Consider the following 127171-nt stretch of genomic DNA (forward strand, 5'->3'; position numbering starts at 1 on the left):
AAGCATTTTTGCTATAGAAATCAAGTTTGTTACAGTTAGTCTTCCTGATTTTTACATACAGGAATTTGTGTCACGATCCAGAATTTTTTGATTATTTTTGCAAACAATTTTAATGGTTAACATTAAACAAAAAATGTGTTTCAAAGACATATGAGATAAGTTTGATGGAAAAGAGAGCTGGAACACTATGTCACAACCCATGAGTGACATTCATATGATGCTCTGATCCTCTGCCTCTGTGCAACTTCCTGTTTTGGTCCGTGTGTGTGTGTGTGTCATGCCCCTGAGGCCTTGTGAGTCATGCTGTGATGAGCCTGTCCATCATGCTGTGACAGGGGGAGTCCGGACTGAAACTCTGTTGAAAGAGAGCTTCATGTGAAGCTGGGCTGGACGTCTTTCATTTCAACCACAAACAGAGATCGTCTTCCATTGTTATGCAGAATCCACTGACAACATATCGAGGGATGGTGTTTGCATCTCCCCTCAGCTTTATGGAGAGTTTCACCTCTTTGGTTAGCTTTTGATTAACAACAGATTACACTCTGCAACATGTTTTAACATGAAAGGATCCAAATATATTATTGCATTATTATGCAATGCCTAGTGGCACTTATTGGATAATTATTATTGAATGGAAAACACATGTGCACTATAATTAAATATATAATTGGATATTCTTTTTGTACATTGGTTTTGCTTTGGTTCAAGTAAGTAGGTCATTTATTAGTCTATTAGGCTATTTAGTCTGAATATATTTGTACAGATTAGCAGTAAAATGATATGACACCATCTGTAAAATGACTCACAAGCTGATGTGCAAAACGATAGCAGCAAAATTCCCTCGAACAGTCAGTTCTATATGTCAGCTTGTATGTGGAGGAAGCACTCTTTGTGCATAACAAAGAGACACACACACAAGTGTGTTATCGTTCTCTCAGAAGGCCAACAGATGTGCAGTGTGTGTTGACTTAAATCCTATAAATAATCCGCCACTCAAAATAGTTCCCAAGAAATGCCCTTCTGTTTTGAAACAACTGACCCTTTTCAAAATAAAAGCACATATTTCTGATCTGTCACAGGGAGCAAAGGGAAAAAAGAGCCTGTAGTAAAGTGGTGCTTCACAAACATGACACTACAGTGACACATGATGTGCACATTTGTGACATGCTGGTGTTACATATGATTGGATATGAGGTAATTTAAACTTTATAATTAGGGTTCCAACGCTGGCCACAGGGGGCAGCAAAGAGTATGCACATTTGTTTTCTTTAACTCTATGATTATTTTGAGGGTAAAGAGGGGGGTTGGGGGCGGGGTCCTGTTTCATTCTCATTATGTGTCAGCAGAGTTCAGACAGTTCTCTCACTCTGACCATGTTTGGTGTCAACATGCCTTCAAAGAGCCTCAGGGCGCTCACTTTCTGTTTAACCTGCACGCTCATGTTTATTCCTGCTGTGAAGATGCCTCAAAAAAAAAGAAAACATATCATCAGAGGATAGAATGACTTGCTGAATCCTTCAGAATTCCTCTGCACTGACCCCCCTTTTTTCCTAATCCTTGGCAATTTGAAGACTTGCCTTAGGACAGGCCCTGTCTGCTGTTTATCTCTGACTAAAATCTCCTTACCACACCCTGCACCTCCTCGCTATGTGTGTTTTAACAGCCTGTCTATTGTGGTGGCTGTGTGAGGTGAAGGTGTGGCCCGTCTTTAGAATTACAGTCATTGACGTCGGTAAACACAGGGAGAGAACAGGGCAGGCTAAGCTAGTATTACACTTCAATTTTAATCTGGCAGTTTACGGTGGGTTTGATTGTGAGAATTAAACAGCTCAGGTAGTCTCACTGGGTGCTTTTCCTTCAGGTTCAGACACACCTCTGCTCTGCCTGTCAGTAAACGCTCACAGCCAAACAGACGGGAGGATGGCCTTTGTTCCACTGCGCACTGACACACACAGGAAGCAGGAAGATGTCTTATCATGTTCAGCCATAAAACAGCGTCAGACGGGCAAGCAGACAGCAGCTGGAGGTTTGCTCTACAGGAACTGGTGCTTCATTAGTTATTATATACAGAAAGACACAGGTCTCTTAGTACATTTACCATATGTAGAGGCACAACTGTGAGGGGTTAAACAAATGAGAGAGAGAGTCATCATGTGTCATCATGTATTCAAAACGGTTCTAATAAGCATCTTCTATATTATTAATATATAATAATAATAATATATCGTTAAATATGTAAAGCATTATCACCCTGCACATTTCCTCACTTTTAACTATTTGTGTTGCTTGTTTTTTCTGGAACCCAAAGCAGAACTAATATGGATGACTATCAATGACTAATATCGATGATGTGATATTAATGATAATATTTTTAACATTAACATTTTTATGTAGGCCCACCTGTATCTTTAAACAAAGGCTTGTTAGCTTATTATTAATATCTACCATATGCTTCAAACAGTTAAATCTAATCAGCAGACATGGAGGAAAAAATGCCTGAAGGTCAATTCAAGTTCCAGGAACACTGTGGAGCACGTCGTCGTGTCTGGACTTGTCTCTAGCAGACTGCTTTCAGTTTGATATGTATTTAAAGGATTAACAGTGCTGTGTGTGTGTGTTTGTGTGTGTGAAGAAAAATAAGGGTCGAGTTGGTTGATTGTGATTCTTATTGGGATCATCTCCAAGACACACCCTTTCACATTAAAAGCATGTCTTTGCACATGCACAGACTTCACACAGGCTACATGCAGAGACTACAGCTTCATACTGTTGTCCCCTCACACAGTGTGCAGGAATGTTGCAGTGGCAACTTTGTCTCAGTGAAAGTAACAAAGGCAGCAGGATGGACTTCACCTCCCCTGGGTGTTGTTGTTGTTCCATGGACAGGGTGAGACATGCAGCGACACACACACCTGAATCCTCTACCCTACCCACTGTTGTGTAAGTGTGTGCCACTGTGTGGACAAACCTGTGAAGCCAGTCTGCTCAGTTCTGTTCTATAGAGCCTACGTGCATGAGGAGCTGTCTCCATCTGCTGGACTGCCGGGGCAACAACTCCTGCATGTTTTGTAGGGCAGACCCTCCTCTTTCTCAGTTGTTGGTGATCTTTATGTGTTTACAAAGTACAACCAGCAATGCATTTTTTATTTGTTATGTTTGGTATTGTGATGGCTAAACAACTGACATGTCCTTCCTTATTATAAGCTATTTGACCAAATAGTATCAGGTTTATTTACAATTGTCACATATACAGATACTTGTCTCATGTATCCACAGTGTACATACTGGTGTTGTCCATGGTAGCTGTCCGGGGGGTTTGTCTCTTAAAGCATGTCTTTTCTGTTACTGACAGCAGCTTAGGCGCCTTTTTGTTTTTTGGACTCGTCTGTAATTTTGACCTTTGTTAAGCCCATTCCCTTGTGTACTGCTGCCTGCTTTTTAAGTAAAATTCCTGAACTCTACTTCCTGCCTCATCAGAGTCGTGGTTTGGGTCCTTCCCTTAGTTGGTCCTAACAGATGTGGCTTTTTAAATGTTAGAAATGTAGCACATGGGAAGTCATGTTAGATCCATTGTCGCATCATCACCTCAGCCAGTCTAAAACAGTTAGTTGCCAAAAAGAAAAGAGACGTAACGGCAACAACACAAACTACTAAACCCGGTGCAATGCCGGAAGTTATTTTGAAGCGCACCCCGTACTTCCTCCTAACGGACCAATAGCAGCAGCTTTTACTGAACTTCCTCTTTTGCCGCTAAAACCAAATTCGCTCTACTCTGCATAGCTTCCATGTACGTGGGTCGTAGATAAAGAACGGGGTAAGTTTGACTTTAAACAAATTACTTTGCCATTATATCGACATTACGCGTTGTCCTTATTAGGGGAATTGACAGTGACGCCCGTTGCCAGTGTCTTTAGTTAAGTGAGCGACGGATTTGCCGCTGTTTGCAGCTTTTCTATTTACATAAGACAAATATGTCTCAGTTCTCCAACTGTTGCCTACAATGTAATAATGACAGATGAACGTTGACCTCACAAGAAACGATGCTACGAGGTAAACCGGCTTTCTTTTCATACAGAAAGAGAGAACATTAACAGCAAGCCTAAACAGGTGTTTTATCCTGGTAGGTGCTAAATACGTTTCACATTTTGAGGTAAATTTAGCCTATACGGTGTTATCCAAGCATTCATTTCACGTAAATCTCATGTAAATGCTTGTCACAGTTAGCGTTTTACCCCCCACATACTTATGAGCATGGAATTAGGAAAGCTAGCTCGCTTTGGTCTGTATTTCGTATTAGGCGATGCTATAGGCTAAGGAAATATCAAGATGTGTTAAAGCAGTGCCTCTCCATTTAACACTAACATCCTGACATCCTGAGCAGTCACTGCCACAGACCAGTGAAATATAGTACATTTTATATATGGTGTTGACTTGAATAAATGTCCCAAAACCTAAACAAAGTCAGTTGAAACCGTTGCATCAGATGATAAATGTTTTACATGTCTATGGAATAAGGTCTAAATTAGTGTAATATGACTATCTTAGCTATCCAGTTAAAGCTTTTCACAGGAAGTGATTTCGAACCCTGAAGCTATAGTACATAAAGTTCAGCATAACAATGCCCAAAGATCAGAATGGTAATGTCTCAGTGACAATCACAGAAAGGCAGGTGGTAATTCATATTTACAACTGACAGATCTTTATGAGTATATGAATTCTGGAACACTTTAATAATATTATAAGTTGTTTCTTTGTGTAAAACACAACCCTATATAAATATGTGTTTATTATAGTCTGTTAAAACTAATTTTATTTTCTACCTTACTACTACTTAATTTTTCAGCACTAGATATTCAGTACTTTCTGAAAGTGCTGTCTTTGTTAAACTTTCAGGAATCAGAATCAGCGTGGCTACAGCAGCTCAAAATGGGAATTCAAGGTCTGCTGCAGTTCATCAAAGACGCAGCAGAGCCCGTCAACGTGAAAAAATACAAAGGCCAGGCGGTGGCTGTGGACACCTACTGTTGGCTGCACAAAGGAGCATTTTCATGTGCTGAAAAGCTTGCTAAAGGAGAACCAACTGACCAGTAAGCATTCTGTTGATTTCAGTGAATGAAAAAGGAAAAGTCCAGACTGACGTGTTAATGTGTCTCTTCTAGATATGTGTGGTACTGCATGAAATTTGTGGACATGCTGTTGAACTTTGGCGTCAAACCGATTTTGGTGTTTGATGGACGCAATCTGCCCTCAAAACAAGAGGTGGAAAAAGCTCGGAGGGAGTGAGTATGAACCTCAGTTTTCTATTAGTGTAAGGAAACACACATTCTGAATGTCAGACATAAGTTGCTATTCGTGTTTGGCCTCCTCTTGTGCAAGAACTTTGAACCTTGCAGAACTTTACAACCATTCACAGAATGCCTGACATATTACAATTCTGCTTTAATAACAGGCCATGTGCAGCATGTTGTTTCTTCTTGTACTTCTTGAAATGTATGCAATTTCCCCCCTGGGATTAATAAACCAACAGCTTGTGTGCCTACAAGGATGACTTGGTTGGCATTAATGCATATCTTGTTGTCTTGTAGAGTACATAACAAGCCAGTGTTTTACAAACGGGCTCAGACAATGCCTGGTTTATTTGAGAGACTGCATTCCTAAACAGCAACAGAGCATCATTGTTATGTGTGAAGGTGCAGAGAGGAATGTACTGACTACATCATTCACTCACATCTCTGATTTCATTTACCATTCTACATTTTCCAGTTATTAGTTTGGTCTAACCCCTGTGCTTTTCAGACGCAGAGAGACCAACCTGCAAAAAGGCAGACAGCTGCTCCGTGAAGGCAAACTGTCTGAGGCCAGAGACTGTTTCACTCGCTGTGTTAACATCACTCCAGCCATGGCTCACAACCTCATCAAGGTGAGGACATCTTCCTCACCACTTTTGCAGGATATGCATACTGCTGGGTGTCCATGTTAACTAAAAGTTTATTGTGTGTATGTGTTGTTGACACAGGCTGCGAGGGCAAGAGGGGTAGACTGTCTGGTGGCTCCATATGAAGCTGATGCTCAGTTAGCCTTCCTGTCTAAATCTGGTTTGGCACAGGCTGTCATCACAGAGGACTCTGACCTGCTGGCATTTGGCTGCAAAACGGTATCTAGTATTAGAGCCATGCTGTCTGTGATGTGTAGCTCTGACAGATGCGGTGCTTACACAGATTTCTCTTTAGCTAACATGGGCAATCAAAACTATATAAACCCAAACCTGTCTTTTTCAATCATCCAGGTGATCCTCAAAATGGACAAACAGGGCAACGGACTAGAGATAGACCAGAATCACCTGGGCCGCTGTCGCTCACTGGGGGACGTTTTCACAGAGGACAAGTTCCGCTACATGTGCATCCTCTCTGGCTGTGACTACCTGGCCTCCCTGCACGGCATTGGTTTGGGCAAGGCCTGCAAACTGCTGAAGCTCGCCAAGGACCCTGATATCCTCAAGGTGAGAGCATATTGGAGAATGTACTCGACACCATATGTTCTGGGTGTCAAAACAGCCACTTAATGCACAAGAAGTGTGTGTCTCATACAATTTGCATCATTTCATCACTATTGTAATTTTATCATGGTATTTTGTGGATGCTTCATTTACGCTATTATTGGATTTTTTTTTAAATGACTGCTTGGTGTCTAACTTGCTTGTTACAAAGCTGCTTGTTTTCTACACATTAGCTGTGCTCTCAGATTTATACATTTAACATTAGCTCACTAAAAAACACTAAATAAATAAAAAGTGCAGGTCCTTGAACTGCACGACGATAAATCTTTCATATATGGGGAAGTGTCGATACATTTACAATTTACTAATCAATAAAACATTTTCTTTCTGTCAGGTGATCAGAAAGATGGGACAGTACCTGAAGATGAATCTTATCGTCCCTGAGGAGTACATTGAGGGATTTGTTAAAGCCAATAACACCTTCCTGTACCAGCTGGTGTTCGATCCTGTCAGACGGAAGGTTGCGCCGCTCAACCCATACCCAGAGCACATCGACCCATCCACCCTCAGCTACGCTGGACTGTATCCTTTCGTAGTGACACACACCTGATATAGTGTCACCTATTCAAATTCAAGTAAGAAGGTAGTATGTTGTTTTCCATCCCTGACTTTTCTGCACTTTATCCTTGATGATACTAAACTCAGTAACATCGGTGATGACAAAGGCTTACAGATGGCTTTGGGAAACCTTGACATCAACACCATGAAGATGATAGATGACTTCTGCCCAGACAAACCCATTTCACAGGTATCATCTCACAGTCAGTCAAAGATGTCCTGGTGCTTAAAATGAATGGTCACATTTAACCCTGAACAACTTCACATATGTGTTCTCAGCAATATAAACCACGCAGTCGCAGCTGGAATGAGTCACCAGCCTACAATGGGCCCAGTATCTGGAGCAGCAGCTTCACTCCAGCATCTGCTAGGCCTGCCCAGCCTGCTGCCTCCCAAGACAGGCCTGTCTCCACCAGGGGGAAGGAGAGAGTCATCAGCACGGACAGCCTGAGGCTGCCCTGCAGAGAGCTGCAGGTGAAGAGGCAGAGAGAGGGTGAGTTGTGTGAACTGTGTTTATTATTATGTAGCTCAGGATATTCACTGGAGTGCTCACCTTTTTTTTGTTTTTTTTTTGTTTACAGATTTACAGTTTTTGTACTTGTCATGTGATAGTGTGGTTGGACTGATAATTCTGACAAGAAAGAAAATATGAAGCTAAAATCAAAATAAGAAGATTACTGGTCAAAGTGAGGAAATGTGATAATTTTATTATAAATGCAGTTGTATTTACAAAAGCACAGCCAGCCTGATTTAAAGCAACCCCTTCATCAGTTAAATGGCTGCCATACTCTATACTTCTTTCTTTAGTTATATGCTTAAAGTTTAAATTAATTTGTGGTTTATCTGCCAGTGGCATGTAGAGAAGATTACCAGCCAGGCATAATTTGTTATGTCATTATCATGATGCTAGGACAGGTGTCATCATGTTTTTGTGTTTGGTTAGACCGGAAATGTGTCAACACATGTCTAATTGGATGTAGGACAAGAACAAGGAGAGACATTTTTGAAAGCTGCTCTTATGTTTTTTTAACACCATGATGAGAGATATGTTGGTGAGGGTCACAAGTTCTGTGTGGTCTCTCTGTGAAAGACAGACCAATCTATATGAAAGACGTTTCCAAAGAAACATTAATAAACAAAGATGATTTATTCACAAAATATGTAGCTTCGCAATTCTTTGTCTTTGGGCTGATCTCGTCTTTCTTTCTTCCTATAGACTCTAGTATATCTGACCAGGACATGCTGCAGCAGTATTCCTCCTCCAGTCAGAAACGATCCAGGCCAGACCAGCAACCAGAACAGACCAAATCGAGCCGCCAGCCCAGGCCACACAATCGTTTCGCCACCCTGCTGCAGAGGAGGAACCAAGAGGCTGAGGAGGACGGTCAGGGCACACGCAGCAGGTGATTCCGCCTTCCTGATCTGACAGGCACCTCACGCATCCCTTATATATTGTTGCTTGTCTCCCTGTCGTTACACTTTTTTCAACAGTGGTAGTGAGTAGTTTGTGTTGTAGTTTATAGTTGTATTGTAGTGTGACTATTGTTCTTTTTAACTGTGTTTATTCAGTCTAATGATTTTTATCAGCTTATCATAGATATGTTTGTATCTCTGTATATGATCCAGAACATAATGCAGGTAAAATGCTGTAGGTATGCAGTTTAAGCTACTGCACCTCCATTGTTTACATTCGAAGCAGTGATACAAATGATGTCATGTAGTAGTTTTTAAAACACACTGTTGGAAAGCCTATGCCACCCACACATTTTCTCTGTTGAACATAACATAACCTCATCCCTGACAAATGTCCAGCAGACCACCTAGCCAGGTTGACCTCGTCAGCACTGTACATATGATACAAATTTGGACCTAAAAGTCTAATATCAGTCAGGCTGAAAGGGAAACATAATTTCATATATGTATCTGAAACTAATCAACCCCAGCCTGTCAAAAGGAGACAGATCGGTAACTCCTGCTTCCAGCTGTTGTGCTGCAGCATGAACTTACTGATCCTTGATGAACATTCTGACTTGCTTGTGTTTATTTTTACACATAGATTCTTCAGTAACTTCAGTTCTAGTCCGAGCCAGGAGGCTTTACCTCAAGCTGTGGAGCCCACAGTGGTGAGTCCAATAAAGAAGGGGTCCTCACCTAGCTCCCAGAACCAGGACAGCGATGGCCCCGAGGTCCCGTCTGTGGAAACCCCAAGCCCACCTTCATCACAAAGCTCTCCATCCCCCACCTCAACCAACCAGGGCCTCAAGTTGTTCCCATGGTCAAGGGGCTCCTTCTCAACAGAAAAATCTGGAACACCAAAGTCAGCCTCAGGGCTGGCTGCCATGCAGCAGTTTCAGTATAAGAAGGCGAGTTTGTCCTTTTCTTCAGAGACTCGCAGCCCCTCCGGATGCCCTACTCCCTCCCCTCAACCAAGCTCACCTGACAGAAAGTCTGAGGCAGAGGATGACGCCCCAGACTCTCCTCCCTCCCAGGACAGTGCTTACTTCTCTCAGTCACAACCCTACCTCACTTCCTTCCACACACAAGACGAAGCCCCCACCCACAGCTTCCCCTCCTCCCACCAGGAGGCTGCTGCATTGGTATGTTCACACAAATCTCCATCACCTTAACTTGTGGTCTGGTCAGCCCTCACACATACACCATCGAAGTCTCATGTGTCATAAGTGGGAGTACAGTTTGTGTTCTTATGTGACTTTCATGTGTGTTGTCAGGAAATGAATTCAAGTACAGATGCAGAGCTGGAGCAGAATCCCACGCACTTGACTGATAAGAAACCTCGTATAATGAAGTCAAAGGTGAGTTGCTTCCAGACTAGCTACGTTAGGGGTTGTTTCTTCAATACAACTCTTTATAACCTGTGCATGGTCTCTCCCACTACAGGTTTCAGGTTTAGTAAAGGCACGATCAAGCAACCAGAGTAAAGCTGCTAAGGTGCAAACGTCGCTGGGCCCGGCCAGAGCAAGCGGACTGAGGAAGACGTCTGCGGCTTCTGGGAAGAAACTCTCCTCCCCTAATAATGAGAACAACCCTGGTGTCCAGGCAACAATCAGCAGCCTCTGGAAGAACTTCAGCTTCAAAAAGTGAGACAAACTCAACATCAGGACACTGTGATAACAAAAAACTCACAATGTTTTATTTGACCAGGAGTTAGCAGGTGCGTTCAAAACTGAATTCTGTGTACTGTAACACTTCTTATTGCACTGCTTATATCTGATGTGATCTGAGCAAGTTTTCTGACAGTCTCACAAATACATCAGTCAGGTCAGTCTTCTAAATGATAGCACTGTGATAGAACTGGAGCCACAACATCATTTTTCACATTGTTGAAAGATGCTGTCAAAAGGGACGAGGAAGTGTTCCAGGGCCATTCCAAAACAGACCTGGAATGTTACAGATGTGATAACTTTTGCCAGTAAAAAAACCTCTTCTCTCTTTCAGAGAAACTCAGAAGATGTCTGCCTGCCATGTCTCCAGTCAACCTGCTAACCACCTGACCGCATGAACTGTAAATGTTTCACACCGCGCTAAGTGCTTTGTGTGGAAGCCAAGATTTTAAGCATACCATGTATGTTTTTTTTCCTCCTGTATTTCTTAACTGTATAGTTTTAAATAAAGCAACACTACTCTTATAGAACTCGTATGTGAGCTGAAGTTTTCTGACCAAAGCTGCGTGGGGTGGCATCACATACTGCTGTCATGTGTCAGAACGGTGTTGAAGCATGTGTCACCTAATGTCACCTAATAATGCAACTATGCACTGAGCATATTTGCACAGAAAATGTCCTACCTGCATGCCATCTGGGGAATGTGGCGATAAGGCTGCTGGCTTCCTGTCTTCAGATCAGTGGTGGTGGCTGGTGAGTATCTGAGTTCTGGTTCCTGCAGCTGGAGTGCTCACCTGTGTATTTTGTGAAGGGATAAGGGATAATAATCGTTTGCTGTTTCGATTCTGTTGCAGTTCTAATTTGTCAGCCCCCATTTGCTTTAGAGTATATTGCATCATCACCCATTATGACTTTTTGCTGAAGCAACCCATTTCAGGCTAACATTTAGTTAGTTTTAGAGTCCTTTATTATACTTTTTTGGGGTGAGTAGTCTCAGGGAGTTACTAGTTTTTATTTTATTTTATTTATACTAATAACCCTTCCAACCCCTTCAAACGAACTGAAACAAATTCACACTTGCATTTTTCTCATAACTAGCTGGCTGTTGGTTACATGTTTATTTATGTCAGCTTTGTCTTTGTGAGCGATGAAAAGAAATGCATGGTCTCTTGTGAAATAAACCTTTATTTGTCATTGTTAAGACAACAATCTACTCACATGCTAAATTGTAACAGGGTATATTTACTGACAGCAGATAAAGGGCCCCTGCACAGCATGCTAACCTTCCTCCTTACACGACCTATTATATTTATTGTCCTTGATGACAGTGTTTGTTAAACAAGACAGATGGGCGCAGAGTGAATTTTATTACATTAGTCATACCACAGTGTTGCTGCGGGACAGAATGCCAGAACTAATCCAGATACCATTCGTGCCTCTCAACCAGACCGACTTACTGTTGCACAAGACTTGAGATTGTTTCTAGTTGGGATGGGCAGCTGGGTACTTTATTGTGCCTCTTCATGCTTGATTACAGGTGCACTGATGGTTTAGAAAACCACCCTCAGTGTAGGGTGCCTGGCTACCTTACCTGGTAGAGCAGGGCCATAGTCCTTGACCACATCTGCCCAGATTGGATTCCAGCCTGTGGTCACACATTGTCTCACTTTCTGTCAGCTAGAAGTAAGAGTTAAAAGTGCAACAAAAACAAAAGAATACCTCCCGCACTGTATTAGTTTTTATAAGATGGTGCTCCACCCACAGCGGTTTGAATGCAATTAAAAGAGGAGTGAACACCGTCAATCATTATGGGAATAAGAACACATCAGTAGGTGTGACAGGCTGACACATTTAAGAGGTAACAACAGATTTTGCAGTGAAATTAAACATTTCCTGTACATGCTCAGGCAGAGGTGATGAGTCCTGATACAGTAGTGAAGACACTGCTGTGTGATAGATATTGAGGATTTGGTGTAGTGTGTTTGAAATGGCACAAACTACAGTGCTTAATGTGTCTGCTCACGTCGCTATGCTAAGAATGCCGTTTCACCGCATTCTCTTTTAGACACAGGACATGAGCAGAGACTGTATCAGGGCTCGTCTCTCTGACTTATTCTTTACAACAATATTTCAATCAAGCGATATAAAATCAACCACACCATGTGTTGATGAAGATTCTCAGTCATCCAGGTCATCATACGTAGAGAAGATTGAAGCATGGCGTCTAGACTTTGGAGTTTTCTTGAAGATGTTTCGCTGCTCATCCAAGCAGCTTCATTAGTTCTAACTGTTTGGTGGGAAACATGGTTTGTATGTGGTGGCAGAGCTCAGTGGGTGGGTCTGGGTAAAACTTGACATAATAATTTAGTGCCACATATACCACACAATGCTAAGTGTGACATGTAGTGACTACAGGATGTGAATGTGTACTCTGAGAATGAACAGGAAGTTCATGTTAATCAAATTCTCATTGTAAAGTGTGTTTCCTCCAAATGTATAATTAAACAGCTTTAGTATTATATCAGGTGAAACCGTCTCAGCTTCACGGAACATCTTACACCTCTGGACACCTACACTTTGATCACTATCATGCAAATCTGTGATGGCTGCAGCATGGTAATGGCACACTAATAACAAATACAGAATGGTGTTTCTCCTTTTTACATGTTCCAGTATGCAGCTTCTACTGTATGTGACATTCATATGTACTGTCTTTGTTTAGGAGTAAACTGCATGTTGTACCGACTCTTAGGAGGGAGTCACCACATCCTCACCATCAGAGGGGGCGGAAGAGAGGTATGAATGTGTCTGTTCACCTTAGAGCTGGGACCAAGTCGAGGCTGACACTTCCTAAAGTAGATGCAACCTCCTGTTTAAGCTTTATATATACTACTGGTTAAAAATTTTAGAACACCCTATTTTTTTTAGTTTTTTCAGTTCAATGAATAGCTTGAAAAGGTACAAAAGTAAGCAGTGAACAGCCAGAGATTCAAAAAGATAGGGTTACCCAAAAACTGAAAGATAATGTACATTTCAGAGTTACACAAAAAGGCCCTGTTCAGGGGACATAAACCAGTTCTGCAGCAGTAAGAAGTTGATTGAGCCTAGAAACTTGGTGCTACTACTTCCTATATACAGTGCTGCTTGAAAGTATGTGAACCCCTTGTGCAGTTCGGATGTTTCTGTTGATTTACCATGATTTTATCATGACCGGTTTTTATGTATGAAATCTCAGATGTATGTTTTATCGGTTGCATGCACTTGTTAGAGGAACTTGTTTAAGTAGCCCAAAAACTACATGAAACCTGGAATTAGTGGTGTGGATTCACAGGCGGTTACACATTTTAAGGTTAACTGGATCAGTGAAGTTAGTTTAAAGTTAAATATTTAACAGATAATCACTGTGAATCCAATGATGTGTATGTTGTATTTACTCATTCCCTGTATTGACCTATGTACATTTTACTGTGTAGTTCTCAACAAGCCAAAAGCATGTTGCCCAAGAGTGAGGGCTCTATATGTGTATGTTAAATGCTGATTAAAAGGTTGGTGTGAACCAGCAAAGTGATCAACCACTGCAGACTGCAGATCAATACGATATGACACTGTACATATACGTTGTAACACTGTAAATGTGCCTGAGTGTTCTTACTTTTTTTTTTTAACTAGGAGGTTTCTGTGAGTGGCCCCATGGATTTTTGATGGCACCTCTGCACAGAGATTGAGGTAAATGCACACATGCACACTGTAACCACATTCAGAATAGGATAAGATAGGATAGGACTTTTTTGAACCCCTGAAGGGGGCACACAGCTCCCGGAGGTACTGCAATACCATGTTAGACCATGTTAGAGTGACTGGTGCAAGCCCTTATCTCCCTGATCCAAATTTAATATATGGTCCCCAGGTAGGGGATATATCAACAATAGCTAATGTCCAACTTTATAACAGCTTTATTATAAGCTATAAATCACCATAAAATGACAGGACTGTGACGGATGCAGTGAATAGTTCTGAAGTACCCAAACTTCAGGTATGTGACCCTTGACACACTTTGAGGGTTTGAATGAATGAGCCTGTGTTGGTGTTTGTTTCGGCGCTAGCTCGGAGCAAACAAGCGCAGCACTAACTTTTCTTAACATGCTCCACATGCCTTTCCACACTATGGGTACCACTTAACAATCAGATAACACAGCTACAGAACAGCCTGAATGACAATGTCTGCGCACTCACCTATCAACACAGACACGTACTCACACACACACACGTACACCCTCCCCTCGTGTGCACTGATAAACGAAGAATTTTTTTTCTTTGAACCGAAAAGAAGGCCAACTATGATGAGAATGCTGCTTACAGGCTGGACAACAAAGTCCTCTGCTGCAAAGCCTTCAATACAGCAGGGGAGACGACTGATGCAAAAATAACATTTGTGCTGTTGTAACAGCAGAGGACGTGTGTGTGTTTACCCGTCTTTGTTTAACAGACCCCGGCCTGCTCCACACGGCTTCACAGGTATTCATTAAAGAGCACAAGTTTAGACCTGAAGTGGAGGCAGTGAATGAAACAGGAATCAAAGAAGTGTGTGTGTGTGTGTGTGTGTGTGTGTGTGTGTGTGTGTGTGTGTGTGTGTGTGTGTGTGTTCTCTCTGACTCTAGAAAAAGCTGCCCTCGGCAAACAGACATGTACTGACAAAATCTCCATCCACTCCAAACCCCAACCTCTCTATGTTCTATAGACTGGTTTGAGCAAATCTACAAAAATATTCAACTCAAACTACTACTCGTCCAAACTATTTCATGTATTCACGCTTAGCATTCTTAGAGCTTGAGCAATACAGCTGCCATAGTTGTCATAGTTGTGTCTTCCATCCTTCTTGGCTGAGAAATTAAGTCAACAAAAAAAGTGCCTAACACCGCAGTTCCTACAGTGGCCACTTGAGGCCAGCTCCAAAAGTGAGTCAATTCCCACAGTCTCCCATGTTATCCAAACTTACAGCATATATTAGCATAAGAATATGCTTGTATGCCTGCTTGTATTGACAGGTGGGTGACCTCACCTTTAGCATCACAAAATGTTAAAAAATGTTAAAATGTTAAAATGTTAGTTGGGGTGTTTGTGAAGCTAAGTTGCTAAATCTTGTGAATGTGCTGCTAAGACCCAGATTAGTCAACAAAGCAAATGTCAACCAAATGTTGGTGTCAGAACATTTAAAATTGTCAACAGACCCAGGACACACTGCTCGTCTGCTAATGGGTCAAAAAGACCATGTGACACAGATACAGGAAGTGTTTGCACAGTGAGCTGTCTTATGTCTATATCTAACCTTTGTCCGGGGGACACTGACTCACATGAGCCTGGTGGATGATGTCACAAGTGGGTCGTCCATCTTTACTTACAGTCTTTGGCTATCATTTGGTTGGAATTATTTACATTTAAGACATCCGTCTCTGACAATGTGTTCAAGATGACATCATACATAAATAGATCAATAGATAATAACTGTATCATTCACTCTTGCCTACTCACTATATGGCAAATTTGTTATGTAGTGAGTTCATCAGCAAAATGAGCACCTTTTGGCACTGCTTGCATCATTATTGTGTCACTGCTGTTGCACAATCAAAATGTGCCACATTGCCACCTAGAAAATACAGTAAATATCGCTAAAAGAGTGACCAGGGCTTATACACTACTTTTATGATGCATTGTGAGATATTTTGAGATCAATATGTTGGAAATAATGATTCTCAGTACGCATTTGGACAGCACAACTAAACAGTGTGTGTTACACTGTTACAATGCAGACGTCATATTTGTCCTCACCCCACCTTTTTTTTTAACTATGTTGACATAGGTGAGCAATCACAGTCTGAGCTTCAAAACTGGCACTTCATTTACTTGGGTTCTCAGCAATGCACTGGACAACTGTGATGTAGATTAGATGAACAATTGACACACAAGCTAGTCGCACAACTCCAACTTTAGCAGCTTCAGTTATGGCACTACTTGTTGTATGTAATAATAATTAAGGAGGTTGATCATTTTGTGCATCACAGGAGTGGGACCTACCATAGTGTAACAGGCCTGCCTGCATATGGTCTATCCACACAGGTGGTTTCACTTATTATATCTTATTAGAGGTTTTATTCCGCTCACGCCTGAGCTTGAGTCACAGGAAGACCTGTGGGAGTGCAGTACCTGTAATTTACCTGTAAACCTATTAATGACAACTGCCAGCTCATTGACGAGTGGAGTCAAAGCTTCAATTGACCTTACTGAAAACCTGACCAGGCAAGCTTTTGCACACTCAGCATAGGCCAATATGTCAACAATGTCAGTGACGACACAGATATATGTTACACTGGTAGTGGGTAAGTAGTCTCAGCACAGCAAGCTCTTTGTATTATTGTTATTATATATTGTATTATTAAACATAACATTGTGAATATCGCTCGTCTGATTTGCACAATCTGTTTGCCAGGCCCCCCGCGCCTAGATACGGTTGCTAAGCTATGATTGGCTATTAGACGTTGTACACTCACCTATGAGCTATATGCTGACAACCTTTTTGTTTGTTCAGAGTTTGAATGCACTTGTTAGGAGTTGTTATAATTTCCAAACTGTGTGATACTATGCATAGCATTTCCTCCTACACATTCTCAGCTGACAAATTATACAATCATACTAGTGTCATCTGAAAATATTTAAAATGTTTGTTTTTTTTCCACAATCACTCCTCAGACGCCTCTCTAATCTGTTCAGAAAAGTACCTTTTATGCTGCCTTCACTCCAACATGATCTGCTTGGTTTCAGTTGCCGTTGTCAAACACAACAGTGTAGCTTAGTTGTGAAAGAGAAACCATAGACTGAATATGATGTGGTTAAAGCAATACCATATGTTTCTCTACAATGTGAGTCAGCACTTGCCTGTCATTCAAAGTGGTCATGCCCATAGTTAAACAGGGATTTAGTTATAATGATAAGCCAAACTGCATTTGGATATCAGAACATACATGTCCCACGAGGCGAGAGGTTACCATGCTGACCCATGCTGTAGCGCTGCTTCCCTCTACGTGCCACATGTCAGATAGTAAATCAGATATCATTACTCCGATAACATGTAGTGGGTGTAGGTAGAGTTGAAAATGGCAAAGAGGGGAAGTTCCTCACCTGCACACAAGCATGGTGTGAAGTAGGTGGTGAATTTTGGTTCCGTCCCCATGGAAACTTGAATGGAGTTGTCCACTGTGGCACCAGTTGGTGTTGGAAGTTGTGGGGGAGGGAGTTTCTGTGGCTCAGATCAGAACTTCTATCAAACCGCTCTTTCTGTTGAAGCTTTAGGGAAACCATTTATCAGTCAGACATGTATAGAAACCTCTGATATGTGCAGGTATGTTCTACAGTCCTGCATGCCATCATGGACTGAAGGTCTCTGCCTGGGGGCCTGGGAGGACAGAAACTAAATCTAGAAATTGCTCAATTTCAGTTCCCATTCAAACATTGTGCTGCCATACAAATGTAAATAGGGCTGCACTCTCACAGCTGCAGCCTGGGGGTGGGTGAGGGTGACCTTTAGTGAATTGACACAGATTCTTTAAACAGTGAACTAAAGCTGAATACCAGGGCTTTCTCTATTACAGGACGAATCTGATTAGTATGAAAGTGTGATGATCCTCATTGTTTTTTGCCAAAGGTGCACCTGTGTTGCATCAAACAGAACTCTGGAGTTAAGGTCAAGTCAATGTTGTTATTTAAGGCACCAAAGGAATCCAGGTTTTATGCCATGTTCATGGGTGCAACAAAGGGTTACCTAAAAGCAAATGGTTGGTTAAAACCATGGATATAACCTAGTTAAACTTGGCTAATGTTTCAATTTAATATGGCTGAATGTAAACTGATGGTACATTAGCATATGATTCAGGTAAACCTCTGGGTTTTGAGACCCTATTGGAGCAATTTGGACTTTTAGATATATTGACTTTGATTTTACAATAAATGAAATGAAGAAAACAAAACTTGCGCAGTGGTTCCAGGAATCACTACTTCGTTGATCACATCAATATGCAGTGTGAGAAACCACAGCTAATCAAACACGACTGTCCTTTGTCACGAAAACAGAAGTCATGATTAATTGAAATTGTATGACTGTCTGGTTCAGCTCACTCCTCCTAATTAGGAGTCCTGGTTTCATGAAACACCCTTCTTCACTGTCCCATACACAGTCATCACATTGTATCAGATGGATTACATGGATGGGTTGGGTTAATGACTCATACTGCAATGCTTGCCATGCGATTTTGTTTCGGAGAATGTTGAAGCCACATTAACTTCCAAATGCCTGTGAAAAGCATCGTTCTGAAATATGACACGTCTTTGTTAAAGTGAAATAGTAACATCAGACAGGCTATCATATTGTAACTATGACCTATTATGTCCTTCTCCGCCTTCCTGAAATGGACACAACAAAAATTCAATTACACAACGCCTATTTGGATAATTATCTGTATGTACACATGCACGGCAACATAGCCTAAGTGTTCATTATTTACAGTGAATAAAGAGTCTTTTTTGCTGCTTTGTAAATGTAAATGCGCAGTTCTTTAGGCCTTCTTCTGGCTGCTATCAGACTTCTGTGGTATGAAAATTATATAATGAAACATGCAATTTGATGAAACATGAAAGTCACGTCATTGTTTATTGTTTATTTCAGTGTTGTAATGAGATTTAAGTAGGGCGAGCGGTCGTGAAGCAACCTGCGTCTCTCATAGCAATGAAAAGACCTCGGCTGAGGTTTCAAAATAAGACGGGATATTTGATCAAAAAGTAAAAATGGAAAGAAAATGAAGAGTGTGAACTGCGTGTTTGTTCCTCTGTAAACCTGGTTAGTCCTGTTAACAAGGAGTGGTGTGTTTCTCTGCTATCGCTCTCTCTCTCTCTCTGCTGTGCTTTCTAGTCAAGTTTCGGTTGCCAGAAGGCCTAGTTTAAAGTTGAGGCGTGTGTGTGGGAGTGTGTGTAGGTGTGTGTGTGTGTCGCAAGGGGTAAAGGGGGGGCAATAAGAGAGGCGGTCCTGATGCTGCCTAACCTGTTCTCCTGGCTGGCTTTAAGCTTATAGGCATTTAAACTTGCAGATCCATCCCAGAGCAGCGGTGATACACTGAGGAGGAGACATCTCTCCCTGGGTGGAGGCAGCACACGGTGAGTCCACCTAACATATGCCTTATATGTGTTGAGACGACAGCTGATAGACGTACATGTGTAAAAACTGGGTTATTGTTTTGGAAAGCTTTGTTTACGAGGTCTTATAACAGTTAGAGGCTGAACTTTTTTGCTTACATCACTAAATGTTGGTTTATTTTGTGGTTATATATTTAAGTAATTAAGTAATTTTTTTCAATAATAACAAATCTGGATGCAAACTGTGATACATTTATGTTTTATATTTTATTGTATTCATTGGTTTCTTCTGGATATCCCCAATCTGGACACACTCACATGCATCATCTGACACACCACACACACCCTGCTGTTTTACACAGTGTTGCCAGCTTGTTTTAAAGGATACACCTCTGCTGTCTTTCCTGTTTGAATTGGTTCGAGGTTAGTCTATTCATAGAGTACTGTAGTTCTTCGTAATTAAGTCAGTTTCTGCAGTGACAGCTCAGCTTTTCGGAAGAGCAATCTGTGTGTGTTTCTGAGAAAAATACATTCATCACATCTTCACACAGGGTTAATTGGGAGTGACCTTTAGGATTGATTAGTTAGAATTTGGTAAAAGTGGGCATCTTTGGACTGGTTTCACACCCTTCTCTGTCTTTACGCAATGCAGTTGTGCTGCAAATGAATTACATTACTGTTTAAATGTGAAGATGTAGGGGTGTGGTATAAGGGCCGTGTGTGTCAGGTAGAATGCATCCTGACCGACTGGTTTGGATGGACACATTCCTCTGAACAAACCCAGGCAGAAGCTTTAGATTCCTGAAGCATGACATGATACGTTGTGTAGGCGTCAATGTTTCTATCAGTCAGTGACAGGAAATTAAAGAGTTAACCCCCCCCCCCCCCCCCCCCCCCCCCCCACCAAGAGAGGATTGGAATGATTTGTGGAATCAATCATGTTTTTATGTTTGTGTTTAATCTGGGTCAAATATCAGGCACAGCCAAAGACTTCAGGCATTTCTCACAGATATATGAAGTGGTTAAAAGTATACTCTATGGGAGCATACAGAGTGGTCATGACTATTTGATACTATTTTGACTATTTATATACAGACATTAACACTCACCCATTTCATGGTTTCAAATTGGGTCGACGTGGCAACCTTCTGCTGTTTGGAATCATACAGTCGTACACATATAGTGACATTTGGGACTTTTTAAGGTCATAATTTGTTTATATATATATATATAGTGTATTATGAATTTATATTGTTAAATTGTTGTCCTCAGCTAATTACAAATTTAATTAATTAGATGTATTAACATTTGTTTTTTGAAATGTTGTCGTGGCTTTATATAATTTTTTAAAGATCATTTTAGCAGTATGCTGGCAAAGACTGCTCATAAATATACAGTGCTGGTCAACAGGATGAGTTTTAATGTAGTCTCATGTCTCATGTAGTCTGTGTTTTTTACCTACATTTCAAAAGCTCATCAGTCAGATCCATTATATGAACTAAGACATTAACGCTGCTTTTCTCTTGTGTTTTACAGATAATTCTGCTGTTTCCATGGTTTCTTCTTTTTTGCCATAACTTCCATAATAGGTGGATGCAAACACACCTGGGAAATAATGGTGTGTATGATGAACCTGTGTAAAAAAAAATCTTAAAATAGTATATAAAAGTTTAAATTCAGACTGAAAGAAGGGAAATACTTCTGCAAATATGTAAAAGTTTTGCTAACATGTCAAATGAACTTTTTTTCAAACACAGAGTGAAGGTGGCATAAGCGCAGGTTTTTCTAAAAGCCTGGTCCTGGACAACTCTGACAAAGGAGTTGTTGTTAAAGGAATCACAGACAGCATGATAGCTGCAAAGTCTGGCCTGCAAGCAGGTAAGAGGAAGGCCTAAAAATGCTGAGAGGTTGCTCTTCCTCTTGTTCGTATCAAAACGTTTGAGATTGTTTTACTTGTTGCAGGGGATGAGATCGTTGCAGCCACCATACACTTGGACAACCTTGACAAAAAGGAAGTGTTGGACATCCTAAAGGTCCTGCAACCATACGAAAACAACATGAAGGTTCTGACAAAGAAGGACTTGAGCGGAGGTGTTGGCCTTGGTTCCCTGGGATTGGGTCTTAAAGACTCTTTAGAGGTAACACTTCCATCCATGGCTGTAGTAAAATTAAGAGAAGAAACATTTGTAGAAGACCTGGTATACCACCAGAAGAGCTGGCAGACATGGGCAGGAAGGGGGGTCTGGGTCTGGGTTTCCCTGTTTTGGTGGCAGCCCTTGTGACCCAACCATAGAAAAGTGCAGTTAAGATTAGAAAATGGATGCATTGATGGTCATGCTACTGCAGTGTGAAGAAGATTCAGGTCAATAATTATTTTTTCTTTAATGAGTTTAAAATCACATTTCTGACTTCTGTTTCTCAATTACTGAGGTTGAAATCAGAATTTAAACACTTTTTCTCAACAAATTCAATTTAAAATCACATGTTAAACTTTAATTTGTGGAAAATTCAGTACAGTGACCCTAATCCTTTTTGGAATTCTGACAGAAACTTTAAAGATGTTTTTTCAGAATTTAATTTAAGCCAGCATCCTGACTTATTTGGGCGACTTAAACAGATAATCTTCAGGAAAAAGTCTAAAATATTTTATACAATGTTCCTAAACTTCTGTTTAAATGGGATGATGTTTGTGATGCTTACATTACAAGGTGGGGTGATATGACCCTTTGTTGCATGCCTATACTTATACTTGGCTTGTGTAAACCTTCCTTTTTTACACTTTTTTTTAACCAACAGGGTGGAATACGCGGTCCTACCATCAATGGAGACCTTCCCAGTCTCAGTCTAAATAAGCCTTCAGCTGATGCTGGTGCCGCACTTACATTGCCCTCAGCCAGACTGACAGCACCGGACATAAAAGGAGATCTAGGTGGCTCCCTTAAAGCACCTGATGTCAGTGTCTCAACTCCCAGTGCTTCACTTGACATTGACAAACCAGAAATCAAGACAGGCAAATATGTAGCCCCAAAATTTTCAATGCCCCGCTTTGGTGTGCCTCAAACAGAAACACCCAGCGTTGATGGCAGTGTGTCTGGTGACATAGATCTCCCTGTCAGTGGAAAGATAGAGACACCAAACCTCAACATGTCAGCTCCGAAATTAGATATTAAAAGTCCCGATTTAGATCTGAACGGTCCTGGCGTCAATTTAGAAGGCCCAAATGCTGAAATTGAGGCCCCCTCAGGCAAATTGAACTGGCCCCATCTGAAATGGAAAGGTCCCAAAGTTACAGGACCAGATGCCAACTTAAATGCTGATGTGTCTGCACCTGATATCAGGGTCCCCACCCCAAAGATGGAGGGTGAACTAAATGCCCCAAATGTTAACATTAACTTGCCTAAAGCTGACATTGAAAGTCCTGGCCTAGCTGTCCAAACGCCAGACATTGATGCCTCAGGTGGTAAAATCAACTGGCCTCACTTGAAGTGGAAGAAACCCAAACTTCATGGTCCAAAAGCTGATCTGAATGCACCAGATGTTGATCTCTCTGTTCCAAAAGTGGAGGGTGAGCTAAATGCTCCTAAAGTTGACATTGATTTGCCAAATGCAAAAGTTAGAGGCCCTGACCTGGACCTACAGGCTCCAGATATTGATGTAGACACTCCATCTGGCAAAATCAACTGGCCCCACCTGAAATGGAAGAAGCCTAAACTTCATGGCTCAAAAGCAGACCTAGACATAGATGCAGACCTAAACACACCTGATCTAAGTCTCTCAGCTCCAAAGATTGAGGGTGACATTAATATTCCAGATGCTGAGCTGAGTCTCCCAAAAGCTAATGTAGACGTTCAATCCCCAGATTTTAATGTCGATGCTCCTTCTGGGAAAATTAACTGGCCCCATCTGAAGTGGAAGAAACCCAAACTTCAGGGCCCAAAAGCTGACATTGACCTTAATGCAGATCTGAGCACACCTGATGTTGATCTTTCAGCTCCAAAAATCGATGGTGAGATTAACACACCCGATGTTGATCTGAGATTACCCAAGGCTGACATTGACATTAAAGCACCAGATGCTGACATTGAGGCTCCTTCTGGCAAAATCAAGTTCCCAACTCTTAAAAAGCCCAAACTCAAGCATTCTGGAAAAGTAAAAGTCCCAGATGCTGATCTTAATGCTGTAAAAGCACCAGATGTCAATCTGAACCTACCAAAAGCGGAAGTAGACACCCCCAAGGTAGATATTGATATTCCAGAGGTTGATGCTCAAGGCCCTAGTGGAAAATTAAAATGGTTCACCCTCAAGAAACCCAAATTTGGGACACTGAAAGGTCCAAAGGCTAACATTGATGGTGATGTGAAGGTACCAGATGTGGACATCAAAAGGCCTGATGTGGATGTAAGTGCACCAAATGTTAATCTTTCTGCCCCAAAAATTGATGCTGGGATTGCGGCTCCAGACCTCAACCTCAGCCTGCCAAGTGCTGAAGTGAAAGCTCCAGATGTGGATCTCAATGGTCCAGATCTTGACATTGACCACCCGGATGGCAAGTTTAAGTTACCTAAATTTAAACTTCCAAAATTCAAAGGACCAAAGGTGAAGGGTCCTGAATTGGATGCTGATTTAAAAGCACCAGGCATTGATGCCAGTCTTGACATACCTAAAGTTGATGTGGACGTGCCTGATGTAGACCTAAAAGCCCCGGATCTCTCCTTGTCTGCCCCAAAAATTGATGCTGGGATTGCCGCTCCAGACCTCAACCTCAGCCTGCCGAGTGCTGAAGTGAAAGCTCCAAATGTGGATCTCGGTGGTCCAGATCTTGACATTAACCACCCAGATGGCAAGTTTAAGTTACCTAAATTTAAACTTCCAAACTTCAAAGGACCAAAAGTGAAGGGTCCTGAATTGGATGCTGATTTAAAAGCACCAGGCATTGATGCCAGTCTTGACAAACCTAAATTTGACGTGGATGTGCCTGATGTAGACCTAAAAACCCCGGATCTCTCCTTGTCTGCACCAAAAATTGCCGCTCCAGACCTCAACCTCAGCCTGCCGAGTGCTGAAGTGAAAGCTCCAGATGTGGATCTCAATGGTCCAGATCTTGACATTGACCATCCAGATGCCAAGTTTAAGTTACCTAAATTTAAACTTCCAAAATTCAAAGGCCCAAAGGTGAAGGGTCCTGAATTGGATGCTGATTTAAAAGCACCAGGCATTGATGCCAGTCTTGACATACCTAAAATTGATGTGGATGTGCCTGATGTAGACCTAAAAGCCCCGGATCTCTCTTTGTCTGCGCCAAAAATTGCTGCTCCAGACCTCAACCTCAGCCTGCCGAGTGCTGAAGTGAAAGCTCCAGATGTGGATCTCAATGGTTCAGATCTTGACATTGGCCACCCGGATGCCAAGTTTAAGTTACCTAAATTTAAACTTCCAAACTTCAAAGGACCAAAAGTGAAGGGTCCTGAATTGGATGCTGATTTAAAAGCACCAGGCATTGATGCCAGTCTTGACATACCTAAAGTTGATGTGGATTTGCCTGATGTAGACCTAAAAGCCCCGGATCTCTCCTTGTCTGCACCAAAAGTTGATGCTGGGATTGCCGCTCCAGACCTCAACCTCAGCCTGCCAAGTGCTGAAGTGAAAGCTCCAAATGTAGATCTCAGTGGTCCAGATCTTGACATTGGCCACCCGGATGCCAAGTTTAAGTTACCTAAATTTAAACTTCCAAACTTCAAAGGACCAAAAGTGAAGGGTCCTGAATTGGATGCTGATTTAAAAGCACCAGGCATTGATGCCAGTCTTGACATACCTAAAGTTGATGTGGATGTGCCTGATGTAGACCTAAAGGCCCCGGATCTCTCCTTGTCTGCACCAAAAGTTGATGCTGGGATTGCCACTCCAGACCTCAACCTCAGCCTGCCAAGTGCTGAAGTGAAAGCTCCAAATGTGGATCTCAGTGGTCCAGATCTTGACATTAACCACCCGGATGCCAAGTTTAAGTTACCTAAATTTAAACTTCCAAACTTTAAAGGACCAAAAGTGAAGGGTCCTGAATTGGATGCTGATTTAAAAACACCAGGCATTGATGCCAGTCTTGACATACCTAAAGTTAATGTGGATGTGCCTGATGTAGACCTAAAGGCCCCGGATCTCTCCTTGTCTGCACCAAAAGTTGATGCTGGGATTGCCGCTCCAGACCTCAACCTCAGCCTGCCGAGTGCTGAAGTGAAAGCTCCAAATGTGGATCTCAGTGGTCCAGATCTTGACATTAACCACCCGGATGCCAAGTTTAAGTTACCTAAATTTAAACTTCCAAACTTTAAAGGACCAAAAGTGAAGGGTCCTGAATTGGATGCTGATTTAAAAACACCAGGCATTGATGCCAGTCTTGACATACCTAAAGTTAACGTGGATGTACCTGATGCAGACCTAAAAGCCTCAGATCTCTCCTTGTCTGCACCAAAAATTGATGCTGGGATTGCCGCTCCAGACCTCAATCTCAGCCTGCCAAGTGCTGAAGTGAAAGCTCCAAATGTAGATCTCAGTGGTCCAGATCTTGACATTGGCCACCCGGATGCTAAGTTTAAGTTACCTAAATTTAAACTTCCAAACTTCAAAGGACCAAAAGTGAAGGGTCCTGAATTGGATGCTGATTTAAAAGCACCAGGCATTGATGCCAGTCTTGATATACCTAAAGTTGATGTGGATGTACCTGATGTAGACCTAAAAGCCCCGAAACTCAACCTGTCTGCTCCAAAAATAAACAAGGACCTCTCAGCACCAAATTTAGACATCAAGTTGCCAAATGCTAAACTGGACTCACCGGATCTCACAGTGAACTCTCCAGATGTGGACATCAATTTGCCAAAAGCAAATCTTGAAGCACCTGCATCACAGTTAAAAACACCAAATCTAGATATTGACACACATCTTGGGGACTTTAAAATGCCTCATTTCAGGATTCCAAAACTTGACCTTTCAAGTCCTGAGGTTGAAGTTCCCAGTGTTCAAGCTTCAGTTGAGGCTGGAGTAGAAGCACCCAGAGTCAACATAGGCACTCCCACAGCAGAGGCCAAGCTCCCTGCTCCTGCAGTAGATTTGAGTGCACCAAAGTTACAAGCTGAGGTCAAAGCACCTGAAGTAGATGTGAAAGCTCCGAATGTAGAGGCCAATGTTGAAAAGTCCAGAATGCCGCATTTTAAGATTCCAAAGTTAAGCCTTTCAGGGTCAAAAACAAAATCCCCAGAGGTAAACACTGAAGTGAATGTTGAAGATGGAAATGACTCCAAAGTAGATGTTGCAAATGCGGAGGTGGACATTCCTGCATTTAAATTCCACAGACTGCCTAGGAACAGCATTGATGGCATTGTAGGAATTGCTGATATGTTGGGCTTATCAAAACAAGATGACACGGAGGAAAAGGACTATGTCATGAGCAAAGGGATTCGCTTGCCAATAATAAATGCAACATCCAACACAGGAGAAAAGATTGACATTTTGGAGAGACTGAAATTAGCCAAAAAGAAAATATCCTCAACAAACATATCACCAACTGAAGAGAAAGCTAATCTGAATCTTGCGGCCCCAAGTCTCGATGTCAGTGCCTCTACAGATGCAGGAGATGCCTCTTTTGTGAGAGGAGGTACTTTCAAAATTGAAAAGCCAGAGTCTGTGCTGGGCCTGATAGCCCCTACAGTTTCTACATCAGATGAAAATGACAAATTGTCCCTGAGCCTTTCTAACATGCTTGGTCTGAACATCAAGGATTCAGATGCTGACTGAGCCCTGCAAGTTCGGCCCAATAAACAGACCTTCAGTCCAGAAATACTGTAAATAAATGTAACTAAATGAACCATAAAGAGAGATGCTAGCTGCAGACACTGCCGGCTGCTGTTTTCTTCCTGTGTAATTTTGTTTTTATGTAAGCTTTGTGTATATTATTGTTATTTATATATGTGTTTCTTTTTCTGAACATTGTTGATCTGGAAGTATTTGAAATACACAGCCTCAGTATTCTAAGGTTCTGAGAAGTGCATTGATTACTTTTAATATTTTAAATAAGTGACCTGTATGAGTGAATATATTTCTGAATTTCTGCTTAATAAATCACTCAAATACTTTCAAATTGCTTGTGATTCTTTGCCAATGTATCAAAATGAACATTTTATTTATTTACTTATTTATTTAAGCTCAGGAAGATCCTATTTAGAACTCTAATACTTATGAAATCAATCAATAAATAACTGTTTTTAATTGCTTCTATTTACTATTATATAAAATAATACATAAAATAAATAATAAATAAATAAAAACCAAACCTAACCTTTATACAAATTAAATTGCATACATACAATTAATGTGTTTTTGTTATTTTGATGCACTAAATATGCTCAAAAAATATTTGTATACTATAAAGAAAAGTTGGTTTTACAAATATAAAAAATAATTAAAACAGTGAGTTATAAATTTGGATTTTATAAATTTCGTCAAATTTTTACTAAACTATTCTGGAGTATCATAGTGTGCTTTTCTTATTCTAGGACACATTGGGTAAGTTATACTATTACACACAACCCGGTCTTTAATGACATGGCTTTATTATTAGAACAATAATTACACTATTAATAAAATATATTGTACAGTATTACACATTAAGATAAAAGGATGGGTTTCTGTTGATGTGTGGATGATCATCAAATTTTTTATGAATAACCTCCATTACATTAGCATCAGGGCTTCTCTCAGGTTCAGATAGTACAGATAGTAACTAGCTACTGAACCAGTTCTTGTAGCTATTTTTAACCACGTGACACCAACGTGACTTTTCTTTTTGTGCGATACAGCTGTGTGGACTGGCCTAAGGGGTGATTTTTTTTTTTTTTAAATAAAACAAAATTTATACTTTGTCCATCAGTGACATGTAACAAGTCCACCATGTCATGTCCACCATTTTGTTGTCTATGAGGCTCAACATGTGCTGGAAACAGCTAAAGAAAGGTTGTTTGATGTACAATCTTGTCTTTTAAAGAATATAAAGACAGACCAATGTACAAGTAAAATCAACCAAACAGCTGCCTCGTGGATGTGTAAAGTATAATCCAGCATAAAACAAACTCTGTGAAGAAACAACGTTTCTGGTTCAATGTTTGATCTGATCACCAAAAGTTACTAAAAAGCTGCTAAAAATATACCTAAAACCTTCTATCCAAGAAGAAATCCCCAACAAGTACCACATAAGAAAGTGATAAATATACAGAGTCAAACTGTTTAATGAGTCTGTTGCCAGCGTGACGGCCAGTCCTTCTCTATCCAGCTCTGCAGCAACCGCAGCACATCGATGCGCTGATAGATGCGGCACAGTTCGGTGAGCTCAGTTACCGTCTTCTGGTTGTAGCGCATCAGGAACTCCTGGGTGGGGCTGTGTGACATTGAGCCCTGGGTCCGGTGCTCCAGTAGAGTTAGTTCATCATAGCTCATACCCCAGCGACTGGCAAAGTTCTTCCAGTTTTTGATGGTGCTGTGGGTTGGATCCAGTTTGAGTCGCAGTAAGTCCAGGAGGTCTCTGTCGTTCATGAGGTCGCTGATCTTTGGAGGAGGTGCTGGGCAGCAGCACTTTTCACAGGGGCTCAGAAGCTGCAGTTCCTTGGGGTAGTCTGAGTTCAGGGATAGATAAGAACAATGCAGTTACCTCAGGTTAGCTCCGCATAATGATACAATATATCTTTATTGTCAAAATGTTGTCATAGTGTTATGCATTAATGCAATATTGTCATGGGTTTTCCATCATTTTGAAGCTTGATTCATGCTTGCAGGTCAAATACTGCAGTTCCCACTGTGGCCCTGCAGGTGCTGGCTTCAAACTGTGAGTCATCCTCTGTAGACCTCTTGCCCACCTGCCTCAGCTTCACTTGCCCTGTACCTATGTATTTGGATGAATCAGGTGCTTAGGCAGACACAGTAAGCCCCTTCCCCCTCAAAATGGCTCTTTAGAAACCTACTATTGACATCACAGACACGTATGTACATGTTTTATACAGTCTGTGGTTTCCCATACACAACCATGCCAGCCACACCATCACCTGCTACATTGCCTATTAAAAACAAAAAAAAAACTAGTGGGCACTGTACTTTCTATGGTGCTTACTCACATTTTCGGTTCTGTACCTTACACCACATAACTGAAACTGAGAAGATGTTGATGGAGTTAAGGCTAAAAAATACAGGCTAATGGTTGCTTCCTCAGAGCTACAGCAGATAACAGGTATTTTCACATTAGCACCTAAAAGCTAAAATTCAACTGACCCTGTGTCACAGAGTGGACCAATCACAGCTGTTACATCTGCATTTCAGCAAAGTAGTAGTTACTTTTTGGGGGGAGGTCCACCTACATCTAGGGTGTCCCACAGAAGCATAAATCAGGCTTAAGAGTAAATTTACCCGGTGAAGTGGATGTCGGCCAGGTGCACTCTTCCACATCTTCAACTGGCTGCAACCATAGAAACACACATTATGACTAATTAAGTATATAGTTATAAAATACAGCATCCTCTGATATTTAGTACCTTGACTAAAACCATATATAATTTTATAAAATAAAGTAGAATTTCTGGTAATTTACTTAATAAATCATGAGGTGCAGATATAAGAGGCCTTACCCTGCGTTCACACCAAGCACGACTAAAGCACTTTTTTTAAAGTAAAATCACAGGAAGTCTTTTACTTTCTATAGGCAAAAGCGACTAAAGCTACAAAAGCGATGCTACAGAGCTAAAGCTAAAAAACTTGAGCGACTAGAGCGACTAAAAAAAGTTGAAGACAACTTTATGCAAATTAGCTATGACACATTTTGGCTGACAACCATAGTTCGGTTCCTACTATAGTTCCTATGACGTATGAGAAGTTGATCACTGCCATCTTTGGGCACCTGGCGTTGTATGATCCTACTCTTTTTGCTTTCAGGGATCGCCACAAAAAGGCTCTGGCCTGGGACGAGGTGTCACAGGTTGTTGGTTAGCCTGCTGAGTTGATGAAATAGTAGGAGGCGCAATACTTGCCCGCTAATCGAGCTCCTAGCATGCAGCCAATACAAACCTGTTTACCGCAGCTGCCACTGCCATTGTTAGGGCAACAAAGCTTAGTAATGAAAGCTGTCTAAAATAAGGTAATATTGCAGTTTAATGTGCAGTTTTTTTTCCTTTTTGGCCTTCTTTTTGCTAAATAAAAACTAACGCAGTGAAAGTCACATTATGATCAAATGATTTTTATTACACTTTTACAATTTTCTTTATTTAAAGGTCTAAATTTTATAAATGATATGTGGGTTGCTGTGGGTTTGTATCTGCATGTTTCATGCAGCCATATTAAAGGATAATTTTCCTTTTCCCTGCAGTGAAACATGTCTGAACATAAGCCATGTAGCACGGGACAGTACATCAAGGGCAGACAGAGCATCAGGGGTCTGCCCCTGGAGGGAAATGTACATTTCACTGGTGACAATTCCTCAGATTTAAATAGACCACTTTCTTCTCTTCTTCACTTATAGCTGCTGAGACTGAAAGCTTATCCCGTAAAGTTACGCCGCCTTTTTAGATGGCTTCATAACAAACAGTGACGTTAGCGCTCTCTCTGAGTTCCTGCTCTGTTATTAGCACAGTTCACTCAGACAAAACCCACATCCTGTATGTGCACGGCTTAAATTAGAAAGTACTCACAGACCGCACTGAGATATTGGCATTAGTTGTTTGGCTGCTGGTGGTCATGTTTTCCAAGCCAACCACAGCTGTCCATTAGTATTTCAAAGTTAGATGACGAAGTGTTAGCGGTGTCTGCATACACCTACAAGAATCTGCCAACCATGTTCTTTCCTCTGATTAGGGGGGAGCCCAAACTCAGGGTCTGACACATACAATCTGCTCATGTGTGAAAGGTTCAGCAGTGCATGAAATGTGTGAATACTGACCTGTCTTATTCTGTCCTTCGAGGAGGGGCTCAGGTATCTAGAGTTCATGGAGCTCAGAGGGAGAGTCACAGCATCTGCTGGAGATACACAGCTGATATCAGTGTCTATTGCTGAAGTACAATTACCTCCTTGTGGTTGTATACAAGATTAGTATGTCAATCCTTAAATTCTGTCTTTGTTATGGAGGTGTCATGTGATTATTTGTGGCGTTTATTTGTAAGGATGTGTTGTTTATTTTGGTCATCAAATCAAATCAAATCAAAGTTTAAATATTTTAAAATAAAAATAGAATTGTATATTTTTTTGCATTTGTATATTTTGTAATATATTAATATGATGGAGGTGCCTATTGATTTGCTAATGTGTCCAAATACAACTTGTGTTTTTTTTGGGATCATTAACTCATCAGTCATGGAACACTGATGTAGGTGTATGTAGGCCAGCTGACGCAAATGACTCTGAGCTCCTACATAGACTACGCAGACAGAGTTCAACAAGAGTGGGAAACCGTCTGCAACCACAATGTGTATGTTAAACAAGCAGCAGAGGGTTCATTTACAAAAATACAGCACCTCAAACTGACGTTAAATGTTGCTCCTGACGCCACGCAACTCTACTTTATATTCCCTAAAGAGTCAGCGTCAGTAATCATCAAAGATCACATAATAAGCTAATGCACTCAGTACAAACAGCATACGTGCATGATTTAAGCTGTGATTAGCTGTATTTGTCAGTTTCACAGCACAGATCGTAGCTCCTACTATGCAGATGTTCGTATTAAGTTATCAGTGAGTGCAACAGGCCTCCTGAGCTACAAACAGCTACAAACACCATGTAGTGTCTGTTGGCGGCCCCACATCCTCTCCTTTCCTTTTCTCTTTTTGTAAATTTCGTATAAGTCAGATAACATCAGTCACATGAAACTGACTTCCTGTCCCCACTAGGTGAAGCTATGACTATAAGAGTATAGTGGCAGCAGCATATGTATGTATCTCTTCAGGCAGAGACTATAAACAAACATAGTATTTAAGGAAAGATTGGCAGTTACAGAGTTAGAGCCTGTGTCAGGTTGATTGGATTATTTCTAAGAGGAGTTCCATACAATTGGACATAATGAAGTTCTGACTTCCTGTTGGTTTTTGAGGAAATCTTTTTTTGCTTTGGCAACTTACTTATGTGCACTGAATGTCTGTGCATGTTGGTCATATACAGGGACCCAGACCTTATTATAGGCCATGCCCATTTGAAAATGATCATGGGATTAAATCTTGGACTAAGTGTGGTGAGGTTTTGAACATGTTTTGGGCTTCAGATTAAGAGCTCTTTTGCCACAGGAAGAAAGAATAAGGGAAGAATAATCCCTTACAGTCTCTGATTATATGATCAGACACAATCCAAGAAGAGAAGCTCAGTCTGAACTCTCGAGTCACTGTGTGTGGTGATGCGTTCGCTGGCTGCCACCAGTGTGAGGGTGGATTTCTGTTTTTGGAATCTAGCAAGAACAAAGTATAAATGTTAGAAGGGGAAACAAAGGTGAAGCCCCGACACCACCACAGCCTCTGTAGCCCGGCTCACACTTAGTCATGTTGCAAGCAAAAGACATAGGAGGAAATAATAATCATTTACATCAGTTCAGTCAGAGCTAAAGTACAATGACATTACCTGTCACAGGTAGTGTGTGTCACCTAATACCTATCACCTGATGTGATATGAGCTGATGTGTTTTACAGTATAAAAACTGCAGTTAAAGCATTATTTACCATGAGGATCAGTCACTTGCACTGGATAATTGGCCTCCAAAGACTGTGGGAGAGAACGACAACGTTAACAGTGAAGAAGAAGAAGAAATGTGAGAAAGACGCGCACGTCTGTCTGTCTGTTTGCAGGCTTTACTTTCTGTCTGCTCATGAGACTGCATCGTGCAGGAAAAACGAATCAGACAGAGGATAGCCTGCTGCAACTTGTTCTTAAATGAGCCCCCCCTCCACCCCCCGGGCGCTCACAGTGTGTTCAGTTATGCTACATTTCTCTGTAAGATTACTGTAAGGATCTACTTTCTGAGTAGGAACAATGAGAAATTAGCACAAAACAAACTGAAACCAAGGCAAGTCAAGACAATGACGAGGCTTAAAATCAACTCACAAATTCAGCCACGAAGCTGGTGGTGTCTGTGTCCTCCACGGGTTCAGAGATGATTCTGCCTGTTACAAAGAAAGAAAACAAAGATAGTATCACCACCTTTACTCATTCACTTCCTATATAGGATTCAGAAAAAGCCACATCCTGCAGCCAACACTCTGGTATGTAAGGTGTCATTAGTGATGAGTTAAATGAAGGACAGGCCTTCAGAAACAATGAAAAAGAAGAAGGAAACCCCTGAGCTGGAGAGAGAGAGGCACAAAGGCAGCTTTTCAGCCCTGGAAATACCTGGATGCAGGGCTATGCAGGCACTCATCAGTCTACGTCACTAAATCCACAGAGCTATAAATAAAGAGCTGCTCTGGCCTTTACTGGGTTACACTCTATGACGATGAAACTTCAACTAGAATTGAGGATTAAGTGATCAGGTGTTTCCTACATGCAGTTTTCAGGCTGCAGAGAAAGAGAGAGAGAGAGAGAGCAGTCATGTGTGTAGGTCACAGAGTGGAAACCATCCAGTCTGCCTGCAGTACATGCAGGAAAACAGCCTGATTTCTACACACTACAGGAACATTCTGACACATGAAGGGATTTAAAAGAAGACTTTTACATCCGGGTAGATAAACGGTTTTGTTTATAAAATGGCAGAAAAAGATAGTCGTTTACAATCTTCAACTAGGAAACCAATCATGATGCAAACACATGGGACAATTTACTATATCATACAAGGCCAACCAATAAACAAACCAACCATGCCTTTAAACAAAACCTCCTGAGCAACCAAACAACCCAAGAGCCAGCCAACCAACTCACCATCAAACAAACCCCCCAATCAACCATCCCTACCTACTTAGCATCCAAACAACCCTAGACTCAACAAACCAACCAATCAACCCTCCATCCAACCAACCAACCAATCAATAACCTTTACTTAGCATCCAGCTAATTACAGTTAGGCTCATGCATTTGTTTCTTTCAGTACTTTCAGCCTGAACTTAAAAGGGAAGTATGTTTTGAGAAATGCAACTTTTCAAGTACCAATCCTACAGGTTAGTTTTGAACGAGCTATAAGAAGCAAACATTATAAACATCACACAGCCACATTTTTTTTACATTTTACTTTCTTGGATGAGATTTCCTTTATTCTAGTCCATTTTATAGCGACCTGCTGGACATTGGCAAACCCTAAATTCCTTCTGATTCACAGCCTACATTTTCAGTTACAGCACTGAAAGAGACAGTAACCACTTTACTAATGACTTCTAGAGATGTTTATGTAAATTACAATTGCAATTGTTTGTTTGCTTGCATTTTAGAAGTGGTATGCTCACTGCACCAGCCACAAAAAGTGAAGGGAAATCATGTGAATCATCATTCATCATCAATGAATCATTCATGTGAAATAAGGATCCTATACTTGTTGTTATTCAGGGTTTTTCCTGGTTTCCAGGAAAATTAGTAAATATTTTTTGTCAGTTTCTATGCAACTGGCATTTTTTTAATAAAATGGTCAGAAACAAACGCGTCAAGTAAAGTGTTGCAGACTCATTCAATTGACTGTACGTAGCCTGATCATGCTTGTCGTGCACCCCCCCCCCCCCCCCAAAGGCCCATTGTGACCCAGGAAAGCCCCTGGTTATTATTTTTCATATTCTACCATTGTTTCCAGAGAAAGTATATTTACACTGAATTGTACATTTTTCTATATTTGGACATCAGGACAACCTTGTCCACTACATTTTGTTAATGATGAGGATGTTTCTGTGTACATATCTTACCTTTTCCACTGCATTTCATTTTTTATTTGTTACTTATCAAAGTTACATATACATATTTCATTGTTGCATGGATAGAGCCTGTTACTAGCTAAATCACAAGATTTCATTTGGCATATGTTAGCACTCTGTTATCCATCCAATGTTCGTTATTAGGGATGTCCAGATCCGATCACGTGATCGGAAATCGGGCCCGATTATGTGGTTCTTAGACTCGATCGGAAATGGACGTTACCTGCCGATCAGGACTCGGATATACAGTGGACCCTTGTTTATCGCGGGGGTTACGTTCCAAAAATAACCCGCAATAGGCGAAATCCGTGAAGTAGTCAGCTCTATTTTTTACAATTATTATAGATGTTTTACACTTTTCTCAGACAGACATTAACACTATCAGCATGCAAAATTGCACTAATAAATGTGTGAATGTTAGTCTAATGTAATGCTTCTAGTTCTCACAGTGTCAAATGGTTATTTGTACCCTGTTTACCGGCTAATGTGAGCAAGCTACTGTAATTTGCTATGGCTCAAACACCAACAAAATATTTGTCTGCACGAAACCTAACAATGCATCCCTGGGTGGTATTCCCCCTTTAAATATACTGCATGAAGTATTAGGACTTACAGCCAGTCACCCGGTTATCAAGTGTAAGTCGAACCCCAGATCAGTTGAGCATTGTTTCTCCTTCTGCAGGAATGCAGGGGCGTGTACCTGCACGCTCTGGATAAAGTTCAAGAGATGAAATATAAACCACATCATAATACGTTGCTCAGGGGCCATAATTCCACACAGGTGAACCCAGCTTTTTCCCGTTCTGACCACCCATGTCTGCTATGAAAGGATGTTGCTGTTTCTCAGCAGCCTGTGGAGTGTGTGGGCCTTTGCTTCATTATGAGCTCGTTTCCACACATGAATGCAGGTGAATGGCAAGCCAATACCTGACCCAGGCCGCAGCCATGTCTAGACTGAGAGCAGCTACACACACACACAGCTTGTACACACTGCTGTGTATAACACACTTGTGGGTGGTAAGTGTGATTCTTTCAAGCACTTAGAGTGATGCATATTGTATTCTTTAATGCCATGAAAATGCATCAGACTGACATAAGAGACAATCGGTCTTTTTATGTGAAAATTACATTTTTAAAAAAAACCAAAACATTTAAACATTACCATACTTCTTAATACAAAATAAATAAAACACAAATTTAATGTAGTCAATCCATGTAGACATAGTGTTAAAGAGCCAAAAACAACAACAATAAGTTACTTTTATGACAATTGTATGGAACTTAATTATATTTAGACTAGGGATCGCCCGCTTAGGATTTTTTTGCCCTCAAGTCCGAGTCATTAGATTTTGAATTTCTGCCGATACCGAGTCCCAATCCTATACTTTTAGGGTTCTCTACAAAGGCGAATGGTGGGTCACTCATTGCGATCATTTGTGCTATCTTGGCCTGTTATTGCTCGCGATCTGGACATCCCTAATTTAGACGTTAGAGTGCCCTTCCACCTCAGTGCTATATTAGATCAAATTCTGCTGCAATCAAGTGCAGAGGAAATGGATGGCAAAAAAAAATTGTTCTAGCAAGTGCCTTAATACCTTTGACAAAATGCTATTTTTTGCAACATGAAAAAAACTGATGACTGGAGTTCCATTCTCATGCATGCTTAAAAACACACCTACAAAGGCCACAGAAAGACAAAACACCAGCCTCCTTTAAAAACACATTAAACTCAAACCATGCTGCACTTCAGCTACTGTCCTGAAAATGTGACACTTGTTAAGTCTAAAATCTACACAAGGTGACGCCTTGCCTTGCTTACTGGTTGCTCTGACACAGCCAAAAAAACCCACAGCTGCCTGCACTGTGAATGCATCACAGTGTGATGAACCGTGAGTTGCAGTTTTTTAACTCGGGTGCATAAACATATGAAATATTTCATATTTTGCACTAGCTGCTGTTCAAATCAATGCAAATAAGTCCACTGTTAACAAAGCTGCACATCCTGGATTAGTTTAGCTACATGTGCTGTAAATGCCTTATGAAGGGAACTGCAGAGTATACTTGGGTGAGAATCGCAGACAAACACAGCATGTATGACTAGAGGCAAGAAAAACATGGCTGGTTGCACTTAAGGGAAATGATATAGTCAGGTGTGAACAGCGGACACGCACAGAGCTGAGATGACTTTACAACAGAATAACACAGAAGAGAGTAAAATAGAAAGTCAGACACAGTCACAGTGATGACTCACATCATCTTCCCTTTTCTGAAGTTTAGTCAGAACGGATGACCAACACTTTGTTTGTGCTTTCTCCAATGCAATAACTACACGTCACATGATGCAGAGAGCGAGCAGCAACTGTGATTGGTCCATCTGTTAAACAACACATTTCCCCCTGCTCATATTTATCTGATGTATTTAAAGCTGATGATGAACGCTTCTCATCATGTCATGCAGCGTGCTTCTGTGGAAGTGTACCGACAGGGGCCATGCACCTATCCTAAGGTTAGATTCAAGCCTCGTGGGCCTTTGGTAATCTGTTTTGATTCCATTAATGATTATTTTATATCACATACATATTATGCTATGATCAACCCAAATGATCTTTTGTTTAGGGGCTCAGACTTCAAGCCCATGTGGAAGTGTCAAAACTTGTAGTTCACACTGCAACCGCTGGGGGGCTGGCTCCAGAAGCAAGTCATTTCCCATAGACTCCCATGTTAAAATGGCCGACTTCACAGCAGAAATGAACATGTTTACAGCCTGGTACAAATGATAAGTTTAGTCTAGTGTCAATTGTATGGGAATTCGATTCAATTCAATTCAATTCAATTCGGACTTAAAGTTACGCATAATTATGGGTATTGCCGTATCACAGCGCGGCGGCGGTCAGAGAGTCCTGCAGCCTCCCACCGAGCCTCAAAACGGCTCTTCAGAAACAAACGGGTGACGTCACGGAAGCTCTGTCCATAGTTTTCACTGTCAATGGTTATAGAATAAAATAAAATGATATTTTAGTCACAAGACTAAAATAAAAACTAAATTAGAAATTGCTGCCAAAATTAACACTGCTGTGAGGCAGGTTCCATGACGGCCGTTGTCAGCGTCTTGTGACCAAAGACAAGCTGAGATAAAATTCTAGCGGTGTCAGAGATTTAAAAAAGTTCTTACAGTATGACAGCTGCTACGACCTGTCACTCTGTGTCCTCCTCCTCGCAGAGGAGATTCATGTCACATAGTGTGTCATGCAATGGTGTTATGAGATTGATAAAAATCACACAGTGTATTCGGGGTGGAGCGGCTCACTAAATCCACGGTTCGGTTCGTATCACGGTTCTGAGGTCACGGTTTTCGGCACAGAGGCACGATGCGTGTACACACACAGACATATGCACAGACACACACACACACACATATATATATATATATATATATGTCATTAAACCAAAAGTTTAATGATTGTGTGATGCTTGGTCGTAGAAATGTGTATTTAAAGCCCACAAGGGGAAGTTGTTAACCATATGAGGTTATGCTTATAGTGATGGTTTACATCACATTTTCACACGTGTCCTGCATCATCAAGTGACACCTGACTTTAATGTGAACATCCTCTTAAATAGCATTGATGCTTTCACACATGTCGTCTGAATCACCAGCAGCAGAAAACGTCATACCCGTCCTGCCGATGCAGCTCAGTGGCCTGCAGGCATGTTCAGCATGTGAATATATGGCAACAACACAAAAAACTGCATATTTCCAACATATGTATTCTCACGATTTTAGCACCACTGAACTGAAGTTATTTAAATTTGATTTAAAAATCAGGATTGACAATGGGATTGGTTTGTGTGTCCAAATCAGATCTGACTCACATCATGGCTTCAGCCGGGTAGTCTGAACACAATCTTACAAAGTACTGTTTGAGTTTGTTTGGTAAAATCACACTATTTATGCAATAAATGTGAAAAAACAACAAATTCTACACAACACAAAACATACAAGCTACATTGTAGTCCTATTAAATGACCTGTAGACACAAAGGGTCAAATATACAGTAACTAGTATGTCCAAGTGTAAAGAGCATTAAAATATGTAACAATTGAAGAATGATAGAAAGTGTCCCACAATACGGACTCAGACATCAGAGTCATGCTGCAGAGCTAACCACAGCCTGCCATGATCCTGATGGTTCTGTTGTTCTTGTTGTCTGTTAGATCCTTATGGTTTCTTGCTCACTTCAACATGTCTGTGTGTTTTCCTGCTTCTTGTTATTTCCTGTTCTATTATGAAAGTCTGCTGTGTCCCTGTGTACTCCTATATGTTTTACTTCCTCATGCGTTTCCCTCCATATGTGACTACCCGCCCTGTCCTGCTTGTATGTGGGTTCTGTGCTCTCCTTTGTCTTGGTCAGTTCGTCTCTGTGATGTTTTCCCCGTGTTCCTGCTGTTCCCAGTGCTCCTCTGTGTGTGTTCCAGTTCCCCGGTCACCTTTACCTACTTGTGTCTGTGTTTGGGTCCTCTCTGAACTGCCTGACAGCCTGTTTGTGTGTGTCTGACAATCATTAATCTCTTTTCTGTCCCATATTGATCAATCATGATTATTGAGCTAAAGGATCAACTGCATTTATAAACAGTGAACGCACTACAGTTTCTAAGTCACAGATATTGTCAGATGTGGCTGCTGATGTGAGCTGCAGTGCAGACTGTGGTTATGAAGGGGGAGATGGTCCCACTTCCTTTGCACGGTGGAAAAGTCTGCGGTGTTTCCCATATAGCTGTCACTGCAGATCACACGGTTATTTAACAGTTAATGTTTCTCAGAAAACTTTTTCCAAACCATGAATCTCACGTCATCGTCACAGCTTTGCTGTCTGGCTGACAGGCTGCTGCCAGTAATTACTATATTACTTTCTAAGAAACGTTGTGTGTGTCTGTGTGTTTTCCTCTATCTATTAATAACATGATGTACACCGCAGGAGGGGCATCATAATATCAAGTCCCCCCAACCTGGCGGCCCAAATATTGCATGTATTGTAAAGCAGTAAAAGTTACACAAATCCAATAATTGTGCTGCATTCATGTGACTAACAGAGAAGCAGCACACTGAAACACTAAATGAGAAAGCTCCTGTTCCGGCCTTCACACTTGACCTTTCTAACACAGCGGCTGCACACATACAACCTGACACTAATACAGTGCGGCTGATTAAGATAGTGGACGTTTCAGTTAAAGTTTCACAGAGGAGAAAGCGTGTGGACTTTTGTTTATTTCTCACTACTAGAATTGCTTTCTTTTCCGATTTGTCTTTGTTTGTGTGTACTGCTGCAGCCTGATTGGCTAACTGCACAGATTCATGGCCTCATATATATATATATATATATATATATATATATATATATATATATATATATATATATATATTAGGGGGTGGACGGTTCAGGAAAAAAATCTGATCCGTTCGGTACACATGTTTCGGTTCGGGGCGCGTGTTCTGTTCGGTTCTACATTTTTTCAAAAATAAAAATAAAAACACGGACATCAGTACCGTTAGCTTAACCTAGCGTAGTCATAAAGTTCAGGCTATCCAACTAACATGTAATGAGCAACGGTGGACAAAGCAACACATGTTCTGTGTCCGACGGTGTGTGTCTGTGTGTGTACGCACATTGTGCCTCTGTGCGCAGACAGCAGTGGTGAATTGTAAACGCACAACCATGCAGAGACAGAAATGACATGCTGCCGTGCAAATAAGATAAATAACATGAGCTGTTTAGTTTGTTTAATAAAGGAACAAGGTGTAAACCTGTTCTATAGGAAAGGTTTTCTTAAATGGCTTCTGTTATGATCTGGTGCTGTATAGAAATTAAAAAGAAATGAAATTGACTTGACCCGATATAATAAAAGGGGAAACACTGAACTGTTTCTTAAATATGTTGAATGTTGAATAAATAGGAAATATATTTTGTGAGAACCGTGACCTCAGAACCGTGGATTTGATTCGTATCACGGTTCTGAGGTCACGGTTCACACACACACACACACACACACACACACACACACATATATATATATATATATATATATATATATTATATATATATATATATATAGTAATATACTATTATTATTAGTATATTACTATTTACCATCAATCATGTCATTTTAAAGTTGTAGATTAAGAGCTCCATCTGTCATTTATTCATTAAAAAGGAGGACTGTTGTCACCACCCAAGAGGTTTTTCCTCCAATCTGGCAACCCACAGCTTGCTCTTATACTGATGTGTTGGGAAGCAGTGACAGTAAGTAAATTGTAATTACAACAGCTCACGATTCAAATACTCGTGCCGCGTTTGCGCAACTAACAAAGAATCGGAACATTTAAACACCAAATGAATAAGTGCCAGACAACACAAACCACATCTTGATGCTGTTTTCTAATCTGTCCCATGGCCACTCAACACACCACGCCTTTGTTCTATAGAGCCTGCTCATTTCCATTCACTTTCACAGGATGCGTTAGGTCACAGGTTCACCAGCCAGTGCCGTACATACAGTATAGTAAAAAAACCAACAAAGCAAACCTCCTACCAAGCACCGCAATACATTCCAATTAATGCGTTCATTTAAAACATTTTTTAAAGTAAACTTGACAAAATAAGAGCTTTAAAATTGCATTTTTTATTTTTATGACTTAAACAGTTTCGTGATTTATGATTAAAGATAAACAACAATGATGAGTTTAGAATGAAACAGCTTCCATGATAATAAACTTCAAGAGTGATGATACGAATATCTGACTTACCAAAGGGTTCCTTGAACGCCTTCAAACTGCTCATTTTTGAAGCTGTGACTTCTCCCATGTGTGTATATGGGTGAGGATGACACAGAAACTCTTTCCACGATGCCTAAAAAACCTCCACTACACGCAGGTACCTCCCGATCAGCGCTCAGGAAAACACGCCAATGCCAGCCCAGCGGCGGCGGCTCACACAAATGAGCCACCTCTGTGATGAACAAGGTATCAGGATTAAAGCTGCCTTCAGGGTAGCCTCGGAAATTTCACAATCCTCCCTCGACGGTAGCGCTCTTTTTTAATGTGCACGCCCACTTTTGGCTTGCAAATTTAGAACGTAGAAACTTACATCATATACGATTCTTTGATAAAATAAAAATAATTAAATAAAAAAATGTAAATAAAAATAATTAAAATTAAAAATTAAATAAATCGATGAATAGAATAGAGAAAAAAATATTTATTTATTTATCAAAAAAATCTGTAATAACACTAAATAATTTTTGGATTATTTAATTATTTTTCTTCTCTTTGTAAATTCTTATTCACACGACATCTTTCTCTTCTGTGTTCTATACAGGCCTGATGTCATGGATATCCTTCAGTGCAGTCACACTTCTGTGTCCGGCTCTTCTGTCTAGACAGTTGCTTTATGACAAATCCTATATGATGCAATAAAAAAAATACAGATAAATGCATACATTTTAACCATGAGGTGAAGCTGAGGTCGTCGGGAGATCTTCATGTGACTCAGTGTCTGACCACATGGAGCCAGACAGAGCGGAACACGAGGCACATGATAAGTCAGTACGGGCGGCTGTGGTCCTACAGGTGTCGTACACTTCTGTGTAAAGTCTTTATCAGTACTGTTATCTGTTAACTTTACCATCATCATTTCACTGTGCATGCAACACAATGTCTGTCGTTGCTGCCATTGCATTGTACACTGGGATATTTACATGTACACCTATTAGAGAGTCAAATATATTGTAGTAATTTACATTTTTGAGTTGTCATACTTGCCCGGCAGGATGCTATTTATGGTGCAGGTGTAGAAGTTCCTGAGCATTTTCACGGGGAGCTTGAAGTCCATCACCAGGGGGTTGATGTGGGTTGTCCATGTCAGACCCTGAGACATGGTGACTCCAATGTACCTGAAGCTGCCACTGCCCAGATTGGTAGCAAACAGATGCTCAAACCTCCCCCAAAGCCTTTTTCAAGTCCAACTACAGAATGTTTGGAAATTTGAAAAAAATCTCTTCTTCTTGCAAATTTCCTTATTATTATAGTTGTCTGGTACCACTTTGCTTCTAGCTGCTGGGTCGGTAAGTGTCTTATTAACCTCCAACCTCTAATTTTATTGTCCAGCTGATTTGGTGATTTGTGAAGATGTAAAACAATATTTATCTGTCAGTCAGCAGCCACTGTCCATTCTTGTTTGACCTCCACATGGGGATTAACACACTGAGAGTCCATATATATGAGTACATTTAATGAAGTGTGTATCAGTTTCTCTATAGCAATAGCTGTCTCAGTTAGCATTAGCTCTGCTTTTTAAAGTTATCAATGCACAGATCAGAACAAATTCGTCAAGTAGAGGTTGGTAGAAGTTGTGTCTTTACAAACATGGAAATCCCCATTACATCACTGTCTCTAACAGGAGCGGTTTATGTATATAAATAGTTTCATTTAAAGCTGTTGAGAAATTTTACATTTTACAACACAATATATGTCTTAAAATGTGTGTTCTGGACATACTAACAAAATTATTATGACTGGGTCAGATCATGACTTTACAATCAAAGCTCCATAAGTAAACACCTGCATTTTATTCTCTGTCAGGTTGTGGCTGTATAAATAATACATGGATTCAGCTTTTACAAGTACTTTACACAAAAGGTCTTATACTTTAAATCTGGACTCCAGATAGTGGGATTAGAGGACATGTATTGCATGCTGTATTCATACAAGAAGCAACAGCCGTAGATGAAAAGACACACACACACACACACACACCTGAAGGAACACAGAAGAGTGAAAGGGTAGGAGGCAGCACCTTCAACACAGAAACATAAACATCACATTGGGGACCTCTGCTGGACTGTCAAGGAAACACAACCCAATGGTGCTCTGGTGTTATTCTTCATCAGCCGCAAACAAAAGGAGCTGAATCCATTATTTAAAGCTACACTAATCATTATTTTCATTGTGCCACACACAGATCTGAAGAAGGTTTCTGACACGATACAAAATATATATAGGTGTGTAGAGCCTTGTTTAGCATCTTTTAGCTCAGTGTTTTGGTATCACAATATAAAAACGATAAAAATGATTTTTTTTCAATAAGTAATATTGATCTTACATGTATCAGATGCACATAAACACACCATTAGCTCCATGATGTTCAGTCTTCACTTTTGAATATGAGCACACAAATTTCCACAAAGGGTGTGTGACTGGTTAAGCACACATCTTCACACACTACCTGTTCATCTCCATGTTTGCAGTGTCAGTAAATAAACATCATAATAAGGTTACTCTTTGTTTTTCTTGTAGGATTACAGACATAGCCTAAATGTAAATTATTATATAAGATGGCCTGTATGTATTCATAACGATAACTAGAAAAGGGCATTTCCTGAAGAAAACGCAAGTTTGATTGCTGCAGCTGAAGCATTGCTTTGAACGCTGATGTGAGGGATTGCTCTGAATTGCTGGAGAATCAGAGCAATCCAGAGCTTTATATGCCTCTGTGTGTCAGCCTGTCACCATGGTAACAGCAGAGGAGACCTCAAAAACCACTCCAACTTTGAGAGCCTGGCGTGCGGAAACGATTTGTAATTAGAAAATTCTGAATACAAGTTAGATAGAGCAGCATCTAATGAGCGTTTTAAGACTAAACTGGAGTCTGTAGCTTGAACTTTGTAGGAGGAGATACATTTGGCAGATGACACATAAATTGCTTAATATTTGAAAAACTATAATTTTTTGAAAAAAAACTTGAAGTTGACCCGGAATGTCCTCTATGTATGCTGAAGATACGCTGTGTCAAAAAAACGTACGGAAGAATAAGAAAGAAAGAAGAAGAAGAAATAGGGTGAAGAACAAGAGTTTGATTGCCGTAGCAATGGAAACCACACTAATTATTATATAAGATGTGTTTATAATGATAATTAATTCAGTAATATTTGTTTCATGTGCACAGCTGTGTATGTGGCACAGAAGCAGTCATAGTCTGTCATATTAAACCACTGCAGATTAAATATCACAGATTAGTCCTGTACACTCATTACATTTTAACACATCATGTATAATCCAGCACTAAACTATATTAGATTAGTGGCACATTTCCTGAAGGATTTTTTTTTTCATCAAAATGTCAACAAGTGCTTTTTTTCCCCAAATTACATGTTGCTGTATATACACGTATGTGTGCTGCAAGTACTGTATATGTGGTCAGAAAGGATCCATTTATTAACACTGAATAATATGCGTAATATGCGAATAATGTACGTTGCAACTGAAAATATAAACATATATTATATTATTAATATATTTTGAAATATACCGTGTTCACTTTCCCCACAGCCTGTATATAACAGGTTTTCCTTGTGAGCAGGATAAAATCCCACACAGCATGAACGCATCAAATGAACACACATTCTGCTTCCGTCATGACGCACGACGTCGTACCCCATTTGTCCAATCAGATGAAGAGCCTGGAGCTCAGGACAGAAGCAGATGATATGGCAGCTTTGAGGGCGACCAGGTGGAACTTGCTTTGTTACCGCGGCTAAAAAACGTTCGGTTATGAAAACACCGTGAACCGGAGACAGCGTCAGGGCAGCTGCTCGAAATGATTTACTTAATATTGATTTCCGCGTTCTCCGGAGCCGTCGTTACGTTGATATTACAGTTCTTGCTGATATACCGGAGAAGCCCCGAACCCATAGGCAGGACAGTGCAGTATGTGAAAGTAGTGCCTGAGAACGCATTGAAGGATTACTTTAACACCCAACATGCCGAACCAGGCCAGCAGCAGCAGGACAGCACGGCACCTGCTGCATCTAAACAGCAAGAGGCCGTCTCCACACGGCAGCAGGAAGCGGCTGTCACCGGCGGCAGCCCCAAACAACAGCCGCCACCGCCTTTTCCAAGCGAGCCCATTGATGCGGGCAGAGCCGAGACATGCAATTTCCTAAACGCTATATTTCTGTTCCTGTTCAGGGAGCTCCGAGACACCCCTGTAGTCAGACACTGGATCACCAAAAAGATCAAGGTGGAATTTGAGGAGCTGCTGCAGACCAAGACAGCGGGTCGGCTCCTGGAGGGACTCAGTCTCAGAGACATTTCCCTGGGTAATTCTCTGCCGGTCTTTAAGACGGCCAAACTTATGAAGCCGGTGCATCTGAACGAGGACGGGATGCCGGAGGAGCTCAACTTTGAGGTGGATATTGAATACAATGGCGGCTTCCACCTCGCCATCGACGTCGAGCTGGTTTTTGGGAAGTCTGCCTACCTGTTCGTGAAGATGAGGCGCGTAGTGGGCAGACTGAGGCTGCAGTTCACGCGAATGCCCTTCTCCCATTGGTCCTTCTCCTTCCTGGAGGACCCGCTGGTGGATTTTGAGGTGAAGTCGCAGTTTGAAGGGAGGCCGCTGCCCCAGCTCACCTCCATCATAGTCAACCAGCTGAAACGGGTCATCAAGAAGAAACACACCTTACCCAACTACAAAATCAGGTACGCTCAGAAAACACTGCAACACAGGCAGATGATGCTCAGATCAGCTCACATGTGGAACATAAAACAAACAGAACATGTGCTGTTTGCATAGAGCAATCATAGATCAGCCGCCTGGCCCTGTGATGGGCCCCATTACACTTTGGCCCCTTTCTTCAGAACCTCCTAAGTTGTTGTCACATTTCTTTTTTAAAACTTAATCAGATATGTTAAAATTGAGGTTCAAAATGGCCACAAAACAATGACAAAGACATTTAAAATCAAAAGTATTCAAAACAACCACACAGAATTGCCATAATCTGACTCAACAATACTACATACAGCAAGTTTTAGTAAGACATACCTTCCAAGGAATGCAAAACATGCAGTGATCTTCTCTTGGGGTGTTATATGAGGGTGGTAATTCCTGCAAGGATTCAAAGTATGCATTGTGTGCTTATTGTTGTAGCTACGGGTGCAAGAAGCAATCTGATTTTTGACAGTGTTTAGTCTTTCCAAGCAATTTCCCTGGTTGTTCTGTGTTTCATCCTGCTGTCTCATGCTCTGTCCATGACTGCACCCTAATATTTGTATTTTTATGGAAGTTGTATGTACTTTGTTGGCTAGCAGGAAAAGATTTAAAGTATATAATTACAGGATGTCCAACTGACGGCAGTGTCCAGGGTGTACCCCACCTCTCACTTGTAGATAGCTATGATAGGCTCCAGCCCCCTGTGACCCTGCACTGCAGGACAAATTGGGTTAATGGATGATGGATGGATGGATGGATGGGTCACAGGTGTGTGTTATGTTGATGTGATGTGAATGTTCTTCAGCCTATTTCTGTTTTGCGTAGTTGTGAATCCATCATTTGTACAACAGGATACCAGTTTGTGTGAGAATGTGTGAACACGTAGTCTGTCTCACTGGGGTTTTTATTTTTTTTAATAATTTCAGAATTAGGACAGACACGTTTAGTTCTAGCTAGCTGTCCATCCCCTCAACTTACATTTGTAGATGCGTTAACAAAGAAAGAGCAGGTCATTGTTCTCTTGCCCACTGTAGCTAACACTTAGCTAGTGTTAGCATTTTTTTCACTCAAAGTAGTGCTCACGAAAGCGTTTTTTTTTTTTTTATTGCAACGAGAGGTGCTGCTCCCCAAACAGTTATGATTTATGACGTGATACATGGCGACAATATACAACAATGAATGTAAGGCGTGATTCTGTGGACGTTATACAGGAGCTAAGTTTGGTTTCCCTGACAGATATCATAACTCGCCTGTTCATCTTTACTTGTAGTTGTTTCACAGCATGTAGCTCTCCTTGGTGCAAGGCCTGTGCCAGGCTGTAGAGCCTGAAGGAACATGGCCGCCACTGTTTTTCTGGAGCTTTGACCTCCTATTGTGTGGACCATTTCAATCCTACAAATACTGAGAATGTAACAGCTATTAATGTGATGACAAAGGTGAGTGATCGGAGGCACAGAACTGTTTATATATGCCTGGTAGGGTCATTGGCCACAAAGCCTCACGCTAAGCAAGTTTTTTTTTAGCATCACTGAACTTCACATCTTTGCATTCTGTTTTTGTTTTTATGACAACTTTCTCTTACTCATACACAGCCTGTGCTCTAACTACATGCAGCTGAAAACGGCCTGCTGCCATTTAGCACTCTGTGTGCCCACAGGCTAATGGAATTTACTGTCCTCAGCCGGTGTGGTTTTAATCAGGATATCTATTAGGGCTAGGCGGTATACCGGTTTGCACCGAAAACCAGTGTTTTTTGCGTTATGATATGAATTTTTCATATACCGGCAACACTGGTTTAAATGGCCTAAAATGTTCGGAACTCAGCGCGGTGGTAAATTGTTTCATGGGGGACGTTTTTCATTGCTGCATGCATGGAGCAGAGCACAGGCACAGAGCACATTAGTGGAGTTGTTGGTAATAATGGACGGGGAAGTTCTGAACCAGAAATGTGTGTGTAGAACTCCTCACACGGCTCTACCACTAACACACACACAAACAGGTTTTGACGCACTGAACAGCAGCAGAATGTATGAGGAGTTCTGCACACTCGTTTCTCATGCAGTATGAAAAGTCCGGTCCAAAAAGATTTTGTTCTTATTTCTGCCACCTCGGGAACACAAGCAGATTTCTCTGTCCTCGTGGAGTATTTAACATATTAGCCCACACACACACCATTTGTAATTATTTTTTAAACAATAAAAATGATCGTTCATTAATCGTAATTAAGGATGCTGGATATTAAATAATAGCCCACAGCCCTAATGTAATACATGTAATTTTTTGTACAGTTCTCATGACTGTGGAGTAGGGTAACCACTCTACTGCAGTAATTCTTCTCACAATCAATGCAGTTAACACGTCATGAATGAGGGAAAAAAATACCGCCAAATACCGGAAACCATTATAATATAAAAATACCGTGATATATAATTTTGGTCATACCGCCCAGCCCTAATACCTATGTATATATGACAAATACCGCTAACCTGGTTACTGATTAAAGAATGTGCACGTACCTGCAGTGTTTACAGTTTTCAACTGAAAGCACCCTGTGACCTGTCTGCTAGACTTAATAGGTTGTACCGTTTGTGCCCATCACAATCACACTGTAGAGATTAGATTCTCCTTCTCCATCAGATACCGTCTCCTGCCATCGTCAGGCTTTTGTTGTGTTATGACACTCCTGGAACATTTAGAGTGATGATAATTGTTTCATTGTTTCAGTTGTCAAGCGAGGATGATAAATATGTAGCTGTGTGACGCTGTGAAGTTTCTGTCGGCTTCTAAACACACTAATTTGAACTGTATGCCTACTGTAACACCAACAAGCTCAACAGACTGCATGTCCTCCTTCCACTTTGTTTCAGAGTCTCAGACTTGCCTTCTAGCAAACACTAGTCCAGATGTCACAGGGCTCTAGAGTGCGACCATTTTGGGCGCACATGCGACCTAATTTCTCAAAGGTGCAACCAAAAAATATCAGAGGTCGCACCGGTACGACCAGCTGTTAGAGGGAGATACATTCTCCGCGACTCTCAAAAGTCTCCAGCAACAGACACACATCGGGCCCATATTGTGGTCTAAACCAATCAGAGACGGTGAAGGGCGGGACCTCCGTGTGTGTGTCTTTGAAAACGTGTCTGCTGCGGTCAGCTGAGACCGAACATTCAGAGAAGAACGCGGACATATGCTGCGCAGAGCGGATGCTGTGTGATAAAGCTTGTTCCATACTCCACGAGAACAGAGAGATGAGAACAGAGAGATATGAACAAAGTTCGTTTCGGCCCGGACTTTTTAAAACATGTGTGCAGAACTCATATGACCCTCTCACTACAGCGCGCAGCGCGCACACACACGGACAGACAGGGTTTAAAGACGTTTCGCTGCAGAAACCGCAGTTTAAGTGAACATACAGCGGAGCAGCAGGATTTGTTGCTACTATGCGGGTTTTGCTAATTTGCTGTTGACCTGAATGACGGATGATAACGAGCCGGTCATGTTCAGGGAGGGGGCGTGACGTGCTCGTAGCATTATAACAGAACAGCAGGTCTGAGGACAGTGTTATCTGACCTGTGAGGTTCATCCATGAAGGCTGAGTCACTGACTGACAGCAGTCAGCTGGTTTAAGGAGTTATAGAACATGGTTACATGATGAACGCCCATTTAAACAGTATTGTTATTATCCTGCTATAGTGGACCATTGTCTGCCAGTATGATATCTGCATACAGCTAAACTGTAGCAGACAGAATGAAGAGTCTGTCAGCTGGAGCTCAGCTTTAGAAAGAGAGGAGACAGAGAGGAAGAGAGGAAGAGGTGAGGAAGATGAGAGAAGAGATACTGTAGCTGCATTAGAAACGTGTTGAAGAAAACAAAATATATATCTCAATCACAACTATTAAATAAATAAAGGTGTATATGATTTTAATCATTTTTAATTCCCATTGCCAGATAGATAAGTGAGGAGCGACAGCCAGAAAATACAGAGAGAAAGCAAACAGGGAACTGAAGAGTTCTGTAACTTTGAATCTTCATTATGGATTTCTGACAGGCAGACCTGTTGGCTGGTTTGTCCATAATTTGAATGAGTACTATCAGTACATGTATTTATTTATTTGTATTTACCTGTGTTCATTAAACAAGGTCCAAAGTCAGTTTAGGATGATATGTTATTATTAAGCCCGTTCATATTTCCTAGAGATCAATTTTTGGACCTCAGTATTTCTAAAACTTTGGCTACAGCCCTGCGAGGCCGTCAGGTAAACAGTAGATGTAGCTGCAGATGATGAGAGAAGATGAAAAGAACTTCTGTATTAGGATAGGTGTCAAGTTAAGGCCTGATCGATAAAATATATGGACAGCAATTAAAAAACAATGTGATGTGTGATGCGGTGCACCTAACTTTTGTGCCGGTGCACCCAAGAAAAAAAGGTTAGGCGCACCGGTGCAACCAGTGCAAAAAGTTAGTCTAGAGCCCTGTGTCATGTGAGTTTTTTTTCAACAGTGTCTTTCTCTTTGCTTGTCTGCCATTAAGCTGTGAATCCTGAAACACCCAGGCAACAGTTGCTACATGCACCCTGTCTCCCATCTGAGCTGCTGTATCCCTCAAGCTCCTTAAGGGATGGAGGGAGGCTTTCAACAAAGAACTCAGATTTTAAAGGAATAAGTTCATTTCAGTCTACTGCATTTTATGTTTAAATGTGACAAAGAGAAGCTCTGCTAGCGCTGTCGCCTCACAGCAAGAAGGTTCCTGGTTCCATCCTGACTGGGGCCTTTCTGTGTGGAGTTTGCATATTCTCCCGGTGCCTGCGTGGGTTTTTTTCCTCCCACATTTTAAAGACATGCTTGTTAGGTTAATTGGTCACTCTAAATTGCCTGTAGGTGTGAGTGTGAATGATTGTCTGTCTTTATAAGGCCCTGTGATGGACTGGTGACCTGTCCAGGGTGTACCCCGCCTCTCACCCGTAGATAGCTGGGATAGGCTCCAGCCCCCCCGTGACCCTGCACTGCAGGACGATGTGGGTTCAGATGATGGATGTATAGATGGAAACAGAGCTCCCTGCAGCTTCCCAAAAACCTGAATTTTACATTAATAATTTTAAAACGGAGATGACCATGAAGTAAAAAATATCAAAATTCTAAAACCGATTACCAACTAAACAGATATTTGTGTCCAGCTCTAGAATTAGGTTTTTGAGTTGGACATCTGTAAGTGTGGCAAAAAAACTTCCCTGACGGGTAGGAAGTGTTAAATCAGAAGCAAAAGAAAAAACACTCCAGTGTTTCTCATGCAGTTTTCAGGCTGCTGTAGTTGTTATGATTTAAAGAAAGTGGACTCTGGTAACCTCTGCATTTAACAGCTGTCCTAAATCCACAAGAAAGGAAGGTCTGAGCTGAGGACGTAATCCGACATAATAATTATAAAGGCAGCCTTAACTGTGTTTGTTATGGACCTCTGGATCGTTTCCTCATTTGTTGTTTCGGCACGCTGAAACATTCTGAGAGTCAAATGGCTTATTGTGGGCTCGGAAAGTAGTTGAAACTGTGGCAAGATTTAAAGAAGTGAATAAGGGAAGTAGAAAGTCAGTGAGAGGGCAAAACTTGAGTAACAGAAACTTCTCTTGATTGGTCACTGTGGTCAGAGATTAAAAAAGGAGCAGACATACTGGTTGACATGCCCTGCACAAATACCAGCAGTCAGAGTAGCACAAACATGAGGCATCTTGTAGTTAAGCATATCTAATACAGACAGGACTCACTGCTGTCCTGTGGACGGCTGCAGGGGTCCTCTCACAGTGGCATGATAACAATGGGTTTTCTTACTGTTGACTTGAGCAGGTCCTGACTAGGTGCCAGCCTTCAGCTATCAGGGGGAAACACTGGCGCATAATGCTGTTATCTCAGTGTAGTATCCAGCGCTTTCATGTTTCCACCCCTCCCTTTGACTACGCCATCTGACAGACTTTGGGGGTAAAACAATGAAGCATGTTACATGTGTAGACCTGAGTTTGAATTTTCAAATATTTAAAATCAAAGTTACTATAGTCACTTATAAAAATGTCTTATAAAATGTATGTACCAGTGTCAGTGTCTGGTAGTAAGACATCAGTATTAGTAAAGGTGATGAGAGCGGGAAGAGTTGAAGAAGATCAGGGTGTTAATTACAAGGTGCCATTGAGACAAACATGCACATGCACTGCTGTCAGTTCCCTTTTACAACTTCATACTGTTTATATTACCATTAGCACAACCTGCACTACTTATTGCTGCACTATTTTATTTGCTATTTTATATACTGTTCAGATTATTCATACTTTTCATATACTTGCACAGATCTATATTCCATCGTCCATTGTACATATCATGTTACACATCCTTTCATTTGCCACTTGTTGTCTACAGTATATATTTTTATTTTTATATTGCTGGAATTGTTAAGACCTGCCAGTAGGTTTAAACTAGGATTTAACTCTACTTTCCTTATTTTTGACTTGTTATAGTTTGATTAATTCTGTTTTATTGTATTCTTGCTGCTGCTGCTGTAACATAACAATTTCCCAGTGTGTAAAGAATATCTATCTATTGGGCATGGGACGGTTCAGGAAAAAAATCTGAACCGATCAGTTCACACGTCTTGGTTCTGGGCGTGTGTTTTGTTTGGTTCAGGACATGCGCATCAACTAAATCCAGGGAGGCATTTTTACCACAGCACAGAGACGAGTGTTGTCAACTTGGTAACTCTCGCTAAATCTGGCAACTTTACAAATCTTTTTTTTTGTCAAACATGTCGAGCTACAAATCTAGCAACTTTCTCTGGTAACCTTTTGAGACTGACATGACCGCACCGGTGCGCCCACGATCATGCACAGTGAGTGTGATGCGATGATGTAATGAAGAGCAGCCTCAGAGAATGAAAGCCGGACCTTGGGATTTGCTGAGTGGCACAGATGGTAGTTGAGTGGAGGGGAGGGCTGGGACAGAGGCCCAGTGGAGGTAATCCAGGCATTACAGCAACCATGTAAAGTCTCCAGCTATAGAGGGAATATTGTGCATAAATCCAGTTCTGTGATGGTTTAATTCTGTCCCAGTCTTCATACAGCTCATCAATGAATCACTTTAGCTTTAGCAACCAACTAGTGCTGCTCTTTGTAATCACATACAGGTTTCTGAAGGGTGCTAAACATTAAGTCACCCAGTGACGCCGTTAGATAAAGTGGGTAAAGAGCAGTGATGGATGGACGATGTGAGTGCTCAGTTGTCTTTAGGCAATGTTCAAGAAATCTGACATCGTAGCTAATAATAGTACTTTGTGTTTTGTGCTTGTGTTTTGTTATTTTAAGTCTAAATTCAATCCCTAAATTGCAACAGATATTAATTTTAATAGGTTACCACCAAAGCTTTGAAGCCCATAAAATGGTATTTAGGCTACCCCTAATGGCTCTTTTTAATTTCACTGCCTTTGTAAAAAGCACATAAGTGTTCTTACCTAATAATTAACAAACACTACACGTGTCAACAGCAGGTGTTAGTAGGGTCTAATTGGAATGTTGTTTGTTATAGTGTAGGATCAATAGAGAATATATATCATATATATATCATCAGCCAAATTAGGCTGCACAACACTGTGGTGATGACAGATCATCTGGATGAAAGGTTTCATTATGTTAGATGTACGGCATTTAACTCATACCCAGTGAATGGCCATGGTCACAGCATGGGTGATAAACTTGTTAGTCAAATCACACAAATAACCAGTGAGAAGGAATTACAACCACTTATTATTAACTAGCGTCATTACACTGAAACCACTTTAAGATGATACACCCTCCAATAAAACAGGCAGTGACTTGATCACCCTCCTTTTAAAATTAAACACAAACATATTCGTGTAAGAAGTGAGTAAAAACTATCAAATAGCCCACAGGTGCTGGGTGGAGCTCCTCATGCAGCTTTTGTACTTGTGATCAGCAAGTAGGGAACAGGTGCACGCTACGGAGGGGGAGAAACGTGGTACCTGGGGCATCATGAGAATCGAAGAGACCTGCATGATGCTGATAGATCAACACATAATACTAAATCTGAGAGAGTTTTAACATGTACAAAGGAACTCCTCTCAAACTACTAGCAAAGAGGAATTTATTTGCCCAATCCAACCTCGCCTTAACTTGAAACTATCTATATTCTGCCCGGTTACTTTTAAATAAATTATATGGGGACCAAGATGCTGTAAATAATGTAAAACCTTACTAGGTATGACCATGTTGTTCACCCCCCCACCTCCACCCCCTGTCCCACACACACAGTCTGCCATCTTCCATTTGGGTGTGGGTTCTCTTCCTCTGGTATAAAGTGGATAAAAAAATGAGAGCATCCAGTTGCTTGAGTAAACCTTACCGAGAAATGCTGTGAAGGAATAAAATATGAAACTATATATTTTATAGCACTTTTTTCTACTCTGTGAAAGTAGGGTTAAGTGTCTTGCCCAGGGGCACATCGGCATGCAGCCAGGGCGTGGGATCTAACTGCCGGTGTAAACGTAATGTCCCACTAGGACCAGGAATCAAACTGTGAACCTGAAGTTCTGAACCACTCTCTCCCTAGAGCCATAGTCACAGCTTGTTAGGCTCCTGTCATGGCTAGTTTGTAACTTGTATTGTCTGCTCTTGGTAGACTGTGATGCAATGCATTCTGGTATTATTGGGATTTGTGAAGTTGACTGGTCCTCATTTATATACAGTTAAGGGCTTGGCTGCTACATATGCAAAAGTGTAGCGTCTAGCATGATGTGACGCCTCTCAAAAGAAGGACGCTACCCTGCCTCAGATGTCTCCAGGCATGCATTTTATTGAACTACTACCGGTATAAGAGAAAGTTTCCCAACTAGCTGCCATGTAGGCCAAAATCTTTGTTGGTCTGTCATCCTAACTGTGTAATTTCAATGAAGTGAGATCACAAGCCTGTAGTAGTAGACAGGAACACCTTGCAGAGTATGGAAAAGATGTCCCCATCCAGAAGGACTGTGTGTTCAAGACTGGCAACCAGGTGCTGTACTGGCTAACCAAAAGTAACATCGAGAAGGAGGAGGAGGAGGGTTTAAGGAACAAGGGGAAGAGATGTGTAGATGGTGAATTATTTAGGAATAACAGGAAGCCGGATCTTTGAGCAGATTACACTGTTTTGCAACAAGATTAGATAAACCCCTAACCTCTACCACAACCTCTAGATTAATACATTCAAAAGTGGGCTTTGGTTTAAAAGTAAGACTTTTCCTGCTATCTAACTTGCCTGTTGTGCTGTTTGGACTCTACATATCTGTGTCACTTATCTTTAACCTCTTTCCCTCTGTCATTTCCTGTCGGGGGGAGGTTAATGGTACTCCTGCAAACAGCAAGTCATTTCAGAGTTCCCTTTTAGCTCCCTGTTTGCAGCACAGACAGGAGGAGGTTTGTGCATTGATTAGGCCGTCGCTGTAGTTTAGCTGTTGTTTTTGGCTGAAGGCCCAGGAGTCAGAGATGATGAGGTTTGTAAAACAACACAACTGTAATTGCCCTGAGCTGGGTGTAGTACGATAGTCTAAAAACAGCCATTAGCCATTCTGCCTTTCACCTCTTTTTCCAATGTCACAGCAGATAAATACTGCTGCAGTAAAGTCTGACACCACAGACCGATCTATATTAAGCGAAAGGCATTCGGTCACATAATAAGAAAGGAAAGAAAGGATTAGACCGGACAGTTTGATGATGGAAGATGATAGATGTCCCTCAACACAGTGCTTATCCTCACAATATTAGTGTTCTTATATTTTCCGCTTCCCAAATATCACATAAAATGTAGGATTTAAGTCATTTCCAGGTGTGGTTAAAAAAGCATTGACAGTTTAAAGGTATGGACTTCTACAATGTCAGCTGTAGGTCAGCAGTAGGTCAGGAAGGCTCTCACCGCCCCCTCTATGTTGACAACATCACCGTCCGCCTAAACTCCAAATACAAAGAGGTGGAGCACGAGTGGAGCTGAGATGGGCAGGCAGTCGCAGAAGCAGGAAGCTCGCGTTGTCGTATGGCAAACCTGCAAAGCCTGTTGCTCTAGGCCAAAATAAGTATGCATGATTTTGAGCCCCAAATATAATTAAAATAAGTGACTTATTAAAACATTCACCTCCCATACAATTGACACTAAAAGGGAACTTATAAATAGAGACCAGAATTGTTTGGTACCAAGAAATTAAACATGTTTGCAGCCTGGTACAAAAACTGTTTTGGTCTCCAGCCTATCTCAAAAATACATCATGTAGTTACTTAAAGTAAGTTTTTCATGCAGCAGGAGGCCAGCACAAAGTGATTGACATTTTCCCTATGTGCTGTTTTTGTGCCAGTTGTGCCTCATCCAGAACAGTTTGCAAGAACATGGCTGTGCCCTCAGTTTTGAAAAAAGAGACCGAGAAGGGGAGAAGAAATTTGTGTAGTTTTTGAAGTGGAAGGCTTTGGCTAAAAATAAAAGGTAATAAAATCCTTATTGTTGTCGTTACTCCGAGTGAAAAGGGTGCTGCGCTTTCTTTGTACTGAAGTATTGTTTCCTGTAAGAACTTTACAAATGTGGGGAAAAAACATGGCTTTACAAATGGAGATAGAGATACAGTTACATTGTCTGTAGCTGCCAGTGTCTTTGATTCTTTTTGAGACATTTCGTACAACTTGTGGTCAATTTTCATTTATTTATTTATTTTTACATTTTATATTCAGCTATAAGTAACAATTTTAGTAATTTGATAAACTGCAGTGCATCCGGAAAGTATTCACACGCTTTCCTTTTTCCACATTTTGTTATTCCAAATTGTATTAAATGAATCTCTTACCTCAAAATTCTACACACAATACCCCATTATGACATATGTGGAAAAAATTTTTGGAATTAATAAAAATAGAAAACTAGGAAATCTGAGCTCAAAATTGTGCTCAGGTGCATCCCTTTTTCCACTGATCATCCTTGAGATGTTTTTACAGCTTAATTGGAGTCCACCCGCGGTAAATTCAGTTGATTGGACATGATTTGGAAAGACACACACCTATATAAGGTCCCACAGTTGGCCAGTTGGTCAGAGCACAAACACCAAGTATGCTGGCCGGCCATCTAAACTGAGCGATCGGGGGAGAAGGGTCTTAGTCAGGGAGGTGACCAAGAACCCGATGATCAGAGCTCCAGAGTTCCTCTGTGGAGAGAGGACAGCCTTCCAGAAGGACAACAATCTCTGCAGCAATCCACCAATCAGGCCTGTATGGTAGAGTGGCCAGACGAAAGCCACTCCTTAGTAAAACAAACATGGCAGCCTGTCTGGAATTTGCCAAAAGGCACCTGAATGACTCTCAGACCATGAGAAAATTCTCTGGTCTGATGAGACAAAGATTGAACTCTTTGGTGTGAATGCCAGGCGTCATGTTTGGAGGAAACCAGGCACCGCTCATCACCAGGCCAATACCATCCCTACAGTGAAGCATGGTGGTGGCAGCATCATGCTATGAGGATGTTTTTCAGCAGCAGGAGCTGGCAGACTAGTCAGGATAGAAGGAAAAATGAATTCAGCAATATACAGAGATATCCTGGATTAAAATCTGCTCCAGAGCGCTCATGACCCCAGACTGGGGCAAAAGTTCTTTTTTCAGCAGGACGACCCAAAGCGCAGAACCACTCTGTGAATGTCCTGGAGTGGCCCAGCCAGAGTCCAGACTTGAATCCGATTGAACATCTCTGGAAAGACCTAAAATGGCTGTGCACAGACATCTCCCTTCCAACCTGATGGAGCTTGAGAATTACTGCAAAGAAGAATGGGCAAAACTGCCTATAGATAGGTGTGCTAAGCTTGTGTCATCATATTCAAAAAGACATGAGGCTGTAATTGCTGCCAAAGGTAGATCAACAAAGTATTAAGCAAAGGCTGTGAATTTTTAATAAATTCAAAAAATGTTAAAAAAAAAACATTTTTTTGTAACATTACACACAATACCCTAATGAAGTATTGTGTGTAGAATTTTGAGGTAAGATATTAATTTGATACAATTTGGAATAAGGGCTGTAACATGACAAAATGTAGAAAAAGTAAAGCGCTGTGAATACTTTCCGGATGCACTGTACTTCCAGCTAAAATATCCTTCATAAACAAATATTTTTGATCTTATCCTGTATCTTGTACTATGTAACTGTTATGATTAATATTTTAATAGGAAAAAGCAGAGTTTTTCAAATTTTCTTTGTGGCTCTCGCTCATCTTGAATTTCTAAACCTGACATAAACCATTGACTTTAGCATTACTTACCATTGACATACATAGGGTTGTGTTCTATGGCCTCACTTCATCCTGTTGTGTCTTTTAGTTTACAATATGGTCTGAATCTCTGTGTAACTCACAGAAAGTTTCCCTGTTGAAGCTATAGTAGAAAAGGGAAGCTGGATTGGAGCTGGAACCATTGTTTGTCTGGTTCAGAGCAGGAAAGAGAAGGATTGTGTCTGTGAAGCCTGCTGCTGATTGTTGTCACTTTTCTTGTGGGAACATTTTCCAAACTCTGACTTTACACATGACCACATTTTATCAGAATGAACAGATGTCAGTTTCATAATACATCTGCATGAACAAAGTCCACTATTTAGAACAACAGTAGCTTCGGGCTAGCAGCGGTAGCACCAGAAGCCCAGAATAGCAAAGCACGGGTGTATGCGCTCGGACGTGCTTGTATGTTACAATGACTGTTTTTATTAAGACCCAGCTGCACTTCAGGAACCAGTTTTCTTCTAGGCACCACACCCATCACACAGTCTGACCACTGTGGCTGCTGCTTTACATACATGCTTGTAGGCAGATGAACGTCTTTTGTTTTCTACCTTTGGCTACGTACATGTGCGTTCTATATGCAGTTAAACATCAATGCTGCATTTAAAACCCCAAATTGATATTCTGGATACATTCTCTCTCTCTCTGCAGATACAAGCCCTTCTTCCCATTCCAAGTGCAGCCTCCTCTGGGGTCGGTCTGTGATTTGGATCTGTCAGTCCAAGAAAGCAGACTGGTGGAAGGTCGACTCAAGGTCACCCTCATTGAATGTAGCAGGTGAGACACTTTTTTCTTACATTCTGGCTTATTTGTCTATGTATTCTGATCTGACGCTGTCTTTCCTAGTTGACTTTGGCTGCTTCTTTTATTTTTGGAAGCTAAATTGTTGCTAATATCACTTTAATTTTATATATTATGTATCCCAGAGTAGTAGTATTGTTTTTTTCTAAAGAAGGATACTGTCAGGGAAACGGTTACAACCTCTAGTCACTATACCTGCAAATTAACAAAAAATCAAATAGCATTCATCCTCATTCGGTGTTGTCACATTGCTGTACCTTGCTAAATAATGGCTAAAGCAACTAGTTGTGGCTGATTAGATCTACCTGGTTAGTTCTACACTAAGTGATAAATACCTAATAGGTGGTGCCCTGAACCTCTTAAGTAGTCTCTCTTAGAAGTCTGTTGCTCTGAAGGACCAGGCCACCAACTAAAGCCATGTTTAGCAGTGGTATGCCAATTAATATCAACTGTCAGCCGGTGTTGGCGCTGCAGCCGATGAGGGCTGGCTCCAAAAGTGAGTCAATTCCCATAGACTCCCATGTTACACTGGCCAACTTCCCAGCAGAAATAAACATGTGTACAGCCTGGTTCGAAAAGTGATTCTGGTCTCTGTTGATAAGTTCCCCTCTAGTGTCAACTGTAACTCACTTGTTTTAATTATGTTAGGACTTAAAATTATGCATAAATATGGGCGTGTGCAGCATCGCAGCTCGAGCTTCCTGATTCCACGATCGGCAGACTACCTCAGCTCCACTCACCCCTCTTTGTTTGTATTTAGAGTTTTGGGGTACTGTGACGCAATATTGCCAATATTGTAACGGTTGGAGCATCATGGAGCCTCCCTCCAGCAAACAAACAGGGTGATGTCACAAAAGCTTTGTCCATAGTTGTTACTGTCAATGGGGCTGATCTACTCACTTGTTTGCAAGGTTTTTTTAGCAGTGAATATAGGGACATTCTTTGACTCACAACAAACACATGGAGCAACAACATGGAGTGATGCTCCAGTGATCCAGTGTAATGGAGGTATTTTACACTCGCTACACCAAAAAGTTCAGCAGTTACTTGCGATATCTGCAGAGGAAGTGGTATCAGATCACAATCGGCCAATATGCAAAGCCCAGATGTTATTATCTTGATTGGGTTTAAAATGTTCAGATCAGTTCATCCCCACTGTTGCGAAAGGGTTCCGAGTGTACTGCTTGACGGAACTGGTGAGACCACAGAGAGAGGCAGAATTGCTGTAAACCACAATGTGGAACACAATGTAATGCTGTGTTCTCCCTGGAACTGCACCATCATCCAAGAAATGGTGTGCCCATGGCCTACACAAAAACGTGCCTGTATTACCACACTTAACATTTCACTACTACCACGCTCTGCAGAGGCGTGGACCAGCTGCTATCAAGCTCCTTGTTTGCTCTTAGACACCATCATTTCCTATACTAGTTAGCTTTGTGTTAAGTTAACAAATGGGAAGTCATTTTTTAATCCTACTCTACAACTTATACAGCTATTCAGCTGTCAAGTGACATTCAGAAAATTTGCACATAGGGTAAACAGTAGCTCCTGTAGCTCCTACAGTCCCATTATACTGTACAGACCACACACACACAGCAGTTTCTCCTTTCTGAGACAAACACACTCCCTCTTTGTATAAAGCCGGCATCTTTAAATTTTAATTGGCTAAAGAGTCAAATCAATTAGCGCAGGCTTTGTGTGTGTGTGTGTTCAACTATTCTTTAGTGTGGTTGGGTGTGTTTGATAGACCACAGGATGATCAGATCAGGCTCATCTATTAATAATTCATGTCCTGCCCATTATAATCTTGCAGTCTCTCTTCTTTTCCTTCCCTCTTCCATCACCTTGTTCTATATACAAAGGCTAATTGATAGGTTTTTGACCTATGATAGTAGTAGGATGATCCCTCTTAGTGGACCATGCACATTGACTTTTCAACATGGTCTGCACACATTTACACACACAGACCAGCAGTTGTAGAGATACAGGTCATTTCTTCATAGAAGTCAGGAATTCCAGAAATTGGTCCACAGCTGTCACTGAGCTGCTTCTTAATCTCGGGGATGAGGTAGCAGTGTGACATGCAGTTTTCAGTTACCTGAAACCTAGAAGGCTGTATGTGCAGTGTGAAAGGAGCTCTATAAAGTGTCTTCCATCTGAGGACACTAATCACTAATCAAGTCATGTTTGGAAACTTGTTCGACTATATTACACACGCAGGTCTGAAATACATGTTTTAAAAAAGCAACGATACCATTCATCAGATAAAGAAATGTAAACTTTGTTTTAGTATCTTATTATCTATCTATCTAATTGCAAAAATACAAACCAAATCTAAGTTTAAAAATAACTTCCCTTTTCACATTTTGATTAAAATTAAAATTTTACATTTTAAAACTCTAAATGTTAAAAATTAAACATTTATATATATTTTTGGCACTAATGGAAAAGAAAAAATTCTGCACCCCTCAGTGCATTTAGGAAACTATGTTGCTATGAAGCAACATTTATGCAAGTATATGGTTGATTTACACAATGCCTATGTAGTTGATGTGCACTAATTTGAGTCTGTAAAGATGTAAAGGGTTAACTTTAAGAGAGTTGAGCTTTATGTCTGAAATTGTCTCTATACTGCATTTCAGACTGGCTCATCAGCTTCAGAGCTTAGAGGAAAACTCCTTTTGCTGCATGAATGGCCTCAGCACAGCAGGGGGCAGCAGCAGCCAAAAATATGTTGCAGCTAAATCATCATTTTATTCCCACAGGACACAGTCGGATAGAAAATACAATCTGCATCAACCAGGAACTGCTGAGAGTGAACAGTATGATACAGAGAAATTTGGTACTAAGAAACTTGAGAAGTTGATCAGCTGTTTTTGGGTTTATTTTTTTAAAGAACTAACTCACTATCCTACATTTCCCATAGTGCAACCAACACTCTGTTTTCAGCCATATCCTCATAAATGCCCACATCTATCATACTCCACATCACTGGATGACATCATACATCTACAATAATAAGTCTGAGGCCTGACAGAGGTCGTCACCTCCACAGAAGATATTACACTGCTGTTTTGTGAGGAAAGATCTGTCTGTGAAAGGAAAAAAAATCAGTAAAACTTATGGTAGCTAGGTGAGATTCGATTGATTTGTCTTAGTACTGTAAGATTTACTGCTCCATATCCAAGCACAGAAGTGTTTACAGGTATCAGTCAGTAGAGATGAAAGGTATTTAGCTTTTAATTGTGTCCATTTTGACTTGTGTAAAGCATTTTTGTGTATGTATTTTATAAGCTGTTTATTTCGGGTATGTTTTCAGCAATAAGATACAGTAATAAATTACATACTCCACTCTGAACATTTCAGATCTTAAGCTTTAGTATCAGGTTTAATGCTACTAACTCATAGTTAAACAAAGGAGACACACCTTTATCTAAATTGTGTTGGTATGTTTTGACCAGTGACTGTGGCCTCTCAGTGACTGTAATCAAACATGTTGGAGTAGCAGTAGGAGTTTTCATCCATCTCTTGTTGTGCCCCCACAGGCTGTTCATCCTGGGCTCCTATGACAGAGAAACCTATGTTCACTGCACCCTGGAGCTGAGCAGCCAGCAGTGGAAGGAGAAGACTCGCAGCTCCATCAAACGGGTGGGCTTTGGCTTTTACTCATTTTCACATACAGTCAGTAAGAAAACACTCTTGGCTTACATCTTTAGTAATAAATAGAATATGATATTATATACTAAGACGAGCACACCATACTAATAATCATTTTTAAAGGTATTTACATTCCAAATACTTTATTGTAATGTGTTTATTAAATATTCTGTAAAAACTAGAGTTCACATTAACAACATTCTATAAAAAAACTAAATTATACTAGACTCCCCCTCACATCTCTTAAGCCATGATTGACTCATTTGTGATAAGCGAATCCCATTACAAAAATTCAGCAAGTAAACGGCTGAAGGTAACAAATCATGGCTGTAAAACTGCAAATATTTATTGCATGTGGAGCTCCAGTATGGCTTTCCTACAGGGTTACACTGCACAAAGTTGGTTTACTTGTAGCTATATTGTTTCCATACAAGTGTAGGACTTAATATTGCAATAAAAAAATAATCCGTAGTGATTAAAAATATGAAATATGCACCAAAACAGTTGTACCATTTGGAGGGAATTTAAGCATTATATCTAGTTAAAACATGATACTTTTCTACTGGCTTTAAATACATTCTTGGCAGCAACCCATTGTTCAAACCAGCAGAGGGTGCTGCGGCACATAAGTGTAATGTTGCAACTGTTAAATATGCAATATTAATTTTTGCAGTACCTGTTCAGAATTATGTTATGTTATGAAAAATTCGCTTTCTAACAATGTGACCTCTGAGCTGTGTTTTGAAAACAGCTCCTCACATATGTCACACACAGACACAGTCTGCATATTGGACACCTTATCATACTGACACATTTATACAAGCTTATTTCCATCGTCCTTGCGCTGATGAGATTGTCCCATTGTTGACATTTTGAGCGGCAAAGAAAATTTTCAGGCCCCCACGGCAAACCTTTTCTAATTGCCGCAATTTAGAGATATTACAGTTATCACATCAGGCCTGTTTGGAAGTGACTAATGACCGTTTTAGAGGGAAATGTCAGGCCTAATTACTGGCTCTGGCTCCAGCAAAGCCTGATGCCGTATCCCAGGCGCACACTTCTGAATGACATTTGCAACGACTCAAAGATTATTTGTATTATCTCGAACAGTAATTGCCCTGTGTTGTATTCTCCTGTTATGTTAAATGATTGTGGATGAGTTAGAGGCTTGTCCATCAGGGGGCAGTGAAATATTGGAAGTAACCCGTCACCATCTCCTGCCATTATTTCCTATTGAGAAAACACATTTAAATATTGGAGCCCTGTGTTTCTGTTTTATAGTCTTGAGGTTAACATACAATAACATTCAAATTATATTTATACACAAGTTTAGTTATAAGATGTAATTTATTACAAATTGTTACATGGTTTCTGGTCCACATACATTTAAAAAAAGGACTTTGTTAGAAGGAAATGTATAAAGTGGCATTTATTTTCCTATTTTTGCAGATCTACTATTATATAATATTCTACTTTTCATTTCAAATAATTGAAAATCTGCAGCATCAGGTGACATGAAATGATTAGAACATGGTCCTAAATATGTCTGATGGGACACAATTTGCTCTAATTAGACATAAAATTAAACTAATATAATTACATTAACCAAGCAATAAGTTAGCTACACATGATACAACGCTGTCTTTGCCATTAACAAGATAGCTGATACTGACAAATATAACCTTATTTATCATAAATAATACCATGTTGTGGACTGTAAACATGTTTCAGTAGAGTGGCTCTGTGCATTGGCTCTGGTGACGGTGCCTAATTCCTTGGTAATCTGAATATGGTCTCCCTGCAAGTGGGGCTTAGGTGGCTGCAGCTGCATAAACCCACCTCACAATCTGAGGTACATCCACCTGTTGCTCAATGCTACCATGCAGAAATTGGCATATCTTTATCACCTCCTTGTGGCTTCATTATTTTAGCATCCTCAGAAGTAGCTACTTGTTCAACCTTTATTGTGGAAAAATGTTCATGAGATGTTAGATTTGGCCCAAAATATGCTGATGTCTTAGTGTTTCCCAGAACTGAGGAAATGTTTTGAACAATCAGGACATAGGGTCCTGTTGATAAGAAGCAGATGTTTCCTTATTATCTGAAGGAAGAGTTGCCTAATTTAGACATACACACACACAGAGACAGGCTTGGCTATAAAAGATCTTCAGCTTTTGGGACTAGGGGCTTGTATCTGAAATTGCTGGTTGATACGTGTCAAACAATTGATCGTAATAAACTCCCGCTAAAGGCTGAGAACTTCTGACTCATTTGTCCGATTCAATCTACGTCACCTTGAGCTATTATTTGTCATTTAAAGGGACATTAAAGTAACACTTTGTGTTGTGGTGCATTGATTATTACATTTATTAAGCAATAAGGATTGAAACATTTGAAGGAATTTACTATATATCATATTTAAATAAGGATCTTTGTTTATAAAGAAAAAAATGTTGATGGAAATCAACACTGTAGCTGTCAGATATGCTAAGGTCATATAACCCATTTACACAAAGACATAAGAAATCTTACATACTGTATAAACAAGCTTAACTCCAGGGCTGACTAAATGAAACCACTTCATGCTCTTAAAGGTGCAGTCTGCATTGCAATAACTAATGAATATATTAACCCTTCCTCCCCAACACTCTAACAGTGCAGCCATCAGCACGGCCCTCTCCAAGTGGACTCACTTCAAAGCACTTGTGTCCCTTTTTTGTTAATATACGCATACAAATGCAGATTCATGTTGGCATTTGAGGCTGATTTATCAGACTTCTCCAGTCTGCATGTCCCCAGCAGGACTCTGTAGTAAGGATTAAAGGCTATACCATCTGGAAAAGGTCAATTCACAGTCTTTCGCTCTCTTTTTTTCCCCTGATGATTGCCAAATATGACAGTTGCTTGTCTTGTGTTTATAGCTTTTATGCAATTTGAATATTTCCTTATTTTATACCATGTATTTGTTCTAAGGACCATGTTTGACATGCTTTTTACTGTTCATATCTCTACCTTTCAGCTATATATTACTGTTCAGATCCACACAGCTTCGTATATGCCTGAGAATGACAGGCTAGGTTTTAATGAGCTTTCTGTTTGCCTGTGATTGCTAAATATTATTTGTCCACCTTGTGGCTATTATGAACTGGTGCTGATAGGTTTGATGTTTGCTGTGCATTTCCATCCTTGCTTCTTCTCACCATTTCTTTCTGATTTGATTAGCTTTTCCTGCACGCTGCCTCTCGGTCATTGTATCAATATTTGTGCAGTATTTGTTGAGGTGTGACTCATCAGGTGCTCTATGAACCAGAGCAGTTAGATCTTTTTTATCTAGCTGTTTCATCTTGAAACATGTGTCACTGTTTACTCCCTTCACTTGATTGTGTTCTGTGTGCTTGGAGCACCTACTAACAGGTGAATGAAGGTTTGTTCCATTGCAGTTTCTGACTGGGCGGGTGTGTCATTGTTTTTGTTACTCATTTGTGCTGTGTTGAAGTTGGGGGCAGGGTGGCGGTGCGCTAGCTGTCAGGCGTGTTTGCACATCTGCCCTGTCGATTCCATCGTCTCCTCTCAGCACTGATGCTTGCTGACAGCCTGACCGAAGGGACATGCGACGTAGTTGAGTGCGCGCACACATGCCGCAGCTCTTGTTGCAGTCGGTGGATAGCTGCATGAACAGAATCTATGTATTTACGGCTCTGTGAACTTGAGTTGTTCCATTGGGTGTAAGGTTTGGCTCAGAGCCCAAAATCATGTAGACCTGAAAACAGACGCGTAAACACAACATGCAAACATCAGTCATTAGGAGGTCAGAGTGCAGCCAGACACACATCTGCCATCAGAAACATGCGATATTATGTCTTACAGTTAAAGGTAATTACACACAGGCAGGGTCATCCTGCAGGAGGTAAAATCACCTGATCACACATTATCAGCACATTGTTCTGCTTATTACACAGCTACCAGGGATAAGAAAAAAGCAGGCACACATTTTAAAAACTGCAGTTCACCCTGCAGCCTCTGAGAGGCTAATATGTCTTGCATACTGTAGATAGCAATCTTAGCTTGGAGACATGATTCACAATAGGCACCTGCAGCAGAATATTTTACGTCTAATTCCAGATCATTTAAAAAAATTTAGACTCTTTGTCATTAACCCTCATGTGTTGTTCGGGACATTTTTGTCCTCTGAGAGAAATTTTTCTGTTTATTTTGGCCATAACTTTGTCAATATGTGGACAAATTGAATCATTTTTCCTCAATAAGCTTAATTTTACATAAATTTTGTTAATATGATTTAAAAATTTTTCATAGGTCAACGGTACACTGTGGGCAAATTTTACCCCCTAATGTGTTGTTCGGGGACAAAAACGTCCCCTAACTTTAACGGTTTTAAAAATATATTAGATAAATATTTTTTTGAAATTTTTTTGCATAGACCTTTTAATTAACTTCAGTTCTAATCAACAGTAGTGAAAAAATCATTTTCCCCCAGGATTTTAACCCTTTAATCACCAATTTTATAAGGGGTGGTGCTGAAAATTGAAAAAAAAACACACAAAATGGCTCATTTTTAATAGAAAAGGTGAATGTGGACTGGATTCTTTTTAACCTTTATTATAGTCTTGGTCATGTCAAACATCAGTAAAAAAATTGACTTTATTGCATTATTAGTTTTTGCACAGCACTGGATTTTCTTTTTTTCTCCCATTTTGTCCCATAGACTTACATTATAAACACACTTTTTTTGACTGCACAGCCATGGCACTAAATAATCATGCATTCTTGATTGTTGGTGGTTTACCCTGTTGGTAGGAGGTAACATTTGTGATTTTTACAGTTAACAACTTAATTACCATATTAACCCTTTACCTGCAGGCCTGTGCTCATGTACTGTAGTTTCTGGCTTAAGTATATGGAGTTATAGGGAGTATTTTAGCACATAATTGTGTGTCTACACACTGTGTGTGTATGTTAGAGAGGAAGAGAGCCATTTGCACACTGTCAGGGAAGGAAAGTCAGGAAAATAAAGTTACTAAGTAAGTGAAGTGTACCTAATTCAGACGTACAACGGCAATGCATAAGCATGTAAAATGAAAACATCCAGGAGTTCTGGCGTCTGAAGTTGTGGATGGGTAAAATAGCTGTTTTTTTTTTTTTTTAGCTTTCAGAAAACACGTCCTCCAGTAGAGTGACTTTACTTTTAGGTTAGTGTCTCAGTTGAGATCACTGAATTAGTCTAAGTGAGGTCTAAGTGCCCCTTTTCCATGGTGTGTTGCGCTCCACACGACCATACGTACATGTGCATGTTACTAAATAGACACCATAGATAGATAACTTGATAACATAATAAATAATCATTGACTAACCAAATCTAATCTACAGTTTAGTCCCCTACTAAAATTAGTATTAAAAGTAGTTTAGTAAAGTAAAGTAAAGTAAATTTGTTGCAGCCCTAAAAGTAAGTGCCGGGCCCTTTGATGCTGAGAGGTTCAGACTAAACAAAACAAAAACACTAGTGGACTTGCATGCATCCTCCTGGTCATTTAATGGTGACAAGAGCAGCAAGCAGCATGAAGAGAGGATTCACCTGTGCATGAGTGAAGGATTCACTTGTGAACGAATGAAGGATTCGCTTGTGAACAAGTGACGGATCTACTTGTGCAGCCTTCACAGCTTCACAGCCTGGCCCTTCATAGAGCCAGGCTGCACAATCATTTCCAGAGATTGTGCACAAGTGAATCCTCTCTTCATGTTGCTTTCTGCTCTTCTCACCATCAAATGACCACAAGGTCACATGTAAGACCACTTGCCTTTTTGTTTTGTTTAGTCTGCACCTGTAGACATCAAAGGGCCACACGTGCATAGCAACACTTTCTTTGTTTTTGTTTACTATGAAGACTCTGTGGTTGTGTGTACTCACAGACAACAAGATCAGTGTGCAAATGGCTCTCTTCCTCTCTAACATACACACACAGTGTGTAGACACACAATTATGTGCTAAAATACTCCCTATAACTCCATATACAAGCCAGAAACTACACTACATGAGCACAGGCCTGCAGGTAAAGGGTTAATATGGTAATTAAGTTGTTAACTGTAAAAATCACAAATTTTACCTCCTACCAACAGGGTAAACCACCAACAATCAAGAATGCATGATTATGTAGTGCCATGGCTGTGCAGTCAAAAAAAGTGTGTTTATAATGTAAGTCTATGGGACAAAATGGGAGAAAAAAAGAAAATCCAGTGCTGTGCAAAAACTAATAATGCAATCAAGTCAATTTTTTTACTGATGTTTGACATGACCAAGACTGTAATAAAGGTTCAAAAGAATCCAGTCCACATTCACCTTTTCTATTAAAAATGAGCCATTTTGTGTGTTTTTTTTTCAATTTTCAGCACCACCCCTTATAAAATTGGTGATTAAAGGGTTAAAATCCTGGGGGAAAATGATTTTTTCACTACTGTTGATTAGAACTGAAGTTAATTAAAAGGTCTATGCAAAAAAATTTCAAAAAAATATTTATCTAATATATTTTTAAAACCGTTAAAGTTAGGGGACGTTTTTGTCCCCGAACAACACATTAGGGAGAAAAAAAGAAAATCCAGTGCTGTGCAAAAACTAATAATGCAATCAAGTCAATTTTTTTACTGATGTTTGACATGACCAAGACTGTAATAAAGGTTCAAAAGAATCCAGTCCACATTCACCTTTTCTATTAAAAATGAGCCATTTTGTGTGTTTTTTTTTTCAATCTTCAGCACCACCCCTTATAAAATTGGTGATTAAAGGGTTAAAATCCTGGGGGAAAATGATTTTTTCACTACTGTTGATTAGAACTGAAGTTAATTAAAAGGTCTATGCAAAAAAAATTCAAAAATATATTTATCTAATATATTTTTAAAACCGTTAAAGTTAGGGGACGTTTTTGTCCCCGAACAACACATTAGGGAGAAAAAAAGAAAATCCAGTGCTGTGCAAAAACTAATAATGCAATCAAGTCAATTTTTTTACTGATGTTTGACATGACCAAGACTGTAATAAAGGTTCAAAAGAATCCAGTCCACATTCACCTTTTCTATTAAAAATGAGCCATTTTGTGTGTTTTTTTTTCAATTTTCAGCACCACCCCTTATAAAATTGGTGATTAAAGGGTTAAAATCCTGGGGGAAAATGATTTTTTCACTACTGTTGATTAGAACTGAAGTTAATGAAAAGGTCTATGCAAAAAAAATTCAAAAATATATTTATCTAATATATTTTTAAAACCGTTAAAGTTAGGGGACGTTTTTGTCCCCGAACAACACATTAGGGAGAAAAAAAGAAAATCCAGTGCTGTGCAAAAACTAATAATGCAATCAAGTCAATTTTTTTACTGATGTTTGACATGACCAAGACTGTAATAAAGGTTCAAAAGAATCCAGTCCACATTCACCTTTTCTATTAAAAATGAGCCATTTTGTGTTTTTTTTTTTCAATTTTCAGCACCACCCCTCATAAAATTGGTGATTAAAGGGTTAAAATCCTGGGGGAAAATGATTTTTTCACTACTGTTGATTAGAACTGAAGTTAATTAAAAGGTCTATGCAAAAAAATTTCAAAAAAATATTTATCTAATATATTTTTAAAACCGTTAAAGTTAGGGGACGTTTTTGTCCCCGAACAACACATTAGGGTAGTGTTTGCGAACAATGCATGAGGGTTAAGCAAGGCACAACAGTTTGTGTTCAGCAGCCCTTGGTTTAAGGCACACTTAAGCTAAATAAATATAAATATACAAATAGAATTATGCATGAATATGTTGTACATATTGCAGTGTATTGATGTCCTGAAGTGCAGTAGAGTGTGAATGTCTTTCTGCAGGGATGTTTGACTATGTTTGATAATGTTATTGTTAGTTTTTAATAATTATTTTTATATAATCTGGGAAAGTAGTGAAAAAATCCCACACCTGTGTCTATAACTATGATCTCGTACAGTGGTCAGCAGGGCCTACACTGATTTTTTTTTTTGGAGGGGGAATAAAACCTCTGAATAGAACCTCCGAGCAATTATTCCTCATGAGGACATTCTGATTGACAAAGTAAATGAAACTGTATGTGACACAGGCAGGGCGTCCAACACCTCCAGCGTGGCTGTCACTTTGCACTGACATATTTTTCACATTTAACCAAATACAGTACAAATGAGGTGGAGTATTTGGGCTTTTAATAAACATAGTAGTGTTTCCTGGCAGTAAAGTGCCTGCAGTTCCAGAGGGGCTGATTGTGGCTGTTATATTTGAGGCTGTCGTCTGTGGTGTGTTGTTGTTGTTCAGTTATATGTTGAAAAGATTCAAGAGCCTGATCCACAGCTGCCACTACTGGATCATCAGTGACACTATTTCTTATCCTATTCAGTCAATATTCACCACACACACACACAGAGCACCAACCACATACAGAGTGGGACAACACACAGTTTTATTGCCTAGCTTCACCTGCTTACTCATGTTCCAGGTCATGTGTTTTCCACGTAAGAAATATATTTAGATTGAAATCTTGTAATGATCTCCAAATACTGATTCATGCTTTTATTATTTCTCACCTGGATTACTGTAACACATGTCACGTGCTGAATTTTAAAGATTAAAGATGCCACTGGATAAAAGGTTGTCCTCCAGTGAAGGTGGTCTCTTAATGATAGAACTCTGGAACAGCCTGTCAACTACAAAATTCTGTCTGCTTTTAAACTGTCTCCTAAAACTTCCCTTGCTCTATAAGTTTTGTAAATGTATCTGTATCTGTTATGAACATTTTATATATTTGTCATCACACACACACAGAGGCACACACACACACACACATACATGCATACGCACTTCCACACACATACACCTCCCCTTTACAGTGGTTGTTTGATGTTCCACTCAGGGTGTCTTTAATCTACCCTGGACACCTGATGAAAGACAGTTGGTTGATGAGGAACCACACACACACACACACACACACACATACACACACACACACACACACACACACACATACACACATACACACACACACACATAACACACACATACACACATACACACACACACACACACACACACACACACACACACACACACACACACACACACACACACACACACACACACATATGGAGACACTTGCTTGCATGCGGTGCAACAATGGGTCATGTAACGTTTAAAGCACCAGACGGACCACAGGTTCACTTTCCATTTGGGAAACATACCTTGTTTAATATATAAATAATGAAATACAAATAGAAAATTCAAATGATAAAACTAACTAAGGGCCCTCTGCAGGACTTTCCACCAATAACGCTTTGATTCTTTGAATCTGAAAACTAGACAGTATGAACTATGTTTTGTCTTCTTATAGAAAGAAGAACCACCACATGCACATCCACCACACAAACAAATGGCCCCTAACTGAGTCCATTCCTTTTGCCATTGTTCCTAACGCACTCATTGATTTGTAGCAGGTGACACATTCACCCCTCCGCTTCCACTTTGCCACACCAATTAAATGACCCATTCTCATTCCATTTGACAACGGCTTGCTGTGAGATGAGGAGCAGATTAAAGACATGAGAGGTTGGGCCCTTAAGTTGTTTGTTTCTAATCTCTTTTTCACTGATCAATTCACCGAAGAGAAAACTCAATAGACCAGGCCGCATGTGCATGACAGGCAGAGCCACAGCCATATTACAGGTTTCTCACAGGTTTTATTTGGAATGATTTTCCTCTGACCCTATAAGCACGGCCTCCCATTAGGACAGAAATGACCTGTTAGATCAGTGTAAATCAGTTTTGTTTATATAGTACCACAACATGTGTCAGGGGACTTTACAAAGTAAGGCTTAAAATATTACATCACCCTGAACAGGTGGCCAAGAGGGAACATATTCTCATGATTTCATCTACGGAGATAGCTGGTCAGATATCTGTTACCTCTTACTACTACCAGTGCCCTAGTTGCATCAATTTTCAATATGCGTACTAATACATTTACTATTTGCAAGAGGTTGTACAAAGTCTGCTGTAACACCTGTGACAGCTGGTAGAGGATAACTCATGCTGGACTCACCCCTTACTCACTATATAGTGCCTTATATAGTGCCTTGTATAGTATGTATGCCATGTTGTAGTGCTGTCCCAATGTTAAGACAGAATTACTAAGCCCCATTTAGAGCACTCAATGTATCCCACAATGCATTACCAAAGTAGTGTACAAGTGGTGGTCTCTAATTTAGCATTATGTTTTAATTGTGCAACTGTACAACAATGATGCAATTAGTTGATGAAGATTCTCAGTCATCCAGGTCATCATACGCAGAGAAGATTGAAGCAAGGCGTCTGGACTTGTAGAGTTTTCTAGAAGATGTTTCGCTGCTCATCCAAGCAGCTTCATCCGTTCTAACTGTTTGAGGGGGAAACATGGTTTATATGTGGTGGCAGAGCTCAGACCACAATTTATGTTGAAAAAGTCACCAAAGTGCTGCTTTCATCTTCAGCACCGACAATTAATCAATTATCAAAAAACTATTTTGGACTGTACAAAGATTTTTAAGATAATTGCTGACTTACCACTTTTCTTTCAGCCTTATTGCAGCCCTGTGTATCCAGAACTACTGCTAACATATCAGTGAAAGGTACTATTTTTATATTGCCTTCAATAAAAATGTCTTCAAATATTATTATACTTTGAAGTCAATATTGCCCATACCTAGTAGGAAGTTATTATAGATAATACAGTCATAAAATGAACATTTCAGAATGATATCTGATTATGCTAGTTGTAACCATGGAGGGCACTGGAAGCCATCCAGCAGTGCATGTTGCACAGCATTGCAGTTTTATGCTGGTTTCATAAAGTCTTTGTAATCTTTGAGTAACTCAGAGTTGATACAGGCTCTTGATTTATGAAATTACGCTGAGCGACCATCTACAAGGATGTGACAGCTGATGTGACGTAGGCTTGTCTGTTTTTCCTCTGCTGTGTCAGAGGTTATTCAGAGTGATGGTAACCAATGAATATATTTGTGGTTTCTCCATAACAAAAAAATGATATTATATAGGATGTATTGTGCAGCAACAGAGCCAGATGAAATAAAAGCACTTATTTTTGGTCATGTATTTCTGCCCCCCCGACTCCATGAGGGATGAGCAAGTGGGCTGTTTTGAATATCAGTTGTGTTCACTGGGAGTTCAAAGGGCTGAGATGTGTGTGACGACCAGACCTGTGGAAACTTGTGGGCTTGAAAATAAGGTGACCAAATGCGCAAATGGTGAGGAGGTGATAAGGAAATGCTATGTGGTCAAATGGTCAGATTCCAGGTGTTGAGAAGCAAAATGGAAACTCTGACTGAGGACGGAGATAGGCTCTGTGTTTGCATGACAGACGAGCAGTGGTGCTCAAAGCAGAGGGAAAAACCCAAATGCCAACTTGATAACGAGGAATATGAAGACTTAGTCCTCTCTGAGCCACTGCTAGTAGTTCAGATTATAGTTGTCATTTCATCAACAAGGATGATGTAACGGCCATTATTTTCAATGGCTGAACAATGACAGTGCTACAAAAAAAAAAGGAGCGTGTGGGCGACTAAACCGCTGTTGCTGCCCATACAAGTGCAAATTGGGCTAAACACCTTTTTGTTTGTCTGCGTCTCCATAACAACTCCTTTGTTCTTAAAGCTTTTGAAACCGGCTGCTTCCTATGATAAAAAGGCAACTTGAAAATTCTGATGAGCCATGCAACAAACACAAGAGTACAACCGAACTTCACGCTGATTTGGTTAAGGGAAGAGATGCCGTCCTCTGCTGCAGTGGGCAGACACACACACACACAGTCTAATTTGGTTAAATCAGGTTGTGTCATTCTAAAGGTATTGACTCATTAAAATCTGCCCTTTATTCGGTGTCATGCTGCATTGGTAATTTGTGGATGCATGAGGGGTTAGATACATGTGCTATGAGATGTATGATGTGATAATCATCATATTATTGAGTAAATGTCTTTTGTGGCTGCATTGATGTCTTGTCAGGACAAATGCCATTTTACACACAAACTTATGACTGGTTTTGGAACCATGTTGCAAATCATCAGGATGAAAGGATGAATGCACTGATCAGAGATCTACTCTTGTATTTTGCTGCTGTAATATAACAATTTTCGATGTGTGATCAATCAAATTACCCTTAATAAAAATGTGCTAAAAAACAGGTGGAATTATTGGGCTGGTAAACCTGACGGTCTTTTGATGAGTGGTTAGATCCAAAAATACAAAATAAAGCTGAAATTTGTGATCGACATCCCTCAATTTAAAACGTTTTGCCCATTTGTACAAATGATTCTCGGTAAAACACAAACTCAGTGCGACTGGGAAGCCATAATGGACTAGAGGGTATAAAATTGTTCCAGCTCCAGTGATCCAGTGAGTTAAAACTAAACCAATAAAGTACAAAGAAAATGTTATCAAGTAAACAGACAACACAGGGCTGCAGCTGTGAATTCAGCTGTATTGTTCTGGTTATTAAAGGCCACAACAAATGGTCTTTGTTGTGCTGTTGTGAAAGACCATCAGAGATGTGAGTCTGTCAGGACATAGACTGCCTTTATCTGTGCAACCGATCTCATAAATTATTTTAATGTATTATCTACCTTATTTAGTAGATTTACAATTGTTGACCTTATTTCTGTATGATTTAATACATTGATACAGATGATATAGCCATGACAGAGTACTCATTTGTGGCTCAGATGCTCCTATAAGGAATTAATACTCCATTTAAACACCCAGAGCTTGGTCTGGATGATAATGTTGTGTAACAGGAAGTGACATTACGTCACTGTAACCTAACACCTGCCTTTGATACTGTGTCTGAGAACTACAGAATATGCGTCACTGTTAACCAGCCTAATAAGGGCCCACGTAAACACCTGAGCAGCTACTGGCCATCCACCCCACCCCCATCACCACCGGGGCTGTTAATTGGATGTGACAGGGAATTGCTGCGCACTTGCCTCGCAGCGACTTGTACCCTATAACCATACACAAATCGATCTGACATGTGGTATTAGATTAAATTACCAAGCAGCGCAGTGACAGGGAAAAGGATTTGCTCAACCCCCACCTCTCCATCTCACGCGCACCCTCCCTCCCAGACCCGCTGCAGACCAGGGGGATGTTCAGCCAAGCAACAGGAGATGCTCCTCCGAACTCTCTGTTAAACCAGACCAGCCTGCAGCTAGCCAGCAGACAAACACACACATAACCCTGTGATGACTTATCGCATGGAGTTCAGTCTAACCATCCATTTTTTCAATATGTGATGTATTTATATTTGTAGAAGTTTAGGCATAGATTGATGATTGATAGTTTATGTGGCAACAACAGCTCATTTTAGACAAGTTCTTCGCTCTTTAAATGTGAATAAACGAACCACCTAAGCTAAAATTATCCTCTGCTGTTAAAACAGTGTAATATATTACAAATATTTTAAAAGAAAATTAGGTCACATTTTGACCACTGATGGCTGAAATCATCATGTCGATGACACACAATGTCTGTTGCCAGGATTTAAAAAAAAAATAAGGCCCAAAAGTTCATTTGCTATGATGAAGTATATAGTAATAATAATGCAAAAACGCCATTTGTGTTGTCATGGTAACAAGTATGAAGTATTTTATAATGTAAAGAAATATTTACTTTAGCTGATAAATGATTACTGAAATCTGGACTTTACTTTGCCCCTTTTGCCTTTCCTGAGCTAAGTCCATGTTTAGATGCGCACCTAAAATCCTTGTGTTGGCCGTCTTGTCCTAACTCCTTGTCAATACAGCTGAGACCAGTGCAACTATTTGATGTCACTACCCAGAATCAGAATCAAATCCAAATTTATATAAAAAAAGACATCCAAAGTGTTTTTTCTAAATGTTAAATTTAGACGTCTGATTTCAATGTGAACACTTTAAGCCTTAATTATAGAGACAACCCACTTGTCTTTATTATGATTCAGCAATTACTCATCATCTTGATGCCACTCATGTAGCTGATCTTACTCTTTGACTTTTTCGCATTTACTCTTATTAAAAGGTGGATTTGTACAGTGGCTGATATAATGCTACTCACTGCAATCTCACAAAATGTATGTAAGTACGTGTTAAAAGCATTAAATTATTATCAGTTTGCAATCACATGCACTAACAAATACCTAACATGAATTAAATTGGCTGGCGAATAGCAACAAAATTCTGAGGAATATTTGATAAAATAACAAGTCGTTTGCATTAATTTCAGTGTATTGCAGTGTTGGCTTGTATTGTGAACAAATGCACCCATACAAAACGGCCAACACAAGGATTTTATATATTAGTTGTATTTGTAGCACATATGATTCAATCTGATGATGTATCACAACTGGAATTAATTTTCCAGGTTGTTTCTGGTTTGCAGTTGCAATTGTTTTGCGTGTCTAATGAGAAATTTGGTTACAAAGAAAGTTCTATTCATACAGGAAATACAACACATTAGACACAAGCTAACATTATTTGAGGCAAACAAAGAGCTTCATTTTACCAAATTTGCATGTGAGATTCTTTTGATAGCCGTATATCAAAATGAGTGTTGAGGATGAAAGGAAGACTTGTGTGTTGGTTTCTGTCCTGGAGGTAGAAGGGAGAACTTTAAAGCAGCCATTTGAACATATTAACCTTTCATTTGTCCTCTGTGGCAGTGCAGATAAAAGAAAGGCTGGGTTTGCTGGACTAGATGGTGAATTGCTGCATATTAGCATCTGGCTGGTTCAGGGTCGCTCTTTGTTTGTCTTTTCTGCTCAGAGACAAGAAATCAGGAGCTACTTGTTGTCTTAGTCGATGCTAACCATATTAGTGCAGTCACTGCTGCTGAGCCCGGAGAGAAAGCAACACGGCACAATTAAACTCTGTAGTTTGAAGAAGCAAACTCTCTCAGAATACAGAGGAATATGATTCATATCTTTTTTTAGCTGCTTTTAAACGGTGGTAGTTTGGACAGTACTGAACAAAATCACTGTAAACACAGAAGAATGATTGAATTAACTCCGAGTACAAACAGTTTCATAAAACTGCTGCAGTGTGGTTTAAAACGTGGAACTTTGTACCACTCTCCATCACTTTTATTCATTATATGAATGAGCAAAATTAGCATCTCACCTAGAGTTGAATGATTCCTTAATACTTCTTTTGTGGGTTCAAAATGCATTTTTTAAAGTTCCCCATTCATATTCATGATACTCTTTGTTATACTCTACAAATAATATAAAAAGAAAAATCTGAACTTTACAGTGATCTTTGAAGGCACCTAATCAAATCAAACCTTAAATATATGATTTTTGATGACACTTTACATTGTGTGACTGAATTATAAATTCATCAAAAATTAGCCATTTGCACTAGATATACAAAAACCTTCACCATCATAACTAGTAAACAATAACCTGACTCACAACCAGCGGTCACATGAGAGAAGAAATCATTGAGTGTTTGGCTCATCTGCAGGGTTTCTATTCTGTTGGATCAAAAGGTCAAGAGAGATTTACCTGTCATTCGCATCATGCAAACATGAGGATTGAGATGAGGATTGAGATAAGGCACTCGGGTCACAGTTACTGCAGTGTATACGCACAATTACAATAATTGACCTGTTCATCAGTCTCACAGCATCTGGGAAGAAGCTGTTTTTCAGTCTGGTGGTACGTGACCGGACGCTGCGCTGCCTCTTTTCTGAGGGGAGGGGGGAAGAATAATCCATGTGCATGGTGGGTGGGGCCTCTAATGATGCACAGTGGAGTGGAATGGTTTGTAGAGGTTGGCAGTGGTTAAATGACTTTAACATATGAATCTCATTCAGAAATAATTCTGCAAGAGGTGCATGTTCAGCCAATATGGAGAAACGACCACATATTTACGCATAAATAAAATATAAGATATTACAAGCTGTAGTTTTCAAGCAAACTCGGTTTCAGTTTAGAATCGCAAATTAACAACAGATTTTACAGATATCTGTACAAAGCATTTTGCAGTATGCATTTCAGGTGTTGCAGAAGAGCATCAGGCTGTAACTGTGCTGCATTTTGTTTAAATGTTGCCGGTTTTTAAATGTGTCCTGGAAATAAATGTGACCCGGCTTGGCTTATCAGTGGACCTCTGTGTGTGCTGCAGTATAAATGGGTACATATGACTGTGTGTGACTCTGCATGTATTGGTGGCATAAGTATGTGTTTTGGAGATTTATTCTCCTATTTCTATTTGCACTTGAACAGAATGGACTTGTGCGCTCTTTGTAAATCTATTGTGACGGCAACAGCCACAGGGAAGCAGCTGTACACACACACAGCTACAGGGCTGCTGCACCTACGCTCACCTTTTAGCTGATATTACACAAGCAGCAGAATAAGGCTCCATCCTGTAAGATTGTGTGTGAATCCTGAGGAGCTGATCCACTCAGCACTGGCACCAGAATCTGAAGATACACCCTGCCGTGTCCCAAATGCCATAGTGTTGAGGTGGATAATGCAGGACTGGGCGAGATGGCTTAAAAATAAATTCTCTGATTTTCTCACATTTTAATTGATTGAAAGAATCTATACATGGGATGACATTAAACTTATCAGGTCATAAAATATGATCAAATCTAAGCTTTCAATCATAATATTTCATCAAAACATTTACAGAGTATACAGAGGTGTTCAAAACGAGAATCAGCAGCACCTGCTGTGGCTCACACAAATAAATCCTATGAAAGCAGTAAGAGGGGCTTGGTATTGAACACGTTTGTATCTTTTTGTGTAGTAGAACAGTTGTTTTTCGTCTAAGGTTGTATTTGCCCAATGCTAAGACTCACTACAGTCGGACGATTTTTTAAAATTATGTTTTTGCATTAGAAAAAGAGGGGGTACCTTTTAAACATAATGGTATAGTGTGGTGTGTTGTAGGGCTGTGATCAGATCATAGTGTCTGGTGAGATCATAAGCGCTGTATTGTGATGGATGTGCTCTTGCTTTACCAATATCCTGCATCACAAGAGATGCGTTTTGCATCTCTTATTGTTGAATTCCACCTTCAGTTTCAAAGCATTTCCCAGCAGGAATTACCTTCACACTGGGTAGCAATCATTGAGTTTTAGTCTCCACATTCTCCCTCACAGCAACCTGTTGCCACTGCAATGTTGTTATAGTCTTCGTGGAAGAGCTATAACATGGCCAGATCAGATTAAACCTAGACACACACACACAGAGGGAGCTGTGTTTCCATCACTTCAGAGGATATTACATTGGCTTACATTCATTTCCTGAAGACCTAACCATGAACACATGAACTGCCTTCTCCTTAACATTCAGTGATTTACTTCATGGAAACTGTGTAAACTACGTAATACAAGCACACCAGGTACTTAAATGTAGGAACGCTTTAATTTCCCTGGTGCAACTGGTAGCAAGAGCAGCATATCATGAGCAAATACTCTCAATTAAAATTCTGACTGTACACCAGTTTTTTTAACCACTTTCCTTGGTACACACCTTGATACAGTTTTTCAAGTTGCCTGGCAGGTCTTATGTTTGAAGCATCTTGGAGGATGCGACACAGTCCGTCTGTGGATTTACTGTGATTTCTTACATGGCTGACTCCATTATGTTGAGATGAGAGCTCTGTGGGGAGAGCACTCTGGTGTAAATCTCTTCTTTTCTGGTGGGTAAAGGTGGTTCTTTATGTCCTTGGCTAGATGCTTTTGGGTCATTGATCAAAAGCCTGCTTATCTACTGCTGGAGTGGCTCATCAAAGGATCTACACATAGATCCTGAACAGGAACCCTTTTAAGTTTAGTTAATGCAGTTTAATTTTAGTTCCACAATAATTTGAACCACAGTCAATGAATACAACACTAATACCATGTTTAATATAGACAATCTGTAGATTATTGCAGGATTGAGGGCATTGTGCTAGCTGGAGGCTAATGCTGTAATACCCAAACCAATTCTTGTTGTAAAGCAGCTGTTCTCATGTGCAACACTATTGTTTATTTTTGTTGTAAGTTTAGCTAGAAGCTCTTCTTTTTTTAACGTTTCCTATAGATACATATTTTCAATGAACATTGGTTTTGGAATGGTACTCTAAAATGGTCGATACAGTGAGGAATAAATGACATCGGAACATCATAATGACTGGTAAGGTAGAAGAGGAGGTAGACAAAAGGAAATGGAGAGAAGGCGATCATGAATCAACAAAAACAAGTGTGCTGGCAGAATCAAGAAACAAAGTTCATTTTAGAGAGTACACTGTGTGTTCACCAAGTTACTGTTGAAAGTGCTTCCCACCACAAAGACAAGCTGTCTTTGCATGTGTTTGTGTGACAGGGATGGGAAACGGGTGTCTCGGTTGTTAACAAAGATACTAATAGTAGAGATCTGGACTTACTCTCAGTTTCAGTGATCTGCAGCCACCCCCCTGCCCGTCAACCCCACCCCTCTTCCTACCGATCAAGCCTGCCAGCTTATATAGATCATCTGCTTATTCACGGATAGGCCTAACCCAATCACTGCCTTCCAGCAGAACTGTAACAAATGACAGCGGGGAAATTACAGCCATCCGTCTCTGTCTACCCACATCAAGACGGCCCTCCTTTTGCTCTCTTTTAAACCGGGACACCTGTACCTTCTTTCCTCCTCCTCTCCCTCCTCCTCCTCCTCCTCTTCACCACCTGGAAATATCCCACCATGTGTGTTCCTACCAAGCTAACAGCTTCCACCCGTCACATTAAAGATAGTGGGCTGTTGATTATCAGTGTAGGAATTGCAAACTTCCAGCTTCAGTGTGTGTGCTGCCGCTCGATAGACCACCTGTCAGGCATAAAGTGGGTCACCTTTGTATCGCAAACTGGTGTGTTGTGGGGTATGTGACTTGGACCATGTGCAGTGACTGTTATTAAGGCAGCTGGGGTGGGGGCTTAATTGCAGCCTCTGTCTTCCCCTACAGAATTGCCACTTTCAGTTGAAGACTCTGATCAAAGTGCTGAAGGCAGATGTCAGCTTTGGATCTGAAGCATTTGTCACCTTACAGTGTTTTACTTACGCAGATAAGCAGCCCCTGGTGCTGGTTATAGACCTTTAAGATAATGATGTGTACCTAGCAGGCAACAAAGAAGATGTTTTAAAGTCTATTTTTGTCTTTTTTTTAAACAAAAAAGCTTTGACTAGATGTTTCTTCCTTGTGTTTCTGACTAATGTAGAACACATGGGTTACTGATATTTAGTGTACAGCACACTTTGGGAAAGCATCCACATACAGCTACATTATTTATCTTAGTATTAAAAAAACATTAAAAAATACTTCATTTTTTGAATTCACTACACTCAAATCTCTCCTATAGCTTAATATCGGTGATAACCCGAGGCCTGGTCATCCATCCGCATTAAGAGATGGATGAAAAATAAGGTTAAGAGTCCAAAATTTTCTGCTGTATCACATCAAACCTCATATTATTGAATCATTTTCTTCTACATGACATTACAAACAGAACACAAACCTATAAATCACTGCTGGTCTTAATTGTTGTTTTGTCTCCTTACATTTACACGCATCAGACGGAGGTTATTAAGGGGCCATGTGGCAGCGTGGGAATGACGTTCAGACATGTCCCTGCCACTGAAGGGGACGCAGTGCACGTCAGCATTGAGACCGTGACGCCCAACTCCCCTGCAGCCGTCGCAGATCTGCAGAAGGGTGATCGCCTCATTGCCATTGGAGGTCTGAGAGTCTCAAAAAATAACAGTGTTTAACATTTTATTTGTTTTTTGCACTGCTTAGTGACAACCTATATCTTGTTTCTGTTTACAGGTGTTAAAGTGACATCCTCAGTTCAAGTGCCCAAACTGTTGAAACAGGCTGGAGACAGGGTGGTGGTATTTTACGAGAGACCGGTTCGATACCAGATTCAACCATCGGGAACCCTCGGAACTCTGCAGGAAGGATTTGGGCAGCTGGAGGAAGGAGGTTTTATTCCCCAGCCAGCAGGCTATGAGGAGGACCCTGCCCCTATCACTACTCTTTCTGACATATCCGACAGCAAGGACATGGACTCTGAGTTTGAAGAGTTGATTGTAGACTCCAAACCCAGTCAGACTAGTGGCAGTATCAGCAGTACCACAAGTACCACTGACATAAAAGAGGATTTCTTACTTACAGTAAACCAAAGCCCCAAAAGAACTGTGGCCAACTTGGCCTCTAAGCCACTTGGAACCATATCACCTATTCTCAACCGTAAGTTAAACCTAGTGGGTCTCCAGTCACCGTTAAAGCCACAGCCCAAAGAATCACCAAAGGCGTCACCACACAAGACCAGTAGTGATCCGGGGGAGGCTCTCCAACGTCCCTCTGTCCCTCCCCCGCCTCCTCCTTCTCGACCCCCAGTGCCACCAAGACCTCAGATAAGGTTGACATCAGCCTCCTCAGAAACCAGTCTTTTGGAAGGTGTTGATTCTGCAGCAGTCACCAATGCTACTGCTGCTCCTACCCTGACTACCACCAACAGCACTGCTGAAAAGTCTCCAGAAAGAGTCCCACTCTGTGGAGCCAATGAGGACAAAGCTGGCACCGAGAAGGTCTGTGTCAAACAGGCTGAGGCAAAGCAGTCCACCAAGCCAGCAGAGTCTGGCGATGAGATGCTAATTCCTTCCACTGTGACCAGCAGCACTAAGGCTGATCAAGCAAAGGACAAAGTGTCAGAGAGCTCCTGCAGCACACGGGACAGTCTAGAGGAACACTCCCTCTGGGAGTCCCCAGAAACAATGATCCGTAACCAGACAGCACGCTGGCCAAAAGCCTCTGTGGTGTTTGAGGTGGAGAACAACCATAAGTACCTTAATGTGGCCCTTTGGTGCAAAGATCCCTTTAAGCTGGGCAGTTTGTTGTGCCTGGGTCATGTCAGCCTCCAGCTGGAGCATGTAGCCCTGGAATGTATGGCCACATCTTCAGCAGAGTACCAGAGTACCTTTAGGTTGGGGCCTCCAGAGCCTCGCGCTAACGTTAGCCGCACTGCGCTACGCAGCCTCAGCACCCACAAGGGCTTTAACGAGAAGCTGTGTTACGGAGATGTTAGTCTGAACTTTTGTTACTTAGCTGAGGGTGAGTCCGAGTATCCATCAGGGTTAGCAGAAAGGGAGCGAGAATGGAGCCTCCAGGACGAGGAGCTAAAAGAGAGGGAGCCTATCCCCTCAGCACCCCGCGACGACTTAGCCTACAGCACCATGCAGTTGACAGAAGTTCGCCACAACTTCCAGGACACCCAGTTTCAGAACCCCACCTGGTGTGAGTACTGTAAGAAGAAGGTCTGGACCAAGGCAGCCTCTCAGTGTATGGTCTGTGCCTACGTTTGCCACAAGAAGTGCATGGACAAGTGCCTCACTGAAAATCCTTTCTGTGTGGCAGCGGCTGAACGGCGTGGAGGTGACCCCGAGGCTAAGTCTACCATAAACCGGGCCACCACTGGTCTTACACGGCATATCATTAATACCAGCTCACGCCTGCTTAACCTTCGCCAGGTACCTAAGACTCGCCTTGTTGAGCATGTGACTGATGCGGTACCGGGAACTGTGGAGCCCTCTCCCAAGCATACCCCCAACACATCTGACAATGAGAGCAGTGACACCGAGACCTACACTAGCGGCGCCAGCCCCTCGAAGCAGCCCGCTGGCAGCAGCAGCAGCAGTAAACTAGTACGTAAGGAGGGCGGGTTGGACGACAGCGTGTTCATTGCTGTGAAGGAGATAGGCCGAGACCTGTACCGGGGACTGCCTACAGACGAGCGCTCCCAGAAGCTGGAGCTGATGCTGGACAAGCTGCAGCAAGAAATCGACCAGGAGCTGGAGCACAACAACACCCTTGTCCTGGAGGAGAGGGAGGCCACAGATCCACGGCGCAAAGCACTGATCAGTACCGCCCTGGCCAAGTCTGGGGAGAGACTCCAGGCACTCACCCTGCTAATGATCCACTACCGAGCAGGCATCGAGGACCTGGAGTCAGTGGAGAGCACGTCTCCTTCAGAGCAGCAAGGCTTTAAAGGCAAAGGAGAAGGCCTGGAGGAAGAAGCCCTGATGGGGACAGAGGTCTATGACAGTGACATATGCAGCCCTGTGGAGGTGCAACTGCTGGATGACATTAGTGAGGAGCAGATCTGTGTGGAGGCTCTCCACTAAATAAGAAGAGGAACGTGTGCTTTGGGCTCATGCCTCCCAGCAAAATCATGTCCATCATGTTTGTGATTAAGGGACTGGGGAATTTGAGCAGGCCATTTTTATTTTCCTTTGTTTAGTTTTTTTTAAATTTTCACAAGAAAATGAAAGAATGGTAAAATATCCCCCCCACAAGGATTTGTGCTGACCCTGTCATTGACTTCTGATTTGCACAGTGCGACGCTGTTTCCACGCTTCAAGTTTGAAATCTTGAACGCTGCGCCCTTATCTGTCCTCTGTAGTGCTGCACGTGTCGATTTGTTTTGTTTTTTTTACCGTGGCTTCAAAATGTCACCTTTGCTTTCCTGCTTTCCTGTCTGAACATGGACTTATGAAAATGTGCACAAAGTCAGAATAATTTCTGTTTGGAGCACTTTTCTCCTCCAATATATCTGAGTTTTACACTCTGGGGTTCCAACAGCTGCATAATTATAGATACATTTGGCCTGTTTGTTTTGTTTCAGTTATTTTTGTTGTTTACCTTTATTATGTTTTGACTGTGATAAGATATAGTTGTCCAAGCGATCATTTTGAATCAATCAGTCATTTATGTTCAATTCAATTTACTTACTATTGTTATTGTTATTATTATTATTATTATTATTATTATTATTATTATTATTATTGCATTTTGTTGTCCTGCCAAGTCTTTCATTACCCCCCTCTCTAAACTCTACTAGGGCACCTTGCTTTCTGATAATGAACTACTATGATGGGTGCAATGTGAGACAGGCACATGTTTGATTGACCTCTGAATGAATGTTACAGGAGACCATGTGACGTTAAACAATTACCTAATTTTTTGATTGATTTAATGTGTGTGTGTTTGAGGATGTCGTGCAGATCTTATTGCCTTTAACAGTTGTTTCCATGCCCAAATGAATGTATGTTTTCTGTGTTTTGTGTACTGCCCCCCCCACCCACCGCAGCACCGTCCATCCTCGCAGAACATCAAGCACCAGTGTAGCCTGTTACTGTAACTCTATTGTTTCTAAATGCCACTTCTGTCTATCTACACTCTCTTTTAACCCCCTATAAGGAGACTTTTTGAAGAGGAAAAATCTACCCTTTCTTCGGTTACTTTGCTGAACAGTGCAGTTGTGTCATGTGATGTCCTCCCAGCATACAGAGCTCATTTAAAGACAATATAAAGGTGTAGAAAAGGAAGAACCAGACCTGGTCTTAGGAGAGCCTGTTCGCTTTACATCTTTGATATTGGACTGAAATCTGCTGCAGTTCACCTGTGAAGGCGCGGTGAGATTAGAGTGAATGGAGCTAACCTGCTAAGTTCATTATTTACACAAAAAACTCTTTGTATAATAGAACTAAAATAAAAAAAAATATAGCAAAGGTCATTTTTGCCCTCACCAAGCTAACATTCTGCTTACGGATGCTGATTGGTCAGTTCTGATAGAGATGACGACAAGAGATCCTCCCACAGTGGTAGAGTCCTCAGACTTGTCTCTCTATAGAGGCTCTGCTGCTACCTGTGGGATGTGTTACATCAAAATGACAAACGAGAGAGTAATGTCTTAATATATTGAAAAACATTCATTCTTGACTATAAAGGGGGGGGGGGTTGCACTAGAAATATGAGAATGGGCTCATCAGAAGCTTAACTGTGATGCATTGGAGGTGAACAATGAGTGTAGTTAGTACAGTTTATAGTATTAAGACCAGCCTTAAGATCCATCCAGATACAAATATGTTGGATGCAACCTAGTTAAAGCATATAAGACTTTAAGACATAAAAAATGAATTAGCATTGTCACTGTAGGGATGAAGTGTAATGTCAAATCAGCTCTCACTCGCCTGCAAGGAAGCTTTGAATTGTTCTCAACAGCATATATGCATGTCTGCTCCTATAAAACCAACGTACTGAAAAGACAATATGACAGAAGTGCTACCATGCAAGCAGAGGGTAGATTTTTTTTCTTCACAGACAGATTTGGGGGCAGCAAAGGCACATTTCCTGTTTTGTTCTGTGTAATAGACATGTTGCTTTCCTAGATATTGGCTCTCTGGCTGCTATCGATCTCTTTCAATCTGTGTATATCCAGATTTTTTTTGGTGCAATATATTTGTAGGAAATGATTCTGATAATCAGGAATGAATCCCCCATGTCTGTAATTTCTTTTTTCATCTTTGGAAGTGTGCAGTCTGTGTGCCCGTCTGTCTGCCAATGAAAACCTGAGGGGGGACCAGTGAGAACCTGAGAGGAGTGCACTTCTTACCGTCTCTGTTGGCCTGAGGAGCTCTGCTTTTACTGTTGCTGCTGCTTATTGTTACACCCACCCCCCTGACTCTAACCTATAACACTGCACAGTACGGTCCTGCTCACACCTGCCATTGACTTGTGCTATAGGCGATCCAAGCCCAGCTGGTGATGCATTTAAGGACACCTTGAGATATCTTGGGTCACTTCCCCCTCTGGATCAAATCATGAATGGAGCCGGTCTCTATAGCGACCATTACTTTCTTTTAATTTCCGGCACCCATTGACAGGATCGCTGCTGCTCTTTGTAAACGGAAATGATGCGTATTAGCATACAGAGCGGGGGTCCTGCCTTCCAATCACATTGCAGGTGTGAGGCGACACACTCACTGGCACTCCCGCTTGTTGACGGGAAGACACATGTTAACAGCAGGTGTGAACGGGACCTCAGCTTTCAGCAGGTCAAAGTGCTGTTTGTTTCTCTTTTTTTGTGTGTTTGTATGTGAGGGATGTTGTGCAACAGTTTTTTTTGAGAAAGGCTCATGTGATGAAGCTTTATTGTACATAACCTAAATAAAACCAGATCAAATGGACCTCTGCTTTGGATCTGCTGGATTAATCCACAGAAACACATTAGCATTGACAGCCCTAATACATATATATCCGAGTTCTGATCGGAAGGTAACGTCCGATTCCGATCGAGTCTGAAACAATTTCTGATCACGTAATCGGATCTGGACATCCCTACTATAAAGCAATGTATATATAAATGTTTCCAAATTATCTTTACCTAAAACCTTGATACTGTTTTAATACTGAACCTGAACCAGTAGTTAATATGGCAAATCCAGCTGCAATAAGATTTTGCGAAAGCGAAACAGCTGGCGGTGTCAGGGGGACTCGAACCTCAGACTCCTCGGTGAAAGACCACCACACAGACTTTTGTAGCTTTATTGTTGCGATGGTAGACAGTACGATCATATGTTCCATTAACATAGCTTCAACATATTTCCGCATGTAAGGCAATACGTCCACAGTATGTTAGCATAAATGTAATCATGTGTGATGGATGTCTCAGAGGAGCATCATTCCCTCTGTCAGGCTCCTAACATGCAACAATAATGTTGGAGAGGGTCATTATTAACCAGCTAAATTTGTCGTCAGTATATACGTGTGGGCTCACAGACCTTCCTCTTAGTCTTTTTTTTAACTGTGGCACCGTTCCAAAACACAAGTAACGCAACGTCTGCACCTGCACAGCTGCTCAACAAAGAATAAGAGTCTGTTCTTTGTGGAAAAAGAAGGTATTGTTTGAGCATCTGCAAAGTAATTGAAGGCCAGCGCTGAGACGGACGGGTTGATTACAGTGTGTCCGCTCTGACATTTTCCCATCATGGCGACTCATTCTGCCGTCCTCCAGCACAGGCAATCGACAGGCAGCATACAGAGAGAAGCATGCGTGCTACTAATATGACCAATGTTTGCTCAGCTAAAGCTAATGGTGCTGAAAAATCCAGCCAATGGAAAAAAAAGAGTTTTTCAGAGTATACAACATTTATTTAGAGGATTATGGTGTTCCCACAAGTAAGAAAAAAAATCCAGCCAATGACGTACATGTAAGACTCACACTCACTGACATGTTTGCAATAGATTCTGTAAGAACAAAACCACAAAGATTAACACACACTCAGTGATTGCTTTGGGGGGGGGGCGCAGTCTTTTCAGTCCAGCAGGTGATCATATTCATATTTTACCACTCTGTTAAAATCCAGTACAGTTTTACACAGCCCACCAGAACCTTATAAAATACAAATAAATACAATTTTAATAAATGAACTGTTATCATTACTGAAATCTTTCATAGCCTTCATAGTCATATTTTTAATATTTTAATTCTTTTTATGTGTCAAAACACATGAGGTAAAGGTCAGAATATAAATATGAATTTTCTTGTGATCATTTTATCATATATTATAATATACCACCTGTGACATGTATCAATCCTTTAAAAGCTAACTAGCTGGAAGTGATCTCTAAGAACTTTGCTTAGCAGGAGAGTTAGCTTAGCTTTTATCCTGGAGGTTGTTCTTGAACATGGATCTAATTCAAACTGCTAAAGTGTGGCCCCTCATGTTAATGAACCATTGTGATCATGTGTTATATTACATTTTAGACTGACAGATAATGCGCTTTGCTCAGTTTTATCTGTGATGATGTGTTGGCAGAAGAACACAGCAACACATAGCAGCTATTTTTTGACATTACCGTAAATGAGTTGGCTAAATGTTACTTTCTCGTGATAGCATGCTGCGTCCTCCGTCTCACACTATAAATAAATAAATGAAAGGTTGTGAATATGGTCTGAGATCAAGGTCACTTCCTCTGTTGGAATAATAAGACTCATCACTAACTTCCTACAGCGGGACCATATGATGCAGATGTAGCTTTATGAGCACCTTCTGCTTTGTGCAGCACACTAGCTAGCGTATATGGTTGACTCAAGTCAACCATATACGCTAGCACTGGATTATTTACAGTGTCATCATGTGTCTAATTTTCATACCAACAAAAGATATTATATGTTTAGGATTTAAATGGTATGTGAGCTCATAATAACGATGACACAATAACAGGGCCTGTGCTGGTGTTGATGGAAACAAGTCTTTAGCACTATTACATACAGATAAATAGAGGTGATGGTCATCACACCACTGAAACACATATGTGAAGCTTAAGTTAGCATTATGGCACATGTTTCAACATTAGCTGCTGCTGATGCTGCTGATGTCCCACCAATTAGATGGTTAAAGGGGCAGGAGTGGTAACCATGGTAACCCAAACTATGAAGCTAACCTTCTTGACTTGATCCTTTAACACAAGGAATGCCTCCTATCACTGACCATGCATCCAGTATGTGACCCGATGAGCTTCTCTCTGACTGACATTTACATGACTAAAGAACAGATGCACTTTTTAAGATGCACATTAAACACTTAACACACATATCATGTATTTAAGGCAACTCTATTATGGTGAAAAATACTGTTTTATGCACTAGTTTAGTAGTGCATAAAGTGGGAATAAAGTGGGAATAAAAGGCTTTTTTTCTTGGTTCATGACAGAATGGAACAAGAATAACGTATTACTGTACAAATGTCATATCAATAAATCAATGTTTCCATGATTGTCTATGAAACAACCCCTTATGTAAAATGATGATAAGATGTGACATCTTAATACCATCAGACCATCAATACAGTACTGGTTTCTACTCCACCAATAAAAATAATTTCTACATTTTTTAGTTTTAAATAATTTTCCTCTTCTGTGATCTTATGATATCTATTATTATTATTTTAAAAAGAATAAAAACAAACAAGTTTTTAAACACATGTACACTCTGTTCAGACCTGTGTAATCAATCTGGCTTGAGTGGGATATGGCCCCATTTTTTATTTCTTTTATTTTTTTGTAGTCTTAGCATAAAGACTGTTAGTCACCTGGTGCTGTAAAATGAGTCCCTTGTGTGCTCTGAGGCACATTTCCAGCACCTCCTTGTTTTATGCTAAGCTAGGCTAAGCTGAGCAGCTGCTTTTCTGTGTGTGAATGGACAGTGCGGCCTCAGGTCACAGATGACAGGCGAGCCTTTTTAGAGCAGACATTTTGACTTCTTAGTAAATGAAGCACAGGTGTCACTAAAAGCTGATTAATGAAGGCTTAAGGCAGAAACACACACACACACACACACACACCCCAGCTGCCCCTGGCCACATCTCTACAGCTGTCGATCAAAATGCTAAAATATGTGAGTCCATGTTTTATTTAAAAAAAAAAAAAAAACCCTGGACTTTGCACTTTCGGACACTATTTAAATGAACCATATCTGAAATTAATTTGTGACATTTCATCACATGTTTCAACTGAAAATTCGCTCAGTAAAGTGATTAAAGGACTTTAAAAAACTATACACTTATGATGGGACTGTGTGTCTTTATGATCTATTTTTTTTAATACTTTCCTTTTTCTTACTACACTGGTAGTTCTTGGTTTGGGCTGACTAACCCTTCTGGATTTTAACACTTTCTGTACAAACCACATAAAACACCCTTCATGATACCAGCGCTGCTCTGGACAGTGACATACAGCAGACAGATCTTGATGAGCAGAGTAAAGTCAGATCTGTGTTCAAAATAAAGAAGCAAAGCTCCGGCTGTCTAAAAAGTGCTCGTTCTGACACGTCTCTCTTCTGAATAAGGCTGTCGGCTAAAAAATATCTCTGTGACGATGCGAATACAGATGGAGAACAGCTTTGGTTTGCTCCAGTACAACTGCTAAAGAGCACACTGAATGGTGAGGACACTGACGGGGGAATATCTTGGCTGTTTTCTTTCATTGCTGTTGTTGTTTTCTTCTTCTTCTGTGTTCCTTCTTTGTGTGTGTGTGTTTTTTTGGTACAACAAAATAGATCTTCTGAAGGGTTAACCTGCACGGTTGCTGTCCTGTTAATCATAATCATCATATTCTGGATCCATGTCTTCTCCCTGGTAGTACGTCCCCTGCGTGGAGTAGGACCTTGTCTTCATTGAGCAGTTGGTGTCCATCAGAATTGCCTGAAAAGAAAGTGAGTGAAAGGTCAAGCTTCCTGTTATATTTTGAAAGTCTTGTTTTCTTGTGTGTCAACTTCCTCTTGTGGTTGTGCCCATTTTTGATCACCTGCCCTGGCCTGATTGTTCTCACCTGTGTCCTGTTTCTCCCCTTTGTCAGTTTGTCTGTGTTTGCTCCTGTGTGTCTTCCCTGTGTTGTTATATCTCTTGTTTGTGTTTCTTTGGGGGGGGTTGGTTGTTTTGATGACTTTTTGGAATTTTAGATTTTTTTTTTCTGCTTTTTTAAAAAGCTTATTTTTGTTGGACAGTTTTGGCTTTTTGTTTCCTCCAACCTAATCAATTTTAAGATGGTTGATGAGAATGGATAGTCCAAACTCTGGTAGATCCAGATGTGCCAGATGAGAGGAGCTCACAAGCAGAGATGAAGCAGCAGAGATGCAGATTGTAATGTTAGTAAGGCAGTTAATGAGAGCTGCCTGGAGAACTATGAGGGAAGCTGCAGGATGACAGGGGTCAGTGGAGGTGTGCATGCAATCCATTGGTGTCTTGTGTGAGTTCAGAGAGCTTTACAATGGGCTAAATCCTGTAAAACATGACAAGAGTGTGTGTGTATGGGGACTTGCGTTACTATGTGTTTGTGTGGATGATGTCACAGTCACCCCCTCAGAACTGTTTGGCTTTTTCCAAAGGGCGGGGCTACTGACATACTGTGTCCTGCCACCTACAGGCTTGCCTACATTGATTGAAGTTGCCTTTTGGGGTTTTTGTGTGTTTGTGTAGGATCTGCTGTGTTTGGAATCTTACGATTTTCTCCTCTTGCCCTGGTGGATTCCTGAGGAAGAGGCAGAGAGGAGCGAAGAAAATATCCACCACTCCGATGATGGTCATCAGCCAGGGGAAGCCGATACTGGCAGCTATGGATCCTCCGATGGATGGACCTGTGTCACAGCACACACGCTGCTTTATTTGACCAGTGACAGCGTTTACTGATGTGCTGATATGAGATGACAATCAATGGTGTGGAGCCGGAGGCTTCGGTTGTCGCTTACCTAGAGCGAAGCCCATGCAGAAAGCCACGTCAGCGATGGCGTACACACTCCCATAGACAGACACATGCCTCAGGTCCACCAAGTAACCCATAATAGGCATCATAGAGGAATCCACCATGCCTGTGAACAGGGTACAGTCAGTACCCAGTCCCTATGTGGATCATACTGCACATACTTAGACCTACCAATAGCAAAACCGACACCAAAGTTTGGAACAATAAGTCCGTAGATGTCTCTGGCCAAAGGGACCTACAACAGACACACCATCCATCTGTTAGTACACAGCACTGTGAACAACAAACACTTGTTCTTTGTGGAGTCTGACTGCCATTTGTAAAGTAATGAAATCTAAAGCAGACTTCCTGCCTGCGAGGCCAGAGGAGGAGAATTTAGAGCATCCATTTTCATTCTGTAGAAACACAGACTGACATCCATCAGCTCTACTCAACAAAAACATCATTACCCGACTGACTGGATACACAATGAAAACAGACAGTTTATGTGGTGCATACATCCTCTTTAGAATCCATTCATTTTGGATATTTAAAAAAAAAAGTGTCAAGCATGCATCCAAACATGGATCATGTTACCAGAGCCGTCACGACACTGTAAGCAACATAGGCAACTGCCTAGGGCCCCCAAGCACGAGAGGGGCCCCAAGACAGACGGTCAGTCAGCCCCACCAGTCAACTACAACTCTCAGACACACTCTGCGCAGGGTCCACCCGGTGGATTGGCTGATGTTTTTAGTGTTTTATAGCTTCCACAGATGATTCATATTCTTCGCTTTAATGCGAAACTGCCGAATTAATCGGTTGCTATCAGATTGTAAAGAGAAGTTACACTAATTTAACAAAAAGTGCATCAGAATGAAGTCTCCTACCCTACATTTAATGTTCAGGTTATTCTTTGTATACAAAGGTTTTCTATTTCCTTAAGACACTTGTTACAACCCATTTCAAGGGCATGTAGCTGATCATTAGCTGAGTCTTCGATCAGTTTTAAAGATAGTTTTTCATTGTCTTCCACGTCTGTCAGGTTTTGGTGCCATTTTAAAGCATTTGAGGTCATTTTAGCTGCAGCCTATCATTGTCTGCACCTCATCGTGTGTTTTTCTCTCGCCAATCAACTTTAGAATCAAAGTGCACTGTTCCTCTGAACAATGTCTGGAACAACCCATTTTACATGGAAATGTACAACATTTCCTGCCTTTATCCTTAAAAAGGGCCACCTGCTTTTTTCACAAATGGATGAACTTACACTGCTATTACCCCCTTTCAATTCACACAGAATCAGCAGCATGCATGTTGGTTTTCCATTACTGCACTACACCTACTAGTAAGTTATTTGCCATGTAGAAATATAATATTTAACAAAAGCAGCGATTGATAGTGATGTCGGACTGCTATTATTTTGAACACAGCTGTAGTACCAGTGAGTCAACAATAGCCATCTTAGCCCAGTCTAATAGATATAGACTAATTTTTGGTAACAGATGGAGCTTTCAGATGTTCAGTTAACTGAGCACTTGAGTGACTGTCCTGCAGTGCAGGGTCACAGGCGGCAGGAGCCTGTCCTAGCTACCATTCACACTCAGACCTAAAGGCAATTTCAGACTGGGGAAGTCAATCCGGAGAGAGTGGGATCGAATCCGGTTTGCTTTGAAACTAGATACGATCGCTGTCGCACACACGCATCCACTGTCAATCCGGCTTTGCTGCCCTCCAAACCACTAGCTGTGGCATCTCAAAATATAGACCCCGTTCAGACCGCGGTAGTACAAGGCTGCACACATGCGGCTTCTTTTGTTTATATTTTATCACTCCAGAATGCAGTTTATTCCTATGTAGCCATGTCTAAAGTAAACTTCTGGCAAAGTTGTTTGAGGGATGTTTCCACACAGCTTTTATACGTGACCCGGACTGTCCCCATGAACCCGGAAGTATGATGGCGCTAGCCGTATTTGCCCTCAGACCATAGCCGGATTTCAACCCAGCTCCGAGAGGTGGATCTAACTGGACTGAAATCAGTTCAGTCCAGAAAGCTGGACTCATGCTTGCTGTGAGGTGACAGTGCTAACCACTGCACCACAGTGCCACCCCTAAAATAAACATGCCAAACATGTAAATCAAGTCTCTGTCAAAGCAGATGCTCAGTTTATCTGCAGCAAAAACACTAAACAAGATAAGATCAGATCAATGTGGGCAGCTCACGGTGAACATGGGACTTTTATTTTGAAATCAAAGGAACTGTATCACCTATGGATTGTGAGACTGGGCGGTTGTGCCATACTTACACATATTACACTGATTCCCACCACAACCATTCCAATGAGAGCACACAGCCATCTGTAAGGAAAAGAGGCACGATCAACCACAGTGGTCTGCTTGATCTAGTCTGAATAAACAATGCTGTCGTTCTTAGTTAACAAAAGGGTCAAATGCATTACGTCTAACATTCATGGTACGATAGTACAAAAGCCAAAAGAAGACGTGTACACACAGAAGCTGTGGAGTAGGCTTTAATAAAGCCAGTCTCGCAAACACTAAAACACTGAAAACTCATTTAGAGGAACGGAAACTGATATCACATCCACAGAGGCAGAGAATGACACAGAGAGAGAGGGAAGATAAGGGTAATTTCCCTCCCTACCTCCCCATCTTGTGAGCCAACGTGCCGAAGATGTAGGTTCCAATAAGGTAGGAGATGGACGCTGGCAAGAAAGCGACGCCTGAGCCGCAGACACACAGACACAGAGAGAGAGAGGGATGTGAGAGAGTGAAGGTGTGGGCAGGCTTTCTGAGATAAGCAGATCTCTATCAGTGCCTCATCACTGAGCTGATGTACATCTTCCATTGTCTGTAATGAAGACTTGTGTGTCCCACCTGCCAGCATGTGACACCCTAATATCCTGTTCTCCTCTCGTCCCTTTTTATCTGACCCAGACTTCATATATACAACAAACTAATAACAGCACACGCGCCTCTGCTAGGATGGAGGAGAGGAACTTTCTGTCACCAAGTATAAATATTATTTAAACATCAGTAAATGTGTAAGTGTGTAAATAGAGCCTGAGAAAGTTCTCTCAGACACGTCTTTTGAATTTTTGACCAAATATTTAGTATGGATTATTAATGAGAGATCGCAAACTGGAGCTGTTCTGGGAGTGTTTTCACCTTTTATGTCTATATTGTCTATTATAGTTAGGAGTGTGAGCACATTATATTACATTCAGTTTACTGCAATGCAATACATTTGTAATGGATAAAGTTAATCTGAGCACAAAAGCCACAGGCAGTGTCATTCCTGTGCAGATGCTTTAGCTTCAACATGTGTTTAAAACATGCACTACCTCCCGTGGCCTCTGGAGGGCTAGCATAGCCTCCATGTTAAAATGTTTAAATTTACAGCACATTAACAGCAAGGCACTTTAAATAGTTTATGTCTCTGTTGATAAGTTTTATATTAAGCTGGGATCCAACTGGTGTTGTTAGTGCTGTGCTGTGTTTTTATTCCGTCCCAGCAAGAGCATTTTAGAAGCTATATTAACATGTGGACCATAGACTTAATGTAAAAATCATTTTTATGCACTGTATGTAGATTGTATGTGCTGGACTCCAGCCACTAGTTTGAAATGTGCCATCAAGAACCTGAGTGTTCAACCTGTGGGTGACGTCACGTTGTCTATAGTTATATACAGTCTACAGTCATTGATTGTAACAGGGTTGTTACTATGGTTACTTCCTGACATTTAGTGGTGACATTAAGTGTAGTAGCTTGTGATTCTGACTCAGTATTTGCATCTTTGCTAAGACAATAAGAGGAAACATCACACATGTCATGATTTGGTATAAAGCTTCAGCTGCTGCTAACAGGCCGGGTGGTGTCTCTCCTCCACTCTGATAGACTGCAGCGCTATTATTTGTAGTATCTGTAGCTGTGCTTGAGTGTTGACAAATGTAACATTGTAGCTTTGTACTGTTTTTATAGCATTTTAATCGGCGCTGTGTGTACTGTGAGAACACACGCACTGTCCCGCCTGTGTACTGAACAGAGCTGTGTAAATACCTAGCTGCCATTTCCTGGCACACATGGTCTCCATCATCCAGATCGGCAGCGTCGGCTCCAACATGGCAATAGCCATGTTTCCAAAACAAATGGCACCTGAGGATGGAGATTGAAGATAAGTGGCTGCAGCGTCAATTATGCTCTGCTTTTCTGTTCTTTGCTCTTTACGTGCTACTCTAGCAGCCACCCCCCCCCCCCCCGTCAGCCTGCACACACACAGACACACATCACAAACACAGCTCGCTCTTTGTTGTGATTGACATGGTGGAAACACACACATACAGATAGTGTTTCACAGACACAACATTTCTTTTACTATGCTTGTGAGGACCACATAGGATATTTCACTTTGGAAACATAAGAAGGGATAGTTATAAAAATGAGCATTAGTCATAGACTCATCCTCTCCCCCACCACTAATCTCTCTGACAGATGCTGCTCCACACAGTCTGACATCCTCTGTGCTGCTTTTGTTTTCTTACCAGCGGCGATTAGGATGTATGGATCCTTCATTAGTGTCAGCAGAGGGGTCCCCTTCTGACTCTGTGAGGGACAATAAGCAATCCTGTTAATCCTCTGAACTAGATGATTTTCATCCTTGTTACATTTGTAGTCGCTGCAATGTAAAGTCCTGCACCTCTCTGGAAACAGCATAAGTATGATGTGCATGACTCACAAAAGTACAAGCAGACCATTGCTGATTGTTCATCAGTTCAAAGGGGCCACTGTGTCATAATGCAAGTCTATCTAACCTTATTAAAATTCCTACAGAGGCTCCTGGACACTTTTAGAAAACTTAAGAAGAAGAAGAGTACAAAGGTAAGGGAATCTGCTAATGGCTGTTTTTGTGTATGATCCACATAGTCTTCTCACTCCTCTATTGTCTTGTTAAGTTAAATGCTCTAATGGTGTGCAACTTAAAATGTCATCCTAATGAAGAGAGATCATGTCCGGTAAAGTCATTCATTATGAACACACTCACCTCTGGTGTCACCTTGGTGGGTTGAAGAACAAGGAGCTGCAGAGCTGGGAACACACACACACACACAGTAAATGAGTAAATAGACACAGGCAGGGTAAGCGTTATCTGCACAGTGTTGCTTGTAGTGTTCTTGGGTTTTGCTGCAACAAACAAACCCCACTGTACCTCCATCAAACATGGCTAGGAAAGCCAGAATGAGGAACGGAGCCGTCTTCCCAACAAAGTCATACATCACGCTGCCGAAAGGAGGTCCAACTGTAAAAGGACGTGAGTGATGATTAGTGGTGAACAGATTCACCATTTACTAGATTATTTATGATTTTGTTTACGCTTAAGAATCAAGACTCTGGACGTATACATACCCAACACTCCCATTGCCAAACCTCCCAAAGCGATTCCAATGGCGTGACCTCTCTCCTCATCATCTGTGTACACACTAGCAAGCATTCCCATCCCTGAGAACACACACTCACACAGCTGTGAAGTCACGTTACGCTCAGATAATCGCAGGAGCTGATTAGCAATTCCTGTTCAGTTAGGTACATGCTACTATTTTTCACCACATAAATGCAAGAGTCCCAATGAGTGACTGACAATAACTAACTAACCACAAAGCCCACACAGAAATAAGGATGCCTTTTTTGTAGCTCTGACCTTTTTTGACCTTCCTAATCAGCTGTTAACTTGAAAAGCCTACAGATCCACAATGGGCTAACTATGATAACAGGCATGTGGCTAGCTAGACCAATTAGACAGCCTATAATGGATAGAAGTATGTCACTCTCTTTCATATTATAGAAGGGTAACCACAGTGACCTGATGACATGGTCAAAAAATAAATAAATCGTGCGCACAAAATATTAATTTGTGCGCACAAACAAGTATTTTGTGTGCATGTTATACATAATTTGTGGCCACGAGTTATTGGAAATCAATCACTGATCAAAGACACACATACAAAACTGTGTGGAATGGTGTCAACAGTTAAAAGTACATTTTTACTTTTGTCACATTCATTTTTTATAGTTCAATTTAAAGGCTTATTATCATGTTTATTGGCAAATAAATGACAAAAACTATACAAAATGCTACTCAGCTACAGGCTAATAAAGGAAATATTTACTTTTAACACAACTCTGCCAGTTTTCATGTCATATTTAAGAGAGAGTAGGCAGGAGCCGTTGCAAGCAGCAGCTGGCCTCCACCAGCGCCAGTAGTAGTAACGTGTTACAAAAACGAATAGGTTTTAATGATGTCTTTGCACTTTACCTCACCTGCAGTTGCTGCAATATTAGTATTGTCTGGTGTTATTGCAGTGTAAATCTGATTATTATTATGCTTGAGTATTATTTTTTTTTAAACTAAAGAGGAGCCAGAATGAAGCCTTGAGGAACTCCACATGTCACTTTTATACTTAAAGTATTTTCTATATAGGGTAATTAGCACATTTATAATAAATATTATTTTATTTAGATCTGCTGTCTACAATGTACAGTACAGGCAACTAATAATGCATCAACAATTGAAATGAATGGCCTCTAATACTCAGCCAGCATCTTTTGATCGAATGTTAATGTGTCTTGATGATAGCTGAATAGAATGAATATTTCAAACAGAGAGACAGAGGTCGTACCAGCCACAGAGGAGCAGGAGGAACCCACGCCTTGGAGCGATCTGGCCAGAAACAGCAGAGTGTAGCTCGATGAGAAGGCAAACACTTCACAACAGTGACAACAAAAGAAATGCAGACAAAGAACCATCAGGCACGATGCAAGCATTCAGATTTTCTGATAAGGAAGACGCGCTCGCTGGAACTTACTGATAGTAGAGATGAACATGATGCAGAAGCCAGCGAATATGGGTGGCTGGTATCCTATTCTAAAGGAGGAAGAAACACATTGGTATAGTAAACACTAGTAAACACTACACAGGCTGCTAAAACTGCAGGTAATACAACGATTTTGGAGGTTTTTAGTTTTTGGAGACTGATGTCGATTTTAAAATATCAGCAAGTCTGTTGTAAATATATAGCATTTAAATCATGATGGCTGTCAGGGACAAGATTACAGACAGGTGGACTTGAGACTCGGGTCCGACTCAGGTTGCTAATTTGATGTCTTGAGATTTGACTCAATAAAATAAAAACACTTGCAACTGGACTTAGACTTAAACACCAGTGACTTGTGACTTTACTTGGACTGCTGACTTGTGTGATACTTTACCCAAGGGTAAAGAACCTGCCAGCTAATGCTCAGCTAACTTGAGCTTTTCGCTACAGCTTAGTGTCACAACACTGTATGGAGGTGCTGTGTTTTAGTTGGACTTTTACACAGTTTTGTACATGTTGTGACTTCGTTTGTCCTTGTTTTATCAAATGTTAAGTAAATAAGTGCATATTTAAAAAGTATAAATGAACAATTCAATTCAATATATTATTGCTCTGTTGTTAAAAGGACTTGAAACGAGTCGAAATTAAGTGTAGGACGTTGACACGGACGGTCAATATTGACTTAGGACTTGCCTGTCTTGACTCGGGACTTGAGGACAAAGACTTGAGACTTACTGGGTGACTTGGTCCCACCTCTGCAAGATGATGCGAGATTACTGTAAAAAGTGGTTACTATGATGATATGATGTCTACTATGATGTCTTCGATTAAAGCATTTCAGCCATATATTATTTTTTATTATTATTAACTTATTAGAAACCTCTCGTTGTTACCTGTGTAGCACTTTAAAGTATGTGATGACCCCATATCTAATCTACCTCAGGCTCTTTTTCTGCATTATGATGTGTAAGAATTACAGATTGGCACACATTTAGCAACAGTATGTATCTGTGATAGGCCCACAGGCTATATTAGGCTTCACTAACAAAAACACTGTTCACAAACACAGATTAAAATCAACTTTATGTTGCAAATGTAACACCATTAATATCTGTGTGTTCCCATTGTTAGCCTGACATTTGAATTTTGAGGAGGATCAGAAGAAAGAGCTGCCATGCACATCATCGCATCAGCTTGTGTATTCCTGACATGCTCGACTTGGCTTGTATTGTCCTCTGTCAGGAGGGAAGGTGACTAAGAACCAGTAATGGGACTGTCTGCTTTGCCTCAATTACAGCATATGTGAGTGCACACTGAAGGCTGTGAGGTGAATTCTAGTAATGTTGGATCCGTCACAGTGTTTTATTTATACTAAAAACACTGCAGTGGTCATTATCTCTTCACTTTGCACTAAATTCTGATAAATTTTCTTAGCTATGCCTTTCTAAACAAAAAAACAAATGAAAAAAGAAAAACACATTTAACCCCTCGTTAGCCCTCTCCTGACGCCCCCCTCAAGAGCTCCTCTAAAACTTGCATTCAGAGCACAGGTTATGTCTGCTGCACGTTCATGGAATGCGTGATTGCAGCTGAAACTCAGACTTCACCCGGCAACAACAAAAAATCTATTTTCTGATTGGCCAATGAGTCGCTATATTCCACAAGCTGTACCAGTGCACAGTATCTGACTTTGACTCGTTTAAAGTGAGATTTAGGAGTGAGCATCACAAAGGTGGTGCTTGCGTAGATCACCATGGTAACTCATACTGCAAACCCAGATCTAAAGCAGTTTATGTTGTGAGCTCCAGTTTAAATCAGCTGTAAAATGGGCCCAACCTTTCATAACTACGTCCTTTGAGAATGTCATCGCCCTTCTTGCCCAGTCTACTGCACTGTTAACTGAATTATACAAAGTTCTCTTCAGAAGAAGGGAGTGCAGTGATCTGTTGGACTGTCAGCTGAAGGTACTTAGTCTTACATATGTGAAATTTAATCATCCTGTTGCTTCATAGGGTTCTCTGTGGGGTAATTGTGCAGACATAGATCACAATACCACAATATTCAGTCTATAATTCAGTCTTTATTTTGGCCCCGCCATTGAAGAACACCATGATGCCTGACAACATGTCATATGAGGAGACATCTAAGTACTGTAGACACAGGATAATGATATAATATATATTTTCTGGTTTTGGTTTATTCATAGTGTCTTTCCTTTGGTTGTACTTCCTGTTTTATTTGAGTAGCACTTTCTTGTGTCTGTTTTTCCTCCATTTTTGATTGCCGGCCTCGCCCTAATTCCCCCTGTGTGTCATCACTCTCCTCCTTGTTGTACATCCTCATGTGTGCTTGTGGTTTGTTTCACTTTAGTACTATTTGCATTATTTAACATTCAGATGTCTGCGTTTAGGTCAATCAATCTCCTTTTGCCAACACCAAAGCTGACGGGAGCAGATGAGTTGGGTTTATGCTCAGTGGGTTCATCAATAGAAGGAAACTTGCACTTCTGATTCATTGTTAATGCAAAAATATTGAGTAGCTTTAAGATGTCGTACCAGCAAATGCACCCTAATGCAGCGACAGTCTGGTGTTAACGACCACTAACTCACTGTGTGCCAGACCTGCTGCTGATTCTGACACCTTTTTTTTCTACAAGTGTCACAGCCTATCACACTCATGTGTTGGTTGAAATCTTTGTGACTCATCCATTGTGCAGCTATCCATGCAAATGCACTCCCGTGCAGACGGTCATAATCAGGAATTCTGCTCTATTTAATCCATTTGGATTAGATCTATTGTAGCTGACATGACATTACAGCCTCAGACTCACATCAACCTGACATGTTTACCATATGCACATTTGATTTTCCTCTCCAGAAGTTAAAAAAAAACATCTGTTACTGCTCTTTCTCTTCAATTTGGGCTGGATGCTGCCTTAGATAAAGCCATAAATGTTATTGTGTGGCGACCTCTCTAAACTCAAGGGAGGTCTGAACCACAGTTTTGGCCCTGGGCTAGTAAGGAACCTTGGGAGGGAATATATCACACACTCGCTCTGTCCTTTATCATTCTGCTTTATGGAATCACTTCAGCTATATTTGTCTTTTCAGAAAAAAAATAAAATCAAGATTCACATGCCAGATAAGGACATCTTTAGGTCACCACATGGATTAAACTAGACAGCAATGACGTAATTAACGGCGACAGAAAATAACAGAGGTTGTGGCTGAAATGTCCAAACATGTTTTTCCAATGAGTTCACTATATGGTGCCCTACACTGAACTCCCCATATGGGGAGTAGAGATGTAGGACACAGCCATGGTGACAGCTAAAACACCAACAACAGCCAGATACTTCCTTACAGGACACTGATTGGTTGTCTGTTTTGTTAGACTGCAAGACCAGGATTTAGAGTAAACTACATACTGTATATCAATTTTATTTTACACAGAATCCCACAGAGGAGTGCAGCAAAGTCTTGGAGCCAAAGAAGGTATAAGAACTTTGTATCTGCTTTTTAGGGACTAGCAGGAGTAGAAGAAGAAAAAAGCTTGAAGCCTCAGTGAATTCTCAGAGAGGATGTTGTAGGTACCATCACCATGGCAACCCTAATTGGAGCTGGCCACAGGCAGCTAATGGACATTTATTCATTAAGAGCTTCTCTGCTCTGTGTGTTCTTTAACAAAGTAAGATCTGATGCTGCTGTTTATGTGACACGTACTTGTTGAGTACAAGTGCATTTAACACGCATGTCAAACACAAACATCTAGAATCAAATCAACACAAGTAGCATATCAAATCTGATTGTTCAAAGCGATCCCCACTAATAATGACAGGCTACACTTTACTTTCATATTAGCAGTTTTAATTTTGGACACAGATTTCAGCTTCCATTTCTGCTAATGCAGTTATGATTTCAGTATTCTCTGCTACTTTTTTAATGAACATCAGCTGCTAACTAGTCCCTGCATCACTAAGTGGGCGTCTATATGGTGCATAAGAGTAGATTATACACATCAACCTGAAGATGTCTACGTAATCACAGTGCTGCAACATCTGTGAGAACTTTTTGAGAGTCCACCTGACAGACACCCTTACATGGCCTTCTGTTGTGCAGAGAAACAACACTAAATGTCTCATGCTAATACCACCCACATGGTGAAGCATGGCGGTGGTGTCACCATGGTTCGCCACATCAATAAATCAAAGCACAGAGGTCAACATGGCAGGGGCTTCGGGACATGACATCAAATCCCCAACATGCATGATGGCTACACATGGGTTAATTTTCTCCTGTTTATTCTCCAAATATTTAAAGAACCATGATAACAGTTGACAATTTATATAAATACCAGCAAACAAGTCCCACCCCAAAAAAACACAAGGCATAGGCCTACCTGTTTGTGAGTGGTCCTATGAAGGGGTTGGTAATAAGCTGCACCGTGGCTTTGGAAGCAAACAGCATTCCTACTTTGACGTTCTCACTGAGCAGTGTTTTGGTCGACTGGGGGCAGTTGGAAGAGTTCCGTGCTAGCTCTGCAGCAGCAGTTGGTGTTGGAGAGGACAGGTCTGTGGCCTTGATTGTGGTGTTGGAGTTTGACAACCTGACAGTATTGTCATACAAGGACACAATGCTGTGGAAGGATCCTGAAGGATCCTGTTGTGATATGGTATTGTTCCTCGACCCTGTGTCCACTGTCTCCTCCATGTTGTATAGGTAGCTGGGTATGATGGGAACTTGAGGGAGGAAAGAGAGGGGACAAATGCAATGAAATATATATATAATATGACTCATGACATGATACTATTTCAGGTGCAATGTGATTCAATGAACCATTAAAACCACTCGGCTTAAGTTTAGGTAAAGATCGCCAAGCTGGTATTTCAGCCATGGTGACAAGCCCCACCCCAGACCAAACTTGACGTCCACTGTGGTCATATATGAGCAAATGAGTCCAAATTACATCAATGGATAGAAACAGATGACAGTCACTGACAGTGGTTTTTGTTGATTGATTCATTTATTCATCCTTCTGTGCTCAGAGGACATTTTTGTTATTGACTTTTACAGAAATGTCCATATGCCAGGGTTACCAAAGACAAAGTGTCCACCTTCTTTATTTCTGGCTCACTGTACTGTCAGACAGATAGCTGCGTGGGAGCATGCACATGTTCCATCATAGCAATTAATTAAGGATAATTACCAAACACAACATAAAAACATTGATGTAAGACGCTTTCAATGATTTACTGAACTGCACTGACAAACCAACCCGTGTAACTGCAACACCAAAGAAGAGAGCCATCTTTGTTTTTACCCTTTGTGTCACAAAGGGTATCAATTTGATACTGACAATGCCAATTAAGTACACAGTCTACTCATGCCATATGCAAAATATGAATAGTAAAATGTAATATGGCAATATCCAAATGATGAGTGCTCATAGTGCCGTCAAGGATTCACCCTAATAATATATAAAAGGTACGTTACATGCAGATTATTATGCTTTTCTGCACTTATTTAGGAATTCTGTTGCTGAGTCTGTTACAAAGAACTGCAGGTCTGTGTATAATATAATATAATATAATATAATATAATATAATATAATATAATATAATATAATATAATATAATATAATATAATATAGAGGACCTTGTTCTTCCTGTAAATATATCCAAATTAATCTCACATTCCTAACTCTATTAACAGCTAATTGATTGATTGATTATACACCCTTGTTGAAAATTAACTTAAAACGATTAAGTTAATTTTCTGTTTTAAAATGAAGTAATTATACTCTAAAAAAAATACACTTTGCCTCGGAAATCATTAATGATACGTTATATGTACTCCGAAAAAGCATCTTTTCTCATGCCTGCTCTCGTTTGGTCTACATAAAACAAACGACATAATAGCAGGCAAATGATTTATAGTCTTACTATTAAAGTGAGAGCGACTGTCGGATATTATTGCATTATATTTAAAAAGCAATTAAATAATCCTTCATGCTCCAGCTGGGTATTTATGAACGCAGGCTATAACATTGTACAGTTTTAGCGCGCCAGGCGGGGATTTTGGCACAGCGGGGCTTGTCCACAAGAGCGCGTTTGGACCATTTTTGGACAGACTGGACCACCTGTTGCGCAGAGAGAGGAAGAACTTCGCAAGGATGCGGGAAGAGAGAGAAGCAGGAGCGCACCTACCGACCACAGTCAGCAGCATGTTATCCAGGAGCAGGGCGACGAAAACAATGAAGAGGATCAGTTTCCTGGATTGTCTCTCCTCTCTGAGCCATTTGATCAAATGAAACTCTCTGAGCGCATCTAATCTTCCCATGGTGTTAGTCCCGAATAGAGCAACACAATTAAAAAAAGACCAGTCCTCCTGCAGAGACAGTGATGGATAAATACATAAAAAAGAAGAAACGTGACAAAGAACAAGTTACAAGTGCTCAAAATGTGAAGCAGAGGCTGCAGAGAGAAATCGTACCTTGGATGCGCACGGACCGGCAGCAGCAGCAGGAGAGGAGGAGGAGAAGGAGGACAAGGAAGAGGAGGAGGAGGAGGAGGAGGAGAGGAGCTCTTTGACTGACCCTGCTGCTTACGTCATTCAACCCTTTTACATGTAGATCCCCATCAGACCCAGCAGGTAGGTAAGGATTTGTCTGCGCTATGGAAGTCTGTGCGCCCAGGAAAACCAGGCTTTCCCATTCACACACGGGAGGCGGGGGGGGGGGGGGGGGGGGGCTGCGCCCTGTGACCAATCACAAACACGGACACTACACGAAGGGAAAAGTTCAACACATACTAAATCTTACGCCTGTGTCCCTGTCCCATAACTGGTGGACTTGTAGCCTAAGCATTCCATGGCATTTTGGCATGTGTGACAACGGTCTGCCCTGTCTTCTGGACCTCATAGGCTGATGTCCAGAAGACAGGGCAGACTGGCAGGCCTGTATAGGCAGGTCAGCAAAGATGGAACCCCTCTGGTGACATGGCAGGAGGCTGGTGTTGCTGGGCAGCTGAGCGGCTGTGGCCATATGGACTGAAGCACAACATCAGCTGGAAGCTTGAGTTTAGAGTGTTGCAGGAGATCAGAAGCTGGTGCAGTGGGAGGTTAGAAGGCCAGAGACAGACACTACTTTTTGGACAAGACAAGCAGGGTGACGTGTCAGTGTTAGCCACTGATCCACCAACGAACTCGATCAGGCTGATCTGGAAGTATACGTGATTCAAGATGCTACAGGCAGGACAGACAGGAAGTTTGCAGTTCAGGGGCTAACTAAGATGCTGGAATATATGGTGAGGGCCTCTACAGCAGCTGGCTGTCTGTGGAGCCTGGTCATGCAGAAAAGAGACCGGCTATTCATGACGCCACAGTGTCCTCAGGAGTCACACTTTCTCATGAAAAATGTTGTTTTACTTGTCAACATGAGCAGTGACATCTGCTGGGCAATCAGAGGTATGGCACTTTTATGGAAGGGTACACAGATGAGGGTAAAACATCATGACCGTGAGATCAGATGTATCGGATGTAAAAAAGCATAAGGTTGTTTGTTTTTTGTTGTCATCTGTGTCTTTTTACCTCCTGTGTGTGTTTTTAAGGCTTGTGTGTCCTCTTTGTGTTTTGTTTACCTGGTTCATTTCTGGTGGCTGGTTTATTTCCAGTTTTGTTGTTTGAGTCTTTTGTTGGTTTTTATTTTAGCTCAGAAATGTTTTGTTTGTTTTCCTTTATTTAATACATCTCACCTTTTGTTAGATGAACTAGTCTGGTTGTCTTTAGTTCTTACCCCCACTGTGGGACTAATAAGGATTTCTTTTTTTATCTTGTCTTATCTTTACACTATTATTATACACACACACACACGGTGCATTCAGGTACCACAGGAAAGGCCAAAGTCAGACTTTGCATTTTTTCTAAAAAGCATTAATTTGATCTCAAATGGTGTGTTATCAGGTTAAAGAAAAGAAGACTGAGGGAGACCTTAAGTGGCGATCTTGCTGCTATTGGAGCATCAGCCTCTCCATGGCTACTCAGCAGCACCATCTTGTGGTTTGCTTAGACCATGCAGGGCTTCACTGTGACCCTGCTCTAAGTTATTCTGTGTTTAATTTTAAAATCACTCATCTGTTTCTCCTTTAAGATAACTCCACTACCTACCACACTCTCATTTATTTAGAAGTTAAGGGATCCATCTGAAGGCCTGAAGTTGGCAGGATCAGATCACGTTGGCAGTCTTTTCTTGCCTGACCACAAACCCCTTTTTTTCCAACCATCAGTCAAAAGATGCCTTTACTGACTTACTGTTATATTCCCCACATAGAGGGATCGAACATACTGAGTGCACCACAGATTCCTTATTAATGTTCCTGAATGTGATAAAATCACTTACACTACACCTGTGCTGCCCTCATGTGGTAGAGGACTGCTTCAACATCCACTGAGAGCCAAACATGTAGCAGTGAGTCTATAACTGCCTGAATGAAGTTTATTTGTTGTGAGAATTTTTTTAAGTTTACACATGAGGACATTTGTAGACTGTGATTTTTGTGACACACAATGATGTGCTACATTATGATATGATGACATATACTTTAATAAATGGTAATAATTTGCAGACAAAAGCTCTTTTTATGTCTGCAGACATAATTATTGTATTTTCATGTGTATATAACATTCATAATATATTCACATAATATATATATATATATAACAGATAAGCATTCAGTGTAAAGAGCTTCAGCTTCAGTCCTCTTCAACATGTCTTCATCAGGACTCAGTGACTCTGATTGGCTGATTAGAGCTTATTAATTTTTTTAAGGGACTTCGGCATTTTTTCTGTGTAATTTGTTATACTGAATAATTTAAGCAGTGACGCAGCTGTAAAACCAGATATCACATGTAGAATGGATGGACATGTTGTGTCACACTTTACTCTTCTCTTCTCTTCTCTTCTCAATACAAATGAATAGCACATGATGAATAATGTGCAGTCAATGAAACAGATCAAGCTGATAAAATAATGACATTATGAGTAGGAGTTGCATGTTTTATTTAAATTCACACGGTCAATTTAAAATTCTCAATCTATCCACCTGGTATGTTTATGTTTGGGACTGTGGTGGTGGTGCTGGTGGTGGGGGAAACCCACCTGGTGGTGGAGAGCACACAGAAAGAGGCCGTCTGGACATATCATATACATATTTAAAGTAGGAAATAACAAGTGAAAGCAGGGCCTTATGGAGACAGGTGTTCTTTGTGGACAGTCTGTTGGTCAGTCAGGGGACATGTCTAATCCATCTTTGTTCACTTTTGCAGAGTTGTTGCAAAGCTTGAACTGGAGGGTTGAGGAGTGCCAATAGACCAGAAGTAGACATTAGAGGACCACAGGTTGATGCTGCACAAAATCTTTGCTTTCCTACCTGAATACCATGAGTCAGATCCAAACACCTAAGTTGAGCTTGTTCAGACCTAGACAGGTAAAACATATGAGGCTTTTTCAGCACTCAGTGTAGCTGTCAGTTAAACCGGTTCTGAAAGTCTATGAACATGTGCCAGAGGCATATCTGCAATGTTAGATTCACAATCTAGATTCACAAACGTACTCAGAGTTTGTTCGTGATTTGACTTCTGCATGTTATTGTTGGTGTACAGCTTCTGAAGTTGCTACTTCCACAGGTTTGTGTGACTTGGCTGTGTTAGAGCTGCGTCTGAGGCAATTGCTACTGACATTAATGAGCATAATGCTTTCTAAGTGAAGCAGCGGTGCTTGCAGACAAGTATGTTCTTACACCTAAAAGTCATTTTGAATCAAACAGTTACATGTGCCATAAAAGTTTACTTTTAGGCGTAGTTGGGTCTTTTTCGCAAAAGCCTCAGCAAAAATTTGGTAGGACACCTGTCCTAATACCTGTCTATACTCTTCGCTTGAAGATTATTAGACGAAAGACCGTCCTTTAGAGTTTTTTCAGTTCTAGACAGGCAGTAGTGGCAGAACACTTTGACTAAGAAGTTTGCCCATGTGGTGACGGATTCAGCACAAACCTCCAAAATGAGCTTTTGGTCAGGATGTGATATCTGCATAGTGAAGATGGGTTGTGGGTTATCATTCCTTTCTGTATGGCAGGCCACAGCATGTGAAGTTTGCTGACACAGTGATATGCAGTACAGGTGCTTCCCAGGGGTGTGTCAGGTCATTATTTCTGTTCACCTCATACATAAATGACTGTCAGCTCAGAGCCAAATCAATATATAGAGAAATTCCCAGATCGCACTTCATAAACAGTTTGAGGCACAGCTGCAGAGGGAAATACAACAATCGGTACTCACAGTGCAGTGAAAGGCCCCTGTGAGTCCTGGATCTTTATATCATTCTGACTAATGATATCATATCAGTGTCTTGCAGAGAGGGAGTTTTACACATAAGCAGCACAGTAGCACTAACTTTAAATGATCTCTAACATGGAGACAGGATCAGTCAAATCAATAGGTTATTATTATATCATCATTAGTCTCTATCAATGTTTAGACAAATTATTCACCTATGTACCAAGGTAGTATACGTACTCATAATGATCAGAAGGTTAAGCATGTGATGATTTAAAACCATACCAATATTTATATCAATATTAATGATAACCATCTACATAGGTGCACAGAGATAGACAATATAGACCATCAGCAGCACTCATCACAAAAGATTAGGATGTGAATAACTGTAATTTATTAATCAGTATACTGAAATCAAATGAACATTATATGATTGGTATTGTACAAACAGCTTTAAGCTTTATGTTAAGTCCCCCTTGACCCAATGCATTTTTATTTTCACCTGAAAAACACCCCCAAGTTTAGTAAACCTTACCAATAGAATCGATTATAACTCATTCTTTTTTGTTGAAATGACACAATAACATAATTTGTTTTACGATACCACCCTAGTACCACAGCAGATAAAGTTTCATTATTGTTTCAGGCAGAAAGAGAATACCCAACCCATCTCATGTCAACAGAATGATAGGTCCATATGTTACAAAGACATTGTGTATGTGGTTGTTTCTGACATTACAAACATAGGAGAAAAATCCTACTTACTTTTCTCAGCAGGGAAAAACAAGTTACAATGTAAGGGCAGTACTGCTAACATGTAGTAAGTTCCTTTACTAAGTAATGTTACCCACAGTATTTATCAGAATTCTCAACTAAAACAGACAAAAAATAGAATCTTTTTCATTAGAAAAATAACTTTGGGCTTTGTTATCAGAGTAGATGTACTATGTGCCCTAACTTGTGCTACATACTGTATCTGTGACTGACTTAGAGGAACAGCTGTCCTATTTTTGTGGTCTGCTTCTTCTTCAGAGCTTTCTGGAGCACACTGAGGATGCTCTCTTTATTATTTAGTATGTTATAACTGGTCAAATCCACCAGAGCATCATATTCTTCTTTTGAGTAGGTGGGTCTGCTGGTGAGGTATGGAGATTTGCTGCTGCTCACGTCCACCTTGCCAGCTTTGATTTCCGCCTTAGTTTCACGTTTTACACCTGTAAGATAATGAGATGTTGATAAAATGAGTTGGGCTTTGTGAGGTCATGTTCAAAGAGACATCTCTGGTCTACTGTGTGAAAATTGAGTCACTGTTATGTCACAAGGAGGGTCTCTGTTGTGATCTGTGCTAACAAATCTGTTACATTTTCAAGGCAGCCCAGAGAATAGCCCAAAGTGCAGCTTCTGACAAAGGTGTGCTAATAACTGCAGTTGCTAGAGTGACCACTAGAGGCTAGTTGTTTTATTTTCAAGGACCCTGTGCTTTTCAGTATTTTGGGTGACAGGGAACAAATAATCTTGTATGTCAGATTAGTTTCCTGCTCTCACCACAGTTACTCTTTTCAATAAGAGTAATATATAAGAGTAATATATCACTGCACTGTATGATTTGTTCTGTGTTAAGTACGCATTTGAACTTACCAGGACTCTTGAAGTCTTTGTATGTGATGTTGACAAGTGGAAAATGAATGACTATGGGGGCCTTGGGATTCTCTGTGTCTTCGAAAATGTAGACTTCCTTCTGGGGCTCCTTGTCCAAAATGGCAAAGTCAGCTTTAGGAAAGGGGAGGCCATGGTCTTCACAGTATTCAACAGTCCTCTGTATGACCTAACAATACAGAGTGCTGTTATAATCAAGGTGATCCCTGCAAGCAGGTCTAATGACATCACAAAAAGCCAAAGCGTGTGGTGATTCCCACCCGCTGCAGGTCTCTACCTGCAGCAGTGCCCCCTCGAGCAGATGGCGCCCTAGACGCCTATGACACCTATGCCAAGAGATCTGATCTGATCATATCGGATTCATGTTATTGTTAAAATGAGAGTCTGCTCCCTCTAAGTACCTTGAAGATGTGTTTTGGGTCCCATGAGTAACTCAGAGATATGATGACATTCACATCTCTCTCTGGACGCAGGACAGGTGGACAACCAATGTTGATGGCATGGCCAGAGTCGATCAGGTGTAGAGTCGAATCACTGGGTGTCAGCTGGTTTGGAAAGGCGTCGGGATGCATGTCTGTGGAGGAGAAGTTCGCAAACACGTGGACTGGTAAACAGACAGGGTACATGATCGTGACAAAATCTCCAGCCTCCATATGTTTAATGTAAAAAAAGCACATGTATACATGCGATCATGACCTACCCTTTGTGGCAATAAAGTTGTTGCTTTCATTGTAGTCCTTGTGTAGAGAGAGACCGCAAATGAAGTTGTGCATCTCAGCAATGATTGGACGATCCTTCAAGAAGTCAGTCAACGCACTGGAGGTCGATGTCTTTGTGTTTAGGACTTTCGTGTCCAGAGTTGTGGTGTTAGAGTCCGTTTCTACAAACAAACCGTCTATCAATGACAAATATACTGACCGTAATAATGATCATTCATACCAGTAATTCTTTTAACTCACCTCAAAATTAATTTTCAAAGTTTTTTGTGTGAGATGACACAGCCCTGATTTAACTTAACGTCATAAAAAGTAGTCCTATTGTATATATGCTATTATGATGCTGCTGTGCCTACAGTCAAGACTCTCTGAAACTGTGTACAGCCTGTGCAGGATCAAAATAATGTAACTGTACCAATGTTGCTAACATTTGGTCCAAGCGCTGAGGACCAAGGGACTGGAAGACCGGTGGAAACCTCCCATAACTGCTTCAGATTTACAGAAAGAATACTGCTCCATATTCCTGCAGAGGTTGACACACATAAAAAATGAGGAGTTGGTACACCCAACACTGCAGGGATTTAGCAGCATTTTAACTGTGAGAAAAAACTGGTCACTGTAAGGCTTTCAGTGTAGGACCCAAAAGCAGGACATGAGAGGGTGGCGTTTTACGGTGAGTTTTAATATTTACAAGTGGTTACAGAGTTGTTATGCAGATGAGGTGGCGAGGCGCAGGCAACTGGCTGGAGGAGCACAATGAATCCAAAGGTTCGTACCTGAAACAGAGCAGAGAGCACCGTGAGTCTTTCTCAAAATCTTTTCCCAAAAAAAAAACGACTGATCAAAGAATTCCTTTCTTAAGAATTGCGGCAAGAGTGTACCACGTAAGGAGACAATCCAGCGTTGAAGATAAGTCGCGCTCCAGCTTTAAAGGAGGACCGACAGGAAGTAAGGTGTCATAGATCCGCCTCCAGCCAAGCTCCACTGCGCTCCCACCATGGGAACCGAGCGCCCCCTACGGGAAAAAGGAACAACCAACACCCCAAAACACAGAACACCAACACCCTCAACAGATACACAACAGTACCCCCCCCTTAACGGACGCCACCGGGCGTCTGGCCAGGCTTCCCAGGAAACCTGGTATAAAAGTCCTTCAATAAATCATTGTCCAGAATGAGGCTGCGGGAAATCCAGGACCGCTCCTCGGGACCATATCCTTCCCAATCCACCAGATATTGAAATCCACGCCCTCTGCGGCGCACGTCCAGCACCTCCTTGACAGTGTAAGCTGGGTGTCCATCGACCAGTCGGGGGGGAGGTGGGGAGTCAGGAGGTGGGCACAAATCACTGGGGGTGAACGGTTTCAGCAGAGAGACATGGAAGGTGGGATGAATGTGCAGGGAGGAAGGCAGTTTGAGTCTCACCGAGGAGGGATTTATGATCCTTTCGATGGTGTAGGGCCCGATGTAGCGAGGAGCCAGCTTGCGGGAGGAGACCTGAAGAGGGAGGTCACGTGAGGACAGCCAGACTTTCTGGCCCGGTTGGTAGTCGGGTGCCGGCCTACGTAACTTGTTGGCATCCCGCTGGGACCGGGCCGATGACCGAATGAGGGCAGCCCTAACCGTCCGCCAGACTCCGCGACACCTGCGGAGATGGGCGCGCACCGACGGGACAGCCACCTCCTTCTCTTGGCTTGGAAACAATGGGGGTTGAAAGCCGTAGGCAGCCATGAAAGGTGACATCCCTGTGGAGGAATTGGAGAGGGAATTATGTGCATACTCCACCCACACTAGTTGAGAGCTCCATGACGAAGGGTTACGGGCAGCCACACAGCGGAGGGCGGTTTCCAGGCTCTGGTTAGTACGTTCTGTCTGGCCGTTTGACTGGGGATGATAACCGGAGGTTAGACTGACCGATGCACCCAGGGATTTACAAAAGGCGGACCAAACCTGAGATGTGAACTGTGGCCCCCGGTCGGACACAATGTCCAGGGGTAAACCATGAAGGCGAAAAACGTGGTCCGAGAGAAGGCTTGCCGTCTCCAAGGCAGAGGGTAGCTTGGGGAGAGGAATAAAATGTACAGCCTTAGAAAAACGGTCAACGACTGTGAGGATGACGGTGTTACCTTGGGAAACAGGAAGTCCCGAGACAAAGTCCACCGCGATGTGAGACCAGGGTCGGTGAGGGATGGGGAGGGGTTGCAACAAGCCCGCTGGTTGGCGATGACTGGACTTCCCACGAGCACAGACAGAGCAGGCGTTGACATAATCCCGTGTGTCTTCGGTCATGCGGGGCCACCAGAACCGTTGCCGAAGGAGGTAAAGCGTCCTGCGCATGCCAGGGTGGCAGCTGACCTTAGAAGTGTGGGACCACTGGAGCACGGCAGATCGGAGATCAGTGGGTACAAAGAGCCGACCTTCAGGGCACTCGGCGGGGATCTCCACCTCCTTCAGTGCCTCCTTCACCTTGGATTCAATACTCCATATTGCGGCTCCAACAATGCAGGAAGGGGCTATGATGGGGGGGGTTTCTGTGGGGGACGAGTCCGGGGAAAATTGCCTGGACAGGGCATCAGGTTTAGTGTTCCGAGAGCCAGGGCGATAGGTGAGTGTAAAATCAAAGCGACCGAGAAACAGTGCCCACCTCGCCTGTCGTGGGTTGAGTCTTTTAGCAAAGCGAATGTACTCCAAGTTCTTGTGGTCGGTCCACACCAAAAATGGAACCTCCGCTCCCTCCAGCCAGTGCCGCCACTCCTGCAGTGCCATAACCACGGCCAACAGCTCACGGTTGCCGACGTCGTAGTTCCTCTCTGCTGGGGAGAGTCGGCGAGAGAAGAAAGCACAGGGGTGAACCTTTTGATCAGCCATACTGCGCTGAGAGAGCACGGCTCCTACCCCCACGTCGGACGCGTCCACCTCCACTATGAACTGGACTGAGGGGTCGGGGTGAATCAGAACCGGAGCTGTGGAGAACAAGGTCTTGAGGGTGTCAAAGGCGTGTTGAGCCTTCTGGCTCCAAACAAAGGGCTTGGCCGGGGAAGTGAGACAGGTGAGGGAGGAAGCCACCTTGCTGTAGTTCCTTATGAACCTCCTATAAAAGTTGGCGAAGCCTAAAAACTGCTGCAATTTCCTGCGGGTCTGAGGAACAGGCCAGTTGACCACAGCCTCGATCTTGGCTGGGTCGGGTTGCAGTTGCCCGGCAGCGATGATGAAGCCCAGGAAGCTAATCTTAGGGACGTGAAACTCACACTTCTCTGCCTTCACGAAGAGCTGGTTTTCCAGGAGACGCCGCAGGACCTGCCGCACATGCTGAACGTGGTCAGACAGACTCTGGGAAAAGATAAGAATGTCATCTAGATACACAAAAATGTTGTGATTCAGCATGTCACGAAGAATATCATTGATCATGGCCTGAAAAACTGCTGGGGCGTTAGTTAGACCAAACGGCATGACTAGGTATTCAAAATGTCCCAGGTGGGTCTTAAAAGCCGTCTTCCACTCATCTCCCTTCCTGATGCGGACCAGATGATAGGCATTCCGGAGATCCAATTTACTGAAGATGGTTGCGTGGTGAAATGGTTCAAATGCTGGGTCAATGAGGGGAAGAGGATATCTATTCTTGACAGTGATCTGGTTTAGACCTCGATAGTCAATACATGGCCTCAATGATTTGTCCTTCTTTTCCACAAAAAAGAAACCAGCGCCAAGAGGGGAGGAGGAGGGTCGGATCAATCCTGCACTGAGGGACTCTTTGATATATTTCTCCATGGCGCCCCTCTCTGGCCGGGAGATGTTATACAGTCTGCTGCCGGGCAGGGATGCCCGGGGAACGAGATCTATGGCACAATCATAGGGGCGATGGGGGGGAAGGGAGGTTGCCTTCTTCTTGCAGAAAACTGGGGCCAGATCATGATACTGAGGAGGGACAGAGGACAGGTCAGGGCTGGGGGCTACAGGAGATGTCGAGGCAGGAGCAGAGGGTAACGCGGAGTGGAGACAGACTGCAGAGCAGCGAGGGCTCCAACTGAGAATGGAGCATGTGGGCCAGTCAATGTGTGGATTATGTAGCTTTAGCCAAGGTAATCCTAACACTAGAGGGTGAATAGGAGATGAAATCACAAACAAAGACAGAGTCTCCCTATGATTACCAGACAAAAGCAATGTCACAGGAACGGTGCGATGGGAGATAGTGGCCAAAATGTGGCCATTCAAAGCATTAACGGATTTCGTTGTTTCTAATTTTTCCACCGACAATCCTAAACTAGAAACCAGTCCTTCATCCAAAAAGCTCTCATCAGCACCGGAATCAATCAAAACCGACAAGGGAAAATTCTGAGAAGGAAAAAGGAGAACACCAGGTAGAGTCAATTGTGAACCTGACTGCACAGGAGAGGATAGGGAGGCTGTTCGGCTCACCAGAGCTCCCTCTACTGGTGGTGAGCCGGAGAGTTTGGGCAAACGGATTTGAAATGGCCAGCGTTTCCACAATACAAACAGAGCTTCTCCTCGTAGCGACGGAGCTTCTCAGCCTGAGACAGCTTAGCTCTGCCCAACTGCATGGGCTCCTCATCCGTAATTACCGGAGAAACATGAGGGGTAGAAACCGGAACTACAGGGCCAGTTCGAGTAAATGGACGATTGCCACCAGCTCCCTGAGGAGTTCCTTTCTCTCGACCCCGTTCCCTAAGACGGTTATCCAACTTAATAGCGGTAGCAACCAACGCATCAAAGGAGGAGCTATCGTCCCTGTGTGAGAGTTCATCCTTAATTCTATCCGAGAGTCCCTTATAAAAAATCCCCCGTAACGCTTGATCCTCCCACCCAGCCTCTGCAGCTAAAATGCGGAAGTCCACCGCAAACTCAGCCACTGATCTAGCCCCCTGGCGGATACTCAGCAAACGTCCCTCTGCCTCGCGACCCTGAACTGGGTGATCAAAAATCTTGCGCATCTCGGTGACAAATAAATCAAAAGAGTGTAACACAGGGGAATTCCCTTTCCACAGAGCCGCTACCCAATCACTAGCCTTGCCCCTCAATAGGTTCACCATATAACAGATTTTAGCATTATCTGAGGTAAACTGAGCTGGCTGCTGACCAAACAGAATCGAACATTGAAAAAGAAAGCGGTTACAAGTCCCTAAATCCCCTGAGTAGGGTTCAGGTGGGGGAACAGTTGGCTCACGTGATTGTGTAGATGCCGGGGCTGGAGGTAACGATGGACCAGGTGCCGGTGAGGCCTCCTCGGGGCCTAGCAGACGAGTAGTCAGCTGAGTGAGTTGGGCCTGCATCCTATTGACAGCGTGGGTTAGGCCGCGAATGCTTTCAGCCATTTCCTGAATCTGAGTCTCGTGCCTGCCGATGGTTATGCCCTGGGCACTCAGGGCCTTGGTTATAGGATCAGTGTCCGCTGGGTCCATAGCTGGCTGGATTGTACTGTAAGGCTTTCAGTGTAGGACCCAAAAGCAGGACATGAGAGGGTGGCGTTTTACGGTGAGTTTTAATATTTACAAGTGGTTACAGAGTTGTTATGCAGATGAGGTGGCGAGGCGCAGGCAACTGGCTGGAGGAGCACAATGAATCCAAAGGTTCGTACCTGAAACAGAGCAGAGAGCACCGTGAGTCTTTCTCAAAATCTTTTCCCAAAAAAAAACGACTGATCAAAGAATTCCTTTCTTAAGAATTGCGGCAAGAGTGTACCACGTAAGGAGACAATCCAGCGTTGAAGATAAGTCGCGCTCCAGCTTTAAAGGAGGACCGACAGGAAGTAAGGTGTCATAGATCCGCCTCCAGCCAAGCTCCACTGCGCTCCCACCATGGGAACCGAGCGCCCCCTACGGGAAAAAGGAACAACCAACACCCCAAAACACAGAACACCAACACCCTCAACAGATACACAACAGTCACATTCTCACCAATCAGATAAGGGATGCGGACTTCTGGGAGTTTCTTGACAATACGTCCAAGGAAGAACTGGCTCCCAAAGTCCTCAGTACGGACAAACGCCCCGTACTTTTGGAAGCCAACCTCATAGGGGGTGAACTCACACCACTCTGTTGGGATAAGAGATGACATTCAACATGATTGACATACCAGGACCTTCAATTAATAAAACCAACTTTAAACAATGTGCTGAACCCAACAGTAAAACGTTTGACTGTACTTGATCAAATCTTCAGCTTGACAAATTTCAACCTATAGCTGTCAACACCAGTTAACCACCACTTACCAGCTTCAGAATCACTGCCCTTTATCCCTTCCTTCACATTGACAGCAGTGTATATAGGTAAAGGGTTTTGACCTTCATTCACTGCGCTCTTCTGTTCAGACAGAGTACTGGTAACTTTCTGGAATTCAATCCACATAAACAACAACGTTATAATCTAAAGATATGTTCCTCCTTTCTATTTAAATGTTAAGTATAATAATAAGTATGAATCTGCTCACATTTCCAAAGGCCAGTTGTTCAAATAACAGGCCGACCACATCAATGAATGACGCCAAGTGGCCATCTTTATGTTTCTGTTGCACTTCTTTATGGTAATAGTGCAGTTTCTCAGGGGATAAGATGGTCAGAGTGTTCTTGGTAATCTGTTTCTTTGATGCTGAAATGAGAGTGTTCATGTCCTGCTGTGACCAGTTTGGTTCCTGATACAGAGCAGTCATAGCCCTGTTCACAATGGGAAGGAAATCGATTATTAACAATGTATATATACTAACACTAAGTGCTACTAAAATAGAGTGCACATTGTGATGCATTTGGCTTTACATCTCATGAAATTCTGGTAATATATACATGATGTATATATATACATATATATATACATATATATATATATATATACATATATATATATATATATATATATATATATATATATATATATATATATATATATATATATATACACACACATATATATATAGGTTAGTATGTCTTCTTACCAGGTGGATCCAGAAACACCAGTGATGTAAGTGACAGCATCCAGGACCCCTATATCCTTCAGGCCTTTCAGACTACCAAGCAGACCAGTCATTGCTCTGGTCCCTCCACCTGAAGCCACCACTGCTATAGTTGGCAACTGCACACAGAATACAGCACTAAATTTCAATCTACACTGTGAGTGTGTGAACGCCTACTGTGACCTTTGACCATTAAAATCTGTAGTATTGAAGGAAAATCTGTAGTATTGAAGGAAACGTCACTCATTTTAGGGCATTTCAGTACATCCTGTAGCAAAAGGAAAAAAGTTCAAATCTGTAAATTATGATTTACTGACCTTACTGGAATCAGGTGGAAAAAGGAGCTTTAATAGTTTCTTAAAAGCTTCAGCCACTTTGACCTTCCTCTTCCTCAGGTACCGTTTCTCTTGTACTGGTATGTCATGGCTGAGGCGAACTGCGAGATGGTCCTCGTCGCTGTAGATTTGCAAAGAAATCACTTTAAAAATGCCCACACGCTTACAGCCGTTTGTAGTTCTTTAAACGGCTTATCTTACTTTTCATATGTTTCCAGGTCTAAATCCAAAGTTTCCTGTAATAGGACAATGACACAAACAGAGATCGTAGAACAGCTGCTATTAATGCTAATATTTAAGTTTTACATGCATTCGTGAGTCTGTGTATACCTGATCAACAGCTAGGGACACTGTGCCTGTGTATGCGGCCTGGAGAGGTGGGAGCTTGGTGGAGGTCTCCATTAGATCAGGAGTAGAAGGTTTAAGAGTAGGAGACTGACAGACACACAAGATAAATGGCAAAGTTGTTATTTGATTTAGAAGAGGAGCAGAAGAGGTTATGTTGTATCATGCAAATGTTAGCTCAAACTCACTGTCATTATAAGACTGACAGATACACATGATAAATAATAGGGCATGTTTTACTTACTTACGTCACGTTATTTGATTTGGAAGAGGAGCAGAAGAGGTTATGTTGTATAATGCAAACATGAGTTGGGACTCACTGTCAGCCCTATCTCTGTCTCCAGGTCTCTGTTGATATAGAATCTCATTTTCTCCACTTCCTCTGATATTATACTTTCAGTGTCCTGAAGGGCACCTCTGAGCTTCAGCACCTTCTTCTTAGTATCTGGTGATGAACGTACAACAGTTAATAGTCATAATTCTATAGAGAGACATTTTGTCAAACAGACTGACCTGGAAGCTTGGAAACATTGATATCCAAAACAGAAAATGGCGCCGCCTGGTAAAAAACAAAGACATCTGTTAGGGTTCAGATGAAGATCAAAGCTGTGTCTTATATCAGAAACTGCATTTCAGTATCTACTATTTGACACTGCTATAACAGCAAACACTTGTACTCCTGTACTATAATCAATGAAACTGTTTCATCACTGGAGTAATGACTTTCTGTAGTGTCTCAGAGTTGTACATGTGGTTCATTTTGCAGCGAGGTGCACGTTGATGCTGTAGCTGAAACCTTACCATGAGGATACCATTAGTGAAATACTCCTGAGGTGTTTCCGTACTGAAACAAGGGGGAAACATGGAGCCGTTGAGAGTGTCAAGTCAAAGGCAACTTATATAGTTAGATAGAAATTGCGAAAAAGAAAAATAAACTCAAGTGACTTTACCTTTGGAGTAGCTCAAACTCCATCAGAAGTTCATCCTTGGTCTATAATAAAGTCAAGAAAAGGAAAACATTTTTTAGTGGACTTCATTTCTGGTTCTAGTTTGTCGATTTATAAAGGGGGTCAGGATGAAGAAGGGGGGCTCTCCAAGTACAGGTAGGTGGTAAACTACCAGTTGCAGATAAGATTACAGTAGCGGTGGTCAGAGAAAACCACGAAGAACAACTACCTCGACCTCACAGATGTTCTGAATGAGGGGAACAGCTACTGGATTGACTTGTTATTGATGGACTCAGGGGCGTGCCTGATAAATCGATTCACCATGCAAACATGATGATTCAGCGGTGATTTAATAAATGTTCAATAACAATTATTTTAACAGGGAAACAAAAAAGTAGAGCATGCTGCCCAGAGAAGACTAAAGACTAAGGTTTAATTGCCTGAGAGTAGAAATGTTTCAGTCAGGTTCACGTTACAGTACTGCTGTGCTAAAACACCTTGTCCACAGAGGATTCTCTCCTGTGCCGTTGAAGATCAACAGGTGCCATGGGAAATTATTTAATTTCACTTAATTGTTCTGAAAATGTTTATTTAGTGTCAATAATTTGATTTCATTTGCCTATGCCAGCTACGTATACGTATATTTAGACAAGTGGGCAAACTGATTTTTGTGTCAGCGCATGCATCCTCTAGGTCTGGCAGTGAGACAGCTTAGTCAACATGTGTGCGCAAGCATCAGGGTGTATTCCACCTTGTGCGATACAGAGAGCGAATTGTAACTGAGTGACACACCGCCCTGCAAACACAATCGAGAACAGAATCGAGATGCATCGATAGTTATAAACACTGAATCATCGAATCATAGCACCCCAGAATCATAATCGTGAGATGAGATGGCACACCCCAAATGGACTCACAGTTCAGTTCTCCCTTTTAAGCTTATTTTTGTTCAAGGGTTCATCATAATGTATTAAAAGCACATTTTCCTTTTCATTCGGAAGCATTGGAGAACATTTGCTCTTACATTGTAACCGTTGATTTGTGGTGTTTTACAGTGTGTACCTTGGGGTTTATGGCAAAGTCTTTGGTCTCCTTCTGTCCTACGGTAAGGGTGCTGACATCAAACAGAATTGTGGACATCAGGTCATCAGCTGTCAGAACATCCTCATCATACAGCTTGATCTCCAGAATATTCTGAGTGAACAGAGAGAAGGACTTCACTGTTTTCTGTCTCTTTGGAGCCACCATGCTAGCTCAAAGTGACCAAAAATGTATTATTTATTGTAGGGAAGTAATGAAACTACTTTAACAGCAGAATGTACCATGCAGTTAGACTGATAATAGATGGACTCACTTTGAGTTGGATAGGGACCCTGACCGTAAATGTTTCATTCCATACTGGGTTATTGTTGTTGGACACGGTCTTTGTGCGCCAGGGCATTGCCATTGCAGTGGGAAGTGAGAGGAGGACATAACAGTCACACTCAGAAACTGGAACACAGCAAAAGGAAGGACAGTTTAGTATTTTTGTGTAGAACATAGTTTAGGTCAATGTGTTTAAAACAAGTTATAAATAATCATAAATCACGCCTGTCAGTTAAGCTACACAAATGCTTTGGGTTTCCAAAACACTTGGAACCAGCTGCTCTTCCTACTTTAATAACTGAAACAGCTCAGTGCACCAAACAGCTTCTTAAAAACCTTTTATTATCTCGTAATAGCCGATCTGTACTTACAAACGTCCTCTGAGTGACTTATTTTTGCCCTCAGTACGGTCACGTTCAGGGTCCAGTAGGAAACGGTTTGCGTCTGCTGTGTGATTTGAAACAGGAGATTTATATATGGGAATTTTTATGCATCCTAGACTTACACTGGGATAAGCTTCTCAGAGGAACAACAGGGTTAAAAAAAAGGCTATGCTACAGTGACTCGTTAACTCCCCTCCCTGGCATTATATCCATACAATATTTGTTCAGAGGATGCCAAATGTTACGCTGCCTGTCACCTGTCAAACTTAATAAGCATGCACACACACACACACACACTCAGAAACAGGCTGCAAACAAGCTGCATTACCACTACATAATGGTAAAAAACACTTTCATTTATTTAATTTACATTACACAAACGTAATCTGTAATTTGAATCTTACCCCCACTTGAACATCTTTTTCTGGTTCCTTTCTAAAAAGGAAAAAAAATAAAACAGTCAAAGAGTCAAAATGCTTCATTTTAGCCTAAAGAAAATGAAAAGCTTAAATCACTTACCGCTGTAATAGCTCTTTGACTGTAGAGAGGAAAGCATGACATTTCATTTCATAGTCATTTCATTGAAGTATACAATAACGTCACATAACTTCCTGTAAATACTGTAAATTTAATATTTGAATCAGACATGAAATATCACCTGCTTTCAGCATGCTTCAATCCACGTAAGCCCAGTCCTAAACATTCAGTTTCTGTAAGCTCTTCTCCTTCTTGGCAATGTGTGCTCACAAGTAGAGTCTTGTTTGCTCTGAGTTGTTTTTTATCTGTCTCTGATATGCAAGGCCCTCCCCCCAGGTCCCTAGGATTTCTGACAGATCTGTTCCTCAAATACATAACAAAGTAAAATATTCAAATACAAATAATAAAATGACTGTAATATAAAATCACTTTCACCTTTAAGGCTGGCTCTTTCTCCCTTTCATTCCCCAACATGCCCTTGGTCACTGTAGTGGTGTGTCTCTGTACATATACTGGCACACAAGCCTTTCACTATGTATTGTACTGTGTACAACTGTGTATGTGATAAATAAAGTTTGATTTGATTTTGAATTGACAAATACCGGAGCTCTTTAAGTGGAAGGCGTATTCAGCCGCTGCTATTGGAACAGAAACATAAATCCTGTGTAAGAAAAATGATTGATTCTTCACTTGGAATGAACGTGTGTATAGTGTGTGTGGCTGGTGTGGTTTTATTAGTGTCAACATGATATGTCCAGCTTAACTGTAGCAGGAACTACCACAAGGATGGCTCTAATAGCACCAGGCAGTGTTTGTGTTGTCTGTGTTGTTGTGTTAGAGTCTGTCAGCACAAACGTGTCAAAACAGTGCAGTCACAGATCAGTAATAAGCGCTTGGCACACAGAGGGAGCCAACTTTCTGCAGAGTCAATTGCTACAGACCTCCAAACTTCATGTAGCCTTCAGATTAGCTCAAGAGCTTCATGGAATGTGTTTCCATGGCTGAGCAGCTGCATCCAAGCCATACATCACAGAGTACAATGCAAAGCTTGGATGCTGTGGTGTAAAGCTTGCTGCCACTGGACTCTGTACTCTGGAGTGATGAATCACACTTCTCTATCTGGTAATCTGATGAACGAGTCTGGGTTTGGCAGTTGCCAGGGGAACGATACTTGTCTGACTGCATTGTGCCAAGTTTGGTGGAGGGGAGATAATGGTGTGGGGGTGTTTTTCAGGAGCTGGTCTTGGTCCCTTATACCCTGTTCACACTGGGGAAAAAAATCTGGCTAAAGCGGGATTCGGGCCTATCCAGATGTTTTTTTTCTGAGTGTGAACACCTCGAATCCGGCAGTATCCAGTTTGATTTCAATTCAATCAATCAATTCAATGGATTGGCTCAAATGTGGCTCAGGTGTGAACGCAAATGTGGCTAGCGAATCCGGCTAGCGACACGCTACTTCCGGTTCACGGGGCGCGACACGGGACAAAAAAAAACGCATGACGCATGCGCATGCGCACATGCGGTCCTACCACGGCCTGAACAGACTGTATATTACGAGGCGCCACCTAGTGGTCTGAACGCATCCAGCTCAAAGGCTATCTGGGCTCAATCCTACTCTAGCTGGAATGACTTTCTCCAGTGTGAACGGGGCCTTAGTTCCAGTGAAAGAAACTCTGAATGCTTCAGCATACCAAGAGATTTTGGACAATTCCATGCTCCCAACTCTTTGGAAAGAGTTTTGGGATGACCCCTTCCTGTTCTAACATGACTGCACACCAGTGCACAAAGCAAGGTCCATAAAGACACGGATGAGGGAGTTTGGTGTGGAGGAACTTGACTAGCCTGCACAGAGGCCTGATCTCAACCTGATGGAACACCTTTGAGATGAATTAGAGTGAAGACTGTGAGCCAAGCCCCAGCAGAATGGTAAACACAGTCCTAAACCTTGTTAAAAGCCTTCCTAGAAGAAAGCTGTTATAGCTGCAAAGGAAGGGTCATATTAAACCCCGTGGATTAAGAATGGAATGTCACTTAATGCGTGTAAATGCAGAGGAGCAAATACTTTTATCAATATATTGTATATATATGTCTGTCTTTTTCAGACATTTGACAGTGAAAAATGAGGCGACATATATTTATATAATAATAATAATAAAAGACCTGTTGTTCAGAGATACAGCCATAAGTCAACATTGTTTTGACAGTGTATTTAATGAGGTGTCACTCCCTGCATATCCTAAAGGTTAATACAAAAAGCAAATGTCAGCTTTTCTTCCTACAAAAATCATATGAGCTGGGCTGCCAATATTTGTCTAAGGCTTGAGTGATTTAACATGAATTTAATAACAGAACCCTTTTGTCTCCCGAGGACACGCCCCAGACTACACCACCTGTTCCGGGGCCTGCCTGTGTTGCTCCTGATGGATCCTCGCTATCTTCTGCCCAGGAGGGTCCGTCGTTTCATCCTCGCTGGTCTTCCATCTCTGGTGGTTTTCCGCCCGGACCCTGGAGGGTCTGCAACCTCGTCTCTGGCGTTCCCCCGCCGCTTCTCTCGACCCTGGGAAATCTCGGCCTTCTCAGCCTCTGGCCTTGCCTTCTGAGCCCCCCAGACTTCGTCATGCTGGGTCTCTACCCAGTTTTCTGAGTTTTGTTTTCTGGACCCTTTTCAGACTGATTCTTTGCTCCCTGTATTTTTGTTCAGACTTTTAGTTTCCAGTGGAATGTCTGGGAGCCGTTCCTTGAGGGGGGTACTGTCATGGTTTCAGCCAGGTCTTTTATTTTGTTGTTCATTTTCTGTTTGCTATAGTTCTAGTTTTACTAGTGACTTCCTGTTTTATTTTGTATTTCACTAGTTCCCTTGTGTTTCAGGTCTGCTGACTTCCCTTTCCTCATGTGTGCACTCTTCCCCCCTGATTACCTGCTCCGCCCTAATGTGCCTCACCTGTGTCCTATTGTCTTCCCGCCCTCCTGTGTATAAAGCCTGTGTGTTTCCTCCCTCTTGTTGCCAGTTCG

The 127171-nt window shown here is 41.3% G+C and overlaps 5 protein-coding genes across 8 annotated transcripts; 3 read left to right on the forward strand and 2 right to left on the reverse strand.

The window, feature by feature from the left end:
- Positions 1–3707: 3707 nt before the first annotated feature.
- exo1 (exonuclease 1) lies at positions 3708–10681 on the forward strand. Its single transcript, XM_028423598.1, has 14 exons — positions 3708–3814; positions 4894–5087; positions 5160–5279; positions 5797–5920; positions 6017–6154; positions 6287–6499; positions 6891–7078; positions 7202–7304; positions 7394–7607; positions 8331–8517; positions 9171–9711; positions 9844–9927; positions 10013–10212; positions 10571–10681. Exons 2-14 carry the CDS (start codon positions 4927–4929, stop codon positions 10632–10634), a joined length of 2337 nt encoding a protein of 778 aa, XP_028279399.1. The 5' UTR covers positions 3708–3814; positions 4894–4926; the 3' UTR covers positions 10635–10681.
- Positions 10682–19369: 8688 nt separating this feature from the next.
- Positions 19370–27479, forward strand: LOC114447181 (neuroblast differentiation-associated protein AHNAK). Its single transcript, XM_028423302.1, has 5 exons — positions 19370–19434; positions 20950–21031; positions 21171–21291; positions 21376–21551; positions 22210–27479. The coding sequence occupies exons 2-5, from the start codon at positions 21029–21031 to the stop codon at positions 27196–27198; spliced, it is 5289 nt and encodes a 1762-aa protein (XP_028279103.1). The 5' UTR covers positions 19370–19434; positions 20950–21028; the 3' UTR covers positions 27199–27479.
- Positions 27480–28061: 582 nt separating this feature from the next.
- edaradd (EDAR-associated death domain) lies at positions 28062–42278 on the reverse strand. 4 transcript variants are annotated; one of them, XM_028424350.1, is made up of 7 exons: positions 42104–42278; positions 33518–33576; positions 33136–33178; positions 32742–32867; positions 31376–31449; positions 29854–29902; positions 28062–29069 (listed from the first exon to the last, which is right to left on the reverse strand). In XM_028424350.1, the coding sequence occupies exons 1-7, from the start codon at positions 42159–42161 to the stop codon at positions 28684–28686; spliced, it is 795 nt and encodes a 264-aa protein (XP_028280151.1). In that variant the 5' UTR covers positions 42162–42278; the 3' UTR covers positions 28062–28683. The 4 variants fall into 4 exon arrangements, with proteins under 4 accessions (XP_028280151.1, XP_028280150.1, XP_028280153.1 ...); XM_028424349.1 differs by having other exon boundaries at positions 31376–31452; XM_028424352.1 differs by lacking the exon at positions 32742–32867.
- A 3540-nt stretch (positions 42279–45818) lies between these two features.
- Positions 45819–88707, forward strand: pdzd8 (PDZ domain containing 8). Its single transcript, XM_028423086.1, has 5 exons — positions 45819–46834; positions 59813–59938; positions 63511–63613; positions 83254–83416; positions 83507–88707. Exons 1-5 carry the CDS (start codon positions 45951–45953, stop codon positions 85861–85863), a joined length of 3633 nt encoding a protein of 1210 aa, XP_028278887.1. The 5' UTR covers positions 45819–45950; the 3' UTR covers positions 85864–88707.
- Positions 88708–89011: 304 nt separating this feature from the next.
- Positions 89012–107319, reverse strand: slc18a2 (solute carrier family 18 member 2). The gene is made up of 16 exons (XM_028423088.1): positions 107137–107319; positions 106851–107031; positions 105044–105383; positions 100637–100695; positions 100451–100534; positions 99180–99272; positions 98983–99072; positions 98818–98861; positions 98318–98378; positions 97836–97931; positions 96420–96498; positions 96064–96115; positions 93953–94016; positions 93768–93887; positions 93523–93656; positions 89012–92724 (listed from the first exon to the last, which is right to left on the reverse strand). The coding sequence occupies exons 2-16, from the start codon at positions 106981–106983 to the stop codon at positions 92617–92619; spliced, it is 1557 nt and encodes a 518-aa protein (XP_028278889.1). The 5' UTR covers positions 106984–107031; positions 107137–107319; the 3' UTR covers positions 89012–92616.
- Positions 107320–127171: the final 19852 nt, after the last annotated feature.

Source organism: Parambassis ranga, chromosome 15, assembly GCF_900634625.1.
Source record: "Parambassis ranga chromosome 15, fParRan2.1, whole genome shotgun sequence".
NCBI lineage: Eukaryota > Metazoa > Chordata > Actinopteri > Ambassidae > Parambassis > Parambassis ranga.

Coding starts and splice junctions, on each gene's coding strand:
- edaradd (XM_028424349.1), bottom strand. CDS start 42,161: ATGGGAGAAGTCACAGCTTCAAAAATGAGCAGTTTGAAGGCGTTCAAG. Junction 32,868..33,135: donor GCAAGTGACTGATCCTCATG/GTAAATAATGCT, acceptor TGTTCTTGCTAG/ATTCCAAAAACAGAAATCCA. Junction 29,903..31,375: donor CGAAGGACAGAATAAGACAG/GTCAGTATTCAC, acceptor CTATGGTTGCAG/CCAGTTGAAGATGTGGAAGA.
- exo1 (XM_028423598.1), top strand. CDS start 4,927: ATGGGAATTCAAGGTCTGCTGCAGTTCATCAAAGACGCAGCAGAGCCC. Junction 7,079..7,201: donor ACCCTCAGCTACGCTGGACT/GTATCCTTTCGT, acceptor TACTAAACTCAG/TAACATCGGTGATGACAAAG. Junction 10,213..10,570: donor AAGAACTTCAGCTTCAAAAA/GTGAGACAAACT, acceptor TCTCTCTTTCAG/AGAAACTCAGAAGATGTCTG.
- slc18a2 (XM_028423088.1), bottom strand. CDS start 106,983: ATGGGAAGATTAGATGCGCTCAGAGAGTTTCATTTGATCAAATGGCTC. Junction 100,696..105,043: donor ATAGGACCACTCACAAACAG/GTAGGCCTATGC, acceptor TTCCTCCTTTAG/AATAGGATACCAGCCACCCA. Junction 100,535..100,636: donor CATGTTCATCTCTACTATCA/GTAAGTTCCAGC, acceptor ACTGTTGTGAAG/TGTTTGCCTTCTCATCGAGC.
- pdzd8 (XM_028423086.1), top strand. CDS start 45,951: ATGATTTACTTAATATTGATTTCCGCGTTCTCCGGAGCCGTCGTTACG. Junction 46,835..59,812: donor TTACCCAACTACAAAATCAG/GTACGCTCAGAA, acceptor CTCTCTCTGCAG/ATACAAGCCCTTCTTCCCAT. Junction 59,939..63,510: donor ACCCTCATTGAATGTAGCAG/GTGAGACACTTT, acceptor GTGCCCCCACAG/GCTGTTCATCCTGGGCTCCT.
- LOC114447181 (XM_028423302.1), top strand. Junction 21,292..21,375: donor AAAGTCTGGCCTGCAAGCAG/GTAAGAGGAAGG, acceptor TACTTGTTGCAG/GGGATGAGATCGTTGCAGCC. Junction 21,552..22,209: donor GTCTTAAAGACTCTTTAGAG/GTAACACTTCCA, acceptor TTTAACCAACAG/GGTGGAATACGCGGTCCTAC.